Source organism: Rhipicephalus sanguineus, unplaced genomic scaffold (genome assembly GCF_013339695.2).
Source record: "Rhipicephalus sanguineus isolate Rsan-2018 unplaced genomic scaffold, BIME_Rsan_1.4 Seq216, whole genome shotgun sequence".
NCBI lineage: Eukaryota > Metazoa > Arthropoda > Arachnida > Ixodida > Ixodidae > Rhipicephalus > Rhipicephalus sanguineus.
This window is the reverse complement of record NW_023614789.1, coordinates 174,735-275,681: the sequence shown is the minus strand read 5'-3', so window position 1 is coordinate 275,681 and position 100,947 is coordinate 174,735. Positions and strand designations below refer to the sequence as shown.

Below are 100,947 nucleotides of genomic sequence, written 5' to 3'. Positions count from 1 at the left end.
AAAACGAACACAGGACAAGCGGACGCTAACAATGTACAATCAACACAGCCGAATTTTCTCCCTTTTGCTGAACATTAAGAAGAATGCTGAACATTAAAGAAGCAGGAATTATACACGCTGACATTCAATTCACTTGAATCAGGTATAAAGAAGCGAAAATCATGGTTCTAACAGTAACAGCGGTATTTCCTCTTCTTTTGTATCTCCATGTCGCTTGCACGCGGGTATCGTGAAAGTCTGTCGGTTATGAGTTTAACCATAGTGATACATTAAAGGGTGCCTGGCTCAACGTTCAAAGTAAAAAGAGCTTTCCGCCAGGAATCACAGAGCGTGTACTCCGCAGTGCGCGCAAACCTTGCTCTTGTACGCATCACTGAACACGATGGGTGCCCCGCTCGACTGCTCTTCGACGTACGTGCCGCTTGCATCCATTGTTAACGAAGCAGGGAGGCTCATGCGCAGATTTACTGAGTCCTGCCACTGTCTAGAGGATGGAATACGCCTACAGCGCGAAACACTGCTCATGCTAGAATATTAAATGCATATAAGCAACGTTTCTGCTACCTCACCGTCATTTGGAGCGACCGAACGAAATACCGGAACACAGGACTGGATGAGGTTTAAATGCGTATAAGCGCGAGCGACGTCTGTGCAGCGCGTATCAACATCGAATAAACGGAAATAAATATCACCCGACGGACGGATTTGAACTCTGAATCTCTAGTACCAAAGCCCGGTGCTCACAGCGCTGAGCCACAGGCGCATGACTCACCAGGCGGAATAGAACACCTTTATGAATTTCCCGCGTGCAGTCCAGCGCGTTCGAACGTTTGGTTTTTTCCAGAACGCTGATGGTTTCTTTAAGAGTTTCCTTCGTCGAAGCCTGCGCGTTAAGGAGCTTGGCAAGCTTTCACGACGTCATTGATTCCCCTTCTATGGAATGAGGGTGCAATGCAAATAAGTACCTACTTTGAGAAGCACCTCAGCAACGACAATGATATACGCACAGACTGTGACAAACGTCAATAGATGGTTGCTGCTGTAACTTTCGTTGTCATAGGGCAGGGAAATGGTGGATGTTCTTAGTTGTGAAAAAAAAAATAACATTTGATTCTAGCCAATGCATGAGCGCAGTCAGTAAATTAATTACATTCTTATGCAGACGGCTTGACCTGCTGACGCAGCTCAGAATTGGTCTGTGCCATCAACATTGCGCTGCTACTCACGAAATTCAAGTTTGAAGGCGAAAGCGTTTCTCGGCTATGGGTTGGGGAAAGCATGCAACCAGTGGAGTGCGCGAAAAGCGTCCGCAAAAGCCGAGTCCATAAAACACGTGACCCCTCCCACCGGAATCGACGACAGCGCCAAATGCCGCAGCAAGCCCCTTCAGCTTTCTTCTGCCTCTTCACACGAGCGTGTAGCACAGTTAGCTTCGTTATTCATATACAGGAAGCTCTTAGTATAGGCAGGACCAAGCCGAAGCCAATGAATTGTTGTTTTGACAGATCGGGTAATTGTAATCGGAAATTAAATTTCATTCCAGGATAAATTTTAGAACACCTTCTACACTGTAAAATTTATGATGTTCCCTGTAAGAAATTGTTAGAAAAACTAAATAGGTTTGATAAACGGCCACCATCATTAGCAAAAAACTTTGGGCCCATGGCCAACAGAAAATTTCGGAAACATCGCTGCGGGTGCTTTAGTACAGTTTTTAGAGGAATCGGAAATATCAGAAAGATACTAAATCAGATAGAAAATTATTGCTCGCATTGTTAATTATTAACAGGTACTTCTGATCACATGTTTCCCTTGTTTTCGTGTCTTTCTCGTGTTTTTGTTCCTCTCAGCACTTGTTTCATGACAGTTGTGTTTAAAGAGCTGCCTAGAGCCTATGGCGACTGTTGTGTGAACACCTTGATGAACTCTTCTGCAAAGCGTGGACGTTTAGGTTGTGTTAGCATCTGTCAGAAGTGAGCATCGCTATTAATTGTGTGGAAAATTATTTTGTAGTACTGCGATTAGGAATGTGAGTGTCCATTTATGAGTAAATTTCGGACTATTTTATGGTTACTGACAACTTCACGATGAAAAACTAGTAAGAGAAGAGGAGTAGCCGGAGACTCGGTTACAACCTGAGAACAAGTATAACCTTCACCCACAGCCGTCGCTGCCCAACCCAGAGAGGGGCCCCATCCACAAAGGAAAGTTTATTGAACCGGTACACGCAATCGCTAGAGACGCTTATAAACTGAATACTTATAAATTGCGCTAGTGTAACTTACACAACGCTAGACGCAATCTTATGCAGACTGCAGTAATACACTTTTCGCTACCAAGCAACTATACAACAACCAACAAGTTAACTTAAAAGCATCGTACTTCTCAAGGAGATGGGGAGAAAAAGCAAAAAAAAAGGAAAAAGAAAGGGGACGGGGGGGAGTGGAGCACGGAGAGTCGGGTAACTTGTTTCTTTTCTGAACTCAGTATGGCGCTGCTGGAAATTCCAAGTTTCTCCCCACGTAATGCGAAAAACCGAGTGTGCCAGCGCGTTAAGAAGGCATCAACACACTCACTTCCAGCTCGTCAACTAGGTATCCGAAAAAAATTTGATAATACGGTGCATGGCTGGGAACGCTGCACGCTGTGGTTGTCGACGAGCTTCTGCCTGGCACCAACGTCTCCAGATCACGTACATTGTGGACCGAAAGCATCAATTGGGCAAACATGCCGTTGTTCCTTTGCGACAGGGATGTAGCTCTAACTCCAAAGGTTGCGCCAAACAAGGTGCCATACACCTTTAGTAGCAACGCATTCGAATAACGCATGCTAGTGGTCTCAGATTGCCCGCAATTCACGCATCTTAATTTGTGTCACGTGCAACCTGGCGAGGCCTTGATGCGTCGGTAACACGCTCCGTCTTCTCAGCCAGTCAAACTCCCGAAACCACTTCAGGAACTTTGCTTTTCTTCCATGTCTTCAATCGGCTTGGATTCGTTTTTCTTTTATCTTCTCCTTCTAGCGTCCCCATCCACAAAGGAAAGTTTATTGAACCGGTACACGCAAGCGCTAGAGACGCTTATAGCCCCTTCAGTCACGAATTATGATGCACCGTCTGCAAATGCGTCAAATTCGCATGGCATGATTCCAAGGCACTCAGTATTACATTCCAAGAAAGAAAATTAAGGAATGTGTCGTTTTGTGCGAGTTTCAGCAATTAATGTTAATTAGCCTGAACTAAATATCTAATTATTCTGCAGTCAGCTTCACATTCTTGCATAAAATGTCAAATACTTAGGCCCGAAATGCAATGTACAGTTTGTTTTTTGGTTGCATTCGTTGTTGAGCGAAGAAAAAAATACTCTTGACGTTGGTCCTGAAACGCGGCACGTCGAACGATCGTCGAGCATTGGTAGTGTCTCCAGCAAAATGATCCTCTGCACCAATACGCAGCACAAAGAAGTTAAATGACCATAGGTCGGCAGAAAACGTGGAGCTCACTCAGGACTCACTCACCAAACATCTTGCCCTTAGGACTCACTCGGACTCAGACTCGCCAAACTTGCTCATCCGGACTCACTCGACTCAGACTCACTATAATTTTTCTCAACCGGACTCACTCGGACCAGACTCATCAAAAGTAGTTCCTTTGGACTCACTCAGATCACGGCTCAATTTGAGTCTGAGTGAGTCGACTCATGCGTCCGCTAGCCTATAAATAGCTTTTTCTACCATGTGTCAGTGCTCTTAACAGCATAATCTCGCATAAATCGGTGCTCTGCTTAGCACCTTTCGATCTCGTACCTTCAAACACGAGTTATCAGAGTTTGCAATTCAAAAGGACCTTTTTATTGAAAGAGATGACTCACACGGGATATTTTTATCAGTAACCTCCTGCGAAAAAGTTCGCGGGGGGGAGGGGGAGGTCAAGGCATCTCTTCCCCTCTACCTCCGCAAATCACGCCTCTGATCAATAAATATAAAGCTGACGCTTACGTTGGTGGGAGTATACATGAGTATAAACGTGAGCGATATTAATGCTGAAGTAGACTATATAGGACCATAGGTCGGCAAAAAATGTGGAGCTCACTCCAACTCACTCATGTAATATATTTTGCCCTAAGGGCTCACCCGGACTCAGATTCGCTTAAATTTTCCTCAATCGGACTCACTCAGGCTCAGACTCGCCATAATTTTCTCAACCGAACTCACCCGGACTCACTCACAAAAACTTTACTCAGTAGGACTCACTCAGGATCGCGTCTTGATACGAGTCTGAGTGAGTCGACTCATGAGTGAGTTTGCCGACCAATGTAAATGACCGCTAGTTGTCCAACTCAGAAGGCCTGCATGAATGTGCGCACTGAGTTTCAAGCCACTCGAAGAAACAAGCGGTGCGTGACGCGCCTCCGAAGTTGACGTACACAGTTCTGTACACCGTGACTGAAGCGGGATAAACTAAATACTTATAAATTGCGTCAGTGTAACTTACAGAATTCCATTTTCTGATTTCGATCACGTCAAGCACCTTCAGCGTATTTTACGTAGGTGATCTTCCCGTACAAGCACATGTTCGTGTCCCTGGTTTTCGGTCTAAAAACTTGAACTTCCTATAGCAAAGTTTAGCAAAGATTCCGGCATCACTTCTCGGCGAAACGTAATATTTTAAGTACGGGCGACAAACTTTTAATTGTTAATATGCTTAGCATTTACATTAGCAGCGAAAAAAGTACTTCTGGTTAAAACGGAAACGCCTTAGCTCGACTCTCTTGCTCAGATGAATGTTAGGAGCGCCGCAGTTCTGGGGATGGAGCTTGCGTTTATTCTTACGTTGCCACTGACTATTCGCCGTGAGATCGGGCTACAGGTGGCAGCACCCTCGCCGCGCTAGTGTGGATAGGCGGTTGTCGGCGCGTATACAAACGTGCACAACAGCGCTTCGTTTGTGAGCGATGTGACCCGATTTCCGGCAAGCAATATGCGTTGACTGCAGCTTTGTGATAATATGTGCGCTCTTCATTCCCGAATTAATGCACGAAGCGCGCCGACGTTACAATTACTTGTGAGAGAAGCGCATTCTGCCAACGAACGGGTTGCTCGCCTTCGGCGACAGTGACGTTTCTTGTTTTATTTGTACATGTTTAGCTTGTGTTCCACCTACTACGCATTGCTGTATTATAGCGCGACTGAATTAACTATTTACATCTTGTTCATTTGGATGCCCCTCAACAAAAAGAAAGCCCGTATTCCTGCACGATGAGTTGAAATAGCACTTTGTGCACTTCGTGCTCAAATATGCATTCGCATTTCTTATTCAGTTCTCCATGAAATGGAGGACAGTTGATAGGTTTACTGAGGAAAGCTACGTGGCTGACAGCGCTTTAGCGCTACGGAGACTTTTAACATGCACACGCTTGTTTTTATTCCATTAACAGTACACAAAGGTAAACTGTACAGCACGGAAATTTCTTCGATTGATTACTTGCACGACAGTAATGAAACAAAGGTCCGGTTATTTCAGGGGACCAAAGTACGTTTTTTCATACGATAATGTCCGCTGCCTGCGTCAATCTAAACAACGCAACGCAAACGCTCAAATAATGTAAAGAAAAAAAAGATGTGGCTTCGCGTGAAATTACTACGACATAAATGTAAACTACGCCGTTGGATTAATTTTGACCCATCAGCGCTCTTAACGCGCACCTTAACCAAAGTACACGGGTGTTTCTTGTATAAATTTCGCCACAAGTTAAAATTGCGCAAGGCAACTCAGTTTTGCGATTTCCGTGTCATTTAATTTTCTGTTCTTTAGGGACAATTTAAGTACGGAAGTGTCAGACGTGACTTGACAGAAATATTCCTCTATATGGGACCAGGACCGTACACAACTAAAGCTCGCCGCGTAACCTATAAGCGACAGTCGCGAAGTAATACACCTAACCACAACGCGCAAGTGCATGAGAGCCTTTTTTTTACCACCCGAGCGGCTAAAAGGCTATATTTACATGATATTTAATACTTCTCATCTTTAGGACAACACCAAGTGCACTTTGCAATGCGCTTGGACCACAGAGCGGCACCTACACTGATATGATTCTCGTGAACGGAGGGTACGACGACCACACACAGCACTCTTGACAAGTGCACTCACTGATCTTATTACAGAACGTATACAGCCGATCAAGGCCAAATGCTTCTTTACATCGTGTTAGGCATACGTACGAGCGGTTGAAGTTGCACTAACGCAACGGAACAAACCGCCCTTTGAGGATCTGCATGACGTACACGCACATGCGAACACAACGGGGCAAGAAGACGACGCACGGAGCAATCCACACTTGTCCACACTAGGCGCGGTTCAGCCAGAAGCCGCTAGGCGGCGACTTCGCTCGATCTCGCGGCCAATAGGTGGCAGCAGCATCGCCGCGTTTGTGTGGATAGGCGGTCGGCGGCGCGTATACAAAGGTACGCAGCGGCGCTTCGCCGTAGGCGGTTTGAGTCGATTGTCAGCGAATAAAGCACGTTGACCACTGCCCAATTGTGATGTATACACCCTCCATTGCCAAATTAATGCACGAAACCGGCTTAACGTTCCTATTACGTGTGAGAGAAGCGCAATCTGCCAATCAATAGGGTACTGGCCTTCGGTCACATTCGTGTATTGCACTGTGCTCGATGTTTTTTCTTCCTTTATTTGCACGTGTTTAAATTGTGGTTTGCCTATACCACAATATAAATAATGCTGTGCGACTGAGCCAAATAAGTACTTACTTCTTGCTCCAGCGGCTACAAAGAAAGAGCCCGTATTTCTGCGTAATTAGATGAAGGTAAACTTTGTGCACTCTGCTTTTCTTTTTGCGTGAATACGCGTGCTGCTATAGAAATGAGTGACTTCCGGTCTTTTTTACCGCTAACCGACCTCTGCAGACGCTAGTTCATGCTTTGCGGTATCACAAGGATTTCCAAAATCGCCAACACTTCACTAGATGGTGTCGCTAAAATTATGCATTCACACCTCGACCTTTAGTACTTTTTTTTCGTTTAGGACGACGCTCGAGAAAGCGGTACCCACATTGAAATGATTTTGGCGAATGGACGGTACGATGGTTAGACCTAGCGCCATACCGACACGTGCATGCACTCGCTTATTAGAGTGCATACAAATCTCGTAAGGCGAAATGGTTGTGCATATCGTGTAGGCATACGTACAAGCATTTGGTACTGTGCTAGCACAACGGAATAAACTGTAATCTGAGGACGTGCATGACGTATACGCGCGCGTGCGAACACGGCGTGGCTAGCGGACGACGCAAGGAGCCATCCACACCACGGGGTTTCGTACGCTCGCCGCTAGGTGCCGACTCTACTCGATCTCGCGGCCAATAGGCATCAACCTCTCCTTAAACGCATTTAATAAATAAGGCGAAGGAGCGCATCTGATCCAAACGTCGCTCTTGATTTACGTGGATATTGTCCGATAGCATGCTACCTGTTGTTCGACGTCAAATAGCAGGCGCCGGCAGCTCCGAAGAGAGTGAGCACAGGGCTATGCACTAAAGAGGGCGCCTGATAAAATGGCAACTTCGTACTCCGCTTCTAAACTCTCCTCGCCGCGCACGACTGCAAGATCTGGCTGAGCTGTTCATAGCAGTGTTTGCTATCCGAAGAATGTGTTTTCTCACCAAGCCCGAGGGGTGGTTCATGTCCCCTTTAAAAGCACGAGAATTTCTTTCATTGTTGTTTAAAACATTTCCGTAAAATGCTTATACATTGTTATATAGTATAGTGTGATGGCGAAGAACGACGCTGAGGTTCGGGCGCGCGGGTATCTTGCGCCATGTAGAGGAGGACGACGGGGAGAATAAGAACAGCCGGCCCACAAGATTTAAGTGAGAATCATAACAATACAGTCAGGAAACCACAAATAATGTCCCCTATGCTTTCCTTTGCTTCATTGTCCGCGGGTGTCATTAGTTGTGTATATATATATATATATATATATGGGCATGGTGGTGGAGTGGCCGTAGCGTTGCAAGTAGTCAAGTAGATCCTCCGTGAGAAGTCACAACGTTGATGAGGGCCAGACTCTGGCTGAAACGTCGAAATAAACAACGTTGTGACTTCTCACGGAGGATCTACTTGACTATATATATATATATATATATATATATATATATATATACATATATCTATATATATATATATATATATATATATATATATATATATATATATATATATATATATATATATATATATATATATATATATATATATATATATATATATATATATATATATATATACAGCTGTTACATACTCTCGACAACACAGGCACGTCGATGTTGTAGAGAGCACGTGTAGTTCGCAGATATTTCGAGTGGGAAATAATTATTGACACATATGACACATATGCTTTTTTTTCTTTCTAATGGTGAGTATAGAACACACTGTGAAGGAGAGGGCACGTTTTCGCTGTTTTCGCTACCGTTGCGCAAAGGCCATCGGTGTTTCATAGAGTTGTAGGGTGCTCCGTTGACTCGACAGACTATTGACTCTGAAGCCTTCGAGCTCGCACTCGACCTTTGAGTCAATGGACGATCGGTTGGAAGGCTTTCTAAACACCCCTGTGAAACTGTTCATAAGGCTATGCTTAGGGATCCTCTGAAACATTTTATGAAAGAAGAGCTATTTTCGAACGTAGCAAAATAATTCAGTCATACGCGGAAACAGTGGCCAAGCTGTCAAAGTGCGTTATTTCCTAATAGCACCTTTATTTCTTTCTAGTTTCTCTAAAGCAACACTACGGGTAAGTGCAGAAGCTGCCTGCGCGCCTCGACAAGGACGTCTGCTTGAGAGGCGGCCACCGACTAGTACGCTGCGGTTGTCAAAGTGATTAACGGCTACCATGCAACCGCACGCGCTATCCTCCCTCGACACCCCGAATAGCAAGCCGCACAGAGGCGCCGCCCCTCAAGCACTGTGTCAGTCACATAAACAGACGCCAAGTATACATAAACAATCGCCTGCAGCGAACAAATGTAAACACATGCGTCGTCCACAGTTGCTTGGGAGGATTATGCTATTGACACTGCACACAACGACAGGAAGGCGTCAGAACTGCTGTCACCGAATGGTGGATTGATATGCGGAAAGTGATGTGTGTTAAAATAAGACAGTCTTAATGTCTTCTGCCAGGCTGTTTTGTGCATAACAAACAGGTTTGAGGGGAAAATGTGTGCTTGTTTGTGTCTTTCTTAAGAATTGTCTTTATTTGGCGCCTCGAGTGCCTTCCAGCAGGGACTATGACCGTTTTGCTGTTTGTTGCTATCACTATCCTCTTAGGGCCGACTTCGTGGCCTATACCAGCCGTAAAGACCTGTCATTGTTAGAAATGACAACAAAGTGGCGTATGGGATTGTACAGTAAGGTGAAGGAGTGGTCGTATCTTTTTGTTACGCATTAAACGTGCATAGTGCATTGGTAGCTTTCACTGTTAATACTTAACCCAGTGTCGTAAAGGGTGTAAATACCAGAGATTGGTGGTAACACTACTCAAATTTCTACGTTATATCTCCGTGATGTCATATACTTTGGCAAAGCAGTGAGAAGGCTTCAGTTTACTAGCAGAAAAGGCACTAACTTGACAACATAAGAACCGCAAACACTTAAACAGATGCACATAAACGGAAACTGCAATCAGCAAGGAAGGAACGGAAACTATATTGTCAAATCAATGAGATTTGAGTCCGGCGTCTTTTTAGTGCCTTATGTAATTTTCTTGCACAGAAAGTACCTGGACGGGCGAAATTACGCTCGGATTGTTATACCACAATGACTCATTCGGAGCGGTGGTTCTAAGCAGCGATTTGAAACTAATAATTTAACCTTCTTTGTTATCTGCAAATATTTTTTCACAGGTTCAAATGTAGATCCAGTTCTCAGGAAGTAACGTATCGTGTTCTTGAAGCATGTTTGTTGAAGACAGAGGCCGGGGAGGGGGACTAGAACACTTACGGAAGGTATCACTTTTGGTTGGCTTTTCTGTAGCATGCGCAGGTTCTTATCAAAAGTGCGTCATACCGGGAAACAGCAAAAAATAAAGCGTGCAAAGATTATGATAATGGTTCCTGAGAAGGGAAAAACGAAAGTCTTACCACCGCCGTAGTCCAGAATTTCTTTTTAAACAAGGGTAGGGTGCAATGGGGAGTGACATTCTTTGATGCAACAATCACAACATTAGGAGAAACTAGTGCTCTAATCGAGCACGTAAACTTAACCGTTTTACGGCTCGGCTACGAAGTGAAAAAAATCTAGGGACTTTAGGCTCGGCTACCGGGAGTCAACAATGATCGGCCCTCCGGTCTTTTGGCATCACCGGCTTTGTTGTCGTAGTGACAGGTACAAAACAGAAAGAAGGAGACGCATTTATGGTTCGTTGAAAACAGGACCGCGCGACTCAGCCAAGATCGCGTGTCACTCTGCACGCTCTGACGCTCTCAGGAAGGATATCGCGTACCAAGCGACAAAGCGCGACGACGCGCAATACCGTGGGAACGCGTCAAGCCACCTGACAGGCGAAGCGCCATGGCAGCCGGGAGGTTCACAACTCGTTGCTTCGTAGTCAATATATTTAGCTTCAAAAATCACTGCTGCCTCTTTCGGGAATTGGCGACCTGTGACCATAGATGCAACGGGAGACCCGGAGCGTGGATTTAGTTTTGCTAAATTTAACTTTTATTATCTACTACATTGTCGGACACTGTACTGGGCTTACCAAGGCAATGATACTTGCATGCACTTGGCGCACACGCGCAAGCATTTACTGGGGGCAAAGTATCCCCTTCCCCCTGGTCAACATGCTTCCCATTGGATGAAAAAACGACAATGAAGCGATGACGTGCTTCTCACAATATCCTGACTTTAGTACCTGGTTTTCCAGGAAAGTGGGGAGTCAACAGTTCTTGGAATGCAACGTCAGGGGCCATTTTGTCAAAAACCTGCGTGGTCATCACCCTGCTATTAAACAATGACGGGACAGGTCCGAATGAGTAAGAATATGGGATAGATCTTGCTCTCCCCCCTTTCGGTGACTAGGGTGGCGCCCCCCCTGCATCCCGCCCCTGTGCGTATAAGCCTATGCACACATGCATGCATACGCTCAAACGCACGCACGCACACAGCAACATTCAAACTTATAATCACACCAATGGTTGGACGCGAACATGCGGATCCCGCACACCACGACAATGACATGACGACATTCAGATAGTGTTAAAGTTCACTCGCGTGTCATGAGTGGTTCGCCGTTGAGCTCCAGTCAGTAGATAGCTAGCATTTGGACAGAAAAAGCACGAGAAACGCTGCAAGAGCGCTAATCTGTTAGGTAGTCTCTTATGCGACGTTCCCATTCTAAAAGCACATCGTTACTCTGCGCCAGACTGCCTCAATTTTAACTAAATCCGACGCCTCTCTTGTGCGGTGTTCTGAACTGGACAGTTTGATCAAGAGGGAAGCAGCCAAAGTGGGGGGTATGAAATGAATTAATAAACTTTATTTAAAACTGATCTGGCAGTTTTCCTTCGGGCGAGACTGGGAAGGAAGAGGGTATTAACCCCTGTCCCGTTCCACCCTCCGTCGATGATGATGGCGATGGCGGTGCCACAGGTGACGGCTCGAAGTCCTTGGACCTTGGTGGCATCTTCGGCTTGCTGGCGTGCTGATTATTTACATCTTGGAGGAAGATGTAAATAATGTTCCAGTTTTAAGAATCAACAAACTGCGAATAACCATGAACGGTAAAGACTGCGCGATTGACGGAACACAAGAAGAAATAGTACACTGACGAGCGCATTTAGATAGATAGAGAGCGCGTACCGTTCTATCACGCCAACTATAGCCCCCAACGCACTTTACTTGAATAACCGTGAGATGTCTTACCTTCGCCTATAGGTAAACGAAGGAAGTTATCCCTTCGATGAGACCTACTGGAAGGCAAGGTGGCCATTTATAACGAATTATGGCGGCTGTATTAGCGTTCCACGCAATGCGCGTGAAAATACGTATCCTTTTCTCCAGCAGTAAACCGGCAGTTGCAGTACAGCGCTTGTGGCTGTTTTGCTTATGTGTCTGTCCCTTGCTTTCGATGCGCACTCCCATATGCATTATTATGCAAAGAAACACGTTAAATAATTATTTGCACTATTTACACATAGGCACGAAGGCATGGACATGTGCGCGCGCTGTATACGCGTGTTTCCCGCAAGATTTCATCAAATATTGTTTCGTGTTTTCTAAAGAGATCACTGCACTACTCAGATGCCTGCTCATTTATATTAGAACGAGTTATCTGGATTTCAGTCACATTTAGTCATCGTAGTTTCTTCTGGTTGAGATAGCGACGAAGGAGTGCAATCTACAAAAATATACTTTCAAGATGTCCGACCACCTCGCTGTGTTTATGGTTGCGTTTTGCAAGTACTATGCATGCATGAGTATTTTCGGGTAATTATAAAAAAGACGGAAGACAGTTGACGGGAACAACAGGAAGGTTAAACGGAAGAGAAACTTCTCTGTTTTTGCTACCCTGAATTAGGGGCAGGGAAAAGCGGAAAAAAATGCGGTAATAAAGAGCACAGAAGAAAAACAGGGCGTGCGTTGAAAAACGAGAGAAAATGTGAACAGCGGGATAACTATAGTGTCTCTAATAGGCGACTCAAACATAAAAGGTTCAATGGAACGTTTAATTAGAACTGCTTATTGCGCACATGGCTTAGGTTCTAGACATAGGTAAAAGTAAAGAAATCAAGCAAAGAAACCGTAGTACGTTGCAAAGCCTCGGTAGTGCAAGTGGGCCGTGCGAGCTCAGCCCATAAGAACACGTCACTATATATGGTTGGATCAAAATTACGCGTAACACCATATTCTCGACGGGATCTGTACGATTACCCTGGACAATAATGTAGTCGTCCTTAAGCTCGACAGTTTTAGGGTGTTCCCAAAAGAGGGGTGGCATCGGGGGGGGGGGGATTTTTAGTTTTGCATGCGTATATATACACCACACGTACAAACGCACGCTCGAACACACATAAGGTTGATCACCCCCCCCCCCCCCCCCCATGCACCAGCCCGGAAACAATTCCTGGCTACGCCCCTGTTCTGTAAACAGGGTCAGCGCCAGAACTTTTACTTAGGGGTGGGGGGGGGGGGGGGGGAAGGGAGGGCGCGACGGCCGCCCCGCTCTCTCCTTGCGCCACCTCTGCCTGTAAATCGGAATCACAATTTCGCACGAAGCTATTAAAGTGGCTTCAAGACCGTTCACCTTGATTCAGCGGTTCTTATTACCCCCATATTCCACTTATTCAGTTACTTTCGTATAGCGGACACTGGCGGCGGTGTTACAGCCCTTGGTGACCAGGTTCAGCCTCGAGAAACCTGTAACGTGAGCGAGCTTTTTTATTTTCTTTTTCAGCGGCTTGCGAGCCCCTGCCACTTAGACAGCCGATCTGTTTGATAGCCCCCGTGGCAGTCACTCTCAGCACGGTTGCAACTTCCGTAAGATTCGCTTCCTGAACACGAACCCTTAACATTGCGCATCAGGATGTATTTTCTTAAATGTTTTCTCACCTCCAAGATTTTCCGCACTCCGAGAAGCCACGTGGACCTTATGGGAGCTATCTTTCCTATAATGGCCGTCTCATCTCTCTTGTACAGAGCGCTGAATAGACTCAGGCAATTGAGCAATTCCTTGGCTGCCTCGCCCGAAGAGGGCGAGCGTTTCTTTGTCCGCACCCGTGGGCATTGAACTTGTTGAATAGGTAGGGGACGACTGGCAACCCTGGTTGCACACACTGCGAACACATGAGGCGTGGTATAGGAAAGCTCACTCCGGCCGTCGTCAACACCCGGCATGGACAACTGGTCCCGCTCTTCTTTAAGCTGCCTTCTTGCAAAGCTTTAGCTGGCTTTTATACAGACCGAATGCAAAAATCAAAAAGAGTATCAGTGCTACTGCCAATAATTTATCTTCCTTTAAGCGTGCCGCTGTTTTTAGTTGATCTTGTTAAACAGACTTCGGCGTTCTCTAGTCTCGCAAGTGAATTATCTTCGCAAAACAGCATCTTGCGGAGATTTACAGCTAGAAACATCCGACCGTGTATCACGTCTGGATGCTTACCGCTAGAACAATTCCTTACGGTAACCTTAACGGTCAAACCAAGACTATACCGACGCTACTATGAAAGCTTCAGTGGCTGCCATGAAAGCTGGAGATACAATGAGAATATATCATCATCATCACCACCACCACCATCAGGAGCAGCCTGTTCCTTGTATACTGCAGGACAAGGGCCTATCCAAATCCTGTCTTGGGCGAGGCGGTTCCATTTCATTCCTGCAAACAAATTTCATCACCCTTGATTTCTTCGGGCCTCTATATAATAATTGTTGGGGTTTAACGTCCCAAACCACGATCTGATTATGAGGGACGCCGTAGTGGAGGGCTCCGAAAGTTTCGACCACCTGGGGTTCTTTAAGGTGCACCTAAATCTGAGTACACGGGCCTCAATCATTGCCGCCTCCATCGAAAATGCGGCCGCCGCGGCCGGGATTCGATTCCGCGACCTTCGGGTCAGCAGTCGAGCACCATAACCACTAGACCACCGTGGCGGGTTTCTTCGGACCTCGTCTGCGTTTTCCATTTTTGGCATCCCATTCTCGTCGTTCACACTGACCGTCTGTTATCTGTCGTACGCAGTACGTGACCCGCCTATGCCCACTTTTTTAGAGCGAAAGCTGTTGTGAGATGAAAACAACAGACGATTTGGTGGCGTAGTTGTCCGTCGCCGCTGGTGTCCGTACCCGCTATCGCGCACAATGAGAGAAAAATATCCAGGGATTCGAACCCAGGCCCCTGCTTGGCAATCGAGTATTCTACCACAGAGCCACACCGGTGCTTGGAACCCCGTCGCAAAAATACCCTATACGTGCTTTGAATATCAGCTACCTTTATTTATTCTGGTCCACTATGCTTTCTTCCTATCTCTCAGTGTCATTTTTCGTTCCATCACACGCTGCGTGGTCCTTATTTTCTTCGCAAATTTATTTGTTATCCTCGATGTTTCTGCCCCGTACGTTACAACATGTGGAATACAATGGCTGTACATTATCCGCTTTAGGGACTGGATAAAAGTTAAGTTTATGAAACGCCACACCCTCGTGTTACACAAATGGCTTTACCATAATAAATGCTGTAGAATGACAACGTATTTACGTATTCGCTAAAACGCCGTACTGAACATGGTAGACGTATGGTTGAAAGTGTCCACACGATAACATTCATAAATAGTGAGTTCTTTGAGAACGACAATGACACCTCAACCCTTCCACAGCAACAATGGAGAATGACTGTGATGTCAAGTTCCCGAAAAGTTGTGTAAATAGCCAGGAAATAGCGCAATAGCAAGGGTTCACGTAGAAAGATGAAGGGTGTATACAGTGCGAGTGTTCTTATGTATATCTGCCTTCAAAAAAGGTGGACTTCGGAAAAATAACGCTAAGACCGGACACAGAAAGCAGCGACAGGACCACGCTGGAAACAACAACGAGTTTTATTTCGCCGTAGCGGAATATATACCCTCGGAACCAAACAAGACCAAACAAGAGTTCTAAAAAGATGCAAGAACCAATGCACCATAGGGATTTTCGAGGCCCACGTGATCCACAAGCGAAATGACGCATCCGTGAGCATGGCTTCCGTAACCTGCTTTGTTCGTGCCGCTAAGAGTGCTCTCCTCATAATTTTTTTCTTGTTTTTCCGAGGGTATATTCCGCTACGGCGAAATAAAACTCGTTTGTTAGCGCGTGGTCTGGTCGCTTCTTTCTATGTCCCGTCTTGGCGCTGTTCTTCCGAAGCCCGCATTAACACTCTATCAGCTCGGATTATCATTCAAACAACCTAACGTCAAAATGACCACCCTACCCAAGTCCTGACGCTAAAGTATACGTGGGGCGCTTCGTCCCTATTCAATCACTGCATTTCGTACGTCAACCTCGCAAGCGCATTGATTCAAGTATAAACCAGCAGGGTCAATAGCCACGCACGCAATTCGTGAGAACTGTTATCGTGGGTCTACCAACCACATACTGTATTTCAACGGCTGCAAACAAACACCTCAGAAAAATTGGCGCTACATGCGTGCTCACGTTCCCTCTGTCCAATCAGTGCGAAACCCGAGTCCCCAGTGGTAAGCGCTGTCGGCGCACCTGGCCACGCACGCAGATCAATTATCGTTCAAAAACTCTTCGCTCGCACCGCCACTCGAACCCGCAGATGCGCAGTCGGCGCGCAGTCGCGACTTGCTCTGACACAGCGGGAGGATTCACGCAACGCGGGTACCTTTTACCCGGCGGGTTTCGCAGTTGCCGGTCGCAGCAGCGTACAGTGGCCGTGAAGGCGTCTCGCGCCACCGCACGGGGCCCGCTTTAAGCGGCCCGGGTTCCTATAAAAGCTAATCCTAATGCATTTGCCCCTGCCCGCACTGCCAGGGAGAGGAGGTCAGCCCCGTCGCAAAACGAAGTTGTTCCGTTCGGAGGGATGTTTAAGTGGATCCAATGCAACCCATATCATTGGTAGCGGTTGTTTGTAAGACAAGCGGAGACTTGCACCAAGTGTAATGCAATGTCCCAGTTATTCGTGCGAGGGAGAGGAGGTCAGTGCCTATGCAAAGCAGAGACTCTTTCGCGAAGAGTCTACAATGCGCGGCCAGGTTTCTTGTAGGTGGGTCCATTGTAGTTTTGTTGTCGGTTCGTGGGGAAGGGGGGTCACACACCGGTGCGCGATGACGGTGCAGCAGCAGCCGGTGGGCGCCGCCCAGAGCGTGGTCGAGCGGTGGGGCGCCCCGCGGTGGCTTTGTTGCGATCGCGCGGGCAAAACCGGTGCTTGGCGGGGGGATGACGTCAGCTGGACGCCACGAAAGCCTTCCCCCCCTCGTACCCCTTAGCCCCCTCCCTCCCTCTCCGGCAGAGGCAGCGCCGCTTGCGGTGAACAATGCGCTAGGCTCGTCTCGGCCGGCGTCGTTCCGCGCTGTGTCCCCGTGCCACGACCATGATGACGCCGCCGATGGCCGTGTGCTCCGCGCTGCTCCTCGCCGTCGTCGCCGCGCTAGGAGCGGCCGAGAACGTGCTGGATGCCATACGCAACGACGGCGAGCTGTCCTCGGTGAGTAGACCGGTTGCTTCGGTCCCCGTGGCGGTGCGCGCGCGCGACCAGTTTGGCGCCATGTTCTGTGGACCCCATGCATGGGCGAGCCGTCATGGCGCCGGTCGATCGAAACCGCCGCAGCGGCCCGTGCGCGCGTCCGGCAGCGCCGCCCATTCCGGTCTTTCCGTGCCGGCTCGAACGAACGCTGCCGAGCTGGCCCCAGTGAGCGAGCCGTGAATGGGGAGCGCAATTGGCCGCACAAAGGAGGAACCCTCGGCAGGGCCGGAAGAAGCTCTTCGGGTCGACGGCTCCTTGGAGAAACGCCGCCGGCACGGACGCCGCCGTCACAGTGTGCGCGACACACTCGCACCATGGGGTGGGGCCGGGGCTTCTCAAGCTGGCTGCTTATCCCGACCTTCTCGAAGGACCACGTCCCGTGGAACAAGACCCTTGCAGTGCCGGCCCTGTACGATGCGAGGTCCGTTCGAACGCATCTACTGAGTCAGAATGCAGAGCGTTCTGAAAGTTTGGGTGAATATCTCAAAGATGAGCGCCCTGAAGATTCCTTCCTCTTGTGGCACACGCCGCTGCCGAAACGTACGTTGCGTGATACGGTGGTCACGGTAGCATTCGCCATGGGGCGGGGCTACGGGCCCTTTCGCCGGAGAATCGCTCCGCGCGGGGCTAATCCGCGACCGTTGCGGATTCCCTCCACAAGCACTTCCACGGTAGCGTCTCGGATTTTAGCGTGACGCACGGACGAATATATTTTGTTCTCAATCTTGCAGCACAAGAAGCATCGGGGGGAGGCCAAAAGAAAGTACAAGCATGCGAAACAAAGTACAAACAGCTCAGCATGCGATGGACGTGCCCGTTAGTGCCGGCAAAATGTGGAGACACTTTCTGGTGGGCATATAGTGTTCAAAAGGCATTGACGACGCAGAAAACCGCGAAGACTCGCGAGCCGTTCCAGGCGCATGAGTCACGGTGTTGTCCACACAAGTGGTTCTCGAACCGTCATGGTGGAAGGGCGTTGCTGCTTGCGTCGAAATTGACTGCCTGTCGTCAGAAACGGTCGTTGTGTACCGGTAGTCGCATTTTCTTTCCTTATTTACGAGGCATAAGCTCGTGCCTATGCATGCAAACAGGTTCTCGTGGAGCGCGGCACGTGCCTTCATTGACGCCGCACGTCTGCGGAAGTCCCTCGCCCTCTCGACGTGACGGCGTGTAGCTTGTTTTGGGCGCGTTTTTTTACTGTAAGGAATTTCTTTTTCGCATCTTCAATTCTTGGCAGAGAGATAAACCGTCGCTTGTCAGCGAGACACGACAAAGTCGAGCAACAACATGGTTTCATCGTTTGTCGCTGGCAGGTTCTCATGAGCATTCGCCCATAATAGAAACGACGGAGAAATGTGGGCATCCTGTGCAGGCAAGCAACGACCAGGAACTAGCGCGCAAACTTATTTTCCTGGGAAAAACCATCGTCGCTTGTCTTCCCCCCTCCCCCTCCCTTTTCCTTAACGCAAACTTCAGTGCGTACAAGTATAACATCAACGTCAATACTGAAAAAAAAAAAGAAAAAAACCTTGAAAGGTTGCCCTTCTCTACGGACATACACAATGTGTGATTATAAGCAGTAGTGTGTTTGGGCTTCAGTGCCATAGGGCGCCTGTCGCCATGTTATAAGGTGGGTGTGGCAACGTATTTTGCGCTATGGTTAGCTACTGCGGCCACAGTTCAGCTCCCGTCGACGCCCTGTTTTCAAGTCAGTTTATTTACTATTCTGGCTTCAGGAGCTACTACAATTTGTTCTACAGCCTGTTACATTGCGTTCATAGGAACTGGCTTTGCTCTTGTGTACATTCAATCGTAGTCGGCTAAGCTATGGTCAATGGAGATATTGATTTTTCACAATCATATCCATTTTACGCATTGACAACTAGCGTTTATCACCGAGCCTGTAGCAGTGTGCGAACTAGTCACGAGGCACTGCGGAGTACCGAAGTATCAGGTACGTGTTCTTAGCACAGCTGATAATTCGACACTAACTTGTTTCATTTACCGATTTGGCGCGACAATATACAACTATTTCCGGCATACAATAATAATAATGAATTTTGTCTCAGTTAATAGCAATTATTTCTCTTTGTTTCGTTCAACTGCTAACGTGCGCTGCTTGCTTCTGTAGATTACGTTTAAATTCTGCGCCATGCGTATTTCCAGTTTTGTAGCAACCTATGTGTGGAATTATCCTATTCAATATTTTCACTAACTTATAATTCAATTTCTCGAAAGTGGAGTTCCGGAAATTGTGCGTAATCAATGTGAATAAAACAACGTTAGGAAATATTCCTTAGACCTGCTCACGTGAGAAATGGGGCATTTACTCTAGCGTTTTCATGTTTTCATATTGACCAAAGAAAATCACATCACTGCAGTTGCACTTGGCTCGTTCATTTGTGGCTCTAAACCTGTTGAGCGTTCCGCTGTACTTCGCATAATGCTGTTTATTTACACTCTAAAATTCTTCTTCCTTTGAGTGTCAGCAATCAATGACATCATTTTATTGTGTTTAACGCCATAGAACAAAGCAGAGGCCACGACAGTCGTCTAAATGGAGGACTGCAGAATAATTTCGACAATGTACCCACATAGGTCGACATCGTAAGCGGAACTCATTCATACTCCTTCACAAACCATATTTCTTGCTTAGGCAGCTTACCTGAACTCAGGCTCAACAATATTCTGCTCAGCCGGGCTCGCTCAGGCTTACCGAAGTTTCACTCAGTGCGGATCATTCAGACTCGAAATCCCCAAAATACTCAGCAGCGCTCACTCGGACTCAATATCTAAAAAAATCTGAGTGAGTCAATTCACGTGTGAGTTTGCTGACCTTTGCGTGCATCCAAAGCTCGGCGCACATTTTTGTACTCAGCCCTCAAAGAGACAGTGTTCTGATTCGAACCAGTGGCGAATAGTTCTTACCAGAGACACCCCCATAAGAGTAACCTCGGTGTCTTTTTTGAGGATGGTCATCTTCTGTCGTCGTTGCAATTACATATTCTCGCTCGGGGCATTGTCCCCTTGCGTGCGTCACTACTCGGCTAAACAACAACAAATAAAAAAAAAATCTATCGATCTTCTTTAGGATTCTCCTACCCGTTGAACAGGCACACGGCGATTCTGCTGTGACGTAACAGCGTTGCGCAATGCATACCGTAGCAGCCGCCATTAGCTATGCCTTGTGGCAGCGACGAATATTCAACGCGCGGCCACGCCATCAGCGTCGGCACGCAGAGAGCTTGCAACACAAGGAGCCGGACATCCCTTCGTGCGCCAGCCGGTCACCTTGCGCTGCTTGCGTTTGCGGCGAGCATCTGAAGGAGGTGGCAAGCATTTGGCCGAAGAAATCGCGTAAATCGTTTTCTGATTGCTTTCCATTGCAGCCTTCGTAGGCGTAAACGCCGCTGAGAAGGAAGCGCGTAAATAGTGTGCACCTTGCTGCTCTTCTTTATTTAGTTTAATGTCTTTATATAATAGGCAGGTAGAAATCGGTATTCTATTCCTTCAATATTTCTCAACTAGAAGATACCGTTATAAATCCTCTCCCTTTCCATTAACTTCACGAAATGGCAGGTATAGCCTCTCTAATCATTTCTGACTGATAAGAAGCGTACATGTATAGAGTGTTAAACTTCCAGATAGTATATGATATCGTCATACTCTAAAAATATGACAACGACACGGGACACAAAAAACTAACACATTCAGCAACTGCATTTTCATGCCTGCGTCTACGAACCTCGCAGTGTAAGCAGACCATAGAATCAACTGAAATGCGCCTGAACTATTCTAAATTTGTGTATTTTTTTAAACTGTATTTATTGGTAAATGTCAGCCTTCTATATAGAATCGCTTGCCAAGAGTGAATACGAATGGTGGGCTAGCATCGTTAAATAGTGAAGTCTTGAAGGTTAAACAAATATGCAATAGTGGCATGTGTTGCAGCACCCGGCCGTTCAGATTAGCTTAGTTTCCAGCAACGATAAGAACAGCCACTGTAGCTAGTTTACCATAATAACTATAACTTTAAATGTGTCTTAGTGTCTCGCGGGTATCTTAATTTCGCCAAGTTTCCATTTATCGAAGAAAACAAGCAAAAAGTCCAGATTATTATCTCGATAAATCTGTAACGTGAGTAGTATGGCGCTCAACACTGTTATGTAGTGAAACACAGGCTTCACGTAGCACCTATTCGGTGGTGGAAACTAGTATGCGTAAATGGTATGCAAATAAAACGTATTTTGAACAGTCACGAATGCAGTGGAGATGTCGCCTCGTTGGGTATCAATTCCGGGCATTAGTTCCAAGCATACAAGTCGTTATCATCTATTCCGCACAGAGATAAACGAGGATACTACAAGAAGTGCTATGAGCTGCTACGTTCATTTGTTTTTAAACCTCCGTAGCGAGCATGTGTTATGAGATGGCTGTCGTAAATCTTGGCACTCATTCCGCGCAATTATGCGAACGGCAGAGCCACACGCCCGCAGCCAGCCTGGCGTAGGTGAGCTGTGTGCTAATGCCGTCGGCGCCCGACTGTCTAAAGCCAGTGGTGGCTCATTACGTGTGCGCATCGAAAATGAAACGAACAAAAATGAGTTAAAGGCCAACATTATAAATCGCTATCGTCCCAAACAAACGCCCACTCCTTGAGGATACACGTTCTCGTTTTCTGTTTGTTTGGTTGACCGTGCAAATAGGCGTTTCAAACTAAATTTGGAAGCAGGCGTTCTCACTTGAGGCACAAATTATCTCAAACTTCCTAGCACACGAAGGTTACTACGCATTCACGCCTAACTGTGCATATGTGGGGATTATGCTATCAGTTATTATGAAAGTGTTAAAGCATGCATAGAAAGAAGGAGTTCGGGTAGGCGAGTAAAAGTATCAGAACACGTAAATACATTGAAGAAGTATTCACCAAAAAAGGGTATGAGCTAACGATTAGCGTTAATTGTTTTGAGTAATAAGCCGATTAATATAGGATTTTATAAATATCGATCGCGTGGTTATCAATGATAAGCGCAGTTAACATTGAGAAATACAACTCATTCTTCTGCTTATGAAGCGGCACGATTTACCTTGACGTTGTGCTGAAGCTGGCACAGCGTCACAGAAAGTGACGCGGCTGGCAATCCAACCCGCGACTTTAATGCCAGCAGTAGAACGCCATACAGCGCTTGAGCTACCGCGCTGTGTAGTGAAAATGAACGCCAAGAGCAAGTTTAACAGCGCCGGCCTTGACCGAAGCATGGGTATACGTATAGCAGAGTGAACGTTGAGTCATGCAGGACGGGAGGAACAACTAATCAGAAAACAGTTGTGAGGCATACGCGAACTATACGCACGCAATGCGAAACTTCTTGCGTTCTGTCCTCGCATCAACAAATGCTTCGTCAAAGCACCACCGGCAGCCTAACGACGTGTTGATCTAGAAGAACCTCTCCGACATTCATGACCTTTCTGTAGCTTTTGACGTCTGCATGTTTGTTTACATTCGGGTCTTGGGTTCAAGACCGTAACATACACCGCAGCGGCGGTCGCCTTTCTTCTTAGATACTTCGAATAAACGCTCCGTTTCGGCAGAAACATTGCTATGGAAACATTTCGTTGGCGTTGAATATGTTAATATTTATTGCCTACGTCAAAACACCCACATGCTATTTTTCTTGAAAAGATGGCGTGAATGTAGCAAGGATCTTGGAAACGGCATGAAAGAAGCAAAGTAATAATACAATTATGAGAGGAGGTAGGAGCGATTAAGGAATAGGCGTAGGCTAAATGCGCCAAATGCACCTTGCTTTCAGTATTTTTTGTTCTTTTTGAAATTATTTCTCTTATGTGCGAAGAAGTCCGAAAAGACTGACCGCATACGGCGGCATTCAACTGGGGCTTCTATCTCATCCATTTTTATTCATTCGTTTCCTCTTCTCGTATGCCTCAAGAGGTGCCACACTTGTCCCTTGGCAAAGGGCGAAACCAGCATGCGCCACCATCATGAGATGTGAAGACATCCTGTTTGTGCGTTTTCGCAACGTCGTCGCACGGTTAGCGGCGCGCGCTCTCGCGTCACACCGACAGCGCCATTCCGGTCACAGTGGCACCTTATTTCGAGAACTACATACGGTGCTCTCATAGTCGCGAAGTAAAAAAAAAAAAAAAAAATGAACACGTGTTGTTGGTCATTTCGGTTCCGGAGGTAATATTATTAGTGCAACATTGCGAGCATATTGTGAAAGTACTGTCGCAACAATCGAACGCCTTATCGCGATACACCCTTGCGCTATATAAATAAGTATTTGATATTGCTCGCAGATTGCGTTGCGCATTCGCGCCTGACTATTATAACGAATAGTTTCGCGTTCACCGCTTCTTCCCTTAGCGGTCATGGCCACAAAGCTACCGCGGTATATGTATTCGTGAGTTCAGCATCGAAGGAGTGTGCGTTCGATTCCTAACGCAGCTGCCATACTTCGATGGAGAGAGATACGAAGAGGAAAGGCAGGGAGGTTAACCAAGCTTTGGCTCGGTTGGCTACCCTGCACTTGGGGTGGGGGAAGGGGAATAATAGAAAAGAAAGGGTAAAGAAGAAAGAAGAAGAGTAAGAAAGGGATGGATGAACTACACAACACGAACTCGCGCTGTTAGTTCACAGGCGCTCGTGAAGTCCGGTGGTCCTCAAGAAGCACAAGAGGGCTTTCGTGGCCTTGCGCGTATGCGAGACCGTAGGCCAAGGTCCCAAGATCTTCTTTTCTGTCAGCGGTCTTGAGTCCAGGTGACGGAGCTTGACTTCCATACTACGTCGTTGAGCTTGGTATGATGGGCAGTGGCATAGAATGTGTTCAAGCGTCTCCTCGCAGGCGCAAATGTTGCATGCCGCACTGCTGGCCATTCCAATGAGACACGAATACGCATTCGTAAATGCCACGCCCAACCACATGCGGCACAGTAAAGTTGCATCGCGTCTTGAGAGCCCTGATGGCAAACGAAGTTGCCTCCAATGCAGGGTAGCCAACCGGACACTTTTGTGGTTAACCTCCCTGCCTTTCTGTTTCCTTCCTTCCTCTCACCACGCGCGCCTCCCATTCTGCTCGGGATCTTTAGTACAACACACGCCAGTCCTCCTAGTTTCAGATCATTCGTGGTTCGATACAGCAGTGCCGACGCGCGTACGAGAAAGGAAAAGGAGTGTAATGGGAACGGTGTGGTTCTCATATTGCGGTTGGGAACGCAGACGGTTCCACCAAACCGACGAGGCTGCTTGCAGTTTTAGAAACGCCACTTTATACACACAGGAAAAAAACAAACTATGCAAACAGAAAAACCAAGAGATAGCTAATGAGCGTCCCTTACGGCAGGAAAGTCATCTACTCTGGGCTGGCACAGGCTCACCCACTTGACTGTCCATCGACTTGAGCGAGGCGTGGTGATGAGGCACAGTGACGTGGCGATGTACTGAGCGGTGCGAGGAGAGCTTCGGAGAGGTTGGCACTGGCTCCCGAAGACTTCCGAGGCAGCTTGAGTCTTGTGGATGCGAAGAGTTCGAAGGCGGAGGAAGTTAGCGGCCACGCGAAGCCCGTAGCCTCAACTCGTGGACCGCGACTCAGTGGTTCGACACTCGGGTCCGGCCACTTGACTGCGTCGAACGGCCAACACCCCCTGTAATTTCCTCCACTTCTGCTCCCCTGCACACCTCTCTTACGCGTGCATCAGGTTCCTCCGTCGTCGTCTTCCGCCGCAACACACACAGGTACTCTCGCTCGTTGGCGCACACACCACAAGGAAGTGGCTTCTGCGCGCTGTATGAGAGTCACAGGCTGGTGTCTCCTTGTGGTGTCTGCCAGCTCCCTCTGAAACGACATGGGAGACTCTGATACGGTCGCGATATCTACAAACTAAGCCGTAGGATTTATGTATTTAGAAAGGGTTCACCTTTAATTTGATGATGTTACTCTACCTGTCCAAGACGGCGTTGTACGTTTCCTTGTCGCCATGTGTGAAAATGCTTGTCTAAAACACACTGTCAACTTGTCTCGCACAGACCTGCATGCCCCTCGAATATAATTGGAAGCCTTTGCTGCGCACAGACTTTCTGCATGCCCCTCGGAATATAATTGGAAGCCTTTGCTGGCACTTCATGTTCACTGCTTAGTCGCCACAAGGATGTCTGACATTCTATGGCATCCGTGTACGGTGCCGTAAAACGTATAGTTTAGGAAGCGGTGATTGGTGGAGACGGCCTTCAAGGTTGTGTAAAGGCTGCCATCCGCTGTTAGAGGAAAACATTGGTGTTCGTAGGGAAGCAGTAATATGAACAGCCCGCGTAGCGCAACTACACGTCCGGCAACTAGGAATTCAGGGTTATTAAGCCCATTTGGTGAAAGGAGCAAATGGGAGGAGGCTGAGAAAAGCGTTTGTACATTCTCTAAAAAATGTTGGTAAAAATTGGTAAAATTTTTGACAAATTTGGATTTATCCAATAAACTCCGCTTGTAACGGTCAACATGACTCTGTCACGCTTTTATCGAAAAGGCATGTTCTAAACAGTCACTGATACATCGACCGGTTTGACCGATACAAAGTTTACCTCACGTCAACAGTACCTCGTAGACCACATCCATCGCACATTTACCAAATGGCTGTAGCGCACGGAGCGAGAGACGTCAACGTGCGTATGCAGAGCCACCGGGAGCGCGAGAAGAGATTTTGATATACGGTCCCCTGGAGGCACTGGAGCGCTTCAGACGACGTCGATTATGCGGACCCCGTAAAGTACGCTTGCGTCTATTACAACAAGTTTCAAGATTGTGATACGCACAAACGTAGGGTTTTTATTCAAGTATTTGTGTTTGTGTTTATGGGTTGAGCGTTCAAATCTTCCAGACAACTAAAATTCGCTTCCTGCGTTCTGATGTTTTCGTGTTCAGATATCATTTCATATAAGATATTGGAGTATTGAGAACGATGTAAAATTTAACTCCTAATTTCGCAGAATTGGGTATTTACGAAAAATAAACTCCGATAAAAGCCGAATTTCCTCCATAAAATAAACTTCGATAAACACCCTCTGAATTTCACGAAAAATAAACTCCGACAACACGAAGCCCTAATTAAACATAGAATAGTTTGCACATTTACAATTAACGCATGTTCAATTACGGGTCTGCGGACAGCAAGAACACACACAAGCAAAAACACGATACGGCGCAGAGTGACCTACAAGGAACTTATAGCTCACCGAAGTAGGTTTTATCCACTCCATCTGATTGGCAGCAACATTTTATGCCTTCTGTGTGAACGTGAATGCAAGGAAGGAGTGCAGGAAACCATTTGCTCATTTACGGTATGTTTAGTAAATATGGCGACCGAAACAGTCGTGCTGCAGGCAACGGGCAAACGACGCATCGACATGTTTCACTGTTCCTTCTTTTTTTATACGCGCAGCAATGGAACATGAACGCACAGACAGACCGAATGTATGACTAGACGGAATGTCCAATTGGTCACATGACCGGCGAGACAGAATACTCGAGCAGCCTGAATGTTTGCTATTGGATATTTCAGGCAGCAAGTGATTCGCTACTCTCTCTACTAGATAAGGAGGCCGTACTTTCGCTGAAAGGGGCCTCAAGATTCTGCGAGACGCGCGAACATGGATTACAGAGAATCCATGGGCCGAAGAGACGTTCTGCTGAGCCATGCAAGCCACACAATAAGGAAAGAAACAAGAAATCGCGCCGCGCTAGTCGGACTGTCAGAGCCCCTTTGTGGTAAACCCAAAGCGCAGCAGGCCCACGGATGACATTAAGGCGCACTTTGTTTTGGCTGTCGACACTCATAATCCCTCACAATCTCATTTTTCTAGGTCTCCGCTTGAAGCTGAGTGTACAGAGACTCAAGGTATACGTAAAAGTTAAGGTAGGCTTCGCTGTGTTTTATCTTTTCTTGGACAAATATCTTCTTTTCCCCTTTTTGCCATTCATATCATAATAATTGTTGGGTTTCTACGTCCCAAAATCACGATATGATTGTAAGGGACGCCGTATAGTGGATGGTTCCGCAAATGTCGACCACCTGGGATTCTTTAACGCGCACCGAAATCTGAGTGTACGCGGGCCACTAGCATTTCGCCTCCATCGAATTGCGGCCGTCGCGGCCGGTATTCGATCCGGCGACCTTCGGATCCAATCATACCAAGGCAAGTTGCCATTCTCTTCTGGGATGACATAATATATGTAAGGACAACGGAACAGTCAATGACTGGGAAAGAACACTGACACAGCGCTGACTTTCAACAACGTTTAATAATGAAGCGAAGGCCTTATGTATACGGTATGGATGCAGGGATAACAATTGCGCAACGAAAGCGGCTCGCTTAGTTCCTTCGTTATAATCAAACACGAGTAGCTGGCTGCTGCGACTGCGCTATTTGACTCGACGCCAATTTTTACGCGTGCTTTCCATATTTACGAGCTCTACTCGGTGACGGTGGTTGTAACGCATTCGCTGCAGTCGCCATAACTTTAATTTTCAACAGCCTTTCTATTTACGTTTTACTCAGTTCATTCAGTCTGCTCTTTGCTGCTTTCTGAAGTCATGCGCTTTGTGTCTTTGTTTCTGCGCCACCATTTGACTGGTTTTATCAATGGCCAAACTTAATATTTGCGGCGAAAAATGAGACATGAAAATTGAAGCTCAAGAAACTTCATTCACTCGCTGAATGCAGATCGTTTTTTTTTTCTTTACGAATAACCTGTCAGGCATCGCTTAGCATTACGCGCACGATGAAGAATTGTACTAATTGTACTAATTGCAGGTAACATGTCAATAGCGTGTTGCTTTACGTGAATTTACACGGTGTCGCTGCTTTATGTAGACTTCCTACATTTTGGAACTCTAGGACCGTGTTCATAACTTCTTAAGCTAAACAATTTCGCAAGAGAATGTTTCAGCCAATCAAGATGCGAGACAATATATCATTAGCGGTACCGGCTGACCAATGGGAAAACGCACTTACCAAAGTGAAGTTTTCTGAACTTCGGCCCCTGATTTGTACGCGCCTCTTCCAAAACGTACTAGGGCGTCATCAGTAATTTAAATGGCCTCACACACTCGCAGCAATTATTTTAGCGCGCAGTGACACAAAACCAAAGCAAAAGACTACCTGTGTTTTATACCTTCCACTATGATCTTATACCCCTTTTTATTAAGCTTGTGGCCAATGATCAGTTCGTTGTATTATTAAGTACCAGATTTACTACTGCTACTATTACTGGAGATACTTTTCCTACTCATGATTTCGATAGCGGAATTCAGTCAACCATTATGTATGACAATCCATATATGATATTCTGAGGAGTCATCATCGATCGAGACCTGCGCTGGAGTCCCCATGTGGCCGGTCTGAAGAAGCGCCTGACGACAATCTCACGAGTCACAACTCTTCAAATTCCTCGGAGGGAATACGTGGGGTACGTCAGCGCCCGCGATGTTGTAACCATACAGGACTGTGTTTCTCGGGTACCTGCAGTGCATTTTACCCGACTGCTTATAACAGTGACCTAAGTACAGTGTTTGTCGAATGAAACGTGATACTAGCAGCGCGTGGCTGCTGGCGGCGAGGGGGACAATGAGGGCGCGGGCGTGCATGACACATGGTGACTGTATCCGGTAGACAACGGTTCAGTGTGGGACCAGCCGCTTTCCGAGCAATCAGTCTTGGAACGTCAGAACGTTGGAGCGCTTAATAAGACAGCGACGAAGGTGCTGGTGAAATTCCTACGATCATCCGGACCCATTGAACGACTATGGCACTCCGGTGTTTCAGTGAGCCTGCGCGCACGTGTTGTGTGTGGGTTTTTTTCTTGTTCTTTTTTTCAACCTCTGTCTATCTCATTATTTCCTTCCTTACCTTTCTGTCTCCCCTTGTGCAGGGTAGCAATTTGGATATTAATCTTCCCGTTAACGTCCCTGCTTTCCACATAACCTTTATGTCTATCTCATATATGATAATACATTCATCGCAATGACAGGCTGTGAGTAATATAATTGTCAGTAAAACGAAGAGTATACGACCAATGAAACGCCGCGTGATTACAGGCTCTTTAGTTATTCATTACCCAGTGTCTGTTTACAGGTAATTGTAAACTTATTACACAGTTAGCTTGTACTTTCCCTCGAGTTTTCTGTTTCTTGCAGTTTTCAAAAACGTGTTCCTTCAAATAACGAAATGCCTTGTACAAGCCACACCTGCGTCAAAAGTGGCACAAAGACCATCTTTTGGTCCAACGGAGCGCGAAGCAGTAGATACGTACCGCTCAAGTGATCAAACCGAACATCCAAAGCGAAGCGAGCAGGGCTGGCTATACTTTTACAACCCAGCGGACCTTCGATGAGTAGCGGCCTCAGTGGACACGTGCCCTGAAGTTCCTTCACCGGTCGCCATTAGACGAGACACCGGGAGACGTTTAACGGACCACCGTTACGCTTGTAAACAACCTTGTCGTGGCGCATATAGCGCTCAGCTTCACGGAGAGGTAGAAGGTCGAGTTCACAAAAGCACTCAGTGAGCGCTGTCTCTGATTTGTCGGCTGTCTTCGCTAACAATATGTCAGTCATCAGGATTGGCTGTCCTCTGCTCCTGCGAAAAGTTCTAACGTAAGGATTCTTTCGTGAATATGTTAGCAAATTTTTGTATACGCGATGCGACACTCTTCTGGTCACTACTATCGCTGCCATTCACTTCGGCTGCTTGCCGCAGTATCTAAAGTCGTCGACTCGAATGTCTTCTACTTACAGATTTTCCTCTTGCTTCGTATAGAAGACTCACCGTACTCTCTCAAATGTTTTCCCATTTTTGAGATGACTGGTATTAGTTAAAGTCGAATAGAAGACCGAACGTGCCAGTTACATACTGGCGACGCCTGCATAGGTGTTTAGCATCGCATCATTACGACGGCGTGTAGCGACCCGCTGGCCAGAGCGTGGTCGAGTGGCGGCATGCGTTGGGGGCCGGTGTGCCGGATTGCCTCAACTGGCGCGGCCTCGCCAGAACGAAGCGGACGCGCTCGTGAGGCCAAGGACGCCTCATCGACCCGGGATCCCCTCCTTCTCCGGATCACACCGGAGGGAGGGCGCCTTTCTTGGACGGCAAGAAGGGACCACAGGCCGCCCATGCCACCACAGGTTGGCACAGTGCACGGCACAAAGGAACGGACGCTTCAGGGAAAGACCATGCGCTTTAACTGCTGATTACAGTTGAGTAGGCTGGCTGTCTTCGAATGCGCCCCGGAGCGCCGTTTCGTGTACAGTGAAGTGTGTTTGTCGCGATATCATTACGCAGTTCCATAATTAAAGCTGCGACTGCCCAATCAAAAACAAACAAAACAAAACAAAAGCATGAAATAATGCAAAACCGGTCAGTGCGTGCGTGCGCCAGTGCTTCCTAGGAAACTTAATTCCTTGTCAGAGAAGGCTACGGATGGCTTACTAACACACATGTCATGCTCGCTTGCCATCTGCGCAGCCTCAACAATCATTCGGGTGCGATCATTCCTGTGTTTATACTCGGTGACTGTGCGCTCAAAAAGGGGTGAACATTTACAAGACGCGCAGTGTTGTGCCAGAAACCCGTCTTTGCCATTTTTTACGTTGTTAGCGTGTTCCCTTATCCGGTGCCTCGTAATCAAGCGTGTATGGTGCACGTTACAGCGTGCTGTGCTGTAGTCTTTTCACACACTCTGTCGCAGCAAAGACGGGTCAGAAAAGCGATATTAAATTGTCTTAGGTATACTTAGCGAAAGCCGTCACTCACGCATACAGGTATGTCCACGTGCACAATAAGCACACACATGAACATGTACAAAGCGTGGAATATTTGCGTTCTGCCTCCGTCGGAATGTAGCATACATCGCCGAAAATTGAAATAACAACCTCGTGCCCGGGAGCAGAACGCGCTAGGCTTATAGCACGAAACCGTGCCAGCAGCACCTGTGCTAGCCCTATAGAAACTACTGGCAAGTGCAGGTAAATCTGTGGACACATTCTGCAAGGAACCTTATGAAACAAATGGTGACGTGGAGATGGCACCATTTTGAACTCGTAGAGCGAATACTTCGCGAAGAGAATCGAGTGGAGGATGAATAACTCTTCATTTCCATAGATTTTCTGCAAGCGCTCATGAAAAAGCAGATGGTTGTTATAGAAAACTGCTGGCCTCCGTTACATCTGCGAAGTACTTCACCCGAGAGCTAGAACCCATCAACGGGAATGTATGGCGTAAAAAAAAAAATTGTTTCAAAGTGGCAGCAGTGACAGGGTGGCCTGCACCGCAGATTCCCTGTGAGGCGTCGGCTGACGCCGGAAAGGAGCTTTTGCTGACGGCTGTTAAATCTGCCGGAGTGTCATGTAAATATCGCTACAGCACTGGTGCATAGGTCAGGGGAATTAACAAGCATGACAGCGGCATACTGCTGCTACGCATACTTCGGAACGCATACTCCTACTACGAGACGACCAGCGAACGACAGCGCGCGTCTTCGCGCTGCCGGTGCAAATGTTTTATTGAATAGGCGCGGTCCCGACCATCCCTCTTAACGGGCAGCCTGCTTTTCGTGACTAGCTCTGCGTGTTTCCTCGTGCACGAAGCTCAATCGGACGACGGGAATTCTAATCGCATGCGAGTGCGACCCCGTGCGCCGTGTGCCCCGCAGTCGTCCCCCTCTTCATAATTATCCCGTTCTTCCTCTGCGCTGAGTCGATGCGTCACGCCACTTGTGCCGCTTCACGACGTCAGACATCGTGTTGTGCGTATGCTTTTTAACTTGTGTCGGGATTTCTCGGAAAAGTGTCAGTAATTGCGTCTGATTGTTGAGTGACATTCCCGATCAGCTGTTTCAACGAACGAAGTTGCACAAGACTGAGTCCACATCTATGGCGGCGTTGTCGCTTGTAGCTGCAAAGAAACTCGGCAAAGCTTAGCTATATAAACGAACTTTAAGCGCCACCATCATGAACAGTCGGCGTGATTGGCACCAGTCTGTCGAAGTCAGTAGATAACCTTTTTAATGATTGTTGGGCCAAGGCACACCGAGCCTACGACCGACTGCTAACCCTCTCTCAAGTTCACTGTCGTACGTCACGATCGAAGTTTGATGTGGTCGAGCAGTAGTCATGCTTTGAACTCGCTGGACAACCAAGCAAAACACTCCATTCTTTCTGCAGCAAACGTTCGCGAAAAAAAAAAATCGAATAAGCGCGTGCCTGTAAACGATGCACAGCAAACAGTTTCGTATGTCTATAGTGGCTCAATGCAAGCCCCCCAGTTATAACTGTTAGAGAGCGTCCATAACTACTGTGCAAGTTAAATTAGGTTAGAAATTTCAATAAGAACCACTCAAGACTGGTTCTTCAAGGGTCTATAACAGAGTCTCATGTTTGCTCTCTCGGTGTAATCAAGCAGCCCTAGTTATACATTTACCTCGCTTTTTGTTTATTAGATAGTATTCATGATATTTTTGGCACTTTTGTCTAGCGCCGGCTACTCCTTTTCACAGGTGATAGTATACGGTAAAGTCACAGCAACGAAAAGAAAAAAAATACGTAAAATATTACCTAGGCAGAGTTCCATTTACATTAAAAAAGGGGGAAAAACACTGTCACGACTCGGGGCCGAAGCACAAGCTTCTCCCAAGATGTGGCATGGGGGTTGGGCCTCTGATGTATGGCTTGCGCCAATCGCCGGTATGAAAAAGTCAAGGGCCTTCTCCAATCAAATAACAACAAGCTTTAATAATGTGTTTAAAGAAAGATAAAGATATTTCCACATAACCGAACAGTTATCTTGAAAACAAAGGTGAATTAGTTATACATTCCACAATTATTGCGAATAAGTGCAGTATGCATGAAAGTTGAATATGTAGCGACAATGAGCAATATCGGATGGATGACCAAACAGCAAGAGCTGAACCAATAATTAGAGTTCGCAGTCCACTAAGTTCAAGCTATTGACATACGTAACCGGGCGCAGCAGAGTCCTTCAACACCGGCGCCGTTCATGAGCGACCGTCGAAGCTGGCGAGATGCGGCTCCACGATGACCGGGGGTGCTGGGTGGCTGCGTTGCGTCCCGGGAGTTGCCCAGCGTGGATCTCTTCTCCGGCGCAGAGCAGACTGATGAAGCATAGGATGGGGCCGTTTTTTATACGTTTCTCCGGCCGCCGGTCCCAGCTTTTAGTGTAGTTTCGATGCATCCTTGAAACGGTCACGTAGGCACTGGTTGCTACCGTGCATGGTTCACACTTCACTTTCGGTGTCCTTCACGGGCGAACCATTAACTCACACACAAAACACCAGTCACGCGGTCGCGTAGGCACACGGTCTAAGACGTAGCTCGGATACAACGTCCCGTGGTTCAGATTCCGCTGTCGGTGACTTTTACGGCAAGCCGTTTAATAATAGACAAAACAAAAGCACATGATCTGAAACGTGGCTCGGACACAACGTCCGGTGGTATCAGAAAAACACAAACAAAAGCACATGATCTGACACGTAATTCGGATGCACGTCGCTCTGCTGGCTGTGACCTTCACGGCAAGCCGTTCAATACCAGACAAAACAAAAGCACGTCACGTAGCTCAGATGTTCGTCTTAAGGCTCAGGCTCTGCTGGCGGTGACCTTCACGGCAAGCAGTTCGATAATAGACAAAACAAAAACACATGATCAGGCACGCAGCTCGGATGCTCGTCTTACGGCTCACGCTAACACACACTAAGCGGTGCACGTACGCTCACGGCACACCATTCTTAGAGCAGAATTAGAGCGCTTTCGCCTTGGGCGTAAGCGAAAAAAAAAAAAAAAAGAAACCCTTTTCATGGCGTACCTTAGGACATTATGCGCAGGCAATGTTAAGCATTTGCGACTTTTGTGACAAACACACACACACAAGATACAGTCTCGTCACATAACAGTATAGTTCGCATAAAATGTAATGACACGAACACTGCATATGCTGTAAATAACACGAAACGTCCAGTCACATAGCACCGAAATTCGCAAATTCCAGTCATATGAATACAAAATGAGTTCGCACATGAAGCGACACATACGACCACAGTCAGGTCAAAATGTACGCATGAAATCAGCTTTTGAAAGTTTTTCTCAATAATTTCCAAGTATGTCACTTCTTTCTAGGAACTTTTTGATTGCTAATAGTGCGCGTTTTTGCAAGGTATGTGTTGGCCATGGATCTAGGATTTTTCGTAGGCTGAAGGGCCTACGATCCAGTGCCATTAAATCTCTTACTTGTTGTCTTTCGTCATGATATCGGGGACATCCTAATAAAATATGCTGCATACCTTCATCCACGTGTCCGCATGCGTATTCCGGACTCTCTGCTCGTGAAATATTATGTAAAAAGTGTTTTGTGTACGCGGTATCCAGTCGGAGGCGGTGCACCAGTGTTTCAAAGGCCCTGCCAGTGTTTATCGTTAAAGGGATCCGGAATTGAAAAGTAGGGTCAATGCAAAATAGGTCTGAATATCTAAAAGTTCCATCAAACCATTTCGCTCTGCAAAGACGAGCTGACATCTGTCGCAGTATGCGTTTAATTAGCTTTTTTGTTATAGGTATTCCCGATGTATTATTTTTGCTATGTGCTTGTCCCGCTGCTTCATCCGACGCAACATTGCCAGGGATATTGCAGTGACCAGGTATCCACTGGAATAGTATTGTGATATGAATCAATGTTCTGTAATGCATCCAACTTAGCTAATTGCATAGATAAGTCATAGTCCCACCGTGTTACTTGCAAGTATTTACATATAGACGTGCCTTCTCGTCAGTCCATTCCAATTATATGGTCAGTTAGTTCTGTCTCTGATGTCACCGTATTGTGTTTTTTGAGTCAATAAATAATCAGTCGTTGCGGTCCCATAACGCTATATAAATATTATGTGCGGCATGTGACGGCAGCCAGTGATAACATTCCTTTGTGCGCTCTGTTTTCTTTTGCGCATGCCCAGTTCTACCAACTGGCGGAGCGGGTAAAGCTGTTCGTGGCGTACAGCGAAAGCACAGATATCACGTGCTTCGCACCCACCAATGACGCCATCGACAGGTTCCGCGAGAGCTACCCCAACAAGCCCATCGAGGTCACCTACCATGTCGGTGAGTCAGTGCAATCAGCGCGCATGCGCGGACAGCCACGCTGAGACACGATCATCGCCGACGGCGCCGAGTCCGCCGCTACGTCGGACATAAATATTACACACGGCGCTGAGCCAATGACAAACAATTCTTGCAAAATAAAGCTTTAGTAAACTCAAAGTAGGTTAAAGGCCCGCATTCAGAAAAACGTTTCCAGGCTATAATTGTACGCAAGAGCAAATACTACGTAGGCGGTAGACCAATGGCATAGAAGACTTGCGAACAAAACGTTTTCAGTAACTATGGCGAAATTCAAAAGAGTTTCGTTCGCAAGTTTCCAGTGCCAGTAGGGTTGAGAGCTGGACTAGTTGGTGAGATATCATTTTAACGTATGGTGTAGTAGCGCAAATTCGACGGGGACAAAGAGGACAAGAAGCAAAACACGACACTCGCTACTTAAAGAGTGGCATAGCATTTTCATGTTTGAGAGCAGCCTTAAAGGGGTGGTGCCACCAAATTTGTGGCTTGCGCGTTCTTTGCTGTAAGCGTTACCTATAGCTCCAGGAAGCATGATGCACGCACCAAGATTCATGTATTCTCGCTAAATAATTTAATATCGCCTTTTGATTTGGACAACTTTCGGTTTCGGTTTCTCGGCGCCGAGGTTGGGCAGTGACGTAGAAGTGTAGGAGGCGTGGTCACGTGACCACACAAGGCTGTGACGCACATATACTCTGTTCCAGAAGTTCCGTGCAGCACTGTGGAAGCTACAGGCCTTCTCAACCAATCAGGAGGGCGAGCACATCTAAGTGTATCCTTCCGCGCCCTGTCGTCTGCTAGCGGCGAGCGCTGCAGCGAAAGCGGCAAGAGCGTCTCGGGACACTGTGCAACTGCGCAGTGAGATGAGCTGTAATTGTGAAAGCGGTTAAATATTCTCCTCGGCACCGTAAAAGCGCGCGTCTTCGAGATACTTGCACGATATCGCACAGGAGAACCAGGCGCCGCCATTTTGACTAAGGAGTGACCAAATCTGCCACCGCGGACTAATCACAACCCAAGACTAGGTCCTCCGCGGCGCTGTGGACGCTCGGGCTGTGCGGACTACTCATAAAAGTTTAGACAGTGTCGTACCATTCCTTCGTACTTTATAAGTAAAAGCATAACACATACGATCCACAACAGCGTTATTTCTTTCGTCATTTGCATGTTATAACACGTACAAGCAAGAACTCTTTCTTCAGTATCATGGAGCCACAAAAATTGTTTTATACAGAAAATGCGACAAAATCGTCATACGAATCACAGCTACAACACGCAGAGAAGCCTTCAAGTAAAAATCCTCCGACGAGACCGCTTGCAAAAGTCATGAGGACAAACAAGGGGGTATACGTATATGGGGCACTACATCTCGCTTCGCAACAACCTGCGCTCGAGGGTCGTGTAGCCTTGACTCTGCTGCACGGAACTTCTGGAACAGAGTATAGTCAGGAAGCGATCGAAACTCGGCGAGTGATGGAGCAACCGATGCTTTGCCGGTACTATAGTGAACTAGAATATATTCTAGTTCACTACAGCCGGTACGTACGTTGCGGAAGTGGGGGGTACGGAGGTCACTCACGTTACTACAGCAGATTTGGTGTGACGTCACTACAACTTTCGTTGCCCATCCTACAGATCTACGTCAGTGTTGGCGCGCTAGCGATGGGTTTCGATCGGGAGAATGAGCATTTAGGTACACTTTGGAAGTGAATTAAAATATATTCTAAACGTTTGCTGTGTCCGACCCTTCGTGTGGAATGTCCTTGCATACAAAGGAAACCCACAATAGGCTTGTTATAGCCTCGAAATATGATGGCACCACCCCTTTAACAAAGTCATGTCCAGAAAAAATTAGCGAAAGCTTCAACCAACAAATTATCAGGCTAAAAAATGCTGGGTACGAAAAACACGTGGTGTGTAGATCGGCCAACAAGCTGATTAGTCACGTACGCGACAACTTTCAGAAAAAATGACAAGTAATGAAAACAGAAAGAAGCTAGTGTCAGTTCCATATGCGCACAAGATTGCCCATAACTTAAAAAACGTAGGTAATCGATATGGCATAGAATTAGTTTTTTCGGCACCCAACAAGCTTTAAAAAATATGTTCCAAACTAGACCGTAAAGTTTCGATAGCAGCAAAAACTAATGCCGGTAGTTGTACGATAAATCACACAACAAAGTTTGTTAAGTGTAGCTTATCAGTTGTGTATTGCTTGCCGCTATCGTGTGGAAAGGTATACATCGGCCAGAGGGTCGTTGTTTGAACACCCGACTTTTAAAACATAAGCGGTCATTGGGAACTAATATTCATTCTCACATAAAGGGACACTGTTCTCAGTGTGGCTGCTCGCCACTGTTCAGTGACCCAACCGTAGTTTTCCGTCATGGGAACCAACTAACCAGAGAAATTGTCGAAGCCTTTCACATTAACAAAAGAAAAGATGGCTGCATTAGTCAGTCATCAGTTTCGTTAAGTAACCGAGAAGCCAGCTTCCTCGAAGGACTTTAATTGAAGTTAGTGTTTGCATGTGTCATACTTTCCTTCATGTTGTTTTAAATCTGTTTCAAGCACGTGTGAATTCCCGCCAATGTATTTTGTATTGATGTTACCCAGCGCTGCCATTTGTTATGTCATCTTAAAGTGTCTAAGCATAACTGCCGTGTACTATCGCTTGAGTGTGCGCAAAAAGGTTTTTTTTTGTTGGCAATGATTCAGGGTTCGTAGTTCATTTCTGTGTCGCTAGGGATTTGAGTTATATATGAAGTGCTGCTTCTGAAATAAAACTAGTTGCGAGTGTAAAAAAAAAAGTAGCGAGTGTCGTGTTTTGCTTCTTGTCCTCTTTGTCCCCGTCGAATTTGCGCTACTACACCATACGTTAAAATGATTTCCAGTGCCATTTGCCAGCTGCCTTCGCGAATGATATGCCCAGCATTAGGACTGGCTAAGAATTTCTGATACGAACAATTCTAGCATAGGAAGTCAACCGTACACCAATAATGCTTTCCGTACCATACCATACCGGTTCAGGCAGCCAGACTTCCTCAGATTAATGGAGGTACACTCTTAGAAGAAAGGGCGTCGGGGCACTCCCTTTGTGAGAGTTTTGGCTTGTCCCGCTGGGCACTCCCTTTTCCGGGGTGAAACAACTCCCTCTAGACAGGGAGTGATTCAACGCCTCCTCATGGAGTACAGTACTCCGTCTGCGATAGAGTGAAAGCACTCCTCCGAGGGAGTAAAGCTATCACGTTGAAACAGCTTTGAAATAAAATTAATCGAGCACAGAAAATGGCACATTCATACGCGCACACATTCACGCAACCAAAACACGTAGAGCGCTCGCAACCGAAACGCATACATTAGAGGATTTTAGTCTGTCCGGCACCGGAATACCGGGTGTGAACTGCGCATACGCACGCCCGGTAAACATGGCCGCGCCGCTGAAAGCGATTGCCGTCCACCTCGAATCTATCAAGTGGTCGTCGCGCGCTCTGTCGGTTATCGACCGAACTGATGCTTTTATTTGCTTTAGGTTCACGTCCTAAAGCTTCGACAGCAAGGTATTCGTGTCGATTCGGTACCGTTTTCGAGAGCCATACTCAAATAATCAACGATGTAGGCTTAGCGAGCGACAATCCCGGAATCTCGAAGGTCATACATTATGTATCGGTTAGTTGTTTTATCCTCCATAGCTGGCGCAACTTGACGTGGCGGCAGCTACGGCACACAAAGCGGCTGCGAAAAAGAAAATTTTGGCACTCGAACAGCGTTCACGGAATAATTTTGCTGTAATGCATAGCTCTAGGGGTAATTAGAAAATGGACATCAATGTAAACACGCACATATGACAACACATACAAATCGCACACGACACAGAATCGAACTCATGACCACAAGCACCGAAAGCAGACACTCTAACTACTACGCCACAGAGCCACCGCGTGCTTCGTTGACTTTTCACGGCCTTATATATTTACCAAGTGGTTTGCAACGAGAGGGCGGAGCTTGCTACTTCTTTTTTTGCATCATCGGCGTGTGTTTGCGCATGGATTAGGTTAGTAAATAGTTAGCGCGGCGCCATGAACTCACGAAGGCCACCGTTAGCACCTTCAGCTCCGACTTCTGTTCGTCGTTTGTCGTGCCGCAAGAGAAGATAAACGTGTGTTTTTTGTGTGTTCACCATACATCGTGGATGTCTCGCTCGCCCAAAAATTTGCCCATACCGGCGTGAAAAGTACCTTTAGATAGCGAAACTCACGTATGTGTATTCTACGAGCGTGTGCTGTTGGAGAGTTTTGGTTATTTTTTGCCGCGAGCTGCAAGTGTCGGCAGTGCGTTCTCAGCTGTTCGAAGACCATCATATGTCGCATATTTTTGTTACATACGTCGATGTCAGAGTTCCAAGGGTATTTTAGCGTGCACCTATACAAGCATGTGCATTTATTGCGCGTGTAGGTGCTGTTGCGATCTGCACGCAGGGTCAGCGGCACCTCTGAGCAGTTAGACGAATATTTGCGTGATGAGCACTTACGCGCGCTGAAGCACGACATACAGTGCTTCTGAATTAGTCATAGTCAGTATTTATTTGCTTTTATACTCGGAGACTAGCTACCTTTTACTAAGTAACCCTTACTCTTCCGTATCACGCCGTCGTTCAAATGTATGTCGAAGGCGTCCACCAAGGTTAAGCACGATGTCCATTAATTCGCGAGTGACAGGTCTCCCTTAAAATAGAAAAGATAATACTGTTGCGCCTCTGTATTGCGAACGTCCGCGTGTAGTTGGCACTACTCCTGAAGAGATTGTGCAGTACCTATTAAAAAAAAAAGGCATTGTATGCCTCAGTGAAACAGCTGTTCTTCAGAAAATAAGGTGTCATTTTAATTAGGATATTTTTGTCACGGCGGGACACAACTTTACTTTTTCGTGATTCAGGACAGGGGCGTAGCCAGAAATTTTTTTCGGGGGGGGGGGGGGTTCAACCATACTTTAGGTATGTTTGTGTGCGTTTGTATGTGTGCGTGTATTATACACATGCAAAATTGAAAAATTTCGGGGGGGGGGGTTGGAACCCCAACCCCCCCCCCCCTTGGCTACGCCCCTGATTCAGGATTACACATAGCACGAACATGAGTGCAGCAGATAAATAAAAACTGAAAAAAGTTGGTGCCATGTGCACTCCTACTACCTCGTGTACCTGTAGTTGATGTCCAAATCTATACTATACAAATTATGCGACCATTTATAAATGATCAACCCATCTATGTTCGATCAAAGTTGATCTGTTTCCGTTTACTGCCTGTCGCTTATTTGCACGATGTTTTGCAAGAATCATCGGTTCAACCCATCTGGTAGAACGCAAGCATTATCTGTAGCATGCAATGGTTCTCAGGGGGGGGGGGGTGTCAGGGAAGCTATTTCTGGGGGTCCGCGAAACGTATCTTCGAAAAACAAAATACGCCTTTTTTGAAGAAACAATATGTCCAATAAAGCGGCCCCTTCCGTTTTTTTTTTTTCACCGCATAACGGTTATGCATTGCGGCGGAGCTGACTTGTACCTTCCATGAGATGGCTGTAAAGTTTTTACTGCAATTTTCTACCACCTGTGATTTTCCAGGCTTGCAATTTGAAGAGAAAGCGTAGCGAGAAACAGCTGAAATGTGGCGGCAGATCGCACAACTTAGTGACAAGCTGTCGAGATTGAATTGGCGTGGCACTTTAGTTTGACCATTCTTTGCCACGGAGAAACGCAAGGCACCTATTTCACGCTGCATGTCGTGCTAATTTATAAGCCCCCCCCCCCTTACCTCTCACTGCAAGGGGTCCCTCATCACTTCCACCAGTCCACAAGGGGTCTCAAAACATCCATGGCTGAGAACCACGACCTATATGTCAAAGCCTGAACAATTTCTTTTACATGTACAAGGACTTTTTTGTTTGAATGCATTACAAATTCTTAAAACTTCAAATGATACAACAAATGCTGGTTGTAGTACTTTATTGGAATCAAAACAATAAGATCCACAATGTCAATGTAAATTATACATTTTCATCTACCACAGAACCTATGCTCATTATTGAACAGATGAAACCATACACAATGCAACTTGAGCACTAAGTCACAGCAGTAAAATATTATGAAAGTATAGTTCAAAAATTCATCACAAAGCACGACACATACACTTCGCAATGCCAGTATGCAAGTACAATCCAAAGAGATGGCATGCACAGCAGTGGCGTAGCCAGGGGTGCACACCGGGCCTACCCCCCCCCCCCCTCGAAAATTTTTTTTGCTATGGCATACAGAGCCCAAAATGACAGTTGACCACATCTGCCTGCCCGGCTCCCACTTCAAATCAAGGAGTCGCCCCCCCCCCTCCCGAAAAAAATTTCTGCCTATGCCCCTGATGCACAGAGAACTTGGTGTCTGCTTACACATGAAGGCAACTCGATAAGTAATAAAGGCTTGCAACACTTAGGCATGTTGGTGTACCATTTTTCTGATATACTGCATTAGTTTGCCCTCAGGCATGAAAACATGTTACACATGATTGTGCAGTTCAATTTTTCGTATAAAGACCTGTGGTGTCGACCATAGATCCATTTGCCAAGGTTTGTAAACACAGTCGCCTTTATTCACATTTTTAAGAAATAATGTAAATTTATAAAGTTAAGCTTGGGAACATGGCATTATTTCGCAACCCTATTCACCGTATTATTATGCATAGGTAGTAGACCAATGGTTACAATATTTAAATGCCAGCTAGTGCCATCCAATTCGACTGGAAAATTGGTTCTTCGTCACCTTCAACAGCTCAACTTATGGCTCGTGCAGAAGTACCACATTGAAAATGAATCCGAATACCATGACAGGAAAGTTACCTCGGAGTTAGGCAATAACATGCTTTGAATTAAAAATTGCCCATCAATACTGGTGGTGGCTTGGCACATTAGAGCCAAGGACTGGACATGCCATGAGGTTGAATAAAAATTGAACAGGGAATAAATAATGGCTGTAAAACAGTCAAGAACCATGCTTAGTAAATTAAATGAGTTAACATTCAGCATCTTTTCAAGCCATGTAAAATTTTCAAATGCACACTGTTATTGGAAAGTTTGGACTCAGCACCGTGCATAACACAGTGCAGCAGTCCAAGTGGTGACAATCCTAAATACTGAGAGATGTACAAGATCATCAGTATAGTATACTGTAAGGCACAGGAGTGTTCACGGAAGAGACCGTCTTGTAGACAAACAGGTAGGCCAGAACTGTTGCTGCTTTGCCAAAAGTGTTCAGTCTTCCTGAAAAAGATATCAAGCAAAGAAGTCCATTAAGCTTTCTGCATCCATACAAAATACCCACTTGACTTCTCTTACTGCAGACTTTTCCGAAACAAACACAAAAATACAAAATTAAGAAGCTGCCAAGTATTTTCTTGCGAGATATTCAATGAGTGTGCAGCACACTTTCATTCTTGTAATATCTAGAAAGACGCAGCATTATAATAAAGAAAGACGAGGCTCATTTGCTTGTCCATGTTTTGCTGCCATGTTTTTATACACATAGCAAAAGAACAAGGTACAGCTAGTGTGCAGTGTTGCTTGTTGTTTTGTGTAAGCAACTCCTATTACAAAAATAATTCATTTATCCTCAAAACTTAGTGCATGTCCTCCCAATTAAATTATTTAAAATCCTAGGCTAGACGGACAAAATATAGATATATAGTACTTATGAGGCATGCCACAGTGGACAGCCTCGATTTTTCAATTTACATTTAAATATCAAACTCTGTTTATGCCAAAGCAGCATCTAGATGTCTTTCTTACAGCACTTCGGACTAAACCAGCGGTGCACATAGCACCTGCCTGTAAGCACTGCACCATCCTGCTTCTGCCAACTATGAAATGCGTGCACACTGAAAATTTTCTATGCTGCTTACTGCTTGCTATTACTTTAAATCTCCCCTAGCCAACACAAACTAGACAACCAATTAATATAACTATCAAGTGGAAATGAATGTAAAAATTTTCCTAACAGTGATAACTTAAATCACAAGGCGCATGCAGCCCATCCTATGTTAGTCCTGTTGTGACTCACAACAGGACTAACATTTGTGTCGCAAATTGTGAACGGTTTTGAAACTACCAAACACAAAATAAAGTTAAACACCATAATAACAATGCGCTGGTGAGCTTCAATGTATATCGATGTACATGCCACTTCATTGTTAAGGTAACGCATCACAATACTGACCGTTTGAAGCAAAACGGGAATGCGAGCTAGTTGGCGGGTAATAGGAGAGGTTCAAGTTTAGGTATATTTTCTGCTGAAGCAATAAAGGTTCAGTTGTGAGTAAGCGCTCGTGCTGTGCACTTTCTTGTCCTTGTCTTCTTAGCACTGCCGTTATATAAGTACTGACCATTACACCAGGAACACTATGAATCCCTCACAATACAGTCAATATCATGCTACAGGTGTCTATTATCGAGGCACTCCACTGTAAATTCAATATAGTGTTATGGCGTGACAGAGTGCAGGTGCAGATTCTGTACACTGTATCGGATGACTGAGATAAGAGCTACCATGAAATTGGACTCAAAATAGTGATACTCTCAATGTTTCTAATGTATCAATGACTTGCTTCATTAAACACAGGTATGCATTGCACAATTCAGAAATGGATTCTATTTGATCACTCTCTCCTAACGAGATTGCTGCTACCAACCCAGGTTCTGTGAAGCATCCAGATGAGCTTCGAGAGTTCTTATCAAGCTGCTGGTGTCCACAGCTGCATAGCGTTGCATGTGCCATCTTGAGCACCATCTGCAAAGAAAAAAAGAAATGTACAGGTTTTTTGCAGTGACTCACTATTTCATGCTGCACTAAACAGCTGTAAAGCAATTCAGATAACCGGCATAAATTCAGTTAGATGTCCGTGCATGAAACAATCTTTTAACTCTAAATTTATTATCCTAATGCACTCGAACACCAAGAACTAATTCAGTACATAATACAAAACTGGCAGTGTAGATAAAGCGTTTTTTTTTATCTCAGGGAAAACAGATTCCAGAGCTGTTTCATGCTGCTCCCGTTTGATGTTAGCATTGAAAGTGCTGCTGTGCTTCTTATGCAAAAGTGAGCTTAGAGACAGACTTTACGAGGCATCATACTCTTCTTTCCTGTTTTGTTCTTTTTCTTAAAGTTTCTTTTGTATTATCCTTTATTCCTCGTACCCTCTTCCTTTGCACAGCATGGCCAGCCAGTTTAAGAACTGGCTAACGTGCCTGTCTTCCCATCCATTTCTTTCTTTCCTTCCTTCATTTTAAGTCTTGCAGCATTTATCAACTTCAGTAGTGTAGTGTTGCCAACTGCACAAACATTCATAACCTACAGCCAACCTACAGCCAACATAACCTACAACTATAGCCAACCACAAATTTCACTGCCTGTGCGAGACTAGAAAGAAAATACTTGCAGTTTCAAGTTCACTCCACACCTACCATTTCGTCAAAAACACAGCATTTGAGTTTCTGATAAATTAAGTTGTTTGCCGTGTATCATTCTAATGAAAGAGCTCCAAGCAAAGCAGGATAAAGCACGGAGAAGGTGCACAACAGCACATCCTTTGAGAATTTGCGATAGAGTCATCTGGTGTCTGCGTCCATTGTCTACTGCTTCTGGTGCTGCACTAAACACAATATTTACATTCATCAAGAAGTATGAAGGTAGGAAGCTTACATATGACTTACAGAAGTAAACCATAAGAAATGACGAAAGGTGTTCTGTTCTTGCTGAACATAGTTTTTTTTTAACTGTGATAATGTTTAATGGCTGCTTAGCCTTGCTTCAAAGCTTCATAATAGTCTATGAGAGTCACATTTTTTTAATGATTGTCCCTCTGCCATCAGTATTGCATTGAGCTGACTTGCACTGATGTGACTGAATAAGCCTGGCGCACCTCACACATCTTCAACTCGATGAGAATATTCACATGGAATCCAGGAGATTCAAGATGTCACTAATTTGTCACAAAATTGTCACTAATTAAGTGACTATTAAAATGCACGTGCTTCACCATAACGCTGGCACTTAGCAGACAACTTTCACATAATATGGCCATCATATCTCTGCAGCATAATTTATTCGCTCCAGTCCAACCTAATGACGTAATTACCCTATGGTATGCTGTTTTTTTTGTTTAGAGACGAACAAAGTGCGCAATGCAAAATTGTTATCGAAAAGTTTCCCACTTACTAATATTGGGGGGTTTTGGAATAGCGTACGCCAAGCCCGTAGCACAGGGGAAGGGGGGAGGGAAATTCTGATGGAGGGGGGTGTTTTACCGAAAATGAATATGAAAATAGGAGTTTTTCTAAAAAAAGTGAAGGGCGCAACGAAGGGCCCCGGAAGTTTCGCCCATCTGTTTTTTCTTTAACGTGCACTGACATCGCAGAGTACACAGGCGTTTAGCGTTTCGCCTCCACCGAAATGCTACCGCCGCGGCCGAGATCGAATTTCGGGTCGGCGGCCGAGCACCGCAACCATCGTACAACCGAGGCTGACAACTACAGCTGATTCAAATGAAAACAAAGTTGCCCTTAATGCACACATGACGGAATGATAACCGCGGCCTCTCGCTTGTTTATATTTTCTGAAAGCACGCTGCCGCATTCACGCTTTATGGCAAGCAAAGAAATTGTATAGCACAAATTTTTTCATTGAGGCGTACCCGCTCTTCGATAGAGTGGCCGTGCAAAGCGTGTGCCTTCACAAAAGCTTTTTAAACGCGCATCAGGCATCACACGTATGCGCGTGTAATGCTTTTACATTCTGCTTTTTATTGTACTTTCCACGCGACACACTGTGCAGCACTACACACGTGAGCGCCGCGAAACTGAGAACACAGAAGCACCACTTACCGTTCGCATTTCCGACTGTGCCTAACCAGGTGCTGGCCGAACACGCATACACGGAGGTGCAAGCACGCTTGAGTCTCCAGACCATCATGAAACCAACACGAACATGCTCACAGTACGGTGTTGCACTGCAGTCGCTAAATGCCGTTCACGTCCAGCGTTGAGATCACAGTCGCGCACACACAAGACACTGGCACGCACAGCCGACACAGCTGAGCAATTCGGAAACTTCGATTACCGGGCAACGGGAGAAAATGGCGAAGGCAGCGACGGGCGACGGCGAGACTTCGACTTTAGCACGCACGCTTCTCCTCTCCTGGTGTGCGTGTGTCTGTTTTGTTCTTATTTTGTCTTTCCTCGCTCGCGCATGCGTCGGAAGGTTGCGTTATCGTGTTTCTCGGCGGCTCATGTAACAGCCCTCCCGTTTAGCGGCCGCTTGAAGGAAGTCGCGTTTATAGACGTCAGACTCTGCCCAGGCGGCGCTGCGAAAAACACCGCCACCAGCGCCCTCATCGTAGCCCTGGCACTAACTGGGTAGTGCAAGGAGAGCCGCCCGCAAGCGAATGTGCATAGGCCGCAATATAACCCGGCTCCTCTTTCGTTGGTGTCGAGGCGCGGTTTCCTGAAAATCAAGAACCTGGAAAGCGTCTTCCGTCAATCCACGCTTCAGAAACAAAGGAAGCTGATCAAAGCGAACTGCGAGTACAATGCAAAATAAGTTTTAGTTATTCCCGCGCGCTGCAACTCGCAAGTACAAGCGAGCTACCGAGTTCGAGGCAAGCCCTCCGACATACGTTCTCTAGAGCAGCATTAAAATCGGGTGTATACGTATGCCACAGCGATAAAGTACCTACATACACGATCAATTTACTTAGCTATGCATCTTACGATCAGTGGTACAAAACTCGGTTCATCAGGGCGAATGGCTCCGGCGATTTTCGCCTTTTCAGTTGCATTCTCCCTTAATTCATCTCTCGCTTCCTGTGCATTGGAGTGTTTTATTACGCATTCTCAAATGGTCTCTTGATGGTCGTCTTCCGTTTGTATGTACTGCAAATGGGGATACGTGCGTGTCCACTTTCGCGGGGTAACCAAAGGCAAAACCGTGGCCTCCGAGATAGCTACGGCAACCGCGGAGGACACGGGCGAAACAAACCTGAAGGGGGTCACGACCAACATTCTGCGATTTACTTGTATGACGCACGTGGTGTTAGCTAGTTAGAACCAGAACTCTGAGCCTTCAAAACGTACATACGTCCGCGATGCTGTGTTGTGACGACCAACTCGTCGCGGTGTGCGTATCACGCGTCTCCAGTCTGCCTCTAGCTGCTCACTTCGTGTTACACGACAAGCACCGCGGTCAGAGCCTCTGCTGAGCTTCATACTCAAGGTTACCACGGTTTTGCATCAGGGCTACGCAAAACAGCACAGCCACACATTCATGCCACCGGCTGTGGAGAACGCGGGTACTTCGCTTACCCAACACGCTCGCAACGGCCCGTATCCAGCGCTCCCTTTCTTCTTCGTACGACAACTATGGAAATCGGTAAAACTGAACGTTGTTATTCAGTCTTTTACGTCCGTGGCAATTCACAACGCAACAGTGCTCTTTTGCGGAGTTTCTTCGTAGCGTGCGGAGGGCTCTCGTCTGCTGCTGTTTTCGCCGTCGTTCAGGCGAGTGATCCAGCAAGCACTTCACGACGGTTCGGTGGCGCGTCCGACTAGCGGAGAGCAATTCACAGCTCTCATTCTGAGTGCTAAATGCGCAAACACACGCGATATTAAGCTCAATCGTTGTTTCGCACTCGCTAGTTGCACCTGGTCCCATAGCAAACTGTACGAGAGAGTCGGTCTATGCACTACTCAATACTTCTTCGACAGGTGGCGCCACACATCTTGGAAACTCCAGAGTCTGACGTCTATATATATCTGTTATTTTGACGCGATAGCGTCAAAGAGCTCGTCTCGCAGGAATTCCGGTGTCGGCGGCGTCGGCGTCATTGGTTCTGAGCGAAAGAGCAGCGTTGGTTGGTCGTGAGCGAAAATTCGAGGTAGATGCAAAGAGAGAGAGGGCGTTTGCACTTTGGCTTTCCTTGCGGCACTGTGTATATGTCTCCATCGAGAAGCGAAGGCAAGCTATAGCGATTGAGAAGGCGATAGTGTGGTGTGCGTGTGTGTGTGTGTGTGTGGGTACATGCGTGTGTACGAATATCGCTCTCGCGTTTTAAAGGCGAAACGTAAGAGTCCCCCCCCTTTTTCTTTCTTTTTTTTTCTCATGCTCTCTGTCCACAGCATTTTATTGCGTACGCTGCGGCGTGCCGCCTCTAGTCAGTTTATAGCTAGGACCTGACTCAGAGTGTGCGTACGTGTGAGTATAATCGCGTACATTTATGATCGCAGATTCTTTGTGCATGTCAGCGGTTTTCGTCGCGATAAGTTGACGAGGAATGTATCGCCGTCACTTCATCGATTGAGCTACTGCCAAAGATATTAGACTGCACGAACTTTTCTTTACAGCTCCTTATATTTGGAGAGTTGCAAGACTAAAACAAGCTCTGAAACAAGCTCTTATATGGCAAGAGAGTAAAACAACCTTTTACTCTCTCGTGGGATGCGGGAGTGAGACAGGCACTTTACTCTCTTTTGCCAGGAGGAGTGAAAGGCCTTTTCACTCCTCCTGGCCGAAAGAGAGTAAAGCGCCTCCCTGAGAGAGAGTATAATGAGATCTGTGGGAGTAACACAGCTCTATAACTCTCACTAGCAGGAGTTTCAGTTTTTAGAGTGTATGCAATAGTTAGAGGTTTATGAGATGGTTTCTGGGCGCTGAGCGGATCTTGCACGTGCGACAAGAATCACGGCCGTAATCGCAAACTGGTTCTTGCGCTTGCACTCTTCGTATGGCCTGATGCCAGCCAATTGTTATGTTGAATGAACGTATTGCTGGAGATGGCTGCCGGCCAACAGAATTCGGCATTCACGCGAATTATGCACACCGCGAATGTTAATATCGCTTAGAACCCAAACAAAACAAGTCTAAACTGGCAGATGACCTTTTTAGGTCCCATTTTTCGTGATTATTTTTCTGCAGTAATACTCGTACCCCTCTTAGCATCAATGGCATGGAGTGGCAGATCCTCCAAAAAAGAAAGGCGGTCTGCGGGAAAGATGCGGGATATACAAAACAAAGAGAACAAACCCTGATTGATACACCACTATTCTCCTTGTAGGTCATGTGATATAGTGGTCGTACGGTGAACGCAAGTATAGTTAGCGATAGTTTAAACGATGGCGTTTGGAAGCAAACTGTTTACAAGTCTCGTATCTCAAGCGAGTAGAACGCTTTGCTTAAGCTATTAAAGTTATGGGCTGAGGCGAGTTATATTCGCGTGCTAGTAATGACGATGGTGGTGATTTACAAGGTGAAAACGCGCCACTATGTGAATAAAGAGACGACCGTGCGATGATGCAGGTGGTCGATTCATGATCCGGTGACCCCGCTTCCAGGCAGTCTGTATTTATAGCGCGCCACTGTCCAATGAAGTTGAGCCTCTCGGCACTTTTCAGCCATTTCGGGAACAGCCTCAAGAATGTGCAGTCGTATACGATTGCGATTATGTGTTGCAACAAGCGTTACGATAGCGCGGGCGTATTCCGTGTTGGGAGTACCAGGTCGCGCAGCCAAAACTAAATGTTGCGCCACAAAACGCCCCTAAAACAGAATGCGTGCGGTGCAATTAATGACGTCATTTTTAGCCGCGAATCTTGTTTGTTTCGACATTGTAGACATCGGCTCGAAGTGTTAGCTGGCAGCTCTGTGTGAGACTCAGAGCTGACACGAAGTGGAGTAGAGCACCTTACACCATCACATTTAATAGCCTGGCACATTGCAAGCAGCGCTTACTGCTGGTAAGTCCACGTGGGTTGCTACTTCAGAAGCACACGTTGTTGGGCTAGTCGGTTCATGTTCTTTCACAAGCCACGGATGTGGCTATTTCGCGCAAAGAAATCACAAGGGGAGGGTTAAGGGGAGCGCAAATAAAAAAAGTTCTTCTCGACTGCCTTTCTTGCCTTGGAACTGTATGTATCTGCATCCATTGCCACGAAGCCACCGGTTTTATCTGCTTGAAGCAAATACAGATTGCTGCGCTTAAAAAATGAGGCTACTGCGCTCCCCTTAACCGTCCCCTTGTGATTTCTTTGCGCGAAATAGCCACATCCGTGGCTTCTGAAAGGATTGCTACTTGCGACGCTTTTACGTTTGCCTACACGCGAAGGGCAAAATCGAGAAAGTAACACTGAGCAACAATACCTTGATGTGGGCGAGTTGCTGCATCTGAACAGTACGTAAAGAACGCAAATGACGGCGACGAAAGAAACAGTCCTGCCGTACGTGTTTCTTTCGTCTTCATCGTTTGCGCTTTTCTTGTATCCCGCAAATAACCAGAATAACTGATTGCTGGGCTAGTTCGTTCATTACAATTCATGTAACAGCGCGAGAAAAACAAAGGAAAGGACGACGATAGAGAGAGAGTGAAAAGAGCGCCCTCTTATCATCGTCCTTTTCATTTTTTTAGCGCTGTTACATGAGCTGTAGATAACATTGATCTATAACACAGAGTTTCATTTCTTATTCTGTTCTTAAAGACGCTTATGTGAGAGTTCTCAAAAGCGAACGCAAATAGCACTTTTGACAAAAAAAAAAAAAATGTCGCCCGCATCTTCCCACGGGGGAACTCGAGTAAATGCGTCGCAGAGTGGTGGGGGCATCGCGTGAATGTTGCGTAATTGGGTTTCGCAGAGGCGTCGCGCTGCCCGAGTGGTGGATCCGCTGCTCGACGTTCACGAACGGTTGCTGCTTCTCGAGCACGACGTTCAGGATCCACAGCCCGTCGTTGCCGTCTCGCAGCTGCTTCTCGTTCCCCGAGTGAAGGATCCGCAGCCCGTCGTTGCCGTCTCGCAGCAGCTTCTCGTGCACGAAGTTCCGGGTCCGCAGCTCGCTTCAAACGCTTGCCTTCAGCGTCGTATGCTCGTCTCTTCGCAGCCTTGTCTTTGCGTTGCTTGCTGTTGTTGACGCCAACGACGGTGAGGGTGGGGTAACGTTGCCTTCAACGAGTGGTGGGACACTGATTGAAGGCACTGTTGCTTCCATCGCATCTACTCGAGTCAAGCAAAGCGTCAAGTCAAGCGAAAGCCAAGTAAAGACGCCCTTGACTGAATTCCGAACGCGCGCTCCGCCGTTTATATACACACCGCCCGCGTTCGATCGAGAGGAGGGAGGGAGGGAGGAAGAGGAGAGGCCTGCTGCCGGCACGAGACGAGCCGAGCATGCGCAGTGGGGGTGTGGACGGCGGCCGACGCCGCAGGTGCGACTAAGAAATGCTCCGCATTTAAAACACAGGCTGTGGCCGCAGGGCTTTTTGAGATGCTGAGCGAATGCGGTGACGTCATGCTCGGTACGCCGCGTTATGTGCAACAGCAGCACTGCTCATGCGTGCCTCCTCGATTAGCTCCGGCAACGCCACGTCACGAGTTAGTCACGGAGGCCACGGTTGAAGATACGAGAGACGCTTGTTCACGTAGCGCTCGGCTGTTTCACGTTATTCCTGATATCATAATACAGCTGCAGAACTTTCAGCTTCGCTATACCTACTTGAGCCTTCGTCACATAAACCGCGCTGTCGCAGTTCGGATCAGTGCGCGGCGGGAACCTTCCGTCGCAGTGCAGCACGGCTCCGCCAAAGGAACCGAAGATGACGTAGTTTCCACGCCCACACTTCGGCGTGCTCGCGTGGGCGGAGTAAGACAAACTTTTCTTTCACGTATTCTAAACCTCCTGCTGCAACAATCGCGGAAAATATTACGACACCATCGACAATAATGTCGGTCCTTGCTAACCACGAAGTTTTATGGCATTCTAAAACCTCTTCAGCTTCCCTTTAAGATAGTGAATAGCGTTCCCCTTTCTGTGAAAACAGAACCTGCCACGCGTTTACCTACAAGTGACAGCGTTTAGCTTCCTAGAAGGAGTTCGGTTACAGCGAGAGGTCGTTAATTTTCACTAGTGAGAAACCCGCTACGCACCATTAATTCTAAAAAGGATGCGAATCAAGGTGTCCCATAAAAAAAAAAGAAAAAAAAAACTTTAAGTTGCAAGTAAAGCTGCTATGGGGGCTAGTTGGTGCGAATACATGGCTTGTTCGCGCTGCCAGGAACTGGACGACTTTGAAACGGAAAAGACATACACATGGTGAAGCGCGTACTAACAGTATCCAGGCAGCACAGCACATTGGTCCAATATTGTTTATACGTTGGCAAACGATGGCCCAATGATGGCCCATACAAACCACTATAAAACCAATGTTGGCCAACCTACAAGGATGCCATAATGGTCCATCTTTGCCAGCCAACATACAATATTGGTCGTGCTATTCTTTGAGGTTGGCAACAATGGCCCATGGTTCCCGATGTAAATACGATATTGGCAGAACCAGGCCGTATGGATGGCAATATTGGGCCAGCTTCCGTTGGTAAAACATGTGGTTTAATGGCAGTAGATCGTATATTGTCCAGTCAATCTGACTGGTTAAACAATATTGGACGGCCAATGCTACGCGCCGGACAATATTGTCCAGACTTACACGTTGTCGCTCCAATGTCTTAAACACTGGCAAGCATATGCATGATTAATCGGCAAGAATGTTTTTTCCCCTTTTACCATCACTGAGGGAAGGTTAGCCCGAATCGAGCCACCACCTGCATGCACGCTATTATGAAATCACTTTGTCCGGCATCCAGCGCACCTCAAAGAAGATTTCTGGTTACTTATCACCATAGGCGTGCGCAGGGTTCCCCATTAGGGGGGGCAAAGTTCGTCGCAGCGCCCCCACCCTACTAAGAGGTTCGTCCGAATTAACCGGGTTGCGGACAGGTATGGCCGAATTAACGAGAGTGTGATGCCGTTAAACAATAAACATGCTTGCAGGGACCAGAGAACGCGTCCTAATTATCCGACTTTCCGAATTAATAAGTGTGGAATTAACGAGCTTTTACTATATAAAGATGGCAAAACAGTCCATCGTTGTCAGCCAACAAACAAATGCAAATTCCAGTCTATAAGAAAGGGAACATGGCGCACACAGGGTCTTGATTTTTAGGTTGGCATTTAGTAGGCACAAAATATATGCTAAATAGTTGGACAAAATTCGTTTTACAGATGTTGAGCATGTAAAATAAGTACCAAGTTCTCAACTGAGTTTTGCGCGCTGTTGGAAGTACATCTATGAGAAAGGAAACACAAACAAAATCTCACTTTGCAATGCTTGTTGAAAGTTAACGTTAATTGTGTGATACAGCCAGCGTATACATAGCAACTGTATAAAAACAACCAAAAAACCCTACTTTTACATTGATTGAAGCTGTACATAGCGTTGACGAGTTAATGGAGTAGAATAGAATCATCTGCTTCGCAATGGGCCTCTGCGTTGGTGCGCCTTCTGCGCACCGCACACGCACCGAAATTATTCTCACGGCTTTATTAGCGGCAAACAATCAAAACATTTCATGTGACTTCAACCACGCTGTGTATTTTCGTGTTTGCTACACGACTGGTTGATTACAGGATTATAACTTCTTTGTGTGCGCGCTACAGCGACGTGCTGTCCAAGACTACGGTATCGCCCGCGGAATCTTTAAATGATCGATGAGTTATGTTTGCACTTTCAACGCTTCAACACAACCAGACGTTCACTTTGAATAAATGTTCTCGGTGATCGGGAGGCCGGAGAAGCAGCGCGGCGCCATGTTTTGCTCCGGAATTTCACGACGTCCTCTCCTCGCGGCAGTGGGGCAGCGCGGTGGTCGCTGGTCATAAAACACTTGTCACTTGACGGCTGCTCCGCCCACGACGGTTCGCTTTCAATGCCTTGACAAGAGGGGGGGGGGGGGTTGAGGGAGATGGCGGGAGACGACGGCGCCTCGGAAGATGCGTACGCGTTTCGGCCCCTTCTGGCCGGCGGCTATTCTTCGTCAGTCAGTGGCGGTTACTTTCCCTCGTTCGGGCTCCCAGCATCGGCGGGCGCGCGCCCCTCAGTATTCAGTCGAGAGTCATCGGGAAAAAACGGAGTCGGATACCGAGACAGGATGCCACGATTCTACGGATACCGAGATTCGACGGCGATGCCCAGTGAGAAGGCAGCTGCCCTGTTCTTCATCGGACCTGACTGTTTTGACTTTTGAAGAGCGATCCGCAGATGAGCGCCGATGTGTTCTGACAACTCGCAAACTTTCCGCCGGATTTTTGTGTTCGTATCGCGTTCAGTAAGTCGTTTTCTCCTTCGTCGCATGTTACTTTCCGTGTTGTCGTAAGTGAAATGTGTGCTGCGTTTATTATTGTCTACATTACCGCGTAAGTTTTTTTAAATTTGCTAGTTGGTGAATACCGATGTGGGGGCTTTATTGTGCGCTTCGAAGTAGGTTGGTTAAGTTCTCGCCCTCAGCGATGTTGTCAGCATTTGCGTGTGCTATTTTGTTCTTTTCTCGCGTTGTAGTGCGTCAGCTTAACACCCTTTTTTCATTTGCCCTTCGCCGCTGGATTCGCGCAAAGAAATGATGGATTTGTAACACACAAATTTTTATTAGTTGTGAAGTTGTCGCAGACTTTCAAGCTCTTGCTGCAGTCACCTTTTAATTAATAATAGGCATGAACTTTCTGGTAGTTTAAGGTGGTTATGGATCTCGGCTGTATCGAATGTCTGTTCACGTGTACATGTTCATTTATTTCATTTTCTATCACGCTTCGCTTTTCACTGACTTCCTTTTGAACCTTCGGTGAACTGACAAATCAAATAAGCGCTACACCTAGGGAGGCTGTGTGTGTGTTGTGAGTGGTCCCGTTTCCCCGATTTCTAATATAAGGACGTTATTGAAGGTAATTAGTGTAGGTTCTGTGCAGCTGTTATCTGCCAGCAAGCGTCAGCAGAACAAAGCGCAAATGCGAAATTATTTTCAAAACTTGCAGTATCTTTGCCATATGTATACATGCAGAATAAACTTGTTGTACTCTCAGCTTTTGTACGTTGATTATCCCTGCTGCTTGCCTAAAAGCAAAAGCGTGGGCAACATGCATTTGTTTACGTGCACAAAAATCTACCTCACGTTAAACTACACATTCAGTGGAAAATGTTTTCATTTCCAGCGTTAAACGCTGGAAATAAAGAACGATGGTGCAGCCAACGATAAAGGCTGGCAAAAAATATTGGAGCTGCCAATATTTATACAATGTTGGCGATACGTACGACGAACAATGTTGGCTACAGCCATCCTTGCCATTATTGGCGATATGTTGGACGGACAATGTTGGCTACAGCCATCCTTGCCATTATTGGAAAATTTGGCATCCAATATTGGACCAATGCACATTTAGGTGTAGCAAACCCCCAAAAGCCAACGCAGGACCAATATTTCTGCCAATGTTTACCAACATTGTTCCGAGATTGGTCCAATGCCGGCGTGCTGCCTGGGATACTTCTTGAAAACAGGCATGCCAACTTAGATATGATGCCTTGCATGTGGTTGACGTGGACGGTGACGTTTTCACTTTGCGCGACGTGGGCTTTTTCGTTTGGCTTACTTTCTTTCTTTTTCCCGTGTCAGATATGGAAGTGTGCGGCAAGAAATAAACAGTTGTTGGTACGCGCTTCACCCTGTGTGTGTCAAAGTTTCAAAGTCGTCCAGTTGTGGCAGCGCGAACAAGCCATGCATTTAAAGTTGTATATTCGCGTTTCATTTTGACGTCGTATATTTACGTTTAATTACGAGCAGCAATTCAAAACCCGCGTAATACAAGGCAGGAGCGTTTACAATGACGATCTTCTCAGCGCTTACAAACAGATTTTCGCACTTCTGGCATCAACTGAGCTTACAGGTTTACAATTTAGCAGCAAACCGCACTTTACTCGCTCCGTCAGTGTTGCCAACTAAAGGCTCATTGCGCGACTTCTGTAACGCTCTCGGCCTCGTGACACTTGCGACGACAACAGATTAGAAACATTTACCTGTGGTACGCGCGCAGTGACACGTATCGAGCAACCACCACAAACTCACGCCTGGTTGAGAGGACCGTTGTAAACGAAAAAAGAACACAAACGGAAAAGGTGACGCAACACAAAACTCGCGGTCTTCGCACACTCGCCGCAGGCATCCAGGAAATACCGAGCCTCGGCGGGAAACACATACCGAGGGCGCCTTTTGTCGTCGGAAGAGCCGGCGTGCCTGCCACCCGGAGCCGTTTTCCGCGTCACAGCCGGGGCATTCGCCCCGCGGGAAGGCAACGTGCCGCAGTTTAACAGCGCTCCCGCGCGAGCTTTGACGCTCTTCGTGTCGAATTCGGCGCAGTGCTGTAGACGCTGGCATTTAGGCACGACAGTCACGGCGGCATGCGGTGTCACTGGAAATGCCGTTGCACGCACATTTCGTGCAGGCTCGGCATTTGACAATCCTATAGCACGGAGCTGTGCGGTTCCCCCGTATTCAGGACCTCGATTTACAAAGCCGCCTGCTCGTGTGCGCTGCAATGACTCCCAAGAAAGACCTCCGGGGTCAGGTAAGAGAACAGCTGACGACGGGCTATAACGTCCTCAAGCTGCATCTGGACTATCGGAAAGGCCATGGTGGAAGGTTACGAGGGATATTCAAAAACGAAGGGTGGGGCAGTGGGGAGGGGGTGATGAAAGCCGCTGGAATGCGGACTGAGCCTCCGACAGACATATGAACCAGCCCCGCGGTATTGATCGTGGCGGTGAGAACAATGTTAGCGGAGGTACCGACCAGTGAAAAGGAGCCGCTGCGAGTGAAGATCATCTCGGAGTTAGTCCATGCTACATTTAGTACTGCGACGTTTCAACAGGCGGTGGTTCCTCTGAGCGCGAGAATGTGTCAACTTTCGAAAGTCACGTCGCACTCGTCACACGTGCCGCTCATTTTCATTAAACTTCCCCTCGTTTGTTGCGTTCTTTTGACGATGTATCAAAACTTTGCGAGGAAGTGAGAGAAAGAGAGATTCCTTAACGATGTGGTGGAGGTATACTTTCCTGGCAGTACATCCAGCACAAGGCTGATGCTCACACACGCAGCAGATATTGTAGTACGAAGCACACGTGGTAACATGCACTTACAGCGTCTGTTTCAGACCTCTCACAGCACAGAAGGGATTTTTTGGCGATCAAAGGCTTCTGTATGGTATATGGCTCACACATTATGCAAATGGCCGTCGGCCGGTAGAGTTCATAAATTGTGCGAATCATAACGGAGTTAATACAACGACAACTGCTACGAGCGAGAGGTCAGCAAGGGAGGCGCAGTCGAACGCGAACCTTACTGATCCATATCGAGCACCAAGCTTATTATCTAACCCAATCAACTAGCCAAATCTATTATAGGAATGTCACATAGTCTCAAGTGGTTCTTTTTCTCCGAACGAAATGGTCGTTTACCCGCCACGGTGAGTGGCTATGGTGCTCGACTGCTGACCCGCAGGTCGCGGGATCGAATCCTGGCCACGGCGGCCACATTTTAGATGGAGGCAAAATTGCTTGAGGCCCGTGTGCTTAGATTAAGTGCAGGTTAAAGAACACCAGATGGTCGAGATTTCCGGAGCCCTCACTACGGCGTCTCTCATACTCATATCGTGGTTTTGGGACGTTAAACCCCAACAGTTATTATATTATATATTAGAAATGGTCGTTTGCTCTTGGTGTGCTGGGGGACGCATACGCACACACACGAATGGGAATCTTTGAGTGAGTAGAGCTGCAAGATGGGCTTGGTGGTGTTGACTCATCTTTAAAGGTGGGCTAAGTGAACACAGAACTGCAAAGAATGAAAAAAAAAAAAAATGCAGGACACACAAAGCTGGGCACAACGGACACACAGCAGTCGGTAGTTTGCGCTCAACGTTGTGTGTCCTGTATTTTTTTTGTTCTCCGCAGTGTCTGTGTGCACTCAGCGCACCTTTTAAGATGAAAAGGGTATCTTGGATTATGTATACATCACCTGTTTAAAATTCATGTCCCAGCAAAAAACTAATGCGGCACGCAGCTGAGATTCGTACATGACAAGGGTTTGCACACAAGCGCAAAACTTTATTTCCATTTTCGGTAGTGTGACGTTCAAGCCAGCCGTCTTCCAAAACTAAGAAAAAAGCACTAGAAAAAGCGATGACTGCTAGACTGTGAGGACCTTTTGTTCGTGATACTGCAGTTCGACGAGTGCACCTACGCGTTCGCCTCTTGTAGCCCTGCACGAAACTGTTGAGAGAACGCGTAGAAAACGCCAGACGGCGTGTTTGCGTGCGCGATTGATTGCGTGATTGTCCTCTGCCCTCTGCGCCACCCGGCGTGCTTGCGGTAAAAGCGAGCGAGCTACGCTGACAGCGGCGTGACGAGCGGCTTCCATTTAGAACGCTTGATATGCTCGAAAGTTCGCTGCGTAGAGTAAAAAAAGGCATGGGATGTATTGAACCCGTAAGAAAACCTCGCAAATGCTGTTTACCGCGCGAAAGAAAAAGTGAGCGTGAGTAGACAGTGCGAGAAAGGCGTAAGGTGTGGTTGAGCGCAGTTTCGATTTGACAATAATGTATAGTTATACTTTTGTTCCTTAATTTTGTAATATGAAACTTGCACAGCATTGTTGAGGAGGTGACGATAAGGAACTAAGGAATATTTGCCTGCAAAGTCGTTAGAGCGGAAGTGCGTTATCGACCGTAGAGAATCGCGAATTTTACCAGCTGGCTATATGTCTGAAAAAACAAACAAACAACGAACAGCATTGTGACGGACATTGTGTACTAGTAAAGTTTTTCCTCTGCAAATTTTACAAATGCTCGAGCTTGAGTCTTTATTGGCTTGTCTACAATGCTATAAGGCTTTGTGTCGTCCTAAGTCCATTGAACTTGATGTGGCTAGTCTAAATTCAGTAAATATTGCTCATAACCGCCAAGGTATAGGTGAGTTGTACGGCGCTGCACTTCTGAACACTAAGTCGTAGGCTGGCACGTGACCGGCGCAGCCGCATTTTCATGGCGGTCACTATCTGGCCACCATGATGTGCCTGATTACCAGAACGCTGCTAACGACGTAAAACCCCAGAAATGAACAAAAAAAAAAAAATATTCCCCATATGATGTCTGTAGGTCTTTTATAGCTATTGTATTAAATATTGTCGAGGAGACAGGGCTTGGTAAAGGCTGCCAGGAAAGGCCACGACATAACGTACATAAATTTAGACGCCACAGAACTCCATTCTTGTGCTAGCGACAAGCGTACAGGAATGTGATCTCTCTCTCTCTCTGCACACACACACACACAATATATATTAATATATATATATATATATATATATATATAATATATATATATATATATATAATATATATATAATATATCAAGAGAGAGAGTGAGAGTTTGACTCAAGGAGACGCAAATCACACAGCGAGCATAGTGGGCACGACAGCATTTCGATAATAGCCGCGAGCGTGCTCTTGGAACGTGGTAATTCTTTAATGGAAGTTTCAGCATCATGATTGGGTGAAGTGCCCTAAACGTACGGCTTTTTTGAACAAGTTAAGTGCAGCTGCGACGCTATGACCTCCAGCGGTGCCCGCTCCGGGTCCTCCTGAACTAACTGGACTTTAATACATTTTCTGTATCCAAAATTCTTGGACCATGGACATGCGCCTCGAAGGCGTACAAGGCAAAAAAATCGTCACTGACGTACTTGAAATAAACAGGTCTGTGCGACCACCGGTAGACTTGATGTGCTCCCCCTTTATCTCTCTCCCCCAGTGCAGGGTAGCAAACCGGATGTGCGTCTGGTTAGCCTCCCTGTCCTTGCTTATCTCTCTCCCTTTTTGGGCTAGTTGGTTATGACATTTGAAGGTAGACTCGGACAAGGAAGACACGAGCGCTATCTCAGTTGAAACTCGTACCGTTCGCCTTCCTCGTCCGTGTCGTCTAGCGCTGCGACCCCTTCCAGTGAAATACTCTTTTACGAACGTCATTATCCTAAGACGTTTTTGGTGAATACTGGCCCTGGAAGTTCCACAGTAGCTAGCTTGACGATTGGCTTTTGTTTAATTCCTGTGTATCGCTCTCTTTTCAGTTTCGCTCAATTTGGCGGAGGACAACCTTCCTTCGTCGGTGCCAACAATTGCCAAGGGTTCACCGCACCTCTACCTCACCAGGGCGCGGGACAGGGTGAGAGCTCTTTGCCTCGCCAGAGTCCTTCACCTCGCGGACACGCAAATGTAGATAAGGGCGCGTTTCATGTTCTCTTATCGCTGACCTGAATGTGCCTTGACCTGAAAACCTCACATTTCGTATGCGCTATACCACTATACTAGTCCGAAACTGTGTTTACGAGTTTCTGCGCGGCTTTCTGGCATAATTAATTGCACAGTGTCAAGGAAACAATCTCGTAAAAGCACCGGCTAGTTTCAGACCAAGCTTCGATGCATGCCTGATGGTTTATATACCAGTAAGGCTTGTTTCTTGTTGGGCTTAGGTGTAGCCAGATGGGAGGTTTCCTGCACTGCGGTGAATAACGTAGTCATAAGGGAACGAATAAATCTCCGGCCTCACACTAAAGAATGTACCAACGATCCAAGTACGTGCCTTCTGTGCCTCCTCGCTCACCGGGCCTCTTCCAACAGGCGCCAATCAAAACTTTATTGTTGCGGTCTGCCTATGTCGAATGGCTAGACATACCTTACATACCTAGACATACCTGGGCAAACAGACATTATCGATGTGGCTAACGGGATTCATTAGAACAAATAATTTAGAATAGCGAGTAGTTTGTATAAAATTAATTGATGAACCATGGCGAATGCGCTGACCACGTGACAAGGTATATTTGAACTAAAAAGAATGCGCTGATTGTGTACTAAATATAGCCCCGTCGTTTGAGCCATGTGAGACGTTTAGTCCGAGTTGGAGTTCTCGTAATTACGAAAGGAAAATATGGGGAAACCTCCTAGGGGAATTCAAAGTACAGGTTGGAACCGACATATGGAAAAATAATGTGCTATACAATGTGCTATAGAGCTTGTCTGAACAGCAATAAGAGCCTCAGACAGGCTGGCCGATGTTTCGATAGGTGGACTCATCTTCGTCAACTCAGACAACCTGTATTGGGGAATTCAGAGTGTGCGCAAGCATTGCTTGGTATTTTTTATGAAACCAGCAAAAGCGTAGGGGCCAACTTTCTTTCTGCGCCGATTCTATGGTATGGTTACTTGTTGTGGAAATTTACTGGGCTGCCTTTTTTTATTTATTTACTTTCTTTTTTTTTTGCGCCGGCTATATTATATGTTCTAAAAAGACAGGGCGTGCAAACACGGGCACAAGAAAGAAGTCAGGACACCACAAACCCCGGCGTTTGTGGTGTCGTCCGTGTTTGCACGCCCTGTCTTTTTATAATGAATACTTACCAACTAGCTCAGCTCTCTGTTATTCTAAATTATATTATGTGGTTACTCGTTGTGGCAGCTGTAGTGGCCTACCTCGTTTCGGCGCCAACTGTAGAGCATGCTAACTTGCTGCGGCGAAAACTGCAATGACCTACTCTTTTTTAGTGCTAACTATATGCTATGGTTACTTGCTGCGGCAACTGTACTGTGCTGCATTTTTTTCACAACCTTTACCATATAATTACTCATTGCGGCATAGCTTACACGCTTCCAAAGCCTTTTTGTACGTGTGAGCTAAGTTACGAGCTACGCGCTTACGCTTGCTGTGTTCTTAGTACGGCTCCGTCCTGAACATGCATAAATTTGTAGAGTAGTAAGTTATCGGTATTTAAGCAGAGGTGTGCTCAGAAGCAGGCTTATCTCATGAACCTTTACTATATGTTGGCGTTGAAGGCCATCGCCTGACGGACATGCGTCATTTCCATTAATCGTGCTTCTATCTCGTTCAAAACACGCCCCGTAGTCACAATAATGTTTAGTAGTCGTTTGAATGAGGTAGTGCGCGAGCTAATATTTTTTTTTTTTTTTTGTCGGAAACATTGGTCCAGTGTTGCCGGAGGGCTCTTTCTCTTTTTCTGACTTTTTTTTTGTGCAAGGTGTTGAGTAAAAAAGAGAGAGCGGGGGAGAAACACAAAGGAAGGGAAATACACGGAGGTCAACCAGAAAGAAAAACCTGTTTGATACCCAACACTGAGGGAAAAGTGGAGGGGAACGTTCAGGGAAAGCAGCGAGAAGACACGTTGCTATGCTACATATTGGAGTGTTCTGAAGAACATGACAGCGATGAAATTATTAAAGGCTAGTCTCGCCAACAGCTCGCGTTGTTCACCAACCTGACTTGGCTTCCTCGCAGTTCTTCTTCGTCAACAACGCCAAGGTGACTCGGCGGAGGGAGCTTACGTTTGAGCAGTACAAGCAGAAGCTGTACGTGATTGACGATGTGCTCGAGGCATTCATTCCGACCAGCGGTGTGACACCGAACGCCTTCGAATTCCTCAACCAGCCATCCATCTACAACCTCAACCAGAGGCTCGTGTGAGTGACTCTCGCCTTTATGTTTTCCCGTCTACGTGCCACAAGCATGGTATGAGCTGGCACTCATATGCGCTTACGCGAGTTACAGTTTAAGGACTGTGCAGCCTGTTTGAAGGGAAGACGCGTATGGACGGTCACAAAGAAGTGCCACGTGAAAGGCAATGTAGCAGTAAATTCGTTATTTTATTACAATTGTCTCTTTCTCAGCAGCAAGTAAAATGATACAAATGACGAAATCAGTAATAAGCGGACGCTAGAGCAGCAGAAATAGAATAGACTTTTGTTACATTTAACTGAACTACGTATAGCATTGCTTGGTCAATGACGAGTCCATGAGGTAACCGGCTGTTATTTAGCGTTCGCATCCCACTTTATCGCCTTTAATAAAGAAAACATTTATGGTGTATGCGTCACTGATACGGATAATAATATGATCAAGGTCCTCGCTCTGGAAGCATCCCCCACACTTCAGCGTAGCTTAAATTACGGTGTCGATTTTTTCTTGTTTTATAATTTTTATTCTCGTCGGACATTTTAATGTACAACGGCAGAAATGTTAACAAGACAGTTAACAGAGTGCATAAATTTATCGGACGAGCGATTCGTGCTTGCAATTTTGGTTTAGAACTCGGCTTTCAAAGGCCGTCTTGTTCTTCTGTATTTTTTTGTAATCTCTTGCACGCGTATGTATACATGGTCGTGTGCGTATAACCTTGCCTCGTCTGGATTCCTCCGCAGGTTCTTTCACTCACGCGTCCAGATGACGTACGAACAGAGCCTTTTCACTGAGGACGGCATGCACACATTCTTCGTTCCGGTGGACGACGCGGACCCGGCTAAGCGCACCCGTGTAGAGATCGACAAATACGTGAGTTCTGCGCTGCAGTTTCGCCATGGTATTGAGATCCACACTGCAGAACCGTACACACTGCAACTTCAAAAAGTTTCGCAGATATACGTGTTGGAAACGCACTGTCGATAGATAAACGGAAAGCGACGTCTGGGCATTTACCCTGTCGACTTCGTCCACATCTGTCGGCAGCATCAGAGTACTGACACAAAATTTCGAAGCTGAGATAACGTTTGAGATAGATTTGTGTGGGCACCACATCATCTACTAGACATCAGCGTTTTATGTAGCATTGAACATATTTAGAACATGCCAATGTCGCAAAACGGAGCACTTCGCAACATCAACATCAACTTGGTTTGGATGTAAACAACCAACCAACCCTTATATAGTTTGTCAACGTGACTTTTTGGCTGGTTGGTTATATGCTTCAGAATGTTGTCTCTTCCTCGTCCGTGTGTGTTAGCGCTATGCCCTAGAGTCACTGTATATGCTACCTTTAGGTAGCAGAGTAGCGCATAGGTCCGGCTAGCAACCACAGCTATGCGGTGAAGTCGCACTCCATTTTTTCAGGCGACATGCCTACCGCGTCGCCGATAAACATGTCTGGCGTGTCGAAGGCCGGCGATAAACATTGGCTGTCGATAACTAGTGTTAATTGAGTGAGCTGCAGCGGCGGCGTCGAGAAATACAAAAATTGGCCCGAGCGTCAGCTTCTCCGCAATGCATGGTTGCTAGCGGCGTTGGAAAACAGATGCGCAACTCTGCTACATAAAGGTAGCATATACAGTAACTCTACTATGCCCCATTCTGAAGCACCCCCTATATGTCAGCAGTTTTCGTTGGCTGCCATGCTCCTTGCGTCTGCTCTCCCCCGCAGTTGTCAACGCGGAGCTCACGTGCCATCTACTGCGTACATCAGGTTCAGAGGGGAACTCCGGTGATTTCGCGATATTCACTGATATAATCTAATCTAATCTAAATAACTTTATCTCAACGAAATTTTCAACATATGATCTCTTCGGTACTCTGATGATATGTGTCAACCGATACGGCTGCAAGTCACTTAAAGGGACACTAAAGAGCAAAACGATTTTTCTCATATTAGTAAAGTACTCTTTCACGATACCAAAAACACCACGCCTGCGGCGAGAAGATGCTTATTAAGCGAGAAAACGCGCAAAAACAAAATGTGGGAGGCGACGCCACCTTGAAGTTTCTGCACCATTCGCCGTGACGTCACACGTTTTGACGGAGCCTACTAGGGACTACGTAGTTCCTAATCGATAAAATTGAAGCACATTGTCCTCTGAGGGGGCCATAGACTTAACATACCAAGTTTGTGATAATTTTGTTTAGCCAATGGCGCCAAAATACCATAAATACACTTCGAAATTCGTGACGTCAAGCGGGGAGATTTCGGCGCGAAATTTAAAAATGAAACTTTGAACTTGATTTTCTCCTCTATTAATAAACCTATTGTGACGAATTAACGACATTAGCGTTCTCAGAACACAATTTATCGATCTAAACCGATTCATTGTTTCTCTTTAGTGTCCTTTTAACTTTTCTCAAAATAAATTTTAAAGCTTGGTAGTAAATTCCGGAATCACGCCTTTGCATGTGGGCCACCCTGTGTTTGTGACGTTTGTATCCTTCGTGATATCCTACCTCGCTTCCCGCGGCAGTGTATCAAAAACAAACGGTGAAAGAGCTCGTTCCAGCACGTGAAAGAGCTGCAAGAGCTCGTTGTGTCGTCGAATGACATCGCAAGTTTCTCCTTCCTCATGCCAGAATTACGTATACTGTGTCTACATTACGGCGGGTAGTATGTGACGTCATCATGGGCGTTGCACGAGTCGGCTACTCGTTTCGGTTTCGGCACATTTTCTTTTTGGTTATCTAAAATTATTGAAGAGCTTCTGAGCAAATTGAACCACCCTACCTCTTACAGGACTGTCAAAACTGTTTGAAAACGGTGACATCATAGTATGGCCCAAAAAGAAAAGAAAAAAGACTGACATGGTCTCTTATGCATTTACCTAAGATGACTGGGAGGTGAAAGTCTTCTTTTTCTTCCCAGTCGATTTATTGAACATCTCCCGCCCCTCTCCGAGAAATTTCTGCACCTAACGTGGTTTTCTTACTGCCTCAAAGATCAGAGGCGCTGCAAGCTTTCTGCACCTCAGTTGGTTATGCACTGGCTCCGTGATCGACTCACATTTGACGAAGCGAAGAAATCGTGTGATGACGTCATCATGTAGCGTTACGTTATGTGACGTCATAGTGAAGTCACGATGACGTCACAAAAGTTGGCGATCGGTGACGTCATGATGACGTCATATCGTTACGTCATCTCACGTGATCGTCATTTCATGCATCACTCGTGTTGACCCCGCCGACTCCGACGGTCACTTTTCGCGTTTGATAATAGGCATCTAATGCAATCGCCTTAAAAGACGGCGGAGTTCCCCTTTAGCCAATGCTACCTCGCTGCGTGTCTGCCACCAAAGTTACAGTTTAGCGCTACGTCGATGGAAATGTATTCGAAGTAGTTTGACAGGTAACCGAAAAAAAAAACCCGAGAAATCGTTTCGCCAACGGAAGTGAGAGCATTTAGTATAACTTAGTTGTATGATGCTCTTCGCGCGGCCGCCATTTTTAGCGATATCATGCGCCGATAGGTAATAAAAGATTGAGCGAGATACAGCACTATCCGAAACACTGGCGTAGCCAGGGGGTAGTTGGGGGGGGGGTTCAACCCCCCCCCCCTAGATTTTAAATTTTGCATGTGTATAAAACGCGCACATAGAAACACACGCACGAACATACATAAAGTATGGTTAAACCCACCCATCCGAAACGTTACGCTGTTATTTCCGCGAATTGTGCACGCGCACTTTTTTCCCGGTCTCTCGAAATTTGAAGGGTAAACTGCACGGTAAAATATGACGAGTTTCAATATTTACCATACTTGGCCCATATAATGAAAGTCGTAAACAGGGAGTGTGCTGGAGCGGACGTTTCGACAAGCAGACTTGTCTTCAAGGCTGCAATGCTTTCTTAGCGCTCGTGTGTACATATACGCTTCGTACCTTCTCCTCCAATCCAAACAAAAAGGAGGAGAGGGCCTGTTGCCGAGCCGAGCGCAGCGCATCCGTAAGTGAATCAGACAGCGTCTCCAGGCATAGTCCGTAGTTTTATTCCCGTCTCGGAAATTATAGGAAAGGGGGAGGAGGAACAAAAGAAAGAGTACAAGGTGCGGGCGGCGGCTGCTGTATGCGATTCGATGACTAACCGTGATAGCATATAACCCACTCTATAATTCCAGAAAAGAAAAAAAAAAGATGATTGGGCTGCCAGTCATTGCACAACTTCATCACTCTCCGATGTGTGGCTTCAAAGCAGTGGGAATTCGGCCTGAAAAGATGGTTTCTTGTCATAGCGGTCTTGCGCTGCATTGAAACCACCTTTTCAAGCAAGTTTGCACGCAGAAAATGAAACTCGTTGTTTTCGATACTCGAAATTTCGGAACCTTAAAACCGGTTTGAAGGGGATTGGAATACTAACGTTCGTTCCCCGTTGGAAGCACTCCATATTCGCAAAACGCCCACTCATATATGTGGCGTTTGTGTTTGTTTTGTTTTATCTCCCAGGTGGTTCGGGCCACGTACAAGAACCGCCGCCTGTTCACTGACGTACAATGGGCAATGAAGACTTTGAGTCGGCGCATGGGAAGACAACGCCGTCAAGGTTGAGCTGTCACTCGCAACCAGTCGGACTCGGCCGGCGCCGAATACACATGTGAGTTCGCTCATAGTGCTCAAACTGTCGCGTAAATCTATTTGAGAGGGCACGAGCAACCTGAAACTGTCACAATAACTGCTCGCTATGAACAATGTAATCGATAATGGTGACTAGTATTCGATGCTTCCTTGTCCAAGTCTAAAACAAGGTCCGGCACCGCATAAAATTTTTCTACAAATTTCTACAGAAACAGAAATTTTGTTAGAAACTGAAACCAAAATATGCAATGGGCATCATTTTAAAGTGGCATTTCGATGAAATATTACATTGTTTTGGATAGTTTAGACACCGCGCGCCATTGCCGGGTTCCAGGAGGACCATGTTGTTGGATATTTACGTGTACTAGTTCTAAAAATAGCACATTTCTAACAGAAATCACGATGGATGCATAGCTCACCAATCGGCGCTTCTACTCCACCTATGAGAAAATGAGAAAAGGCTGGTCGCTTATCGGTTCGTACTGGACGTGGTTCGCAGTGTTCGCGCAAAGCAACACCATGTCGACCGAGCCGCAGCGCCAGAAGGGCGTGGTCTTGTCGAGTCGTCAAGCCCAACATCCCCGTCAAGAATGGCGTCGTCCACTTGATCGAGAAGCCTCTCATGGTCGTCGACACTTCCATCAAGGACTTCTTCCACCGGGAGCGCACGGACGCCTCGAGTGATTTACAACTGTCGCCGGTTTGGCCAGTTCGACAAGCGTCGGCTACTGTGTTTCTCGGTACACTTCATGCTCACAGTTCGCGACGCTGCTCCTCTCGTCTTTCAGTTGCATTCTTAGCAGATCGGCTGACACCAGTGGCGTAGCCAGGGGGTGGCACACCGGGTGCGTGCCCCCCCCCCCCCCCCCAATTTCTTTTCTGTCATGGGAATACGAGCACAAATCACACTCGACCACACTTACCGCCCGGACCCCACGTTGGATAAGGGCGTGCCCCCCCCCCCCCCCCGAAACAAATTTCTGCCTGCCACGCCCAGGTGACAGCGTGATAAAGGCAACCGTGCAGGACTGCCCCTTTCGGCAGATCCTCTTCTAAATATGGGTCCCACTGATGACGTGCTTGTGCCTGGTAATGGAGTGTCACGGACGGTGGAAACAAGACTACATTGGCGAACAAAGTACACGAAAGCTAATGCGATGAAATGTTAAAACAGATGTTGCAGGCAAGTTTTCATTTTTGGTCCGCAAATATTGAAACTGCGTGTGCAGCATGTCTATCTGTTGATTTTAAGTCCTTTAAGTTAATGTTCGCATGCCCATCTTTCATTACCATTTGCGTCCATAACGTCATTCTCTCACAATGGCGTCATTGGCAAGCGTGGTAACTGTAATACTTGAACGCTCGTATTAACTGATTCTAAGTGCCTTAGCCGCCGTCATTAAGGACATTAGCAGTGATGTTAATATAGCTGCTATAACGCGCGGTCTTACGAAAAGCTTTTTTCCCAGAGACTTCATGCGATTAGTGACTACTCGCCTGATTTCCTGATGGACTGGATGGAACCCAGCCCAAGACCGTATTTGCGCCCACAAATGAAGCACTGAAATGATCCAGCAAGCGGCTGGACACACTGAAGGCCAAACGTCTGGACTTACGCAGGTACTTTAGATTGAACGCTCGCATTAAAATACCAAGGGATAAACTTTTTGAAGTCACGGTCCACGTTCACCACATCATATACATACCTAAGAGCATCATTTGGGGTGTAGCGTACTGCACTTTCATTTAAATCCTGGGCTTTTGGTTAACGAAAGGCTTTGAGTGGTGCACGTCAGCTGCTACAATCGGGAACAGCGGTAACGATCAAAATATGTGAGTGCATCATAAAATTCTTAGAGAAGAGGTGCAATAGAAGTTTTGTTTTCTCGCTCTCCCCTCCTGGTAAATTATCCACCGTAATATTAAATGCTTATTATAACACCGTCCTGAGGGAGAAAGGATCGTTATGACAGCTCAGAACACTCCCTGCACACTACTGGTTTGAACGAACGCCTGTGTAGTTCTGGATGGTGCGTAAAACGGTGACTAACTTTGACCTATGTATGGTGCAGGGAACATAATGTATGCGCCATTCAGCGATGCCAGCTAATGATCACTCGAGGTCGGACTGCTGTATACCGTGGGCTGCAAGCGTAAAAGAGATAGAACGGGCGGATCAGTACTACGTGCACATGTTCCGAAGAAAACGGTGATAAAAAAAATACGCGAAATGACTTTATCACGTGGTCATAATTACAATTTGCTGTACAGGAAGACAGCGTGAAACGGAAGAGGCCGTATTCTTGCACTTTTTGAGTTCGTGTACCTTGAGATGACACCCTTGAGATAATAGCAAATAAGGCACTATCGGGCATTAATATTCATAATTTTATGCCGAAAGTTTTTGAATATTTGTGATTAACTACAGATTAGCCCCAACTAAAAAAAAATTTTAACCATAGTTGGCTAAAATAGCCAGTGTTTTACGCACAGCTGCAACTCGCTATTGTCTCTCATGACCGCTAATATTTACAGCGAAGCTGTTATGAGATCACAAAGGACGGTTTTTGGCGCCGCCGCCGCCGCCGCCGCCGCCGCCGCTGCTACCGCGGTGTCCGTAAACCGCTATCGCTCGAAATAAGAAAAAAAAACGAATAAGAAAAATTCCAGAATGGACGAGGTTCGAACCTGGGCCCTGCGTGGGAGCCCACTATTCTACCTCAGAGCATGCCTGTGCTTGAACTGCTTCGCAAAAAGGCCCGATACAGCGCATGGCGGAGGAACCACATTACTATGTATGTACGTGGTAGAAGAGTAAAGTAACGACCAAGCGTCCACAACGCGAATTCTGTGACATCAGGCGTCCACAATGCGAATTGCGCAACGAGTGGGTTGTTGAATGCTTCCAACCCATTACAAAGGCTCTGCATAATTCTTCATCGTCATCAGCCCAACGCATCAACAAACTGCATAATGCCTTACAGGTGTTTAGCAGTACCACGGGTTCTCCGCAGAATGACGACAAAATTGCACATAGTGGCTGCTTCCCTACTTCACAAAAATTATGATGATATAGCGTAGTGGGTTCCTCGAAGTGCTTCTATTGGTTGCCAAGGAAGCCCAAGGCTCCCATGATCACACTTGCTCAGGATCTCAATAAAGTTAATTCCCTCTCTCTATCTCTTTTCTCACGTTAGCGGATGGTTATAAAGCTGGTGGGAGAGTGAAATAATGACCGAGCGTCACACAATAGCGAATTACGTAACTGGTGGGTCCTTTAAAGCTTCCAACCATTACAAAAGGCTAAGTCATACTTCTTCATCGTCATCAGCCGTCGCATCAAGTAACTGCCCATAATGCCTTACAGATGGTACTATCCCCAGGCAGCACCCGCATGGACCAATGTCGGAACAACGTGGTAAACATTGGCAGAAATATTGGTCCTGCGTTGGCTTTTGGGGGTTGCTACACCTAAATGTGCATTGGTCCAATATTGGATGCCAATGATTTTCCATATGGCAAGGATTGGCTGGAGCCCAAACTTAGCGTCCGTACCAACATATCGCCAATAATGGCAAGGATGGCTGTAGCCAACATTGGTCCGTCGTACGTATCGCCAACATTTATAAACAGGCAGCTCCAATGTTTTTTCAGCCTTTATCGTTGATGCTGCACCATCGTTTTTCTTTTCAGCGTTTCACACTGTGTCTTGCCAGCCTTTTTTGGCTATGTCAACATCTTACGACATTTTTCACTGAATGTATAGTTTAACATGAGGGTAGAGTTTTGTGCACTAAATAAATGCATGTTGCCCCGCTTTTGCTTTTTGGCAAGCATTGGGGATAATCGCGTAGAAAGCTGAGAGTACACACAACGTTATTCTGCATGTATACAATGCAAAGATACTGCAGTATTGAAATTAATTTCGCATTTCACGCTTTGTTCTGCTGACCGCTTGGCAACGAACCTACCTAATTACCTTGATAACGCTCTTATATTGAATCGCGGAAACGGACCACTCCCGAAACATACACAGCCTCCCTGTTAGCGCTTATGTTAAGTTGTCAGTTTCACTCGAAGGTTCAAAAGGAATGATGAAAGAGAAGCGTATGCAAAATGAATAAAGAACATCTCATGCGAACGACATTCGACACAGATGAAATCTATAACCTCTTGAACTACCGGAATTTTTATAGCCTATTTTTTATTAAAGGTAACTGCGGCAAGAGCTTGAAAGACTGCAACAACTTCAAAACTAATGAAAATTGTGTTTTACAGATCCATCATTTCTTTGCGCGAAACGAGCGGCGAAGGGCAAATCAAAAACGGATATTTAGCTGCGCACGACAACGCGATAAAAGACAAAACAACAAACGCAAATGCTGAACATCGCTAAGGGCGAGGACTTAACTAACCTGCTTCGACGCGCACAGCAAAGCCCACACATGGGTGTTCAAAGTAACAATTTTAGAAAGTACGCGGTAATTATACGTTAATAAACGCAGCACATATTCACGCACGAAAAACACGGAAAGTAACATGCGACTAAGGAACGAAACGACGTACTGACGCGATACGTACACAAAATCCGGCGGAAAGTTTGCGATTTGTCAGGACACATCGGCGCTCATCTGCGGATTGCTCTTCAAAAGTCAAAACACTCAAGTCCGTGAGCAACAGGACCGCTGCCTTCTCACTGTGGCATCGTCGTCGAATCTCCGTATCCATAGAATCGCGGCATCCTGTCCTCGATATCCGACTTCGTTTTTTCCCGATGACTCTTGACTGATACTGAGGGGCGCGCGCCGATGCTTGGAGCCCGAACGAGGGAAAGTAAACCACCACTGACTACGCGAATAGCCGCCGCCAGAAGGGCCGAAACGCGTACTCATCTTCCGAGGTGCCGTCGGTCTCCCGCGATCCTCCTCACCCCCCACCCTCTCGTTTCTGAAGGCATTGAAGCCGGAGCCACGTTGGAACCGTCGTGGCGGAGCAGCCGTCAAGTGACAAGTGTTTTATGACCAGCCACGCCCCGCGCAACTGCCGGGGAGGAGAGGATGTAAAATTCCTGAGCAAAACATGGCGTCGCGCTGCTTCTCCGCCCTCCCGATCACCGAGAACATTTGGTTCGAAGTGAACACGTCTGTTGCATGAAGCGTTGAGAGTGCAAACATAACTCATCGCTCATCTGAGATTCCGCGGGCGATACTGTAGTCTTGGACAGCACGTCGTTGTAGCACGCACACAAGAAGTTTACATCCTGTAATCCAACCAGTCGTGTAGCAAACACAAAAATACGTGTTGTGGTTGAAGTGACATGAAAGTGTTTTGATTGTTCGCCGCCAATAAAGCCGTCAGAAAAAATTTCGGTGCGCGTGCGCTAAAGGCGCACCAGCGCAGAGGCCCATTGCGAAGCAGACTAGAATTCTATACCTTCAATCAATGTAAAGGCAGGGTTTTTTTTTATACAGTTGCGTTGTGTACGCTGGCTGTATCACACAAGTAACTTTTAACAAGCATTGCAAAGTGAGATGTGTGTTGTGTTTCCTTTCTCATAGATGTATTTCCAGCAGCGCGAAACTCACTGAAAACTTGGTACTTATTTTACATTGCTCAACATCTCTAAAACAATTTGTCCAACTGTTTGATATATTTGGTGCCACACTAAATGCCAACTTAAAAATCAAGACCCTGTGTGCGCCAATGTTCCCTTTCCTATAGAACTGAATTCCAGTTTTGTTTGTTGACTGACAGCAATGGACTGTTTTTGCCATATTTATACAGTGAAAGCTCGTTAATTCCGCAATCATTATTTCGGAAAATCAGACAATTACCACGTGTTTCTCTGGTCCAGCCAAGCATGTTATTGTTAATGGCAACGAACTCTCGTTAATTCGGCATATTGGGGCCGCAACTGGGTTAATTCGGACGAACCTCGGAACGCCCGAGCGCGAAGCGCCGCAAATATGCGATGCGAAGGGAGCGAAAACGGCAACTCGCGGACGGCCGAAACGGCCGCTGGCTTTCAGAAATGCGGGGGTCGTAATCTACAATCGCGTTGTTATACGTAATAAGGAATGGGTTCAGAGCACGTTTTCGGATTAGGACTCGACCGGGCCGCTCCCACGTCGGAACAGAAATACCAAGTCTCTTTTGCGTCGCGGCCCGTTGGACGGCCCATAGCGTTCTCGAGTCCGGGCTAGTAAAACATGCAGCCTCGCAGTTGGACGGCGTGATGCCTTCGCCGCCGTGTAATGCGGGGCTTTGTAGAATATTTGTAGAATAAAAGCAATGTGATAATTAAGTAACCAGAAATCTTCTTTGAGGTGCGCTGGATGCCGGACAAAGTGATTTTCATAGTAGCGTGCATGCGCAGGTGGTGGCTCGATTCGGGCTAACCTTCACTCAGTGATGGTAAAAGGGAAAAAAAAAACATTCTTGCCGATATATCATAGCATATGCTTGCCAGTGTTTAAGACATTGGAGCGACAACGTGTAAGTCTGGACAATATTGTCCGGCGCGTAGAATTGGGCCGTCCAATATTGTTTAACCAGTCAGATTGACTGGACAATATATCCGATCTTCTGCCATTACTTAACCAATATTGTTTTACCAACGGATAAGCTGGCCCAATATTGCCATCCATACGGCCCTGGTTCTGCCAATATTGTATGTACATCGGCAACCATGGACCGTTGTTGCCAACCTCAAAGAATGGCACGACCAATATTGTAGGTTGTCTGGCAAAGATGGACCATTATTGGCATCCTTGTAGGCTGGCTTGCCAACATTGGTTTTATAGTGGTTTGTATGGGCCATCATTGGCCATCGTTTGCCAACGTATAAACAATATTGGCACAATGTGCTGTGGCTGCCTGGGACAATGAGGAGTAATGTCGTGATGGGTGATTCCCAACTTCACAGAAATTATGATTTGTGGCGTAGTGGGTACGTTGCTAGTGTACTTGTATTAGTAGCTAAAGGAGAGTTTGTAACGGGCTCTAGAAATGCCGCTCTTCGAGCTTTCGCTAGTGACTGTGCTGCGCTTTCCGCGCAGGCCTGGCATTTTTTAAGGCGAAATGTCCCATGCGAGTGGGACATATCGCCAAAAAAAAAAAAGAAAAATTCAGCGACGATTACGATACTCTAATGCGAATTCTGAGCGAAGCTTCGTGTTGGGGCAAGGCCAACTGTGTTTGAATATCTGGCTTTCCGCAAGGTATCGACTACGCCATAAATCATCATTTTTGTGAATTAGGACAGTACCCACTACGCCATTATTCGCCTCCCTGCAGGTAAGCGAGGTGACCGCTACACATCTGTAAGGTATTATGCTCACTTTGTTGATTTAACAACCAACGGTTGGTTGGTTGTTAAAATCTTTATTGAGTGTCCTGCAGTTTGGTGACTCGGGCTCAGGCTTCTCACGTCGGGACGTCGGGCTTCTCACGTCCAGGCCTGCCTAGTCGCCGCTTCGCGGGCCTGCTGGACGCCCCAGATTTGGTCGGCGAGCTCTGAGCTGTGCAGGGCATCGCCCACCTCGCCGGGCGAACATCAGGATTAATTTATTTAGTATTAGCTTCGCATTTCCAGAGCATGCGTTTGAATGTAGCAGGTTCTATACCGCAGACCTTGCAAGTGCTGTCGTCATTCATATCAGGGTAGAATCTACGATACTCTAGCGGGTTTGAATAAGTGTAACTGTAGCTGCCGCCATGTGGCAGCTTGGGCTCTGCATAACTTGTTAGGCGGAGTGAACTCCGTCGGGCCAGATAGAAAGCCCCTGTGAGTCCTTTCCTTTTTTTTTCTTTTTTTTTTGCTTCGTATGGAGATTGTCTGCTTGCACAGAGAATAGTGATTGAGACGGGCAAATGACTCTTATTGTGGAGAGCAACGTAATGAGGCGTTCTTGTATTTTTCTCGTCGCAGTTGCTGCGGTTACACATGATCAAGAACGAGGCAGTGGCTTCTGACGAGGTGTTGGACGCGGGCCGCACTGGTATCTTCGAGCGCGAATCTGCCAGCAGCCGGCGTATGCTTTACATGCGAGTCGTCGAGGGAGAACACGGACGCAGTGAGTGTCGGTGGCACAGTTTCGATGCAGTGGATGCGTTCCAACACGCGTCGAAATGGGCAGTAAAACGGACAGAAGCTGTAGCTCAAGCCCCATTTCAATGCTTACCAGGCTGCAAAAGTCAGCTGCGCTACTCTCGCTGCGCTAAAGCAAAAAGGATGCAGGCTACTTTTAGGTACAAGCACGATGATTGGCTTAGCAGTCTACTTGGAATATTGCCGGGATTTTTGTCTGCGCGTGGCATTAGTCACACTTTCCTATAATTTATGCTGTGCGTTTTCTTTAGGCTCGGGCGTAACCACAACGTTAAAATATTTCCTTTTGTTACAGTGCAGTTGTCAAGTGAAGTTCGTCAACGGCCTGTTTCTGGCCATAAGTAAAAATACTTCCTGAGCACCCCTTCCGCCCATGTAACGCCTGTCGCAGGCGTTACATGAAGAAATAATTGTAGTCCGTCCGTTGTTTAAGCATGAACTGCTTTTAGCCACCTTTGCGGCGACCCTTCAAGTGACCTTGAGCCAAAGGCCAGCGCCGTTATCCGGGAACGGAAACGAGAAATTCCGGGCAACCAATCAAAAGTTGAAAAAAAAAGCGGTATCTGGCCCCCAACCTTTGTACAGGATCCCAATAACATACGCTAGTTACTGCATGAACAAGGTGCAAAAAAATTTTACTTCCGAAGTTCTTAATGTTTGTTCACCAACATCACTGAAGCTGCAGTTTCAATGCGTTGAAGTTTTATTCGAGATTTCCAATAGCGACGTTCCAAAGGTGCATACAGGGCACCAATACTAGAGTGTCATATTTTGGCACTGAACAGCTGTTGGCCCGTGCGTAGTCCGCCGCTAGAAGTCCGTGAGTTTAGCGGCGCCGGTTTTTTGGCCGAGACGAGACTTGCCACGAGGTTTACTTCAAAAGAGGTTCATATCCGTCTCAGTAAGGTTTCCAGCCTGCGTCGCATCGTGGCGGCATACGCTAGGGAAAGCCCATGATTTATCCCAACACATTGACAGGAAACAACGGGGTCCATGTGGACCAGTGCACAGTACGGTACAATGTGAGGTGGTGGCGTCCTTGCCAGTACGCACTACACCCATTAATTAATATTGTGGCTAGCATCATCTCCAAGCAATCATGTTTTGCCGGTAGCCATTTCATGCTTGCATCTACTCTCGATCACGGGACGAGCCAATCAATTTTTCCTCAAGTTTGCTTTTAAACGACCCCGGAAGGTGTATTCTGTGCGATTATGAAAACTCACGTCATTTAGCAACTTGTGATGATGTTGCTCTTGCTAAGTTACACACCTTGCTTATATACTTTCGACAGGGCTCCCCGCCCCCTTTTCTAGATAAGGGGTGCAGCGATGTTAGCATCGTAGCAAAGCGTTCATACGCGTGACGAGGCAGATCATTGTTGGACGAGGCGAGGCACTAGCCGTATCGCGTGACGCCCATGCACGAACGCGCGATCGAGCGGCCCGAACGATCTTCATGTACGCCTGAGGAACGGGACTGACTTCCTCTCCACGTCGAGCGTGGAACACGAAAAACGCGTTTATCGACGACGCTTTGTCGGAATATGACGAAATCACACGCTGCCGGCTCCCGCCAAAGTATGAAAAGACCGGCGCGGCTGTGTTTTGCGGCGCCATGCAGTCGCCGACGCGACGCCGTCGTTTTTCGAAGGTCAAACGTTGTGCCCGAAAGGAAAATTGAAATAGAATGAAGCGCTAGAGGCACACAGTGATATCATTTTGTGGGAAAGCACGACATCCGAGCGTGGTCATTTGGTCTCCTAGCTTCGCTTAGCTCAGCTGCCGGCGGCCAAGAACTGACTCGTGCGCACTTCCAACATCGACCCCACACTTCGCCTTTATTGAACAGCCACTGCACGAGCGCTTTATATAATAGCGGCAACCTCAATATGCGTCACCATTTCGCGCCCACGTGATGCGTGGAGCCTGACGAGTTCTCGAGATGCATTCATCAGGCAGTTTCGAAAAGGGATACGCATTTGCATCTGTGCAATGGAAATAGTCATGGTTCCTGCCGAGAACAGCATTTACCGCTTTTCGTTGGGTATGGCTTTAGTACAGAAATTCGAGAAACTGCGTCTGTTGAAGCCTATGAGTAACGGTGGCATTGGTCCAGGAGTTGTATAACACGCGATTTTTTTTAGAAAGAAAAAAAAAACGCTTGCTAAGTAGCTTGGTACTATTAAGGAAAGAATGTAGTTTCCGATAAAATTTAGTCTAAAGAATTTGCCTGATAGACCGACCGCACACTGCCAGTACTTTTTCACTAAATTACATATTACTTTTAATTTGCACCGTGTAATTGTTTGCTTCACATATTCATCCTGTTTTTGTCAACCTTGCAATGAATAAAATTGGTGAACTTTAAGGCTAACTGTATTCGTAGATTTTTAAACGGTATACACCTATTTCACCGACGACATATTTTTAACTCTGTGACCACTGTATTATTAACAAACCCGCCACACTGCAGTTTTTACATCCATATTGCGCGCAAAAACATCACTCGGTGCATGAGTAATCAGACCTATAGCCCATTTTTTTTAGTAATTTTAGTATTTTCGTCATAACATCTTGATCAGTGCGGCTGATATAGAAGTTCATCTATGTGGACATGATATCCCGTACGTTTCCTTGTCCCCTTCACAGGTTGCAGCATATCTTGCGCGCAATTCAGCGATCTTTTTAAGATTGAAGATGACACGATCGCAGGTGGCCGTACCGCTCATGTCGTGAATGCGGTTCCCGAGTTCCGTTAGTAACAACGACAACAGCAATGTTTCAGGCAGTTGGCTTATCTGTCTACATCCTTTCTATCTCCACTCGATCGCCCCTTGGGATATTGAGCCGTGTTTTCTGCTGCGGCTCACTTCCCTGCGATGCATCTTTCGTCGTCATCTCTTTCTGTAGCCAGAGCTTGCGTCACACGTGCAACCAATTGGTGCCCGTTATGTGATCACAACCACTCTCTTGCAGCGTTGACAGTGGAAGGCGGCGGCTGTGAATGCCACTGCCGTTCAAGCGGACATCGGAGCCACCAACGGCGTAATCCACATCATTGACCGCGTGCTCGGAATGCCTTCGCACACAATTTACGAGAAGATCAGCAGCGACCCCGAGCTCAAGTGAGTGCCGCTGCTTGGAGACGATGGTAAAATTACAGTAAGGGAGAAATAAATCAAACATGCTTGAGAATCTTGGAAGTTTTAACAGAGAGCTCTAACTGTACTGTAAACGCGTATTGCTGTCTGTTTATGTAACATTGAGGTCTACATATTTTTTTTTCTTTCGGACCTCATTGAAACCTTCTCATCATTACCTCATTAAATTTAGATATGATTCTTTAATGACAGAATTTGTATATCTTCGATTCGGAACCCGAATATAATAATAATAATAATAATAATAATAATAATAATAATAATAATATAATAATATAATAATAATAATAATAATATAATAATAATAATATAAATAACTTATCCCTCTTAGTTATCTTTTCGAGAGGCTCTTCAAGCACGAGCCGAATTACTTGTGAGTGGAATAACATGTCTGAAATGACGAATGGTTGCAACTGTCTCTTATAAAAAATTCTAACACGAGATATTTTCGTTATCACCAATCCGAGGTTCGTACCTAATCCTGTTGCCTGAAACATTAAACTTACCATCATCATCATCATGTTCACATTCTCTGTCGACTGCATCCCTCCTGCCGATGATCTCTCATTTAAGCTGCCTCGCACGAGCCGATTCCATTTTATGCCTGTAAACTTTTAATTCGATCACCGTACGCTAACTCTCTGCAGTCCCCGGCTCCGTTTCCTTACCGTCAGGCTTGTGGTCAGTTTCGAATCTGTCAAGGCTGCTACGCGTTAGTCAGAATGTGCCGCTCGATTTAAACAATACGGTGTGAAAATATTGCCGAGATCACGAGTGTGTGCTTTACGCAGGGACACAAGGCGCTTTGCGCAGCACAAGGGCTGGATTGAACGGCTCAAGAACACCGACAAGCGATACACCTTCTTCGCGCCGAGTGACAACGCCTGGCACGACATCAAGCTCGAATTCCCGTCTGAATACAAACAGCTGTCCATGGACCAGTTCGGGTACCATGCGGAAAAAGTGGGTACTGTGTGTAATAGGTGATACTGTGGGAAAACGCTCCCTACAGGCTCGTTCACACCTGCGACTGGCATCGGTCGCTCGACCATTTGCGACTGGCGACCAGAAAGCGACTCAAGGCGATCGATATGTTTCCACCTGCTATTGCGACATATACCCGTCTCCCCACCGAATTCGCGCCCGCTCGCACTGCCACTGCGTCGCCACATAAGCTGACGTCCTGTTCCTGTGCCTCTGATTGGCTCAGAGGTTTGCGACTGCAATCGCGCGATTGAATAATCGAGCAGCGCGAACGACTCAGAGCAGTCGCTCTTCCACCAAAGCGGCCACTTGCGACCATTTGCGACCATTCGCTTTGTCGCTCGACCGGCGCTAGTCGCAAGTGTGAACGAGCCAATATTCATAATTTGTAACACTATAGCTTCCTATCCTCCATGATGATTGATTAGCATCACAGTGTGGCCTACTTGGGAAGTTAACGGGTTATATACTGAAATTGTCCGAGCTAATTTATATTCGTAACATTGAAAGCAGATTGTTTTAGCGGTCTAAAGGTATACGTACTTTTTTTTTTTAATGAAATCAGGTTTTGCGGCGCCAAAAGTGACTACCGCTATGTTGCGCCAGTCACAACGTGTTACAGGCGTACGTACACGTTGAAGAGTCTCACTGGATTATATGAAAAAATAAATCAACAGACGATACTGAGGTCCGACGAAAGTATGCTTGGTTGGGAAAATTGTGATAAAAAATACACACAGCCGAGATAAAGAAAACTTGATAGCAATGTCGCCCTTTACAATGAAGTTCACACTGGTCAGAGGATGTGATTTTACCCAAAGAATATTATACCTGGGAGAACATGTTTGCGAATGATGTTTCAAAACTTTGATGATTATGTAAAAGTAGACCCGAATAAACGAGTACGGACACAAAATTTTGAGGGCAAGATAACTTGTGAGGTACATGTCTGTGTACACGCACAGAAAGATACAGCCTACAACATATTTTAAACAAATATTAAAGCGTATGCTGCGCGACTGATCGAAAACGGAGCGCCTCGAGACGCCGAAATTAATTTAGTTTTAATGTGGAACAACCAAGAACCGTTGAAGTCACGAGTTTGTGTTGGCTGCCACGTTTCTTGCGTGTACTCTCGGCCTCAGTTGTCACGCGGCGCTCACGCGCACACGCTGGCGCGCGCGGCATCGCATCACTGTTTTGTGTGGTCACGTGACCGCTGTGCTTGATTGCAACATGGAGGAGGAAAAAAGCCAGGTGGGAGCATTACGTCATGCACCCAGCCTCGACAAGCGAACGCTCCGTGAAGCCGCCTGAGCGTCGGCGCGACACATGGCCTCTGACACGCAGCGTATTGGCCAAGTACGTTTGTGCGTCTGCGCTGCCGTAGCTTTGCCTGCACAGAACGCGCGCTCTGACGTGCGTATCACGAGTTGGGCCGATACTGGCTTTTCTGGCTTCAGTCTTATTGCTCGACGCCTAATTTTTTTTCCTTCCTGCACGGTTTACAACAGGGGTCTCAAGCTCACCTCAGCTAGCTGGCCGCAGTCACGAAATGCAGTCCCGCAGGGGCCGGACACTGGTAGAAGCGAGGGGGAGGGCTGTGGAACAGAATGTCACCTAACGCTGCCATTTGAAAGAACGCATTTCCCACACCTCACGTATGAACCATTTCTGAAGGGGTTTTTGGCGTCATGTTTCGAGAAACGTATCGATAGCGATCTGCAGAATGACTACAATCCGGTTGCCGATTCTGACATATAGAGATTTTGTTCCACGGTTATGTTTCAACACATGGTGGCCCCATGGGGTTCCGCACTATCAAAAAGTGCTTGAGACCAGTCCCGCCTCTGTAGTTTACCCTAACCAAGCGTCATTAATCGCAACAGGCGAGTAAATAATGCGAGTACCATTAAGCAAGGGAGGAAGGAACAGGTGAGAAAGTAAAGGCAGGCATGTTAACCAATCTAGAAAAACTGGTGTGCTACGCTACACTGGGGAAAGGCGGGGGGGGGGGGGGGGGGGGGGGGGGGTAGTTTTAAAGAATAGAGACAAAGGCAAGTCACAAACATTTTATTTCTCGTGAAGCCGCGGGCCGCTAGCCAGACGGCCGCGTGTTTGAGACCCATGGTTTACAATAAAGCATCCCTGGTCGCGCTTTTCTCTGTGCTCTCTAAAACCAAAACTGCAGCTGGTCGCTATAAAAAACGTCTACAAATAATTAACTTTCATGCGCTCGAGGAAACGACGTTTCGAGCCGTGATAAGTGGGTCATTAGTTACTTCTTGCAACAGAAAAAAACAAGATAGAGAATTTTCGGGTCGCTACTTCTTTAAGCAGTAGTTGTCCCAGCGAAAGGTGTAACTGTTAGCTTAAGACCGACCACCCACACAACATCAACGGCTGCTGAACTGACAGCTCTTCGCGCTGCACTTTGTGTTATCAATCGCGAACAACCGCAGCGATGGTCAATTTTTAGTGACTCCAAAGCAGCCCTACAATCTCTCTTGTCAGCCCTGGCGGCATGGACCATATGAACAACTGGTATTCGAGATAAGACACCTCATTCATACGTCATTCGAGAAGGGACACCAAGTGACATTTCAATGGTTGCCAAGTCACTGCGGCGTGCTTGGCAACTGAACATGCCGATAATGCTGCTCGGTCAGCTTTGCAAGGAGAACAAGGAAGAGGCTATACCGCTTTCAAGGTCTGATGCTGCTGCCATGCTTCAAAGGATCGCAAAGAATAGTTCGCACTCAACACTGAATACGTCAAGAAGCCAAAACTATCGGCAACACCACCTTAACGAGTTGCGGCGACTTCAATACCATCTGGACTCCGCCGAAGAGAGGCCACTCTGCTATGCCGCTTATGGCTAAGAGTGGCTTTCACGAAGTCATATTCGTTTCGAATAGGGATGGCCGACAACGCTCTTTGCGACGCCTGCGGCACCGAGGAGACCTTGCAACATATCTTCTGCGACTGTCCTCGTTACGCTGCGCAGAGACGATCCCTGGTATTCGCTCTCGCTCATCTTCCACAACAGACCGTTGACACTAGACACGATTCTCCAATGTCATCCTGATAAGTCATCGAAAGTTCAAGCAACCAAGGCATTGCTCAAATTCCTAAGGACAACAGACTTACACGAGCGGCTGTAGACTTTTTAATGATGCCGCATACCGCACAAGACTGCCGTTCTGCGCTGTGAGTTATGTGTGTGCGTGTGTGTTTCCCCGCTCGTTCTCTCTTTCTTTACTCTTCTTTCGATCTCCCCCAGCCCTTCCCCCTGTACAGGGTAGCATAACCGGTTATGCCAAACTGGTTAACATCCTGTCTTTCCTCTCTCCCGTTTTCCTTCCTTTTCCCATTCTGTAAATACTATGTGGCGTGGCCACATCGTGGCACTTGTTCCCGCTGACATTAGCGGAGGTTAAAAGATGTTGTGTACTATTGTACGCCGCTATAATGGGTGCTACTGACGACCAACAACTATCTGGAAGTAACTGCAGCAGATCCAACTTGCCTGTTGGAAATCTACACACAGCGACAGAAGCTCCGTCGCATACACGACGCCAAGTGCTCAGTTGGGCCATTAATATATATATTATATATATATCATATATATATATATATATATATAATATATATATATATATTATAGTATATATATATATTATATATAGATAATCTCGAAGAAAAGAGATCGCCTACAGCTATCTTTTCGCAGCAAACCGATGCTGCTGTGGCCTCAGCGGCTCTGTTAGGCGCAGATCGTGGGTTGTTGAACGCGGTGCGAGCTGGCGAGATATATTCGGTTCAAGATCCACTTTCGACGTCCGTATTATCCATTTTGGGCAAAAATATTATCGTATTAGACGCATGAAAATGCATTATTTCCAAGGGATGTTGGCCGGGAATACAACAGAACGTATTAGGCTGAAAAACACGTATAATACAGAATCGTATCAACGAGATTCCCTGTCTATGCATTAAGCATGAGCATTAAAGGGACACTAAAGGCAAATATTAAGTCGACGTTGATTGTGGAAATAGCGCTCCTGAAGCCTCGTATGTGCTACTTTCGTGCCAAGGAAGTGCTTATTTTGAAATAAAATCACGTTTTAGTGGTCCGTGGTCGCGTTAGCACTCCTCAAATCACCCCCTGAAAGCGGTCTTTCTCACGCCACTGTTGCCGTGCACGATGTTGCCGCCGTTACTGCGCGGCGCGGTGCAACTGGCGGCGTGCACCATTCGGGCATACGGCAATATATGCTTTGGCATTTGTCGCACTTTCTGTCAGAGCGACTTTCACGAGCGTGCAAAACACACGCGGCAGTACGCGATACCGAAACTACCACTGAGGTGCGACCGCGTGAGCGAAGCAGGGCGCCGGGCGAAGCGCAGTTCGGCGAAAACGGAACCTTTGAACCACCCGCGCCGTTCCCCATGGCAACGCCAAAGAAGTTCTTTTTTCCATGAATCAAACAGAAACGAACAAGCAGCATTTTATTACGTCTCTTGATGCATGGAAGGTTCTTTGTTTATTGCAGCTAGCTTGATTACTAGTGTTGATTGTAGTCGGACTCTCTCACGTCATCAGAATCACTTTCAAAATGTCCCACTCGTGGCGCTCATCGTGTGATACATTTAGCTCAATTTCTCGGTAAGTAGGGTACTGCTGTTGATAATATTGCCGTTTAGACGTTGTCATACATTGAGCTTTCACTCTGACATAAATTGTTATTTGCCTTTAGTGTCCCTTTAAGAGAGGGTGTTTGCGATGATCACAGTGCAGTGAAGCCAACTGTCTATAGAACTGAACAATGAATTATACAAGCAATGGATGCTTATAAATGGTATACAAATACATATGTTATTCCGAATGTATTTCGAGGCCATTTATTCAACGGGTCATCCAATCAAGCATTAAATGAAATTATTTTGGGAACGATTTTCTAAATAACTCGGATGTAAAGGCTTAAAGATATGTGAGCTAAAAGTAAGTACATTAGTTTGATTCACTGGATTCAGAACCTCGGCACGACAATGCTAATTTTATTTTCACTACCACTTGCCTAATAAAGTAGGCAAAATACATGCGTCCTTTGCAATTACAGCAGACTTGTGATGAACAACTAAAAGAATGAAAATTGAGTGGCAAACTAAACAGACCAAGGTGAACCATTACTGATTCACGAGCAGTAGCTTCACACTCAGGTGCCTCGTTGACAGTATATGCTGGGCCAAGACGTTCTGTTCGAACAGGGGTGGTGACCCGTGGTTTCAGGAGGCGTTGCCCGTGGTGTTCAATGTCTCAGTGAATTGTATTCAACAGTAACGACGATACCTGTTTTCTTCTGTTTTGCTGACACCCTGTCAACGAACATTCGCGATTAAATGATTATTCGGAAAATTGCAGAGTATAATTTCCTCGCACAAAGCACTACTGCCAAGAAATTCAACTCCAGCACTTGTCAAATGGGTGCTGCAGTGCCACCGGCGGACTGCCGAGGGGGGACCGGGCCCCTCCTTAAAAATGGAGGGGGCCGGGCCCCCCCTCACTTTAAGCCCTGGTTGTGCCCAATTTCTGTGACGCGTTGACGGTGTCGACGATGATTTCTCACCGAACGTGGCTTCCTTTGCTTGGCTATATACGCGGAAAGGAAGTGCAGACCGAAAGTGGATATCACAAGTAACCTTACAGACGGGAAGTGGAAGCCAGACTTGAACTGCAGAGCGGAAGTAGAAAGAGGAAGTGGACGTACCGTCCGTGAATCCGTACCCGGAAGTCACTAGTCAACTGGAAGTGGCAACAGAAGTTGGTATAACCCAGAAAGTCAGCGTGACGGACGTGGGAAGGGATGTTTTCAAAATGAACAAAGGGTTTCAGTATAATGGTAACATAGCGTTCTTAATCTCACACTGGTTGAGTGGTCTTCAGTTGTTGTTGTTGTTTTTTAAGTGTAATCTATTTGGCGAGACGGCATGAGGCGGTGCGGTCCCGAAAACACGGAGGGGTTCACAGCGAAAGCTTCGCTTTAAAGGGACTCTAAGAGAAACACGATTTTCTCGATTAGTAAATTTCTCTTTCGCAGCACCAAATGCACCACTGTTGCTTCTAGAAGACGATTGGAAGCAGAAAACATGCAAAAAATAAAATGCAGTGGCGAACGTTGCCGTGCAGTTTCCGCGCAAACTTTCCGAGACGTCATGATTGTAACGGCGCCTTCTTAGGGCCTAAATAACTCTTTATCTGCAAAAGTATATCACATTACTTTCCATTTCGTTACGTTCCGTGACGTCACATATGAAATTCAGGTGCTGAAGTATCGAAGAAAAATTCAAAGTTGGTACGTCGACATTTTTTTTTTTTTGTTCCAATAAAAGAACCAATGGCGGCGAGGTCGACGAGAATAGAATTCTCAAAGATGCTTCATCAGTCTTGACTGATTGACTGTTTCACTTTAGTGTCCCTCTAATAAAGTAGGACGCAACGGCCGGAGCTCTTTCTCGGCAACTGTCGCCGTGTACATGTCCTGTGGTCCGCGGTGCGGCGTCCGGCCGTGTAGGCCTACCTCAGGGCCGGCCCGACACAACATAATACAGGTCCGGAAAGCAGGAGTTTTCGAAAACTATCTGAGATCGGGTAGGCTGCATTATAACCTTGTTTTCCTGTTCTTTCTTGTTTTTTCCCCTCAATTCTTGAGCGTCACCTAATAGTTGGAAGAGAAATACCTCAAATGGAGCTGGAGAACTTGAAGTCCATTGAGACAGCCAGAGGCAAGATGGACGTCCGAAATGTTAACGGTAAGTCTGGCGGTCGTCTGTGGCTCCTTTAAGAATTATGAGGAGACAACTCTAGGCATTTCTGAGATCCCGGATGAGTTAGTAATTAACGAGCATGCTGCATACACAAATGCAGCGGAAGCATGTAATTATAGGCTACTATCGGTCGCGCGACCATTTTCGACTGGCCGCCAAAAAGCGACTCAGGTTGACCGATGTTCACACCTGCTTGCGCGGCCTACCCGTCGCCATATATAGGTCATGTGTGATCATATTGACATTGCCCTGTAAAATAAGCTGACGCCCTGTTCCTGCGCAGCTGATTGGTTCAGAGGTTCAAGACTGCAGTCTTGAACCTCTGAACCAATCAAAAATCGAGCAGCGAGTGGCTGAGCCAGAGTGGTGGCGTTTTGTCAAGCATCATTGATTGCATTTTCGCCAGCGTTCTTAACTGATGGCATTTTATTTCTTTCATCATTGTAACTATACGTTCCATTTAGTGAATAATCGGTTGTCGATACTGTTTAAATAGCATCTACCTATTTGCTTCTTACGCACATTGGAGTGGCCTTCACGAATGCCTACTCATTTCGGATCGGAATGGCCAGCAGCCCGACATGTAATAACTGTAGCTGCGAGGAAAACACACCCATCTTCTCTACGAAAGTGTTCGCTTCACTGTGCCAAGAAACTACTTTCAAAAGTGTCAGATGGACATGACAATCAACCGTCGTCGGTGGAAAGCTTCTTAGGACACTGGCCGAGACTGCCCACAGGACAGAAGCTTGAGAGCGTTTTGCGTTTCTTGCGGACAACTGATCTTAGAGACGGACCTTAAGCAGTGCCATATATCGTATTCTTCTCTACTTTTTTCACCCTTTCTTTTTTTTCTTACAACATCTCTCGTCTACCATCGTTTCTTCGCCTTCCTCCAGCACAGGGTAGCCAGCCGGTCTGAGAACTGGCTAACCTCCCTGCCCTTCCGTTTATTTCTTCCCCCTCCTCCACTAGAACGCTGCTTTTCTTGTTTTCAGGCAAAATCCACCTGCTGTGGGAGGGCCGCGAGGCGGTCGTCGTGCGCCCCGACGTACAGGCCACGAACGGAGTCATCCACGTGATCAGCAAGGTGATGATGCTGCGCAGGGACATGACTCGGCGGCCGCCGCGCCGGCAACACCGGTCGCCGTTTGTTGCTGGGGCTGGCCGCAGGGCTCGTACTCCGGACGCCGCGCGCCTGAGCCCCGCGGTCACCGCCACTCATCCACACATCCGACCACACAAACCCCACCACCTTCCTTTTTCGAAATGAAAAAAACCATTTTGTTTTTGGCATAGGGTGGCGGCACGGTGACTGCGTCATCCAGCAGGACACCATCCTCAAGGATAGAGCAAGTGAATTTCCGAAACTTGCTGTACGACGACGTACTTTGTCGAGCAAGTCGCCGTGTCGACCCTAGGCCAGGGGTAAACCTCATTTCGACTCGTTCTCTTTTGAGCACGCGTGTTTCTGTACGTGTTATGTTCGAATGCTTATGTGGCGCACAAAGGAAAAAAAAAAAGGCAGCTCTCCGAGGATGGGTGATAAGTTCTTAACCGCTTAAAAAATATCAGCAACGATAATAGCTTCTTGTCGAAGTTGTGCGCCGCGCTGTCTGTCTGCCGTTGGCTTTGGCCGGTTTTGGTGTCATTAACGTTGACTTGGATGTTCTACTACCACCCCCATTTTCCTGTCGAGCAGTCTTCATAACGATCGAGAAAAAAAGACGCCCATCTCTGGAGATTGCCGAGTGCTCAGTGGTCACAGTCTTTATACGCTGCAGCGCAAGGGAGAGACGCATGCCAATAATGCAACACATTCCGTCCCCACTTCTTCTAGCAGCCGGCTGCAAACAAAGCGCGCTCTTACGTGCTTGCCATTGGAGTGGTGGGGAGAAAACTCGAGTGAACCGCGTCACGTGTCCAAAGGCCTCCGGTGAAGCGGCAGGCAGCAAACAATCCCCGCCCGCAAGCTGCGACAAAAGAGACGCCCTTGCTTTGCTACACGGTCACACTTTTTCTCCCATTGTTTCACTGGCGTTGGTGGCGTTTTGTTGTAAGAGGTTTTTAGGTCGGCATCTCCACACAGATATTATTACCCTGTACTAACGCACATTCTACGGGGTCTCCTAGAACGTTTTACAAAATGGCAAGTCGAATCTCGAATTCTGTGCCGTTGCTCGGGCTTTATAAGCACCTATTTTTGTTTGCAGCATCATAGCTAAATATCACTTATTTTTGCCAACTTGAGTCACTTGTTTTATTTTTGGGGGCAGTTATAGATAGGAGATAATTAATTTTTGTTCCTCTGTGAATGACTCGGAAATGAATTGTGCTGGCAGCAAGAACGCTGTATAGTCTGTGTGATGTCATGACGTTTGTGTGAAGCTTCCATTTAAAGAAAGCTGAGCTCTAGATGTGATGTCTAGCGCGAATAACCGAATTGCCTCTGCCAACTTTACTCAAATTGAAAAAGCGTTGCGTCGGAGCTGTTCAGGAAATCGCTGACAAGGCATAATTCTTTCGGGAGAGAGTGCACGCTCACGTCGTGTAACGTCAAGCGACAGCGTTGGACAGTCGCTTTGAACAAATTGCACTCGAGTAGCGTTTAAACATGCGCTCAGATGATGTCACACCGATTCGCTGCGTTTCACATTTACTAAATCATTTAAGCTTTGTCAGCTACTTTTGGAAATACTACAGAGATTAAAACTTGTTGCATCTCCCTTAAAAACATCTTGTACATAAGGATATACATTATAAGCGTATATCTTGTTCGCAGAGATATTTTGGTGGCTACCATCCTTGGTGTAAACAAACAAAAAAAAAAAACGTTGGTGTACAGTAGTGTCACTTAATGTTAAGAACGTTTCTTTCTGCTCAATTCAAATTCCCTTACAAGTATAGCATATGTACACATAATGCAGACGCTCTCTCTCTCATATGCATAACTGTCTGTATGGAATACTCCATTGTTCTCCCATGTTTCTCTCTCTCTCGAGCTTCAAGTATTCGTGTGGCTTTGTTCGTTTTTCGTGTCGGGGCGCACCTCGCTCAGCGCCTCGTCAACTGAGTTTGCCTTCCCCGTGTCGTGTGCCAGGGGAAAGGCGCCGCCCGGTCTGCGCCTCCAGGATGTGTTTGCCTCCGAGGCGATAGCTTTCTTTTTGTTTCGTGTCCTGGTAGTACCAAAGAATAAAAGGGAACTATGCTTCAACTAAGAATACTATTTTTCTGTCTGGGGTCACTGCCGGTGCGTATCAGCCAGCCGAGAAGCGCGGCGTACAGCATTCCTAATCACTCACTTCCGTATCGGACCCGGATGGGTCATGCGCGCTTCTTGCGTGGCTGATTCGTGGGACAGAGACCTCGGTGTGATATGGGCGCTAAAAATGCGACGCATCTGGCCTGAAAGAAAACAAATTCATATAAGCAGCGCTAGTTTACGAATGTTTAACCTCCGGTCGTGTCGCCTCGAGCTCACAAGGGTTGCCGGCTGTCGTGTCGTCACGGGCGCGACAGCTCGGTCCCGAAAAAAACTGGTTGGCCGAGGGATTACCGTGAGAGTCAAGAAAGCAGTGACAGAATGCGATCAGGTCAAGCAGAGAGGGTCTTTATTTTTATACACGTTGTTGTTGGTTTGTTACGATAGTTGCTGCTATTTATATAGACGCATAGTATTTCATTTCGCTGTTCTTTTTTGGTTGGCCGAGCGCCGTGTGCTGGTTGTCGAAATCCCTTGGGCTTCTCAGAAATCTGGCCTCGTGGCCTCCACCACGCAAACGAATCAGGGTGCGCACAACACACAGGGCACCTCTGGTTATTTACACGAGAACAACACTGCCATATTTTGAACGCATGTCGAACCAAGTGTGTCAAGGTGTGGGTCCATCTAATTTAATTGTACATCCCCAGCATACACACAGAACGCAAGTTCTCCATGATTACCATTGTGCGTTGCGGAGGAACATGTTTTTTGTGCAAAGTATGAGTGTAAACTGAAAGATTAAATAAAATAGTGCTTCAAATGTTGACCAGCCATTCGCTTCCGCGTGACACCTTCCTTTATGTTCGTGTAACACCACGGGCATCGCACGCTTATCGATACACGACCATCGCCTATCCCTTACACTGCTGACGTCAATCAACTACAGCGCCTACGCAAAATAAATGTTATTGCGTTCTCACAAACACTTACTTTTGCGGGGAGATTCACGAGCATTGAAAGTCGCTGCTCCGGAAAGAGATTCAAGGAAGCACCACGTACTTTGCAGATGTCCTGCCGCTGAAGCTACTCGGCGGCATGCTCAGCTATCGCGGCAGTTGCGATCTACGCAGGTGCCTGGTAAACTTTCTCAACAACTGAAAGCCAGCTCCAAAGCTCTGAGGAAATGCTAGACAAAATGGTCCTTCATACAAATACTTGTTGCAGCGATACTGGCGAATAAATAACTTTTGTTTAGTTATTTGCTTCCTTGACGCACGTTTCGTCCTCAGTGACATTGTGCTTGACAGACGTTATAGTATATAGAAGCGGTAGGCCAGACAGCGCTATAGCAGTGGTTATAGCGAGGGGTCAGTGATATACACGCTAAATGAACGGGGCCAAACCGTTCACATTTCACACCGCCAGCTATATAAAGGTATAGAGATACTTGGGTGAGTTTCTAAGGATCCATGATGGTACTTGTCTAGTTCTCCTTTCTTGTGTATCTTGTGTGTGTATAGCGCTTCCAAGTACCATCATGCATATAAAGGTACAGCATCCAAAAAGCATGTGGCCTGGGCGTTGCATGCGCACGAGAAAAACAAGCGTCAGTTTATAGAAAGTCGAAAGTATGCATCCGGGACAACATGTATGTGGCTGCTGCTGTAATATACAGCCAGTGCCTTGACTGTCGTGATTCGAGCACTCTTATTACGAGTGCGAGAACGACCGCCATGCAACCGGTGGTTCGCTGATCCAGGACGCTGATCCTGAAGTGCCTTAGTTGATGCCATGAGCACCAGGCTAAAGCCATTTTTGTTTTCTTCTTGCCGGAGTTACTGCGCCAGCCCGCGCCGTATCTTACGTCGAAAGGTAAGGCAAATCATTCTCAACAAGCGGGACGTGTGTGTAGAGTGTGCATGCACAACCATTCTTGCTGTCATGAGAGCCATATAAGCCGTCATAAATTCGAGGTCCCGATGGTTGTTCCTATCTGGACAGCGGCTGCAGTGAGCCGATTATTATAGCGTTAAGTTAGCGCGTTCCTTTTTATCACAAGTTCTAGGTTATTTAAACATACAGGGTTCTGACACGCTCACCACATTCGCGGTTTTCAGCGAAAAATAGAAGTTGGGTGTCTATTATGCCTATACATATATGAAAAATGGACTTTACGAGAATATTTCAGTACAAAATAAGCCCGAGAAGCCGCCACTTATAAACCCCGCCCATGGCCGGCGACCGCCATTTTGACATGGCGTGTGTGACGCCATGCATGGAACGGAGCCGTCGCCTTCCACCAAGTTTCAACCGCTGCAAATCGTTGAATTCCGATGCCAAGCTGAAGAAAGCTGAAATGGTTCGATACCACGAGCAGCTAACCACGGAACAAAATCGTTCGCCAGATTGCAGACGCTGGCACAGAGCTCACAAACCGGGCGCCATCGGAAGAGCTGTCCAACCCAGACGATGCACCACAGAACCACTCAACTACACTGAAACGCTACAACATTACCGACAAAGCTGTATGTACTTCCCACCACCACACAAATCACTCAACCAGAGAACGCTGCTGCCTGGCGGCAGCTTCAGACTAATTCATTCCCCTGCCTTTACATCCTTCATCTCTTCCACCCCACACAATATCCCTCATACTGCCGCTATGTGGAGCGAAGTCCACGGTGTATCCCTGCACCTGGGAATGTCCACAACCACAGGGCGGCCTCCCTGTTCCTTCACCCTCACAATCATCCTAGGAGACTGCGCTGACCAGCTCAGAGCCGCAGGAGCAGCGTCGGCTGATCCAGCGGGCACGTGGGTGGCGCGAGCCAATGGGGCTCTGAACTAAGGGCTCCACCCAACGAGGACGATCCTTGAGGTCTGCATAAATAAAAGCTTTCTCTCTCTCTTTTTCCCCGCACAGCTAGCAGCTTGTTACGTCACGGCTCACGAGTACGCCAGTGTTGCACGACTTTCAGGCGCCTGTTTATAAAATATTCAATTATAAATTAAGTGCGCGACCAAATGCGCTAAAATTTGGCCAGCTTATTTGCGAACGCACAAGGATTAAACCACATAATAAAGATTATGATGGGTGTCATGACCCCTTTAATATTAGTGGATTTTCGATTAGTACCTACGAATAAATATTACATTTATTGCATCTTCAGTCTTCTACGCTTCTTTAAATGACTATGTTGATTGCATCAGTATCAACATTTCCCGTTCGACACCTACTGCTGAGTGAGAAAGGGCCCTAATTGCCATCACATCAAAGCCGCAGCGCTGGTCAAGTGACAAAGCGCCCGCTTCCAATGCGGAGGTGCTGGGTTCGATTCTCAGTGTCTCCGGGAAACCACTGGTGTTTCTAAGGGAGAGTGGTACCCTGACCTGGCGCACGGCGTCGTGGATATTCATATCGTAAAGGTGGCCAATCCTACCAGTCCTTATGCGGCGTGCTGCGACAGCGCTGTTGAGCGCGGCTACTGGACCATATTGGGCACGTGTTTTGAGCTTACGTTCACCAAACGCAATGTCATTCTGTGGACCATTTATATCCTTTCATTCAGTTGTTATACATTGTTCTAAACGTGTCTGGGAGAAAGCTCCAGAGATAAGTGAACTGTGGAAACAAACGCGCCACGCCGACACCGCCGGGCCCGTTGAGTGAAGTCCAACGCAGGAAATAGGAAGTTCCTTTGGGAGCGCCATTCATGCAAATGAATGAATACTGACGGAGCCCCTAATTCTTTCTCATAAGATGACCGAAGGCAAGCCATCTTGTGGCCTTTAACGTGCATTTTACATCGACATCAACGTTTTCGAATCACACTATTACCTGCCACTCTGATTAACCTTTACAAATCAATTCTGCACTCCCTAATTGCTTTGACTATCAGCCATATAATTTCCACTAATTACTATAACCAATTCAGATTTCACTGTCACTTTCCTCGAATTACCTCACCCTTAGTTTGCTTTGGTTATCATCACATATTGCACAGTCAGCTTTTCACTCATCGCTTTTGTGTCGCTTTCGCTCCCCTGAACGTCCAGCAAGCCGAGTCGCGACACCGCCTTTTTTTTTTTTTTTCAGTACTTCTCCAAGCGGCGCACCGGGGAAGCTTTCCTTGATGTCTGCTGCGCTAGGATCGTCATCTTTGCCTTCTTTAACGCCTCGGTTTCGTACTTTTGCAAGACGAGAAAGTCACGCGAACGCGGCTCCTTACTGTAGAAGATGAAATGGCTAAATCGAGGAGATTGTGTGACTGCGTCGACAAAACAATTAGTTTATAGTTGTTACCTTAGTTCATTGTTACGACCACTTTTAGTTGTTACGTACTTTGGTTCTTGGGAATGATCTTCAGACTACCTTTATTCGAGTTATTTGCTCCTTTCTCAACACCCAAGAATCCGCCTCTTTCACGATGTCACGGCGCTGCGCTCTCCCCTAGCGGAAAGGTCGCGCAACGCCCTTTGGTCTCGGAGGCTTTTGTTCTGGCATACCGGTTGTCCCGGCCCCTACCAACCCTACCAAAGCGGCAGAGGGCAGCCAGAAAAATGAAAAGGCGATTCAGAACCGTCTAGGCACGACGAAAACTACTAACAGCACTGCGACGCCATCCACATACTTAGAAACGTACAGGATGGCCAAATTTCCCATGTCACGCTGCCATAGCGTTAATGGATAGTGGCCTATGGAAACGCAGCACCTGTGCGCTACGCGCCACGAAAGTGCTGCTGACTTTCTTGCGGGCCACAAGCCTGACCGCACTTAGTAAACAGTGTAGTCCTATGTATGTGTGTGTGGTTATCAGTGTATATATCATATAATCACCCAGCACTTGAAGTAGCACGTCAGGCGAATAGCCAGGCAAACATCTCCAGCTTTTCATTAAAACATTTCTCTCGCTCTCTCGGCCTTCCAAATCCTGACCCTGTAGGTTTGAGGAGGATTTTATATGTATGTGTTTAGAGGGTGCGATCGAGAGCACAATTTTGGCCCGAAGGACGGCGGTAGCGCTTGCCCAGTTATCCCCTTCATCCCTGTCAAATATCCCACCCTAAATATGAGGGTTTTGCGTCCCATAATGACCGATACTTTGAGCAGTGCGAAAACATTGTAGGCTAAGCACCAGTCGTTACACAAATCTCTGTGCGAATACAGAAGACTCAGTTTAAACGCAGGGTGGATGTGTGAAAGACATGAATTATGCTAAGTCATGTAACATGGACAGATACTTTGTTAAACAAAATAAGCGCAGCTTGCACTAAGTCGCGCAAGGCTGGTCACCGGAGCTGGTGGGCACCTAGCTGCCTCATTTTTTTAAGCACGAAAGTGTTTTATACCGGGGTCCACCAAGACTTTCATGACATATTACTGTCACGGAAATACATCAGCAAAATTCACGCGATGAGATGACAAAAAAATATATGGCTATCCTCCGTCAGGAATCATATAACACGATAGTGAAACGTGTCTTTACCAGAAGTAGTGCTTATTGTGTAGTGATACATGAGAGCTTGTACAATGTCTATTCGTTTTTTGGCAGCTATAGCAACGTTTGGCGTGGATGCACCCATGTTGACGCATAGTTTCGTAGAGGTTCGTAGCTTAGCCGCAAACGCGTGCGTCCCGCTGGCCTCTTGCCCGTATTCTCAACAAGCCTCGACCGAAGCCTCGCTGCTAGACTGAAAATGACGCCGCGCTTCTCAAGAGTCGCTGCAGATTATCGCTGATATGCAGTGACTTGTTCTTTCTAGAGACGGCGCTCCCATCGACTTTCTCAAGTCAAGGTAGAGCGGTTGTTGAAGGGACCGTTCTAGAATACGGCGGTCTGCCTCGTTCCACCAAAGCACGACACTCGCCCGTCGAAATCGTGCCCTTTCTGCAACGCTTATCCAGCAGTTTTCTTAGTCGTGCTCTCGCAATCGAAGTATTCGCGGCGGCGGAAAAATCCCGTTCCTGCGTGTGGAAGCTGCACTACACAGATGAGCCGGCGCACGCTAACGCGAAGCGAAAGCAAAGAACGTAATTGCGTCTAGGGTTCCTCGGCGACGCCAGCGCGGCCAGTGTCCCTCGCTGTTATCGAGACGCTTAAACCACGACCTCCGATATCGCACGCAATTTCGGAGTAAGCGCTAGTAAGCAGGGCTGGGCAATACTTTGAAATTGTATCGCGATACGATACAAGATACTCGGCAAGAAGTATTTGAGATACAGATACAAGATACTCGCGGAATAATTGTATCCGATACGATACTTCCCAATTGTATCTTAAGATACTTCGATACATTTGCAAATTTGCTGTTAGATATATATATGAAGCAGCAGAGGCCTATGTAGAAATGTGTTACTTGAAATTTCTTAACTGCGACCAGCTTTGTTTAATTTTAACAAAATACCTGTTTGTATCACAAGATACATACTTTCTTGCTCAAAGCGTATTAGTTTCATTTCTAACGACTTATTGGGATTTGTTTGGCTGCTTAACATGGCTGCTCCCTTCTTGGCGACCAGCTAGCTGGTTACCATCTACTTGCAAGTGCCTCTACATGATGGCGCAATACCGCTGTGCAGTCATACCTTGTCCGCAAGCGTATTGTTTTCGTAATACCGCCTCCACCGACAGGTGTACAGCACCAACAACGTTGCTAGCGATATTGCTTGTGACGCGTCCTGTAAAGACGATGAACTACATAGTCGGCGCTCACAATTAATTGAGGACATAAAACTGCAGTGATTTTTCATATTTTACTTACCTGTTGGCGTAAAGCGTTCGTTAGCAACATATTCACTAACGTGCAATCGTTTGCCACTTGTTCTCCGAGAGAACCTGAGCCGCCATTAAACGTCTCAGACGTATTCTAGCTGCACAAAACACCGCAGGTTATCAGTGCTATTCACACTATTGCCACTTCTAGCTCTGCTTACATGCGGATTTGTAACAATAGAATACTTTAAGGTGACCTAAAAAAAAAGGAAAACGAATATTTAAGTCAAATAGCAAGGTGGTTCCGTATTAAACAATCAAAGTGAATAAGAATACAGGGTTTTCACGTAAGTAAACCCAATAGAAAAAAAAACAAGTGGTTAACCGCCGCTGAATGAAACCAAAGGTATTTGGTTTGCCGTCATGTGGCACTCGTTTATGGTATGTTTTGTACTAAGCTTAACTGGTTAATTAATAAGGTCAATTATGCGACATTGCGACATTTTTAATATTCACTTTAGGGCCAACTGCGCTTCGACACGTCGTAGAGCGAATTTAAAAACGGCCGACCCAATTTTTTTTGGCAGCGTACATGCTGCGAGGTAAATATTTTCGGGCTTTTAGAGAAAGCCCGTGAAATATGAATAAAACCACGTTCGCAGACAGTTAAAAATAAGAACAAAGCACAGAACGTATTTTAGCAGGTTACAAAGACATATTACAATAAACAGACGGGTGAAAAACTACGCAGAGGACTGGGTAATGGGATGCAAACGGAAGACGGCAAAGAAAGCGCTTATGCTGACAATCAAATGATCATTGAAGAATTTCTCGAATAATTTAGGAAGAACAAAGATACAGTACGTCAAATATTTCCTGTTACGTAAATGCCGGTTCTATTGCATCTAACGTCAGCACCGATAGTGGGACGGTTGTTAGAATCTCCTTTGCATGTAGTCGACCTGATCGTACTGTGTAAGTCAAGCTTGCATCGACAAGATCTTTCAAATCGCTAATGTGTGAAAGGCGCGACACGCAAAGCAGCCCCATTCTTGCATTCTTGAGACGTTGCAACGAAGCATCACGCAAGACAAACTTCGACAGCGACAGTATAGCGGCATCAGAATTCGTGCAAAAGATGCTGCACGCATTGGAGCACGCAGCAGAGTGCAGGGTCTATGAACAAGTGTCATGACATCAACACAACTAAAAAGAAAGAAAACATCTAGGAAAAAAAAGGTAGGCTGCGCCGAGACGTTCGCACGCTTGTTTTTGTCGCGATGGCTCGAGCGCCATCACGTGACTCTGCTCCACCAATAGGGACGCTTAAACATCATCACCTGTGCTCGCTGGAGCGCTCTGGCGGAAATATACAAGGATGTTACTGTCGTCAGTTTATTCAGGTGGCTTAGTGGCAGCAATCATAGAGTTTCCTAAAATTAACTAGAGGGGATTCTGGCGCTGCGATCGTTCAGCCACCATGGGAATGATGGGTAGTGCACGGATTTGCCTAGTCTTCGTACTTGCGGGCTTCGAACGCACTTGTGTCTTTGTTTACTTCTGTGTTTTGGTTTTCTTTCGGATAAAAGAATGGATCGTTGTGAACTTCGTGACCAGATTTGAATTGGTGAGCCTAAAAAAGTTAAAGTGGTGAAGTGGAACAGCTGAATTTTGCTGAACTTCGTTTTGCGACAAAGCGGATGCAGGCGACGCGGAGCCAAACGGAGACGAAAGAAGGAAGTCTAGACAAATCCGTGTACTACCCACCATTCCCATGCTGGCTGAAGCGCCATGCGTTGCAGCTCCCATAGACACTAGCGCCAGAGTTCCCTCTAGTGTATCTATATGAAACTCTATGGCAGCAATATCAGCTTGAGAACCGGAATTCCGGTCGACGTTTACTGTTTCGCACGGCCGTGTTTCTATAGCAGTATCTTGTACTTAAGATACACGATACATTATTGAATGTATCGGAAATACAGATACAGATACTCGTTTTTCAAGACGTATCGCGATACAGATACAAGATACCCAAAGAGTATCTAAGATAGGATCGAAGGTACATGTATCTTCGATACTGCCCAGCACTGCTAGTAAGTGTCGATCATGACGCATTACTTCTTTTCACCTCTCACAGACGGCGGCACCGCCCCGCCTACCTACACCGCCAACAGAGAGCACCGTGCGAGAGAGAATGTGTGAAAGATATAAGGCGCGTTCGGTAAGCGTCCATCATCTGCCAAGGTAGCTTTGGTTTAGCGCCGGGCGCCTACCGCCGCGGCCGCGGCCGCAACGCAGTGGGTTCGATTCCCAGCGTCGGATCTTTTTCTTGGTTTTTTTTCTTTGTCACCTGTTGGCGTCCATTTATCAACGTCATATCCGTAGCGGATGTACTTGGTGGGCCCCGGCCTAAAACACTTTCGTGTTAAAAACAGAAGGAAAAGTTCCGCTGACGAATCCACGACCTCTCGGTCCGCGACGATAGCTGGCGGGCGCTTAAACCATTGCACTGCCGTCTTTTTTTTTTTTTCGTCATTGCCTATGTACACACAGCAGTGATGACAAACAAATATATACCAAACAAAGAACGCGTTCGTGTAGCCTCCTTCATGCACGTGCCTTCATGTGTTCGACGGTAGCACATTGGTGTCTCTTTTAGGGGCGAAGCTCCTTAAGGCGGCACCCGTTCGTCCCTCGTAGTCGTGGTAGTGCGTAACCAGTCGTAACGCTAGTACCAGATCTTGACCTCCAAGGTGGTGCCGGTGGGAGATTTTTCCTGTGCGTTGTTGAACAATAAAAAATTCGCAGCGTGCGCGTTAACTAAAAGCCGAATTCTTCTGTCTCTCATTCCCCATTAGCAGCCATTGTTTACCTCCAAGGTAGTGCCTGGTGAGATTTCTCCTGTGCGTGATTAAACAGTAAAATTTTTTTCAAAACGCCGTTGATTGATGAAATAAACCAACGAAAGACGCCAGATGTTTTCTAAAAGCAAAACGAAAGAACGCCAGATGTTTCTAAAGCAAAACGAAAAGACGCCAGCTGCTTAACGAAAGACGCCAGATGTTTTCTAAAGCAATGGTTTTCTAAACAATGAAAATTCACAGCGTACATGTAAAATTAAAGTGAGCTGCAAGTCGTCATAACTCATGGAACCTTTTTAGTATAAACGCGCCCGATCTCACGTCGGTGATGATGTACTGGGCAGAATTCACGGAAGATTCACGGTTTACCGATGAACCTCCGCAGCTTCGCCCACTCACATCATTCACTCCGTGGATATGCTGTGATTTTTTAGAAATGCGCTACTGTGTAACACATGAAGGAGGCTACACGAACGCGCCTTTTATCTCTCACACTTTCCTCTCACAGTGCTCTTGATTCGCGGTGTGGTATCACCGTCTGGAAGCGGTAGAGTGAAGTAATGCGTGGCCTCCGCGATTAGCTCCGGCAACGCGCCGTTCGGCGCGTTTTAAAGCGAAGTGTAATTTTGACACACCGCGAGGTGGCGGCTTTAGTTCAAGCCTGGCTGATAGCATCCATCCATACAAAAAAAAATAGCTGTCCGACGCTCGCCAGGCTGTCACAACGCGTTCCCTGCTCGCCCTGTGACGGCCCGGCTAGAGTGGAGACACGACGCGCGTCGCGTTTCCCTTGGCGTTTCTAGCCCGGCCGTGGTGCGATCTTTTGTTAACTGTTAAACATTCCGCGGGAGGGCGACCTTAGCCAAGCTCAGCGTCCAATCAGCGACGTTCTTCTGGCTGTCCCACCGCTGTCTCTGATTACGCTCTTCCCGTGCGAATGGAATGGCCTGAGCAACACCAGCAACGGCACGTTGCCGGTTCCAATCTCGGAGGCCACGAGTCATGACAATAACGAGCGCCGACTGCGAGCGTTTCGGTAGTCTCAGCGCAGCGTAGGCTTTCCCTGCAATATTGTTGGAAACTCTATGGTCAGCGAAATGTGGCGCGCACGGCGATTCGATTCGGTGACGACGCAGTTACGTGACTGCCCTTTCGCATCAATGTTTGGCGCCGCCTCGCCAGTGTTCCAAATAGAGCAATGGTGTTTCTCCACCATCTACTGTTTCGAGTGCATTGGTACCGACTAATAAAACAGCTGCAATAAGCGCGGCAGAAAGGCAACGACGTCGACGGGCGCATGTCGTGAAAGTGGGTGCTTTAGTGCAGAGACACGCCAGCGGGAAGCGGAATGCCTTCGCGCGTTCACGGCTCGAGCTACGAGCTCTGCCTCTCGCGTTCTTGAAGCGCTCTGTAGTAGTGTACTCACGAGCACAGGCGTAGGTAGCTCACACCTTGCAGTTTCTCTCCTCAAATGACGAAGCTTTGAAAGAGTGCATATCGAGTACCAGTGTTTACTATGTGCGTGTT

At 46.7% G+C, this 100,947-nt stretch overlaps 1 long non-coding RNA gene and 1 pseudogene across 1 annotated transcript; one reads left to right on the top strand and one right to left on the bottom strand.

The window, feature by feature from the left end:
* Positions 1-17,064: 17,064 nt before the first annotated feature.
* On the top strand, positions 17,065-80,003 carry LOC119376742 (fasciclin-1-like; annotated as a pseudogene).
* Positions 42,109-46,473, bottom strand: LOC125756583 (uncharacterized). The gene is made up of 3 exons (XR_007414616.1): positions 46,367-46,473; positions 44,173-44,270; positions 42,109-42,748 (listed from the first exon to the last, which is right to left on the bottom strand). It is a non-coding gene; the product is annotated as an uncharacterized LOC125756583 (long non-coding RNA).
* Positions 80,004-100,947: the final 20,944 nt, after the last annotated feature.